At 30.2% G+C, this 144,179-nt stretch overlaps 5 protein-coding genes and 2 long non-coding RNA genes across 12 annotated transcripts; 2 read left to right on the top strand and 5 right to left on the bottom strand.

Moving 5' to 3' along the window:
* Positions 1 to 5,978: 5,978 nt before the first annotated feature.
* Positions 5,979 to 6,209, bottom strand: LOC136972298 (uncharacterized). Its single transcript, XR_010880312.1, has 2 exons — positions 6,165 to 6,209; positions 5,979 to 6,056 (listed from the first exon to the last, which is right to left on the bottom strand). It is a non-coding gene; the product is annotated as an uncharacterized lncRNA (long non-coding RNA).
* Positions 6,210 to 48,517: 42,308 nt separating this feature from the next.
* Positions 48,518 to 64,761, bottom strand: LOC136972294 (growth arrest-specific protein 2-like). 3 transcript variants are annotated; one of them, XM_067266856.1, is made up of 8 exons: positions 64,708 to 64,761; positions 63,566 to 63,683; positions 61,957 to 62,102; positions 61,761 to 61,885; positions 60,867 to 61,008; positions 57,218 to 57,642; positions 57,058 to 57,156; positions 48,518 to 50,034 (listed from the first exon to the last, which is right to left on the bottom strand). In XM_067266856.1, the coding sequence occupies exons 3-8, from the start codon at positions 62,096 to 62,098 to the stop codon at positions 49,810 to 49,812; spliced, it is 1,158 nt and encodes a 385-aa protein (XP_067122957.1). In that variant the 5' UTR covers positions 62,099 to 62,102; positions 63,566 to 63,683; positions 64,708 to 64,761; the 3' UTR covers positions 48,518 to 49,809. The 3 variants fall into 3 exon arrangements, with proteins under 3 accessions (XP_067122957.1, XP_067122955.1, XP_067122956.1); XM_067266854.1 differs by lacking the exon at positions 64,708 to 64,761 and having other exon boundaries at positions 61,957 to 62,158; XM_067266855.1 differs by lacking the exon at positions 64,708 to 64,761 and having other exon boundaries at positions 61,957 to 62,184; positions 63,566 to 63,671.
* Positions 64,762 to 65,887: 1,126 nt separating this feature from the next.
* LOC136972293 (uncharacterized) lies at positions 65,888 to 80,049 on the top strand. Of its 4 annotated transcripts, XM_067266851.1 has the most exons (8): positions 65,892 to 66,430; positions 67,275 to 67,387; positions 70,377 to 71,499; positions 72,422 to 72,898; positions 74,461 to 74,577; positions 75,858 to 76,085; positions 78,768 to 78,974; positions 79,134 to 80,049. In XM_067266851.1, exons 3-8 carry the CDS (start codon positions 70,459 to 70,461, stop codon positions 79,185 to 79,187), a joined length of 2,124 nt encoding a protein of 707 aa, XP_067122952.1. In that variant the 5' UTR covers positions 65,892 to 66,430; positions 67,275 to 67,387; positions 70,377 to 70,458; the 3' UTR covers positions 79,188 to 80,049. The 4 variants fall into 4 exon arrangements, with proteins under 4 accessions (XP_067122954.1, XP_067122952.1, XP_067122953.1 ...); XM_067266852.1 differs by lacking the exon at positions 67,275 to 67,387 and having other exon boundaries at positions 65,892 to 66,128; XM_067266850.1 differs by lacking the exon at positions 67,275 to 67,387.
* On the bottom strand, positions 67,762 to 68,710 carry LOC136972297 (uncharacterized). The gene is made up of 2 exons (XR_010880311.1): positions 68,613 to 68,710; positions 67,762 to 68,090 (listed from the first exon to the last, which is right to left on the bottom strand). It is a non-coding gene; the product is annotated as an uncharacterized lncRNA (long non-coding RNA).
* Positions 80,050 to 80,228: 179 nt separating the features above from the next.
* On the bottom strand, positions 80,229 to 98,141 carry LOC136972292 (uncharacterized protein CG1161). The gene is made up of 5 exons (XM_067266849.1): positions 97,887 to 98,141; positions 87,805 to 87,914; positions 87,006 to 87,120; positions 80,894 to 81,025; positions 80,229 to 80,753 (listed from the first exon to the last, which is right to left on the bottom strand). Exons 1-5 carry the CDS (start codon positions 97,947 to 97,949, stop codon positions 80,610 to 80,612), a joined length of 564 nt encoding a protein of 187 aa, XP_067122950.1. The 5' UTR covers positions 97,950 to 98,141; the 3' UTR covers positions 80,229 to 80,609.
* Positions 98,142 to 98,319: 178 nt separating this feature from the next.
* Positions 98,320 to 129,611, top strand: LOC136972291 (methylosome protein WDR77-like). Its single transcript, XM_067266848.1, has 9 exons — positions 98,320 to 98,511; positions 102,064 to 102,249; positions 106,716 to 106,857; positions 115,376 to 115,428; positions 115,524 to 115,594; positions 128,804 to 128,858; positions 128,955 to 129,138; positions 129,216 to 129,293; positions 129,381 to 129,611. The coding sequence occupies exons 1-9, from the start codon at positions 98,451 to 98,453 to the stop codon at positions 129,526 to 129,528; spliced, it is 978 nt and encodes a 325-aa protein (XP_067122949.1). The 5' UTR covers positions 98,320 to 98,450; the 3' UTR covers positions 129,529 to 129,611.
* On the bottom strand, positions 124,887 to 131,441 carry LOC136972290 (piggyBac transposable element-derived protein 4-like). Its single transcript, XM_067266847.1, has 3 exons — positions 131,286 to 131,441; positions 125,326 to 127,042; positions 124,887 to 125,130 (listed from the first exon to the last, which is right to left on the bottom strand). Exons 2-3 carry the CDS (start codon positions 127,028 to 127,030, stop codon positions 125,060 to 125,062), a joined length of 1,776 nt encoding a protein of 591 aa, XP_067122948.1. The 5' UTR covers positions 127,031 to 127,042; positions 131,286 to 131,441; the 3' UTR covers positions 124,887 to 125,059.
* Positions 131,442 to 144,179: the final 12,738 nt, after the last annotated feature.

The following is a 144,179-nucleotide window of genomic DNA, read 5'->3' as shown; positions in this document are numbered from 1 at the left end:
GGTCAAGTAGGACTTGTGACCAGCATTGTGGCATCCTATCATCAATGTAACAGAACACTGATTTAATATAATATCCATTATTGAAAAATAAACATTCATGTTTGGGTTTGTTAATTGTTCACATACTTTGCTTTCTGCCCAGTACATCAATTGGCAAAGCTTATAGCTTGGATATAACAAACCTCCTCGAGATTTGATGAATGTAAATGTCTTCTCTGGTGCAGCATCTTCAGGTTTTGCTGTTAATATATTTTTGCATTCATCACAACCAAGTGATGGCAGCAGATGACGAACAATGTAACCTCCTAAATAATGTAAAATAAACTTAAATGTTTCTGGTGCACAATAATCGTGATCTAATAATTCATTATCAGTAGGATCTCCACAGGGCAGGCTTGGATTACAAAGCAAATTTTGTAAATGTTCTTCCAATTGTTCTTGAACTTCCTTAAATGGTTTTTTATGACTCTGAAGAAGATTTTTTAAAGTAACAAGGGAAGATCCAGGATCAGTTTGAACTGATGCTCGTTTGGGAGGACGAACCAAACTGTACACAGTCATCAGTCTATACAGGTATAAGAACTGTACTGTTGTGGGATGAGAATTGCTTCCACTTCCTTGTCTTATCATTCCAAAGAAACGCTAATTGAAAAGAAAACATAAGTTAAGAGTTTAATACAAGATTATATAATCATTACACTAAGTCAGTTTTACCTCTAATGGGTCCTGATTAAAGTGAGCTGTCAAGATATAATATGAGTTTGGAAGCAATTGTTTAATGAGTGCTGAGATACTAGTTAGCGTCAAGCGTAGATTTTCTGCTGTCTGGTGGCTCAAAAATCCCTTTTGATCACTGCTTTCAATCTATAATCTGAATGTTTCCCATCTATTTAACCATTCTAGAGATTCTTCAATAACCTATTTTAAAAAAGTTGTTTATTAAAACATTTATAGTTTTTCCTAGTGAATCATTACTATTACCTTGAGATCATTTGAATCATGTCTGATTCCATCCTGTGGCAATCTGCGATTTAAAGCATCAAAAAGAGCATTGATGCGACGTATGAAACTTATTGTAACATCTGCATTCTTTAGGCTAGCAACCTCACACTGTTTATAAAACAGCATAGCATCAGCAAAAGTATTACTAAATATCTATAAAGAAATGAGATAAATAAAAGTATTCTTATCAAATCAGATTATATAAGTAAAAAAAAAAAAGTGTTACTTGAGCTGCCAGCAATACACTCATTCTCTGGAAGTTATTGGGATTAACATGTATTTCAGTTACTTTGGGACATGCCTTTAATCCCTTTGGTAATTTGGAATCTTCATCAACAACTGCTTTAAAATGCTGTAATTCAACCCTTCCTTCAGGAAACTAAAAGTAAAAATGAAGAATAATGCAATGGCTTATATTATAAATTAGGTGAAAACACTTTATTTTCTTAGTTTTACCTGAAAGTATCTACTTTTCAAAAGATTGTTTCGCATACATTTTAAAATATGTGGTACATCAATAATTGCCAGTACTTGTCTATCTGCAGCAGGATTTGTAAATGAGCATTGTACATTATTTGTGTCTGCACAAATTCCTAAAGCTTTTAAAGCTGCTTTGTTTGTGCTGGCACCATCACAAACTATTGCATTGACTATTATACCACACTGCTCTAAATGAATAATTGCTTGCAAAATAAGTTTTGCAACAGTAGAACCTGGGACAGAGCTTTTTGAACAGAATGTGCCAATACATTGTACCCAACTAGCAAAGTGAGGTCTGAACATAAACACTAGGCCATGATCACCTGCTGTAAATTCACTCTGTGGCAACACAGAATTATCACCACAATCAACAAGTCCAATCATTTCACCAGTAGCTTTTGAAAGTTCTATATGTTTTTGAAGTGTAATTTCATCAAAAATTAAAACTCCCTGGCATTCTGTTTGTGGAATAGTCTCCAATTTTGACTTTAAAATAACAAAAAGATCTTCATCAAATCCAAATTTGGCATTAATGCCTCTGATATATTGATGCAGTGTAGACTGACAAGGTAAAGGCAAGTAATCATTATTTCTCAAAAATTCATAGACAGATGGTGACCTAATTTTTAAAAGCAAACAGTCAAGTAACCAATTAATGTCATATCTCATACCCTTTTTGCTTTTTATATGGCATGCTTTCAGCATGTGCTCTATTACAAGTTTCTGTCTCGGTGGTAAGGAATCAAGTTTATCAGCTGACAACTGTTTTATTTTAAGTTCAGCATTTTCTTGATGAAGCTTGAGATTTTCTGTTTGAAGAGTTTTCAGTTTCTTCTTATAGATCATCTTTTGCTTTCTGCACCGATACAAATCCTCTTTGACTTTTAACAATTCAGACTGCAAAGCAGAGATTTTATTGACATATAACAGCTCAGGATGCTGTGTAGTTGCTGCTTCAGATGTGGAGGGTTCTTCTATTTCATTTTCTACAGTTGTTACTTGAGAGTGTGTATCATGCAAATCTAATGATTGATAAAAAAATATTAAAAAAATCAGACAATTAATCTTAAAGTAGTTATAAGAAAAGTTAGGCCACAGAGAGATAGCCCTCAGTGAATCACAGTGGGTCTCACAAACCCAGCTCAATCTTTAGTTAGCATTTTTTAAATATAAAATGTTCCTTAAAAATACTGAAAAAATTTATATTTTTCCAACTTTTCGGCCCGATCAACATGAGATTAGAACGTTTTTTTATTTGATTTTACTTAGACTAGATGTCTTAAGCTTCCAATCGAAAAATTTATATTAAAACACAGGGTCCGAGAGACCCACTGCAACTCAGGCAAGGGCAAAAAGTTACATGGCTCACTAAGGATTAAGATTACATAAAAAACATATAAATATTTACCTTTGGTATTGACTTTTCGGTATCTCTTCGTAGATGGTTCTTCATTTCTTGTGAGATATCGCGTTGATCGTTTTTGAGGTACAGACTTACTAATGTACTTAGGACAATTAGGGAAGTTTGATGGATATGCATCTGACGTTAATGCCCAGCGATCTCGTGGAATTTCTACTTTCTCTCCATTTATAACATGGGAGTAGGTTTTTAAAATAAATCTACTCGCAAAATGTACGTCACAAACATAACATTTACTTGTTAGCTTCTTGTCGTCTCGTGAAATGCATCGCATCCACTTCTCAATCTTATCGCTAGGAACACGGAAGAAATGTCTCTTCTCGTTCGATGACTTATATCCTGCCTTGCATCCTGGCACAAAGCACGTTGGCATTTTTATGTAGCTAAAAAAAACAATTATTATAGGTCGAAATCACTGAGTTCTGTATATCCAAAGCAAGAACAAGGCTCTTCTGCCAACAGTGGCGCCAACTAGCGGCAAAAATTGGCTCTAGCTAAGTTTGAACTATGAGTCGAAAGACCAGTTAATCTACCGACTCTGCTCCCACTAAACTCCAACAGCTTATCTACTCTGAGTCTGAACACGTGATCCCCTATCACGTGAACTCGTTTTATAAAGAATTTTCTCGGTAGATTAATAAAATTATAATTTCATAATTTTAAAAGTATTTTAAAAAATAATAATTTGATCCTTCCACAATACTGTATATTTTATTAATAAAATTAATGAGTTCAGTTCTGTTTTTCCCAATTTTTCGCCAACGTGCTAGAATACAGCGGTCTAGTGGCCACGACGGGTACTATCGACCGCCATTTTACTTTAAGTCAAACATTGCAGTCTGTATCATGTGTTTGGTCGGATTATCACTTTAAAATTTATTTTACTCATCGGTAAATATTTACATTAAGAGAATAGGCTATTTTTCTTCTTTTGTTTTAAAAAGGCGGCATATTTAATAGACATTTGCAAAGACAGAATTTTTTCAGGCGATCCGCATATAAAGTTGTATTAACAAAAAATCATAGGACTACTTACTGACTGTGCCTTTCGAGACTCCATTGCTTAAACTTAGTTCACGCTGAGCGAGATTCGCTGGCAAAAGCGAAAAACAGAACGAATAACACGTCAGTCGCGACGTCGTTTCCGGCGAATTTTACCATTTCGCGAATCGCTTCGATGTTCGGAACTGTCGAGCTTTTTCGCTACCAATCCTATTCCCGCTAGTTGTCAAATGATTCTTGTTTTCGAGACGGCTACGAAAACTTCCTCACAGAATAGAGTAGATGTTGAGCAAGTTTTAGAAGAAATGGAAGATGCTCCATTTTTTATATAAAAATGGAACCACGATATAAGGATATTCAATTGAAGAAACATCGGTGGAAGTTAATTGCGGAGCGCATTAATTTGAAAGGTGAGTAAAGTTTGCTTATTATAGGTCTACCTACAAGTACAAACTACCTGGTATAAAATGTACAATCAAATTTGACGCACATGCATTTGTATTTGTATATTATTTCTTATGTAAATAATCTTATTAATAACCTAAACCATTTATTTGGGTTTTAAACATATAAAATTTGCATAATGACTCAGTTCATATATAATGATACGAGAAAAATATCAATAACTTGATTATTAACATATACTGCATGTATAAAAATATATAAGCTATCCTAATACGTATCCATGTGCAGTTTTATACTTTAAACATTTGTGCGTCTTTATGATACACAGTATTCGCGTTTTCTCTATTATAATGCATACTTTCTTCTGACTTAATTAATTCAACTTGGTTCTTTTCGTTCGCTCCTCAGTTCCGTGTATTACGTTATCAATATAGAAGCGCGTGGTATCTCTCCATCGCTATGGTTTTGGTTTTCGTTAGTTTAATCTTATTTTAACTTTAAAAACACTGTATTTTTTAATATTTAACATTTGCTTAAGTACAATAAAAAATCATCAATTAATAAAATGATTTTATTATTTCTTCTCATAATACGATTTCATTACATTCCGCGATTGTCCAATGACAATGGTGGAATCGAAAAAGGAAGGTTGCTTGCAAAACTGATTTTTGCGTTCACCCTGAGTTTATTGTTTTTTGAATATTTTGCGTGTAAAAATTACTTGGATATTATTTTTCTAAAAATATCGCGGAAATAAGGTAGGTTGATACAGAAACTATTTATCGCACATGTACTGTATATGAGCTTCGAAAAAAAATAATAAATTTTATCAAACGATGAGATCAGCCAATTTTAGTTAAGACATTTTAATTCCTTATTTTATTGTCAATTTAATGTAGATCCATTTTACCAAGGAGCAATTTGAAGATAATACAGAGTGGATGGGAAGAGAAAGTTAAGACCTGATGCTGTCCCAACACTATTTGGAAATAGCAATCAAAATCAAGTATGGTGTCTGTTGCACAGTTTCTTGAAAATGAACCAAACTTGAAGTCAGGATATGCACAAGATAATGATCACAGTTTATTGAACATTTTGGATCCAAAAGAAAGACAAGCTGAACCTCAATACACACATTTTGATTACAACGTGACAAAGAGGCTAAAAAGTGCCATTGAAATGAATGGTAACAGATATGTTGTTCACGAGAATTCACTTTCTTATATTGCAGGTAGTTGTGTCCACTCTTTGATGAAATCTGTAGTGACTGCCAAACAGAAATGACAGGAGATGTAGATGATCTAACTAAAGCGGGACAAGATAGTTTTCTTTTGGAATATACATCATATGGGGGGGGGTTAATATATCCCAGCATAAAAGTATATGATATGTGAAGGCAGCAGATGCTGCCTATGCAGAAATTCAAATTGAATTACTCCAAGGAAAATATCATTCAGATAATGAATTTGTAAGTATTGTCCCGAAATACTGCAAGACAACGTTACCTTCATGTTGTGAGGTGATGAAAAAAATAATACATCATTTTGTTACCTAAGATCATACGAAACAGCAAAGAGCACTATTACAAAATCCAAAAAGTAAAATTTAATAATAATAGGTGGTTGTCTCTTTAATCCGAAAACATTCGGTAGACTAACTTACAGCTGAACAGGCTTAAAACTTTTTTATTGGTTCTTCATCAAATGCATTTCGGACCAGTTTTATGAGTCCTGGTCCCTCATCAGTGCTACAGGAAATCAAAGGTTTTTTATTAACATGGGTGACGCGAGTACGTACATAATAAGATTTACAAAAATTCTTTAAAAAACGTTTTAACTAAATACATTTTTTATACCTTTTTCGTATACTCTTTATTAACAATACATTGCTTACTGGTATCTGTTTTCATATTCGTTTTTTAATTCCTATTTTCCCTTGTATTTACAGTAGTACTATAATTATAAAGTTTTCTTATATAAAATCTTTTACAAAGATCTGTGTAACTAATATAGAGTTTTCTAAAATTAAATACGTACTTACTTAAATTACTTAAATTACTTAAATTACGTACTTAGCCCCAAGCACTTATTAAATATCTGGCAAACACAATATTACAAACACAGGTTTAATATAAAATACAAGAAGGAAACCGACCATAAACCGTTCCCTTATATATCTAAACATATTTATGAAAAATGCTCTAAATCCCTAAAAAATGAAAATATTGTTTTAGCCCCTTTGTTAACAAACAAAATATCGCAACAAATCTGTAATGTTAAAAAACCAAATAATAATAATATATGGGAAAAAACAGGAGTCGTTTATAAAATCAGCTGCAATTGTCAACACCCACAATATTACATAGGTGAAACTGGTCGTAAATTGGAATCACGGATCAATGAACATATGGCTGCCATCAGGTTGAAACATAACACCTCCCCTTGGTTTAACCACATAATAAACAATAGTTGCCAAATAGAAAAAAATAACACCAAAATTTTACATTCCGAGAAAAATATATATAAACGTAAGTTTAAAGAACACATAGAAATAAAAAAACATAGCAATAATAGTAACTTAGTGAATCTGTCAAATGGAATGCAAATCGACCAACAGTGGTATTATGTAATAGAGGGCGCAACAGACTAATAGTTTTATGTGTGGCACCCTACTGCAAAAACGTTCTAGTATTGTAAAAAGCGCAATGCTTTACGAACAACCTTAAGTGCATATTTATAGGACCAAAATTTGCTGTAAAATGTTTAAAGTACATCCGAAAAAATAGTAAGTACGTATTTAATTTTAGAGAACTCTATATTAGTTACACAGATCTTTGTAAAAGATTTTATATAAGAAAACTTTATAATTATAGTACTACTGTAAATACAAGGGAAAATAGGAATTAAAAAACGAATATGAAAACAGATACCAGTAAGCAATGTATTGTTAATAAAGAGTATACGAAAAAGGTATAAAAAATGTATTTAGTTAAAACGTTTTTTAAAGAATTTTTTAAATCTTATTATGTACGTACTCGCGTCACCCATGTTAATAAAAAACCTTTGATTTCCTGTAGCACTGATGAGGGACCAGGACTCATAAAACTGGTCCGAAATGCATTTGATGAAGAACCAATAAAAAAGTTTTAATCCTGTTCAGCTGTAAGTTAGTCTACCGAATGTTTTCGGATTAAAGAGACAACCACCTATTAAACATATATACAGCGACTAAACAAATTTAATAAAATTTAATACACAAAAAGTGCATCAAAATAAATGTTTTCTTCGCATCTGATTTTGTTTTTGTTTTCTTTTATTCTAACTGGTCACAAGAAACTCGTAGGGTTAAAAATATAACAACACAAAAATGAAATAATTACAATCACAATATGACAATATGGCTGTATTTAATAAATAAAAGAAACTGAAAGCAAAGACCTGGTGTTTCCCTTGACTCTTGAGACTCGAATTAGAATAGATCCCTGATTCAAATTAATTAATTAAAATTAATAAATATAACATAATTAATAATATTTATTATTAATATATAATATATATATATATAATATATATATTATAATTAATATTAATATTAATTATATATATATATATATATATATAATATATTATATTATATTTATTATTATTATTATTATTATTATGTTGGGTTAAGTGAGATATACTCGGTCAACACCGGTGGTTGTGTACTATGCCGGACCAAAGTCAAGGCATAGTAACCAAAACAGAAATTAAAGAAGTGTATCAGTGTGTGTGTCTGTATTCAGGAATTTTCTCACAATATGACATGTATTCAATATAGTGGCCTTCTGTAGTGTGATGTATGTGTTTCTATTCAATTCTAATGTGCCCAGGCTTTTGTGTAGTGTGTGTGGTATGACACCTGTAGAGGAGAGAACAACAGGTACAATAAGCACCCTATTCATCCTCCACAGATGCCTTATTTCCTGGGCGAGTTCTGTGTACTTGCTAATTTTTTCAGTACATGCGTTTTGTATATTGTGAGTGTTTGGAATGGATATGTCTATAATGTATGTGATTTTATTGTGTTTGTCAATGAGTGTGATGTCTGGTCTGTTGTGGTAAATTGTTTTATCTGTGATTATGGCTCTGTCGTAGTACATTTTGTGCGTGTCGTTTTCCAATACTGTCTGTGGAATGTATTTGTAGTATGGTTCGTGGATGTCTACTAATTTGTGTTTCTTTGCAAGCTCTTGGAGTATTATATTCGCTACTTGATTATGTCTGTGTAAATAATCTCTGTGCCAAGAGCTTGCAACCAAAAGTGATGTGTTGTATAGTTTCTGGCATGATATGACATTTTCTGCATGTGTCATTTGTGAGTGTTGCATCTTTGAGTATGTGTTTTCTGTAGTTTTTAGTATTTATGACCTGATCCTGTATGGCAATCATGAATCCTTCCGTCTCCCCAAAGAGACATCCCCGAGCTAACCAGCTGTTTGACGCAGTTTTGTCAACAAAATCCTGGGCCAGGTCGTAAGGATGCCTGCCATGGAGTGCCTTTTGAGCCCACGATTGCTTAATGGTGTCTATGCTTTTTATATGTTGTGTTGTGTCCATATGATGTGAATGTAAGTTTAATGGTGTGTTATTTGAGTCTGCTAGAGTTACTGCTTTATGTAATTGTGATGTTTCTTGTTTTTTGTAGAAAAACTCTCGCAGTGACTGTATTTGTTTGTAGTGAAGGTTAACTATGTCAATCAGGCCATGTTTGCCATCTTTACGTGGAAGGGTTAATCTTTCTGTGGCGGATTTAGGATGATGTTGTTTATGCTTAGTAAGTGTTGTTCTTGTTTTCCTTTGGAGTTGCTCAAGATCTGTGTGAGTCCAATGTATAACTCCAAAAGAATATGTGAGTACTGGGATGACATATGTGTTTATTGCTTTAACTGTGTGTTTTGCATTTAACTCTGTTCTGAGAATAGCATTTAACCTACTTTGGTATTCTTTAATTAATCTTTGTTTTATTTGTGTATGTTCTGTTAGTTTGGCCTGTTGGAATCCTAAATACTTATAGAACTCGCCCTCTTCCATGGATTCAATAACGTCTCCATTTCCAAGTGCAAAATCTTCTTTCTTCAGGATTCCTTTTTCTATGTGAACTGTTTTGCATTTATCTAGGCCAAATTCCATTTGTATGTCCTTGGTGTATGAATGTGTGATTTGTAGGAGTTGATGAAGTTGTTTTTGTGTGGATGCATAAAGTTTTATGTCATCCATGTACATGAGATGTGACAGTGTATACTGTGTTGTTTTTTCGTGTCTGATATTGTAGCCATATTGCGTGTTGTTTAACATGTTGGATAATGGATTCAGGGCTAGGCAGAACCAGAGAGGACTCAAGGAATCTCCTTGAAAAATTCCTCGCCTAATAAAAATTTGCTTTGTTTGTATGGAAGTGTTACTAACCCTGAGATGTAGTGTTGTTCTCCAGTGCTGCATAGTGTTTTGAAAGAATGCAATGAGTGATGGATGTATTTTGTACATATGTAGAATATGTAGCAGCCAACTGTGTGGAACACTGTCGAATGCTTTTCTGTAGTCTATATAAGCCATGTGTATGTTTCTGTGTTGTCTGTGTGCTTGCCGTAGAATGACTGAATCTATGAGTAACTGTTCTTTGCATCCCCTGTGGTTTCTACAACAACCTTTTTGTTGTCCCGTTAGAATGTCGTGTTCTTCAATATGTTTGTATTATTATTATCTTCAATATGTTTATTATTATTATTATTATTATTATTATTATTATTATTATTTATCACAAATTAATTCAAATTTTAAAAAAATTAAATACAGAACATGGCCGGCGTTATTCACATTTAATAAATATAAAATATAAATACGACTTTACAAAGTCGTATTTATATTTTATATTTATTAAAATTAATTTGTTATAAATACATTTTACATACGCCAAATTTGCTAAGTTACTATTGCTCTTGGTTTTCCAATTGATCTTGCGTTAACTTTTTTCCGCGTATAATTTTTTTTTTCGAACTAAATTATATGTGTTTTTAAATTTAGCTGTATTTTATAACTGTAGTTGCATTAATTTTTGACAAAGTTTATCATTTCGACCTTGCAAAATCTTAATACAATTGAATTTATGATTATTTTTTTGTCCGCTTTTATTGAACTTCTATGAGAGTCGTCTGCGTTTCTAAGGACCAACATGGCGGATGAGCATACCTGGTTATCTAGCACCTTAGTCCGAAGTGGGTTCGAACAAGAGTTTAGACCAGATATATTCGCGGAAGTAGTCGCTTATTACAGTTGTATGTTGTTTCGGACCAGAAATCGATGCCCGCGGTTGCGTTACACAGATGGTCGTTTAAAACAGGTAAGTTATACGAAGACTCTATGCATAAACTATTCCGTGCCAGAAATTTTTGCCGTTTTGGCAGGTGCCCGTCGAATGCAGGTGGTCGCCAAGCAGTTTTTACTGTATAGCATCTGAAAACACTCCAGATATTGCCCTGCCTTCATCCAAAGATGACTCAGCTCTCGGTTTCTCCAAGTATTTTAATCTCTCAGTTAATGGCAGAATTATGCTGAGAGTCAACTTATGGGTGCTAGGAGGTCTCGTCAATGGTTCACTAGGAGCTATACGCTACATTATATATGCTCCTAATGCTCTCCCTCCAGCTCTTCCTCTGTTTATTTTAGTGGAATTCGATAGCTATCGGGGACCTTTCATCTATGGTAATCTGTTTCCAATAATCCCCATAACACGCTCTTCGAACGATGGCAGTATATTGCGATCTCGTAGACAGTTTCCCCTTATCTTAGCATACTCGATGACTATACATAAATCTGTAAGTCCAAAGCCCATAGTGATAGACAGAATTTCATGATACGTTGGCATAGCAATTAATTAATGGTTTATTCTGACATTATATTTGTACCGTTAAATGATACAATAGAAATCAAATATATTGTTGAGAACAAATGATTCTTTCTCTCTTTTTCCCTCATAATCTAGAAAATGAAGGAGCGAGAACCTCGCTCCGACTACACGCTGATACAACGTTACTTAACAAGTTTATTTTACTTACAGAGGAAAACAGGATATCGCTGTTAGGGGAAAAGTACGTTATTCTTTATGGTATGTAAATCATAAAACGCACTAAAATTTTGATATTCTATCTTTATATTTTTCAACTAATTAGTAGATTATATTTATGTAATACATTAGTATACCTTTTTATATTTGTGAAGAGTTTTTACTCTTATTTAAAATCTTGGGTATACTATAGATTACTCCCTATAGAATTTCGTGTGTTTGGGTATATATCTGAACTCAGGGGACCGAGACGAGTTCAACGATACTCTACTTTTGGACCGGAGACGAAAAATAAAAAAGTTATCATACTTTTTTTCCGGCGATCGCGCGATGATAGGGAGTCGCGTCGCTCTCTCCGCTAAGTCGGCCTCGCTATCGCGATCGGGAATCGCGTCGCTTGCCGTTAAAATTGCCTTTAGTAGACTTTTCTCCCGTTTTTTACTTTGTTCAAGAACTACCGTGAATCGATCACTAGTTTAGCACATGGCGGCGTGTGGTGGCGCCCGTACGAGAGGTCAGTCGGGCCGCCATGTTCGCTGCCATAAGTAACATTAACGGAAATGGCGATCGCGCGATGATCAGAAGTCGCGTCGCTCTCTCCGCTCTCGTATCGCGTGTTTAACGCTCCGGGAGATGACCGCAGTCCGACGTCACGGTTTGCAGACTTTACCGCAAGATGGCAATACTAGCAACTACGGTGCCGTCTGCGTGAGAGCATTAAAAAAGTATGGTAACTTAAAAAGTGTAATAACTTTTATATTTTTCGTCTCCGGTCCAAAAATAGGGTACCGTTGAACTCGTCTCGGTCCCCTGAGTTCAAATATATAATCAAAGTTCTGAAATTCCATAGGGAGTAATCTATAGTACACCCAAAATCTTAAAATATCTAATAAAATTAAATGCATTAAGTTCATTATAATCGGATAATATTTAAAGAGAATCAAATATACATTAAATTAATCGGGTAGAAACTTTATATTTATATATTATGACACATAAAATAAATAAGAAATTAAATCTTATTTGCTTAAATCGAGAACAACAATGATCTCGTATTTAAGCTTACAATCATATACATCATGCAAATCACTTATACTGTGTATGAAACGACATAAAATGTTTTATTTATAACTTAACATTTTTTAATATTTGTTAATTTTTTGGAAATGCATTTTATCGTGTTAATATAAAATACTAGATTTTATATTATTATTAACAATGATTTATGCATTCTACAAATTCGTTATTAAGTTGCACGGTACTTCTTATTAATTCTATAGTTCCTATGCGAATATCTTTGAAAATATCGTTCGGAAATGATGGAATTACACAATGATCTAAAATAAGAACGTCTATGCTGTAGTTCTTCATCTCACGTAATGAAGTCATTAAAACTTTTTCATTATTGATATTTTGGCAACCTACGATGATGTCAGGAACATGCGGATTTCTAGTATGGTGCGAACTGCAAAAACACGGGTGAATATCTTCCATTCTGGGACATATGTGAATCCAACAGCTTGCAAAACATCCAAATACTAACAGGATTAAGAAAGATAAGCATAGCATTCTTTTAATCTGAAAATGAAAAAATAAGATTTTTAATTATGATAGTGAGATTAAATTATTACTTCACTTTTTAATTAAAAACAATTAATGAGTAAAAATCATATACATAAAAACAAACTGAAAGAGCATTATCTTGTGAAACAGAATAAACAAATTAATCAGATTTAACATATGATAGTAGCTGCGCTGTAATGGAAAATATACACTGTATACCCTCCATTATAGCGTCATTAACCCATATTATTTTCGTAAAATCATCGTATACTGGCTGCTTAAACTTTTGCACTACCAAAAATTATGTAAATTTAAAGAATAATTCTTGTTTTAAATAACCGAACCAATACTTTTATTTAATTATTATTGCCTTATTTCGATTCTTAATATTGTTCGATCATTTGTTATTTATAGTTAAAACTTATAGCCATTGTAACCCTGCTGAAGAGGGGCGTGACAGCCCGAAACACTGTTGTAAATGAAAGTATGTGTACAGGAGGATCAATAAAGAAAGTCTATTTTCTATAAGAACTTTTACTCAATTTTTCATAAACACTTAACACCAGTTTAACAGTCCTATTAATAATTAAGGTCTAAGTTGACAAATATATTAACAATACTTTTTTTCTTTACAAGCGATTATTCCCTCGTTGTCTTTTTTCCTACTACCAAATTTAAATGTTGAATAAACAATTAGTAAAAAAATTTTAACTATAAATTATAAAAGCTAGTAGTAGCAAATGTCACTTACGTTATTTTATATAAATCACTATTTCTATTAAATAATATGTGAAAATACATGTTAGTTCTAACATTCACAGCTAAATTAATAATAAAATACGATTTCCAACCTACATGATATAAGATTATATACAATGTTATGTAGAAAAGTACAGTAATACCTTGGACAATAATTCAAAATCATAACAAAATACAGACTTCATGCAAATCGCATTGTGATGTAGCGATTTGCATAAAGTTGCGATCGCTACATGGCACTTCAATCATATTGATATATCCTATCTAAAGTTAATTGTAGAGTATACAGATATAAATTTCTCCTATCCACTCTCTTATTATTATTATTTTAATCATTAAGATTATCAATTTTAATTTCTAATGTAATAACGTGAAGAAAAAATATTTGAAAAAATAAACTTACCCGTAAAAGGTACGTCATTTTTAAGTGCAATTAATTATATTGGTGAAACCAATTAAAGCTATCGAAAATTTCAACAATTTATAAATTGTGTTTATTTAGTTTATGTTGGTTAGCTCTTGTGACTCATTCCTTGCGTCATCTAGTGATGATTTTATATTAAATGTCGATATTTAAAATATAATAATAATAAAACTTAGCTATAAATTTTTTTCACTCCATGCCAATAGAAAAACCATCGATATACATTGTCCCGATGGGTTTATTAGAAAAACCGAAAACTTTAAAATAATAACAAATTGCATAATAAATTTATCTACAAAGAAAATACAATCTTTAATAAAAATAAATTTGAAATACTAAAATATTTTTGTATAATTTATCGAAGCTTTTATAAATTTGTAATTGACGCAATTGTCTTGTATCAAGCGAAATATTAAATGAAGAATAATTAGAATCGAAATATTTAAATCCTAAAAATGAAAGCGGATGCTTTTAACTACGGCATTCGCATAATACACTTACTAATGAAAGTCATTAATGCAGTTTCAGTCATGTGACTTCAATACAAATACTGAAATCAATCGTTTGCGTAATATTCTATTCAAAAATATTCTCTCTTTTAAAAAAAAAAAACCTGCATTTGGTTTATTTAACGAAATATTTTGCACTAAAACCACGAAATATAATCTTAATTTACACATAAAATTCTTCGTATTTTCATTATGACCTTCGATAGTTAAGAGTAGAACATGTATTCAGGTTACGCAAAACGTAGTTTGTGCTTTGTGTGTTTTCTACGACAAATTCTCCCGTCTTCAGATATATTTGGAATTAGCAGATAAGCCGGGCGTTGCTCGGGCAAAAAGTAACGATCGCGAAAATTAAGATTATTACATTATAGCCAATCTTACCCGTTTTCACAGAATGCAAGAATTAGGTCCCCTGTTTCCAAACTAATTAAAGAATTTTTTGATGGGTCTAAAAATATGTTCGATTTCCCGCAAAAACGCGAAAAACCGCATCTGCGCCTGTAAATCTTGCACGTCGCTTTTTCTTAACACTTCCATTGTTAAGGAATACACTTCTTTTATCTTCACGTGGTACCCTACTAAAACGCAGTTAATCCTTTCCCTCTCCCCGTGGGGGAATTTCGAAAAATCCCTTCTTAGCGTACTGTACGTTCTCGTGACGTACCCTAACTGTGTATCAAATTTCAACTTTCAACTCCTAACCGTTTGGGCTCTGCACTTACTATCATCAACCCATTTCGATTATATATTATATATAGATTAAAACCATGTATTGCAAATTGTAAGAAGTCTGGCGAAAAGTTGAAGTATCTGTCAAAGTTATATTCGTTGTATCAAACTGCTATAGAGGTATTTATGTGGACTAACATAATACTTTCTGCTCAAGAGATAACAGACAATTTGGTTTGTGTGGGATAGATACGAATGTTCCCTAGAAATCAAATAACTGTAAAATTTATTCTAATTATCTTTCTTATTTTCTAGCTTTCAATTTAGTTTGTTTAAAAGGAAAAGTACTTTATATTGCTAGAAATATGAAGAAGAAAAAATAGTAGCTAATATTCAAATCATGTTTATAGCTGGTTTTACAAATATATTTTTTCAATAATCATATTTATTACTGTAATTGATTTATTTCTGTATCCTGTGTTAAAACGAATAACTGATTCACAGTTTGAGCTCGCATTCTGTAATCTGAACATCACGTTAATGTGCATTTATGGAATTGGACAATTAGATTGTTGTATTCTATTTTTCGATGCATGGGGCGTCATGCTCTCGAAGAGATTCAAGTATTTATCTGATGTAGTCAATATACTCACAAAAGAAGAAAGTTTCCTCAAGACTAAAATCGAAACTTTGAATGAAACTCATTGAAATTTATGGACTATACAAGAAGCAAATGTAGTATATGAAGCATACTTTCCAGCTGCATATTGTTTTGTAATATATCAGACAAGTTTCTTATTCTGCGCAGTGTTTTTCTTCGAACTTGATACTTTTATGCGTTTTGCAATCTCTATTCTTTTCTCAGCCGTGATCGTTCGTGGTACGGTTGTGACTTTCCAACTATCTCGGTTTACATCTTTGGTGCGTTAAACTTAAACCTATCCTATCTTATTAAGTAAATAGCTTTAGACTCATTCATAAAAAATATACAATTGAAATTTTATAAATAAGATTTCAACAGTAATTATAAACAGTAAATTAATCAGTTATTCTAAGTTACAATTTTGTTAAAATGATAAACGATTGAAAATGTTTTTCATCGTAATTGCCTAATGAGTGCCCCATTTTGTTGAATGAAAACGAATGGTACCTTTTACATATATACCGTATTTACTCGCATATAAGACGAGGTTTTTATTCATTTTTTACTGCTTCAAAAACCTAGGTCGTCCTACACGCGCGAGCGAAGGATTTTTTTCGTTTTCGCAATAAATTCTGTGAACCGTGTATACTTCATGCTGTCATTATAGGTCTACAGTCTATTTACCTTAAGTTGGCACCTACTCTAAACAAATTAAGGCACACTTTCCGTTGTGTATTAGTTTAATCCTACGTCCATTAATTAAAAACCGCGTTGCATCTCATTCGTTCGCAGAAAATAGTTTCCAGTTATTTATAAAAACATTAATGAAATAAAGGTCACTTAGTAATTATAAATGTAGTTCTTTTATACTACAGTACTTAAATTGTTATTTATGATGAATATTAGCACATTCTGAACCATTAAAAATAAACTTTTTCTGGTCATACGCGTTATAATGTTTTGTTTTCCATTTATCACGTATTAACGCAAACATTGTTGTTTCGTTAATACGTGCATTTGATAATATTTTATTTGTGATTAAACGAAATAAAATTAGGATTGTATTAATAAATCTAATTTTCTTTATTTTGATCGCTAAAGTCATACCTCGTCCTATACCAGAGTAAATACGGGGTATAAGACGATTTGTTTGACATAATAAAATTTAAGTTAGTACAATTCATACAATATAATGTATTTGACTTAAATATCTTGAACTTCAAATTACATCATTTAAAAATTAAAAGATAGTAGCCCCTCGTTATATCGCGTTTGTCGAGAGACAAAGAAAAAGCGCGATATAACCGAGAAATAAAACTTCTGGGCTTAGCCTATATTAAACAGATTACATATGCTATAAAATCTATCTTCCATTCTTTCATCGGCAAATGTTTCTGATATAAAATAAGCTTACTTTTGCAATACTGAATTTTATTCGTGGTTATATCTTATTGACGTTCGATACCACCAAAGCCCATTTAGTATTATTGTTTATTTAACAATGGCATTTAAAGACAAACACTGTCCATATAAAAACAAATTATCAGTTGCGATTTTATTATACAAGTGCTATATTTCACAATAAATCGCTTATTAAAAATTCCTGTAATTTACATTTTTCAATAAAAATTATAAATATAGTAATCGAAAATGTAAAAAATAAATATTGACATCAAAACTTATAAAATTACAGAGAGTGAATTCTCTAAAAAGCAAAATAAAATTACTATTGTATAAAAATTATGGAACTTTCTATTCAAAAATAAAGAAATCTTTTCTTTACACATTACGCGGTGAATTAGAAATTTCACACCTTTAAGTGAATTGAGGCAATAAGCTCAATTTAAGCTCCGAATAAGCGTCTACTCTATTTCAATTTTAACGTTAAAGGCGACTTACCAGATTTACTTCTGCCACATTTGCATACAGTGGTCGTCTCATTAACACCTGCGCAATATTTTACGGGGGTGGAGGGCGGTTAGCGGATGGAGAGATCATGGCAGAGGATTTGAGAACCGTTTGCAACAAGTCGGAAAAGTTTCAATTAACTTTGTTTTTGTCGATATAATTTAAAACTTTTCGTGGTGAAATTTTCTTTTAAATACTTCTAACAATCGAATGGCTTTCTATGTTAAACAATTGAATTCTTAAAAACTGACTGCGGAATCTTTATCGGCTAACAGTGGAATATCGTATAATATCCGAAATAATTTATTGTGATTTTACAACTGGAAACATTTTTTTCTTCTTTGAATTTATACAAATATCCGCTAATTAATTAAAAAGCTTACTTCAAAATTGTTGAAGGGGTTTACGCAGTCGGTTACAATAGGGTGGGAGACGAACGTCACGTGTTCGAATACGTTACTTTCTACGTCAAAAATCGCCTTACTTTAAACTTTTATTAATTTACTAGCTGACCCGGCAAACGTTGTTTTGCCATATAAATTATTTCTAGGTAATTTCTAGCTGACCCGGCCACGCGTTGTTGTGGCTCAAAATGTATCTATTATAAATGTATAACACTTCCCCCGTGAGGGGAATCTCAAAAAATCCCTTCTTAGTGTACATTCTCTTGACGTACCCTATTAAAACGCAATCAAAAACGCATCTAAAATAATATAATAAAAGCCGAGTTCTTCACAGTAAGCCTTAATCCCGTCACTTTTCCCGCTGGGAAATATCGAAAAATCCCTTTTTAGTGTATATTCTGTTGACGTAACTTATTAAAACGCAATTAAAAACGCAAAAAACCGCATGTAAAATAGTATAATAGAAGCCGAGTTCTTCACGGTAATCCCGTCCATCTCCCCCCACTGGGGGGAATTCGACATGTATATTATATAAAAACACGTGCGTATTCGAATGCAACGTTGTGTCAAAATTTCAAAGGAATCGGTAGGAACAAACGAACGTTATATTTTATTTATATAGATAGAAGGAAAATGATCTGCTTCAGTCCATTCTCACAGAAAAGCAGAATGCCTCACAGAAAAACAAACTTAGGTCGTCGGAAGTTAGCGCCATCTGTTGGACATAAAAGCCTTAATCCATATATAAATATATTTTTGAAAGGGGGGAAATGGTGTAGGGGTATGAAAAATAGATAGTAGCCGATTCTCAGACCTACTGAGTATGCATATCAAATTTGGTAAAAATCGGTAAAGCCGTTTCGGAGGAGTAAGGTAACTAACATTGTGACACGAGAATTTTATATATAAGATTTAATCAATTTTGATTATATTTAATTGATCATTTTTGGTAATATGCTATACTGTAATGTGATTAAAACTTGTAAGTATTTTTATTATTTAGGATTGTGCATTTATATGTTTTTTTGCACTTTTTTTTTCGTAAACATACGATTAAATTGAAGAACCGAACGAAAATGATCACACGTACAGTGCATTTTATAGTTTTACTTGGAACAGATATAATCAATTATTTTATACATTTTTAAAGTATTTACTTTTATGAAATTTTTAACATCGTATCCTGCCTTATTTATGATGGCCACGATCGTCGATTTAACGTTTCTTTTCATTGAAAAGTTAATTAGAGAGTGTTTTAATGAAATTTTATTAATAGTATATATCTAATATTTATAAATACTAAAGTTTTATAACAATAATATTTATGATTTTATAATAAAAAAATAGGAATTACATTTTAAAAAAATATTTCTAAAAAGTTATTCGTGCAAATAAAGCGAATGTATCATTAAAAATCTAATTTTCAACACAATAATTTTTTATGCTCTTAGAAATACGAAGATTTGATTTGAGCTTCTATGAGATTTTTGATTTTGCTCTGTAGTAAAACATCTTTGGATTTTAGTGGGTATCTAAAGGTTAAACCTATCATTGAAATATCTTCATAATGAATAATTTCAAAATTTCTATATTGTGAACATAGCGAACGTATTAAAAATTAGCATTTAGAATTTTACAAGTTGTCATGAAAGTCTCATGACAATTCATTCTAGATATCTGCGTATCGTAATAAATTTAAATCAGAAAATTGTTTATGTTTAAGCTATAACCTTCATATTCTAGGGGAGGAAAAACATTTCCGTTTGCATAAGAAATGAATTTTTATTGCTACTCGCATACTCATATCCATTAAATACAATAGGGAAAGGTGGTGCAAGATGAGGACTTTAAGGTTTGAAAATTCATAAGATGGCAACCACTTTGATGAGAACGATCATTTTTATATTCTCAGCAACTATACCATTTGATAATATATAATACAAAATTTAATTTTTGAAAAACGTTTTTAAAAACAAAAAAAATTGATATTTTAAAATTACATGTAAATGCACCATCTTGCCCCACTCATGGGGTAATTTATGGGGATATTATTTTTATATACAAGAAGGGCAAATTAAAAAGGTTAAATTGTCGTTTTCTTTAATATTGACACAAGAACAGTGTGCCCATTTATCATAACGGCTACATTTAGCCCATCTGTAGATGCAGAGTATAACCCTCCACAATAGAGGCATTCTCTGTCACTTATCTTTTGTTTCTTGTTAGGTCTACCCTTGCTGATGCCTGTAACTTTTGATTTTACGGAATTTCTTTCAGTAAACAAAGACCGTTTTCCTGGGAGTGCCGAAACTGCTGTTTCTTGTTTTTGTTGTTTCATCAGCTGCTGCTTGTACGGTGTATCTGTTAGGATTTCTGTTTTCTCTCTCCTTCTGTATTTTCGATTTTCTTTCTTGGTTCCAACATGTGGAATTGGCATTATTTCTACGAGTGAGACTTGAGTAAAAACTGAATGAGTAGGCCTACTTGTAGTAGTGTAATCAGTGACTGTTTCTGCACCCAGATTAGGCATACTTCCGTTTTCATGGTTTTTGTTGTTCTAAAACGAGCATCCTGATGTGTCCTGCTGCTGAAAGGGCCTGTTTGTCGTTCCTGCAACAAGAAAGTCTGCCTCCGAAAATACTTCTGGATTCATTGGCCATATTCATGGTCAACCTGGAGCAAGACGGGTACCCCATCTTTCTCCCGCTAACTTGCTCCAACGTGCACTTTCCATACTGACTGCAAACACAGGTAAACTTCATTTCAAAACTAAACAATTACAGTCTTAAAGGTTACTTCGAATACCATAATATCTTCATCTAAAAGGTAATATAAAAGTTTACAATGATGCTTTCTTTGTAGAAACTTTGTAGGAGGCATAAAATTAGACGAAGTATGGCTGAAACATGAAAATCGTCTTACTTCCAAACAAAGAGAGCGATTCAAACGTTCTGTCGTTCCATAATCCCTTTCGAGGTTGACATTTAGTTTCCTCAAATAACAGCGAGATGAAAGCACGTTAACCACGGAAAAGCAGACGTCCCCGTCTTACCCCATGGCCCCAATTTGCACTACCTTCCCCTATATATATCTATATATATAATCGAGACGAGTTGATAATAATAATAATAATCAGCGCAGAGCCCAAACGGTTAAGAGTTGAAAGTTGAAATTTGGTACATAGTTAGGTTACGTCACGAGAACGCACACTACGAAGGGATTTTTCGAAATTCCTCCCCACGGGGAGAGGGACAGGATTAAGGCTTAACAATTCCATCAACAATGAAAGTGTTACGTAACAATAAAAGTGTTAAGAGAAAGCGACGTGCAAGACGCAGATGGAGAAAAAACGGGCGCTGGAGAAAAAGAAAGAAATAGAGTAATATGTTAGAGCATATTCGATTTTCAAATTTAAACAGATTAGTTCGGTTTTTCTCGACTTTTCTTCTTTAGAACATTCGATGAAAATCGAACGATATAATCAGAACAGGTCGTGAAAATCGAACAATATTAGAACATTCGATTTTCAAATTCGATCTTTCTTTAGAAATACTTAGTTTCAGTGGCGTGCCGTCATTGGAAGCGATGGAAGCGCCGATTCCACCTTTCAATGACTTTCCTTTGAATTTTATAAAATATAAATTTTCATATTTTAACGTACTTTGAATTAATTAAAATTAATATTTTATTATAACTGCATTATGTATCTTTTACAAATTTCTATACTACATGTGAAAAAAACGATAAGATTGCTATTGTATATTCGAATAATTCGGTGGCAGAAGGAATGTCGAAACCGGGTCAGTCTCCAATCAGCCAGATTATATAGGCATTAGCACATGCGGTTTACAGTGCACCAACCTCACCCGGTTTAGCTGGTAGAAGCGACACACGCGTAAAGAGTACGCGACTTTATATCCTGGAGCGGTTGTGTGGCTGTTAGCCGCCTGCTAGATATTCGGCCACCCTCGCCCGATTATGTGAATCATGAGCAGACTAGATCAACGGCGGGCAACCCGCAGGCCAGCTACGGCTGGCGAAAAGTTTCTATCCGGCCCGCGAGATCTTTAATAGATTATTAAATTGGAAAAATAACTAATTAAGGCCGCGACTCCACTAGCCGTAAAAGGGCCGTAAAACCCCTCACCATAAAAGCTTTTAATCACGTGACCATGATATTTTACGCCTGAGCAGGTCGTAAAAGCTTTTACGGTGAGGGGTTTTACGGCCCTTTTACGGCTAGTGGAGTCGCGGCCTAATAGTTATTTTTCCAATTCTTTGTAATTTTCGAAAACGATAAGAGAAATAAATGTAGTAATTAACTTTTTATTTATTTATTTCATATTTGCAGACTAAAAAAATTACGAGTCACAAGAAGGCGTCAATTAACTACTACGGCGCTGAAAAAAACGTAAAATTTATTCTGGCCCATGTTATAAAAAGGGTTGCCCACCCTAGACTAAATTTATAACAACCCAACCGATAGGAGTTTACTGGCACGTTTTTATGATAGTTCTGTATAGTTAACAGAAGTTTAAAAAAACTCCATTAAAATATATGCTATATTTATTCTGCGTTTATTCCGCTCTCCCATCTTATATTACTTACGGATTTCAATGTTAAACCGGTGATATTACGATTTAGTATGTCCCATCTGTAAGGGGGTGCAGAAAAAACGTGTACAATTCTAGTACAGTGTTAAAAATTAACTGTTACTTTGGCAGCATCATTTACAACCAAATTTAATGAATGAGACGTACAGTACATACAATGGTACAAAAAAAGCTCTAGAATTTATTTTCCTTAAATTTACGATTTATATATCCGTTGTCATAAAAATTTGTCTTTCCACTGTTTTCCCAAGACTACAGATATTCAGGTAGAAAGTAACTGGTTTCGACTTATTTCTACTTAAGAAGTGACTAAATAATTAAGAGATTAGGGAATGGGGACATAAATAAAACCCTGTTGAAAGAGCCAGAATTTTACTTCAACCAAAGCTTAACAGAACCAATCACTCGCTCAGTACAGTGGGAAACTGATTTCCGTGTACACCTGGTATTAAAACGAATTAGTTAGAAAACGAATGACTATTAAGTTTAACATAGTTAGATTTTTACAGCTACGGTGAGAAACGTTTAAAATTTACAACAGCCCTGTGGCGTCCTTTGAGATATACTAGTGATGCGACAAAAGAGGCATTTGACATTGACCGGTATCGGCACCCTCGGGATTTGGCACGCACACACTCACTACACACCTACCTGGACAGTCACTAGTTCCATCCATTAGCTACTCGTATCAAGATATTTGACTAAGTGGATTGTTTTAAGATTTAAAAAGTAAAGAATATTTTATGTTATTTTTATGTACGTTTCTTTACAAAGCTATATTTTAATTATAATTTTCTTTAAAAGTATATTAATACAATCGAACAATACATTGTACCAGGTATGTATATCCACTCGCACATTTTATTTTACCGAGTAAGTTTTTATAATTTATTTTTAATTTTAGCCCTTATATCGTGGCTAGCGATTCAGAATGTAATTGTGATATTAAAAATACATTTAGAGAAGTCTACAGTTTTTACTGGCTTATCGAACAAATGAATACGAATGGACCCTAGACCAGTGATTCTTAACAGGGGGCCGCGGCCCCTGGGGGTCCATAAGAAGTTTGCCGGGGGCCGCCAAATTATGCAAAATTTCCTTCAGAATATAATAAAAAGAAAATTGATGTATAATCCGAATATCGTATTGAAAAGTGAAATAAGAAAGATAAAGTTTTCCTATTTAGTTTTTATTTATTTATTTTGTTATTTCTTCCTACATATAACTTTGTTAGTACAGAAGAAATAAATGCAAATATGCTACTTACACCGCAGTATTTACTTCTTTTATTCCAAAGCAATTCTAAGAAACTATTAATGCTTGGAATTTTAGAAATAATTAAGAAAAATAGTAGGCTTTGAAAATTTAAATATTTTTGCAAAAGATATGCAAAATCCTTACGACAAGTGGGCGTTTTAGTTTTAGTTTAGTTTTAGCATCGACATTGGATCGATTTATCGACATGTTTCTTATTTTTTTTTCTGTTAAAAATTAATGAGTTTTCATGTTTAATTGTGAAGTTTGAATGTTATTTAAATAGATAATGAAATAATAAAGTTATGATTTACATTTATTATATAAAAAATAAAGCAATAATAAAAAATCAATTTATTATAGATAAATTATCAAATTATCAAATATAAACTATTATTAAAAAATGGGGGCCACAAAAAAATTATGAAATATTTGGTGGGCCGCGAGTATAAAAAGGTGTTTTTTTTTTTTTTTTGTAACTCTTTCCGCCCAGTGGGCACTAAGAGGGCCTCTTATAGCATGCCCATTATGGGTTCGGCCAGGCCCACAATGGGGCGGCCGGGTGGTGAGGGACGGGGACCGACATATCCGGACGGACCACCCCCCGAAAAATTCCTGGGGATTTTTCGACCCGTCTGGATTCGATCCCGGGTCCCCAGGGCGGCAGGCTGCTAACCTTGACCGCTCGGCCATCCGGCCACCGTATAAAAAGGTTAAGAACCACTGCCCTAGACCATCACTGACGCGCAATTAACTGATTGCCCTTGGAAGTCGGCTTCTTACAGAAACACAGTTTCCCTGTCATCAAATGTCACGGCACGCCACTGCTTAGTTTGTTGATGAAATTACTCTCTTTCTTTTGTGACTATAACGTAATAATCTTAATCTTTGCTATCGTTACTTTTACCCGAGCAACGCTGGGCCTACCTGCTAGTATATATATATTTAGAAGGTATTTAGGTATTTAGTTTAGAGATTTGGACACGTGACGCTAATATATTCTGTATATTAACGTCACGCATAAGTTGGCCGTAGTAAAAGAATCTCTTTGCGAACGTGAACCTTAATTCCCTATTGAACGCAAAGCTTACTGAAATATAGGGCAGATATATTAAATATATTGTGATATGAAAGACTCGAGATAATAATTTAAATGATATTTAAGTAATGTTTTTATATCCCATTGTTCCTTTCTACTAAAGCATTAAACTTGTTAAGCATCTCAGTTTTCACTTGGAACATACGTTAATGTAATTAAAAAAAAAAATGATTGATATTTTAGTTACTAAAATATTTAAATCTGAATATTTTACTAATTGAAACATCGCGTCATTTGTTTTCTTAAAAAGATTTTGTCAAAGTATGTTCGAAGCAAATGTCGAGCAAACATAAAAGTAAACGTATCAAGCAAAATTTATTTGATTTGCATTTAGGATCATATATATATATACAGTAGAGCATCGTTATCCGACCCCCCGATTAACAACCGACTTATCGGTTAACCGACCGCGTTCTAGTCGGCAAATTCAAATGTGCGCTAGTGATGTGGCGCTACAATATTTGGTTGTCTTGGCAACTTTAATATTATTTTTGTTAAATTTTGCATCTTTTAGCTGGCAGCACTGGCTCGACCATGAAAGGGAGCCTAGTATTTAAACCAGGCCTAATACGCTATACTAATAATGTATTTTTCCATACTTTTCGGTTATCCGACTAACTCCAGTCCCCAATTAAGTCGGATAATCGATGCTCTACTGTATCTACATATATAATCGAGACGAGTTGATAATAATAATAATAATAATAATAATAATCAGTGCAGAGCCCAAACGATTAGGAGTTGAAAGTTGAAATTTGGTACACAGTTAGGATATGTCACGAGAACGCACACTAAAAAGGGATTTTTTGAAATTCCTCCCCACGGGGGAGAGGGACAGGATTAAGTCTTAACACTTCAATCAACGATGGAAGTGTTACGTAACAACGGAAGTGTTAAGAGAAAGCCACGTGCAAGACGCAGATGCAATTTTTATTTTCGTTTTTGCGGAAAATCGAACATATTTTTAGACCTATCTAAAAATTCTGTAATTAGTCTGGAAACAGGGAGGACCCAATTCTTGCATTCTGTGAAAACGGGTAATGTTGACTATAACGTAATAATCTTAATATACGCTAAAACGGTTAGGAGTTGAAAGTTGAAATTTGGTACACAGTTAGGGTACCAGATTTAAGTACCAAAGTGTTAAGTAACAATGGAGAACGAGAGAAAGCGACGTGCAAGATTTACGGGCGCTTGAAAAAAAAGAAAAAAGAAAAAGAGAAATATGTTGGAACATGTTCGATTTTCAAATTTAAACAGATTAGTTCGGTTTCTCTCGACCTTTCTTCTTTATGATATTCGATGAAAATCGAAGGATATAATCAGAACACGTCGTGAAAATCGAACAATATTAGAACATTCGATTTTCAAATTCGACCTTTCTTTAGAAATACTTAGTTCGTTGATGAAATTACTCTTTTTTTGTGACTATAACGTAATAATCTTAATCTTCGCTATCGTTACTTTTGCCCGAGCAACGCCGGGCCTACCTGCTAGTATATATATATTTTATCAATTTCGATATTATATATAACAACCATGCAACTGTTGTTTATGACATTAATTTTAATTTTTCAAGTTGTATGAAAAGTTTGTCGAAATCGATAAATTGTGTTCCGCTGATCTACCGTTAGAAATAAAACTGAAGGTAATTCAAATTAATTTCAACTTTTTCAATTGGTATATCAATTTAAGGTAATTAAAAATAATTTCATTTCTTTAAAAAAAGATGCTGAATTTTATGAAAAGATTTGGTAAAACTCCATTTGGTTCAACGTCGGTGGGTTCTTTTATATTACAAAGAACTTCTTCATTCGATACATTCTGTTATACTTTATTTAACTTGTAGAAATATGATTTATAACTGCATGTACTGTACACAAACCAATTCGTATTCGTAAAAGTCGTGTTAAATACAAAAATTTTTTTAGGTATATATAATGATTTTTGAATATTCTGTTACAGGTTGCCATATATATTTAGCGCTGTCTGTCTTTGTAGTTTTAGTAGCCCAAAAACCAACTTGTAAAATTAAGATTGAAGATCTAATATAATAAACTGTCTTGCCTTATTCAATGACTGACTCACAGATGTCAATGTTTGAATATAAACAGACTTATTACAGAAAAATGAAGTATTGCGTTCGAAGAAGGACGTCGAGTGTGGGTGGACTTGTGAGAAAAATCCGAAATATCAAAAAAGTCAAATATTTTACACCTTATAAAACGTCAAGATTCGATCCACGACTCTCTCATATGATGTTGTCATCTATCAATACCTGTATTATATTTTATGTTATTATTTTTGTATTAATTTCTTTTGCACTATTTTACATATAAACTGCATCTTAATTTGTTTCGTCATAGATTATTTTTTTACTGTACTTTTAAAATATTATTTACGGATTGCTTAATTAATATACATATAGAAATCGTAGTATGTAAAATATATATATATATATTGCTCAGCGCTTCCCAAACTTTTTGCGCTCTCGCGAACCAATATATGTGTCTGTAATGGTTCTGAGAATCAAATGTTTATAATATAACATTTTTAATTAAAAAACCTGGTAAACTGGAGTGACTGTATATTATATAACGAAATAGAATTATGCATTATTGGTGATAACTTTTACAGATTGAAATTGAGATTGTAATATTGAGTACATTTCTATTAAGAGCTGTTCGGTCCAATTTCGATTTATAACAAATGATTTACTTCAATTTTAGTTTTACTTTCCTGGCTGTTATATATAACACAGAAAGTATGGAGATCGGTCAAAAAGTAACCCCCAAGATTATTTTACATTTTTGGATTCAAGGATCCTTGGAACGTTGAGAAGTACAAAAAAAAAAAAAAAAAAAAAAAAACAATTCAGGGGATTCGTCTGTATCTTGACTTGTAGTAACTAGTTGGGCATGAGCTTCTAGGCTATATCGTCCCATGGTAAAGTGTGACATAATTGTCATGTTGTATGCATTTATGATGGTCGTTACGCTAGGAATAATGCCTTCCGGGAGGTCTTTTTAGAGGTAACTGGCCCCTATTCAGGCGTTACAGACATGGAGAAAAGCCGGAAAAATCCACCCAAACCCGTAACCGAACTCCCAATGCTTAGAGAACGGAACCGCTTCGCCCAGGATTCATCTGTATAGAGGGATATTTGTGTGTGGGGAAACACGATTTTGTTCATCGTATATTAAGCGTAATAACCCCTGTGCTTTTTGTCGAAAATTTCTGAAATTTTGTAAGGAGGTTTGTGTGTTTTGCTGTTAGATTTTAGTGATTAAAGGTCGAGGGGTGGAGAGATAATGGGATCGTGTATATCTCCAGTACAGTCGGACTTAATGACGAGTTTATTCATTAACATTTACAATTTCTTATAAAAATCCATCTTTATCCTCAAAAATTAAGCTTTTTCCTATTTTATAATAGTTAAAACTATAAAAAGATTTTTAAATAGAATATCATAACAGATGGCGACATATGCAACTTTAAACGTTGACCGGAAAGTTAAGCAACTCGTTGCTGGATTTTTTTATTATTGAAATTTAACTGTTAAAAACGAAAGACAAACGATTGTATATATAACAGATTGTTTCAAAATTATTCAGGAGTCTATTTTGCTTTGAAAAATATTACGAGATTTTTTATAAACTTAAGCAACTATTTATCATCTACTTAAGCAACTATCAGCTATTATTAAACTTTTTTGTTCGTACTGTGCTGTAAAACATGTAATATTTTTTGGCACAACCCACATACAAAATTAAAAACATATTATTATATTTTAAATTATGAATAGTTGTGTACTGTACAACAGTGGCGTGCCGTGACATTTGATGATAGGGAAGCTGTGTTTCTGTAAGAAACCGACTTTCAGGGGCAATCAGTTAATTGCGCGTCAGTGATGGTCTAGGGTCCATTCGTACGTGCGAATGACAAAAATAAACAATTTATGTACTTTAATTCTAAAATACAAATAATACATACATAATACAATTATAGAAAAACTTGTTTCTTTTTTTATTTTCTATAAATTAACTCTATTCGGCGATGTTTTCCCGCAAAGTCGTTAATTACTTTATCATAAAAGTCACTCGTCGTTGATTCCATCAACGTATTTAAAAGTTCTTTTTCTATAGAAAGCAACGCTAGTGACGACAATCTTTCCTCCGACTGAGTGTTCCTGGCGAATGTATGAATTCGCTTCATTGTTGAAAAACTACGCTCAACAGACGCACTGGTAGATGGTATTGTAAAAATTAATGATATTAAACCATATAATTCTATTAGTACGTCTTTGTTTAGGTCATCATTAATTATAATATTTTTTATGTCTAAGAGTGACTTGCCAATATAGTCCGGACACGAATATAAATATTGCAATTCACTACGTAATTTACATAAATTAAAAAATTCTCCATAAAATTTACGTAAAGCATTAAAACTCTCTTCGGGAAATTGTTTTTCATAATATTTAAAATTATTAAAATCTAAAAGTGATAAAAATTCTAGAGATTTTATGTCGGCAAATCTGTCAATACAATTTTGTATCAATGTATCCATTATTTCATAAAACAGACGTCTATATAAATCCTTTTTAGACTCAATATCAGTATGTCTCATTCCTCTTTTTGGTTGAATTTCTAAAAAAGTTTCATCTTTTTTCAAAGCGTCCCAAATCAAATCAAAATCATTTCTTTTCTGTCGTAAAAAATCAATAAAGTGATTTATTCTAGTAATACAATATGCTATATTAAAATTTTTTTTTGTAATATATCAAAAAGGATATCTGAATGTGCAAATATTTGATGAAAAACTAGTAATAAAAAGTGAAAATCAAAATCTATTAAATAATGGTATAATCCTCTTGCGGCAATTGTAGTATCAGAATCCCATTGTTCTGGACTTTCAACCATATTCAACAACAAAAGTTTTAATTCTTCTTTATACTCCATAACGCAGTTTACAATCCTGCTATTGTAATTCCATCTAATAGGTGTGGCTGAAGGAAAACGCTTATTGACTTCTAGGTCTAAGGCGTGAGATCTTTTAGAAGATTTAGAAAAAAATGAAGAAAATCCTGTCATAGTTTGAAAAAATATTTTACATTCTTTTATATATCCAACAGATTGAGAGAAAACTAGGTTCAATCTGTGAGCATAACAGTGTACGAAAATAGCATGTTTGGATATTTCTTTAATTTTAGCTCGGACACCATTATGTTGTCCGGCCATTACGGCAGCACCGTCGTATGTTTGTGCCACTAATTTTTTAGTGCATTGAAATTCGTCTAAGTAACTCTTAATGTGAGTGAATAACGAATTTGCGTCTCTGTTCTCACTCACATCAGTAAAGCCCACAAATCTTTCTTCGACGTTACCGTTTTCTTTCACGTAACGAAATACAGTCGACATCTGGGCTCTGTGGCTAATGTCCGTTGTTTCATCTACAATTATAGCAACAAATTTTGCGTTTTCAATTTCTTTTTTAATTTCTTGCAATAAAACGTTTCCTAACGAATTAACGAGCTCATTTTGAATTTCGTTCGATAAGCCAGTAAAAACTGTAGACTTCTCTAAATGCATTTTTAATTGATTATCTGACGTACTTAATAAAGAAACGAGTTCAATATAATTACCTCTGTTATTAGATTCAATACATTCCCTATGCCCTCTAAATGCCAATTCTTGCTTTGCTAAAAAGCATGTAATATCTATTAATTTAGATACAATATATCTATTAGCCAGTGGCGTGCCGTGACATTTGATGATAGGGAAGCTGTGTTTCTGTAAGAAGCCGACTTTCAGGGGCAATCAATTAATTGCGCGTCAGGGCCCGTTCGTATTCGTTTGTTCGATAAGCCAGTAAAAACCGTATACTTCTTTAAATGTATTTTTAATAGATTATCTGACGTACTTAATAAAGTTCAATATAATTACCTCCGTTATTAGATTCAATAAATTTCCTACGCCCTCTAAATGCCAATTCTCGCTTTGAGAAAAAACATATAACATCTATTAATTTAGATATATCTATTAATCGTAATTATCTTGTTATAATTTTCAATATTTATTTTATATTGTCTACCAATGTTAAATTCTATTCCTCTTTGATTTCCAAATTGCTTCAATTTTACGAAAGAATCGTCATTCGTCATAAATTTTATCGTCAAAATGTCGAAATTTTTTGTTGACGTATTTATATTTAATTTAGGCATTGGTCTTTCTTTTTAAATAATGTTCTCTTTTTCATTATATGGTCTTGAGCCAAAACTTTTTTAAAATAAATTTTTGAATCACTAGCCACGATATAAGGGCTAAAATTAAAATTATCAGGAAAACTTACTTGGTAAAACAAAATGTGTGACGAATATAGATACCTAGTACAAAAAATTCTTCAATTATATGAATATACTTTTAGTGAAACTTATAATTAAATATAACTTTGTGAAGAAACGTACATAAAAATAACAAAATATTCTTTACTTTTTAAATCTTAAAACAATCCACTTAGTGAAATACTGTAGCTCCCTACGAGTGGCTAATAAATGGAATCAGAGACGGTCCAGGTAGGTGTGTCCGTGCCAAATCCCGAGGGTGCCGATACCGGTCAATGTCAAATGCCTCTTTTGTCGCGTCACTAGTATATATCAAAGGACGCGACGGGGTTGTTGTAGATTTTAAACGTTTCTCACCATAGCTGTAAAAATCTAAATATGTTAAACTTAACAGATTGTCCGTCGTTCGTTTTCTGACTAATTGGTTTTAGGATCGAGTGTTCACGGAAATTTCCAAAATTTACAACTTTTCGGTCAATCTCATTGAACTGGAGAAATTTCTGTCTTTATTACATCTAATATTACGAAGAGATCAGATCCCACTGTACTCGGCAAGAGATTGGTTTGGTTGAGCTTCTGTTTAAGTAAAATTTCGGCTCTTTCATCGGGGTTTTATTTATGTTTCTAATTCCCTAATCGCTTAATTATTTAACTACTTCTTAAATAGAAATAAGTCGAAACCGGTTACTTTGTACTCGAATATCTGTAGTCTTGGGAAAGAAGTGGAAAGAAATTTTTATGACAACCCATACATAAATCGTAAATTTAAGGAAAATAAATTCTAGAGCTTTTTTTGTACCATTGTACGTCTCATTCATTAAATTTGGTTGTAAATGATGCAACCAAAGTAACAGTTAATTTTTTATCACTGTACTAGAATTGCACACGTTTTTTCTGCATCCCCTTACAGATGGGACATACTAAATCGTAATATCACCGGTTTAACATTGAAATCCGTAAGTAATATAAGATCGGAGAGCAGAATAAACGCGGAATAAATGTATCAAATATTTTAATGGATTTTTTTAAAACTCCTGTCAACTATACAGAACTATCATAAAAACATGCCAGTAAACTTCTATCGGTTGGGTTAAGTTATAAATCTAGTCTACGGTGGGCAACCTTTTTTATAACGTGGGCCAGAATAAATTTTACGTTTTTTTTTTTCCGCGGGCCGTAGTAGTTAGGCCGCGACTCCACTAGCCGTAAAAGGGCCGTAAAACCCCTCACCATAAAAGCTTTTAATCACGTGACCATGATATTTTACGCCTGAGCAGGTCGTAAAACCAACGTAAAAGCGAGTTGAACACTGCTCAACTCGCTTTTACGTTGGTTTTACGACCTGCTCGGGCGTAAAAGCTTTTACGGTGAGGGGTTTTACGGCCCTTTTACGGCTAGTGGAGTTGCGGCCTTAATTGACTCTTTCTTGTGACTCGTAATTTTTTTAGTCTGCAAATATGAAATAAATAAATAAAAAGTTAATTACTCCATTTATTTCTCTTATCGTTTTCGAAAATTACAAAGAATTGGGAAAATAACTATTAATTAGTTATTTTTCCAATTTAATAATCTATTAAAGATCTCGCGGGCCGGATAGAAACTTTTCGCCATCCGTAGCTGGCCCGCGGGCCGGGGGTTGTCCGCCGTTGATCTAGTTTGCTCATGATTCACATAATCAGGCAAGGGTGACCGAATATCTAGCAGGCGGCTAACAGCCCACAACCGCTCCGGGATATAAAGTCGGACTCTTTACGCGTGTGTCGCTTCTACCAGCTAAACCGTGACGTTGGTGCTCTGTAAAGCGCATGCGCCAATGCCTATAATCTGGCTGCTTGGAAGTTGACAGGCAGGTGGCTAACAGCCCACAACCGCTCCGGGATATAAAGTCGGACTCTTTATGTGTGTGTCGCTTCTACCAGCTAAACCGTGACGTTGGTGCTCTGTAAAGCGCATGCGCCAATGCCTATAATCTGGCTGCTTGGAAGTTGACAGGCAGGCGGATAACAGCCCACAACCGCTCCGGGATATAAAGTAGGACTCTTTATGTGTGTGTCGCTTCTACCAGCTAAACCGGGTGAGGTTGGTGCTCTGTAAACCGCATGTGACAATGCCTATATAATCTGGCTGATTGGAAACTGACCCGGTTTCGACACTCCTTCCGCTACCGAATCATTCGAATATACAATAGCAATCTTATCGTTTTTTTCACATGTAGTATAGAAATTTGTAAAAGATACATAATGCAGTTATAATAAAATATTAATTTTAATTAATGCAAAGTACGTTAAAATATGAAAATTTATATTTTATAAAATACAAGGGAAGGTCATTGGAAGGTGGAATCGGCGCTTCCATCGCTTCCAATGACGGCACGCCACTGGTGGTGAGGGAAGGGACGGATCCGGATGGACCACCCTCGAAAAATTCCTGGAGAATTTTCGATCTGACTGGATTCGATCCAGGGTCTCCCAGGGTGGTAGGTTGCCACCTTGACCGCTCGGCCATCCGGCCATGCAAGTTTGTTCCATAGATTCCAATCTGCGGTTTTAGTGAAAACAAACTCGGCCTTATCTTCCAAGTGAGTCCTGCAATGTCAAGAAAAAGCGTAAAGACGTCATCAGCATCAGCATAAAAGGAAGTGTATTCTCCAAGTTTAAGCATAGCAAGTCGTTGATTAAGATAAATCAGAGCGGGGAAACACACCAAAACTCCGAGGACAGCCCGCTTAAGCTGTTGGAGGAAATGTAACAGACCAGATTCTAGAAAAAGTACTATTAAGAAAGTCTCTGGCCAGAAAAATAAATTTGCAAGACACCTGGTGTTTTTCAGGTTGTTCTGGATAAGTAGACATCAAGCTTTGCGGTTATTGTTACAGCAGGTATTGTCATTGATTCTCTTCGTAATGAACACTGACAGTCCGAAACAGTCCAAGCTTTTCTGTTACGGCACCGCCGAAAACGAAACCGAAAATGTTGGGACTAATTGTAAGACACATAACAATCCGCGAACATGCAAATTTCCATCTACTAGTCATCTGCCAATAGAATGGAAAGAGATAGTGTTCTGTAGCGAGGTTTTCACCTGTCTCTGAATAGTGGACAAAGACGCCGTTGCAGCTGTTTATGCTTCTCTCACAATCAGACGATCATCTCTCCTAATGGTCTGTCTGGGACGCGTAAAGTCTGCCCACCGTGTATGTGTGTTCTCACTTATCCACTGTGTTCAACACCTCCTCACAGTTAGGTCAGAACGGCTCAGATTGCGGGAAATTCGACGAAATGGCCGCCTTGCTTTCCTCAGTCCGATTACGCGGCCTTTCTCAAACTCCACCGGCTATGCACAATGACTGCGCGACAGGTATGCCTGGCATTCGAAGACATGCAAACAACAGATAGACTGAAAATTCTGAACACAGTGTACCTGTGCGAGCCTTTGTTTTAAAATACTGGTGCAGTTAATATACTCTAATGAAATTATCTGGCATGCGATGGGCCACAACTGTAATCATTTACATACTTGTCTGAGATATAGCTGTAAGCTGAGTTTTGGAGTAATCGGACAATTCTATCTAGATACTTTTTGTCAATGAGTGTATATATAGGCCTATATATTATAAATAAAAGAAAATTTTAGCTATAGGATAATTTATTTTTCTACACTTTATGTAATACAAATGTAATATAAAAGTCTAAGATTATCACTTTAAATCCTTTCTACATTGAAAACAATAAAGCAAATATCTATATAATATGTTATTAATTTATCGTATCTTTATATTGTCAATATACTGATGTTAGCAGTGTTTTAATATATCTTAATTTAGTAATTATCAATTATTAGTAGCCTTATTATGGGACTTACCTATCAAGTTGTTTTTAAAACTGAAATGAAATGTGTAAAGTAGAATTGTGTCATTAATATTTGAAAATATATAAATGTTAATGACATAATTCCACATTACACAATTAAAATCATACTGTTACAATGATTTACAGAGTGTTAGATTAATACAAGAATAAAGTCCATGAGAATATTCATGATTTCGTAATTTCAATTATATCGGATAAAGCACATTCTTTTCAGTATTTTTGCTATTCGATATTACATTGTATCTTTTGTACAAAGGTAAAAATACGATATTCTGAACAAAAATAACAAATAAAAACAAATAAAGACCAAAAACGTGCTCAATAATGGTAACTATGGTATCGTGGTACTATCAATGTGCAGAGTAAATTATTGCTATTAATGATTATGATTGTTGTTATTTAAGACAGACCAGTTATTTTCGGTAACATAAGTGTCTAGAAGCTTTCCATCTTCTGCAGTCTATCTTCGAAAACGACTTACAGAATGACTCTCCCAATATTCACTTTTCACTACGAATCTACTCGACATTCTGTAAGCTAGGAACGAAGCTTTAAAATAATTCACAAAAATTTTGCACAATATTCAGTGCAGTAAATAGGCAGATGCAACAGGCATACGGACACAGGGCCCAGGACAAAGGGGTGTCCTAAAATGGGGTATCAAAAAGGATCATTATCATATTTTTATTTTCAAATTTTTAATTTTGCGGCCCTAAAGTATTTTAGTAAGGTTAAAAAAGTAACCGACCATTTTAAGGTATTTGCATTTTTATATTTTTTTCGAAATATGAGGGTGTCATAAATAAAATCATCCACAAGGCACGTGAAAAACTGCTTACAACATTGACAATATACGCCGAATTAGAAATAGTAAATAGAAATGTTTAGCGAGCCATTGGACATATTTTGAAACTAGAAATAAGAATTGGAAATCGAACCAAGCCCTGCCATTGGAAATAAAATATAAAGTAAATATTGAGTAATCATAGTTTGCGCATTTTCCCGACACTCGAACAGGAGGTTATGGAGATCGTTAGGAAATACAATAGAATAACTTTCAACTGTAATAGGAAAATTCAAGTAGTAACAAAAGCGTCGAAGGAGTTAATTTGTTGAATTAGGATAAAAATCTCCATTAAAACAACGTTTAAATTTAAAAAAACGCTATGCTCAAAGTAAAAATTGTATGCGGCATCATCTTTTACGAAATGTTATTGAGGGTGTAGAGATGAGTTTCTAAAAGCATGCGAGTAAAATTTTTATTTAAGCCCAACCCTATTCGAGATATAATACAATCCTCTATCTCCCCATTTCCTTGAGTTCCGTACTCCAAAATTTAATAGCATCAATGCATCGTATAAACAAATTACCATACCAAATTTCGTTATTGAATCTTTACCCTATTCCGAAATATTAGCGAGGTTGAGGCCGAAGTTTTAAACGCGAAAACGTGTACGTCGGACGTTCAGCGCCACTTTCTTGTAAGCCTAGAAGTTTGACAATGGCGTTTGGAATGTCGAGCATGATTCCACTGACTTTCCAAACGCCATTGTCAAATTTCTAGGCTTACAGGAAAGCCGCGCTGAACGTCCGACGTACACGTTTAAAACTTCGGCCTCAACCACGGTATTAAACGAAAAACACGCGCGCACACAAATCACAAATCCATGGAATCTTTTCCGTTTTTTTAAAATTTTATGGGTTTAGGGGATCTCAAAACAGTCAAGATTTCTAAAAAATCCAGAGAGGGTCAAATTTCATTATAATACTTTCCCGTGTTACGTTATAACAGCCAGGAAAGTAATAAACTTTATATTACAAGTAATAAGTCCGAAATACAAAACATTTGTGCTCTTATAAAAGTAAAATAAAACTCAAAATTTTATGGAGAACGGAAACAATAAAGCTCGTTTATTGTTCGGATATTTTGTAGATCTGATGCTGGAGAGTAGATAAGTAGATTATAATTAATTGCCTAAACGGGCCGTTTATTTTGAAAATGGACTAAAACCATTCTCCAAAAAAACTTTAGTCAGCTGTTATAATATTTACTTTTCTACGTTATTTTTCATTTTTTAAAACAATTATCAGCTTATTATATTCGAAATTCATTGAGATTTTGGAAACAGAAAATTAGCTGGTTAATAAATAGAACAATAAAAATTTTTATTTTGAATTTCTAAGTCCACTTTGACAAGTTTCAAACTAATATGCAGTATGTTATGCAGTAAAATTTTATTAGTTAATAATCACAATAATAAATCTATTATATATAACATAATTTTACAATAATAACGCATTGATGGTGCTACTCACTACTCCGGTAATCCTAACAGAAAATTCTTATCTCCTAACCTAAATATAATGATGATGTTTAATTTATTCTTGCTTGAATGCAAAGAAAATAAAACAAGCGCTGTTAATGAATAATTTTATAGAAAAATTTTTAAAGAAGATTTATGATGTATGTAAAGAATGTAAATTAAGTTATATTTCCACCAGCAGCGGAAAGACACGTGCCAAAAATGCTATGTATTAAACATTAAAATTAAGGCATCGAATAATGGCGAAGAAAAGGAGGCAAATCTTATGGAAAAACGTGATATTTATTTTAGACGAACCGGGTATAAAATGTTCTATAAAACATCAATTAATGAGGATACAGAATTTAAAACTGGGTCTACTACTGCTCCAATATTTTTAAACTGATTAAAACGCAAACCCTTAAATATCTCGATTTAAAACTAAATGGACTAAGGCCACTTCAAAATAAACGGCTCAAATGTATTAATTATTTAAGAAATTTTTAAAATATTTCACGTAATACTTTATTTATTGTTTATTATTATAATTATACATATATAAACTTAAAATTATCCATCTAATCTAAGACTAGTAGACACCAGAATATATCACCCTTATTTAATAGGACTTTCTTATTTGACTCATTAGAACCTTTCCTCCATTTTGGTTGAGCAAACTTTTGTTGTTCCGATATTGATATTTTCGTCTTGCTTGTAACTAGTTAGAAATTGTTGGCTTATTTTGTTAAATTAATTGACATAACGATGTTTTAATGCATATTGTTTTGAAATATACATTTTCAAGATAGATAAAAACTATTTATATTACTTTTTAGAATACAAATATTGTGTAATTCGCATAACCAAAACAAAGAAAAAGATTTGTTCCTCCATTACTTTCAACTGAAACTTATCGTTTCAATATAAAATTTATCAAACCGCTCCATTAAAATTCACATTTCTGATAAAGATTTAAATTTATTTATTTTTTTTACGATAATCGCAATGTTTTTTTTTTTTATAATATAATATATATATATATATATATATATATATTATATATATATAGGGGAAAGTCGCCTAAGTTCACCGGTGCTTAAATTGTACGTCAATGATTTCAAAAGTACTTTATCCGCCATACAAATGGCAACAGTGTATAGTTATACGGCTATCTGGTGTGTGGACGCTCCTAAGGTAAGAAAACACTAGTTAAATACATTTTGCTTTTTTAGTCTAAGTTATATATCTATTAGTGATTTGTTTGCCTCTTGCAGTTTTGTGAAAGATTTTTTCAAAATAGTTTTGGAACTTTATGAACTGACATGCACGCTGTGTCTTATGTCGTACCCCCTTAAAGAAGATATGAAGCAAAATTCTGTTAAACGTAAATTACAAAAAGAAGAATGTAAAACGAAAAAGGTGAAGAATAGTAAAAACAACGATTGGTTTTGTAAAATATGCAACGATATTCGTGAAGAAAACATGATTCAATGTTTTAAAATGCAAGTCTTGGATTCATGATGTATGCTGCGGTGTTACAAAACAAACAAAAACATATGTTTGTATTGACTGTAAATGAAGATATAGTTGTGTTAATAAAATATACTCGTCTAAACCATATATTTATCTAATTTAGTTTGAGGTACGACTTAAGGTACTGGTTTCCTTAGTCGTACCGATTTTAATTTTTTTTTTAATTTTATGAGTTTAAAGAAAATGTGTGCAGACTATTTAATTTTTTTGCATTAAATAAAAGCAGGGTTTACTAAGATTTCCAATGACACTCATAAGTATGTGTTTACTAATATATTCTCTGATTTCTGAAAACGTTTTTCTAAGGAGTACGACTTGGGCAACCTTACCCTATGCCCAAACATTTCAATTAAATTTGAATCTGTTGATTCACACAAATTGAGAAAGAGAAAAATCTATTTTTAGTCTTTATTTACTGATAAAGACTAGAAAATGCAAAAAAAAACTTTTTAAACAGAATTTTTCCTCATTTTGGTCTTCGTGGACGTTTCACGTAAGCTAAGGTGTATGATGGTCGGATAGCAGAGTGGTTAAGATGGCAGCCTACCACTCTAAGGGCCCTAAATCGGATTCGGAAGGGTAGAAAAACTCCAGGATATTTCGGGGATGGTCGCGCCCTGTCCTTTACCACCCGGACGCCCCATCGTGGGCCTGAGAAAACCCATAATGGGCTTGCTAAAAATGCCTTCTTAGTGTGTATAGGGCGAAGTTTTAAAAATTTGAACTATAACATTTATTTTGGAGCTCTATTGCCGCTTCAATAGCATGTTAAGACTTTTGTGGAAAATTCTTACTATATTCACAACAGCTACACTTCATTAGAATGTTCTCATTCGCTTTCCTCGTGTAGTTATGAAATTCTTACTTCCTTCTGAAATTATCAGTGTCTACAGACGTCTGATTCCTTATAGAATAATATAGTACCCAGTGTCTTATATCATCAAACTGTTGAAATAATTATCTGAATAATAGATATCAATAATCAGTTTTTTGGTATCAGAAAACTAGTCCTTTTTTATCTTGCTCACGCAATACAAATAACGAAATATTTTTATTGCCAATTATACTACTTTTCATATCATTAAGTAGAAAACAGTACTATTAATATAAAAAATTAATGTATCTAAACAACACGATAGACCTGTATTTTTAACTTAATATCCAAGAAAGTTACAGATGTAGTATAAATTACAAAATAAAAATTTATACTTGTTCATTCAAGTTATACTATTACAATATCTATTATATCCATACCTATAAAGGAAGCACTGAGGACGAAGTATAAGGGTGTATTTAGTATAAGATGATATCATGCTATTAGCATTTTCGATTTTAGCCTAGAGGTAAAGTAATTGTTATAAGAAACGGAAATTTAAAAAATCCCGTTTTAGTCATGTCATATTTCTTCTTACAGCCTATCAATTAATATTAATTAATTGATTGGTAGATTATAAGTACATTCGTGCATAATGCATTAGTTGAGAGAAAAGTATGCATTTTATTATATCAATAATAAAAAGTTCATATACTTAAAATTACAAAACTTCTAATGTTTAACTATTATTTTCTATGATATAGACTACTTATTACAATTTATCCTAACTTTCAGCATAAAACAGTTTCCGCATATATAAATATTATTCCATTTAAACTTAATAAATTCTTTAAAAAATATTGTTGTAGTGAAATTTATAAACAACTGGAATCGCATAAATATTTGACATGGACATGATGTGTAGGTGAACTATGGACTTTATTTCTATCCCACACAGCCTATATGAAAAACTTTTTAAAAATATTAAGCATATTAACATAATGTTAATATATTTTCAATAAATATTAGGTTTTAAACCGAATCTATAGCTCCATCTCTCTAAGTTATACTAACAATACTACATCATACACTTTTATGACGTTTAAAACCACGTGATAAAAACGAAATCCCGGAGCTTCCTAACCCTGTAATGCCAGAAGTATTGTGACTGGACTTAGAAATGAACTTGCGCTACCTCAATGCTAACGCTGCTTATTTTACGATGGATCTATTGCAATATCATAAAAAGATAGTGAATTTATTCAATATCGAGTCATCGTCATTTGTCAGCTTTTATCATTAGTTACTACTTGAAAACATCTAAACCTAATTTTAAATGAATCAGATGATATCTTATATATTAATAGATTTTATAAACAAATCTCTCCTACATAACTCTACGCATTCAGAAGTAATATAATAATAAAAATATTTTTAAAAGTTTATTTATTAAAAAAAATCAACGATTCATTTAAAACTGCGTAAATTAAATAGTTTTGCATTTGTTCCGCAAACATCAAAATATTTCTAAACTCTACAACAGGAATTTATACACCAAAACAAATAACTGTTAATTAAAAAAAATAATAACCTTTTTAACTTTCAAATGATTAAATTTTTTCATTAAATTACTAGAATAAATATTAAATTCGAGCTCACCCTATGTCCTTCCATTAAGTTGTTACACAAACCAGTAAAACTCGTCCTCTACGTTGATTTAAACGTTTAATTTATCACACGCATCTGTTACGTTCGCGAGTAATTATCTATAAACAGTTAAAATATAACAGCCGAAACCACGCACAAACAAACGGTCAATTTCGAATCGAATATTTATATAAATTCAAAAAAATTTGATCATCGCGTCAATTGTATTCCATATAATTTATTGATATGTTACAAAAAATGATTCATCGCGCACGCACGCACGCACAAAACGTTTAGTACAATTACTGATCTAACAATCGCGAACACATTGTAGAAATTTGTTATTCAGCTGCACAGTACTGTACAACAGTTCGGTAGTTCCTATTAGAATATCTTTAAATAGATTGTTCGGGAAAGAAGGGAGTTTACAGTTATCGAAGATAAGTACATCTACGCTATGGTTCCTCATACCGCGTAACGTGGTCTTCAGGATCTGCTCGGCGCGGATGTTTTGACACACAACGATGACGTCGGGCTCGTAAGGATTTCTAGTATGTATAGAATTGCAGCTGCAAGGATGAATGTCTTCTAATCTGGGGCATTCGTGGATCCATCCACTTGCGTAGCCGAATACCAAGATGATTAAGAGAGATACATACATTCTTCGTATCTGAAAGGATTTCAAAATGTTAACAACTTATCATTGTTTATTAAATAACTTAAACTAAACTACAATATTAAATTTTAGTCGAAATTACACATATGTTTCTTTCTCATAGCAAAGAACAACGGTTATAGGTCGCGATACAGTCCAATATTTTGACATTATTTATGTTATAAAATACATTATACTTATCAATGATTGATGTAAGTATTAATAATATATACTAATATTAGTATATCAGAAACAAATATACGTACTGTACTTCTTAGTGATTGATTAGCATTAACATTATGTGATAACGAAAACACAAGTTATCAGATCGTATTAAAAGAAAACTGATTCCCTTGCCAGACATTTCTCTTACATTACATAATGATTCACATATTCGTTTTATTTACATATTTCTCATTCCCTTAGCGCAGTGGTATACAAACTTTTCGATTGGTGAGCCGAATTCAGCATAAGTCTTAAGTTGGCGGGAATATTTTATTTCATATATACCAAGTAATTCTATAGTTATTTCTGATACTTACGTGTCAAATATGTTCGAGGGCACAGCATTAGGCCCAAAGAAAAACACCATTTTCTGTAGTCCATTAAATTCGGGATCTTTTAAAGATCAGGGCAGTTCTTAAACTTCATGATTTAGAAAACGCATGTTTTTATGTTATTACAATTTAAAAATAAGGAAAACCATAAAACATTATGTTATTTTACTAATCGTTATTTTTAAAAATCTGCAGCTTCATCTTTTGCTGATAAGTATCTTATTAACGAGGAAATGATTCAACATATTTTATCAGAATGATTAATCTTCGAATTCATTAACAATAAAAGAATTCCCCGGGTGTAAAATGGTACACTTGTACATTTAAAGAACTCGACGTGACGAAGAATTTTGATTTTTTTAAATTAAATTGCTGGTTATTAAACTTTTAATGTATTTTATCTTTAGTACTAAATGTATCGAATACAAATTAAAGAATTGTTATTATTTTATGTGTTTTAAAAAATTTCTTCTAATTCAGAATGAATTCCACTTTCCCGGCTATTATAATACGGAAAATCTCGATGTTTCGAGATCTTTCAACCAAAAATGTCAAAAAAGGGGCAATTCCACGAACGCGTATATAAATTTTGGGGTCTATTTCCTTTAATATCTCGGAATAAAAGATTAAGAAACAAAATTTGACACGGTAACTTGTATATAAGGAGAATGATGCTATTAATTTTTAGTAGTTAAAAGATCGAGAGGTGGGGAAATAGAGTCATGTGTCATATTTCGATTGAGATCAGACTTAAAACTGCACTCGTTATTGGCAGTTATAACTTTTCGAAAACTCATCTCTACCCACAAAATTAAGCATTTTTGCGTTTTTATATTAACTTATAAATTATTTTTAATAACATCTCATAACAGATGGCGCCACACAATTTTAACTTTATGCTAATGTTTTAGTGTTTCTTAAACTTACATAAGCTTATTCTTTTAAGTAGAGAAATTTCTCCAAAAATTATTGGACTTCCTAATGGTCCCCTTAATCCCCTGTTCGAGTGCTGGGAAAGTCGTTCCCAGCTATTTTTAATAATAGATTTGCATCTAATCTAGCTGTTATCAAACAGTGGTGTCATGAAATTATCATGACTGCCACAAAAATAAAAAATAAAAAACATTTTAAAATGATAATTTTACTGCTTGTTAATATTATCTGTATACTTTTTGTATTAGAAAAATTGTAAATTATATAAGGGTAACTTTGATTCGACATGACTTGTCCGTGTGCTACTAGTTCAAAAGAATATAACTTATATCGATGGTTCGCAGTCATTAGGTCTTAACATAAAATGAACTGTTTATAAAGGATGCAATCTCTAGCGAAGGCAATTCTATAAATGCGAAAATTGCCATTGATGTCCATAGTAATTTGATCATAATTTGAACAGAAGGATTTCATCTCTGTCAAGTGATGACACACACTGTGTATTATCCGGAATGTTTTATATATATTAATTACAGTAACTAAATGAACTAGATAACGTAATACAAAACTTTTCTAGAAATAAAAGAATGTTTATCTGTTCGCATACATATTAGTATAAAGTTGTTGTAGAATTTAACGCGTTTCTAGAGCATTTAAATCCAAACAAGTAGGAATTATGTCGATCCCGAATTTCGTCGACTATATAAAACTATTTCCTTTCGTGTTTATGATGTTAAAAATGATCAAAACAGATACAGATGACATAATTTCGAATGTTATTCATTTGTATAGTTAAATATGATATATTTAACTATACAAATAAATAATATTTAATATTACTCATTAAATCAAATATATAATATTTAACTTGCTACGATAATTTATTATAGGGCAAGGAAACTATATTTATTATAATTCTGTGCTTCTTGGAAACTTAATAAGCATTTAATTAATTCGTTAACATTTTTCATTTAATAATATTTAACATTTTTAAATTGAAGAAAGGGAGAGAAAAAATATTTTGCTCAATCGCAGAAAGAGTCCTATTTACTCTTTTCAATATATTCCTAATGTACTAGAATGTCTTTGCAACTTATTTATAAATAAGTTATGAAGACATCTTCATACTGACATTAATATATTTACAAATAACCTTACAGAAAAATTTGGCTTTCAAATTTAAACAAGATTCCAATTAGTTTCTCTTACATTATTTATCATTTAATAATTTTGTACATAACACTAGACGATTTGAATAGCAAAAGAAAAATAGTTGATGAAAAATTCCATGTGATATTAAAAAAGAACCAAATAATGACTACGATAGAATATGACTAAAGTTTCTTATCTTAATTTGCTACCCATATTATCAGATACAGATTTAGTTTCAGGGATCTATTGATATAGGCTATAAAAATAATAATAAACTTATTCTCTTTGTATATAAGTAAAATATAAACTTTGAATTATAAAGAAAAAACTTAAATATATGTTATTAATGCTAAATTTATTCTCTACTTTTATTAACCAAAAATACTTTGAGAGTTTAGTAATTGTTAATTGTTTCAACTCATGATATAAAACTCAATATAACGTTTACTGTACTTCTTGCTGTAGAGTATTATAAAGTTCTAGGGTACATAAGATTTATTTTCGTCTGATATTATATTTAAGCAAGTAGAACAGATTCTTCAACTTCCATTTCCGTAAATGTCAATTAAATATATGACTGAATTGTGTGTATAAGCCGGCATAATTTCAATTTTAATCTTCCTTACACACAAGATAACCACACGGCTCGATCAAGTTGTTTATTATTATTTTATATAATTTGATTATTAAAGAATGGCCGATGGCCCCATATGAAGACAGTAAACTTTTTATTCAGTTTGAATAAAAAACAAAAGATTTAAAAAGTCATCTTTCTTTTTAAAGTTTTAAAGGAATATAAAGAAACAAAGAATATTTATATAAGGAATTGCCTTTATCGTTATTAATTATCTCAGAGTTATAGTAAATTATTACATCCAAAAATTTACATAACTCGTAAATCTTCATTAAGGATGTAACTGGATCTCGTCATATTTTTTATCTTTAATAAATTTTAATCTTGTTGCTACTGAGATATACCTAAGATTTTCAACGTCCGTTAAATTTAATAATGTATTTAATATAAACATAAATTTATTCAGAAAATTATCCAAATAATTTACGTATACCAATTTTGTTCCGAGAGTTTTCCTCTATCACGAAACTCGTTTCTATTAATGAGTTTCCGCGTCCACTTATACTGCTACACAGGATACATATAGTTGTACAGCAGAACTCATGTACAAGAGGCTAACAAGACACGAAGGCGTCACCACCACGTGTAGATGAGATGATATCATAGGGTCATCGACGCCCGTACCGTTCAGACCTTATAAAGCCCCAGAGGAGGGAGTCAAGTATACCAAAAATAGAAATGCTATATCGTGGTTTTATGCAATTCTAAATGGGTTTTCAGCAGATAGCATGCATTTGCTCTAGATATACACAGAAAAACTGCCGTTAAAATGTTTTTATTGGTTGTATTATGTTTCAACGTGCGTTAAGGTTATTAAAACAAACGGTTGTAAAAGTTGTAGAAATTATTCATTCACTATTTTCAGCTAGAGCATTTGTAGTGAATCACAGTTTTAATTTTTTTTTTCCAGAAGAAATTTGGTACGACGAACGAAAAAAAAATAAAAATAAAACAACACGTGCTATCAAAATTTTCTCTTTCAAAACAGTCGCGCACGCTTAACAATGTGAAAACATTTATAGAAACTGTTTACCGTAAAGTTCAAGTGACGAAATCACTTTCTTGAATTGTTAAGCAAGATTTATGTTTGTCATAAATATTTTTCTTTCATGCATATTGTAACATAATTCTGAAATATTTATACTAAATACATATTGACGCAACAGCCTGAGATAAATGAAAGTTGTTTTGGTATTTTATATTAAAATTTTTTAAAATAATATTAACAAAAGACAATTTACTATATTCTATTATATATAATGATAATTATTCATGCGCGACCTCGTTAAAGCTATAGTAAACCGCTTAAAAAACCCGCATAAAGTAGAAGAACGACTAAACACGCGCAAAGAAAAATATAAAACGTACTAAAAATGATAACAATTATGTCTTAAGACATACGTCACTTACCTTTTATCTATAAAGCGTGTGAATTTGAACATTTGCCGATTTGATATTCGTTTATCTAAGCTACACTTCTGTCACCTGTACCGACGTCCTTGATAATAGAGCTATTTCCTACCAGTTTTACGACGCCTACAATCTCCCCCAAAGTCCGACATTCTCTAAATATTACCTATTATACCTTACAGATTACGTCACGCTCGTTACTTCGGATAGTTTTCCTTATATCGCTCACGAAATTTTAAAATGTATATTAATTTCTTCTATTTAAAAAAAAGAAAACAAATAGTTTTAATTTCTACCGCTAGGAGGATTGAAATTGATAACACCATCTGTTGGTAAAAATTGAAATTGACGATTTCCGAAATCGATTATTTGATTTATTTTTCAATTATGGTGGAAATCGATTATCGTAGAGCAGATTAAATTCATAGAAAACGATTACTTTATATTTTACAGATTAAAAATAAACTTATTAATCAAATGTTATAATTTATATTAAATACGGATATTAAAATAACATTGAAAATTAATGTTAAAAAAAACGCACAATTTTCTCTTTTAATTGTAAACGTAATGCATTTTTTAATATATAAAAAATGTTTGCATATTTTAAAACTTTAATAATACAGAATTTTTACCTTCTATAAAGTTTTTCAGGCAAAAGGTTAACCTCTAACTTCAATTTTCATAAATTTTAATCATAAATATATTTGCAAAATATTGAATTCGAATATTCATCACGTTGTTAATAACTAAGCTGTTAGTTAATCTATTTTTACACAAAATTATGAATAATCTTTACAAACAATCGATTCATAAATATATGACTTTTTAATGATTAAAACAGTACTTACTGTACACAATTAGAATTCTGCTAAACATTATTCAAAATTTATTAAAATTGTAATAAAAATCCGCTTATAGTCTTTCCTCAACTGAATAAATACACAAACTCCGAAATATTTTAGTAAAAGTTTTATCTAAACAATCTATACTAGAGTTACCTCCAATCATTTTTTGCTTCTTGACCCGTTTCGGAAATTAGATTTATTTTTATTTTAATAAAAAGGGGTCGGCGAATTAAATTACAAATTAATTTCTTCTTAATTTTAAATCAAGTTGTTATGAATTTTTTTTTCTTTTTACAAATAATAATAAATCGCTTGACTGTAAAATTCAGTTTTCAAATTCAGATTAAACAGATATTTTGTGGTTTTCATAGGTATAAATCATAATTGGTTGGGTAATCATTTCGAGTGTAAAAATAGTAATCATAATAATTCTACCAACGTAAACCACAAGCCCATATACAGATATAAACTCAATAAAATTTGCTTTATAAACTGTACAAATATAGTAATAATTATTCAAATAAATTGGTTGAATTAGATTTTATTAAATGAATAAATGAAATATTGATTAGATAAAGACATTTTTATTAATGACATATAAATGATACATATTTTTATTATATATATTTATAATCACATATACAATGCAATATTTAAAAAATAATCTATATTTTAACAAAAACTTCAATTTGCTTAGGGAAAAATTTCTTTCCTACTTTGTAGAAAATAAAATTAAAAAAACTAATAAAAAAAAAGGTAAACGGAAAGACTAGATGCCTTTTTCTGGAAAGATATTCCATCTATACAGAAATTTAATAGGATGGCACATTTTTTTTTTCCTTCTAAGATTCTCTAACATCTTTGTTTTGTTTCCAATCAAAATACAAAAATCTGAGTGAAAAATTTATATTTTATATTCTAAAAACTAAATTTTCAATTCTTTATTTATTTATTTATTTATATATGCTTATATAAAAAGAAAAACATTATAATATTTGTTAACCTTATTTTCACAACTCTGAGATTCAATGTTTTGTATTTTAGCTGCCAAATTCGATCACATGATCAGCAAAAATGCTTAAAAGTTAGAATCACATGATGCAGCTTTAATACTCACAACTTTGGCTTTATTTTAAATATATTTGGTCGTGCAAGTGTGTTGGTGCAGGAATGGAAAAAGATCTTGGATAAATTAAGTTCTACTTATTATTTAAAAAAAAAAACTAGAACAACAAATAGAATAAGTACTTTAAAAAATTTAAAAAATGGAAATTTGTTATATTTGTCTTTTTTTTTCAAAAAACTTGGAATTTTAGTAACAAAGTTCAACAGGAAACGCAAGTACTTTCACCACTTTTTCACACATTGCATTGACTTCTGGAATCAGTACTTTGTACCTCCAAACTGTGGAAGCATTTGAGCATCACTTCTGTATAAATTCTTAATACTGCTCGAAAGTTAATGAAAAATAAATATTCTATCATTATTATTATATTCTTGTATATCTAAATTGCAGATTACTGATGTGAAAAATATTGATGAGCAATTTAAACTCTTAAGAAAAATTAAAATATAATAAACTTTGATTATTGCTTAAACAGTATTTCTTTTTTTCCTGGAATGTATCAAATCAATAAATTCTTTTTCTCTTGTTGAAAATTGTTAACAAAATTAATCTCAGATGAAAGCAAGTCCTAATAATAGCATCTCTAGAACTTCATAAATATATATTATATGATTTTTTTTAATCCATTACATGCTGAAAATACGTCACAATTCTTTTTTTTTTATTCCAAAAAAAGTATTCACATAATGCTTACTTACAAGAGCAAAACAATTTCTTTTCTTTTTAAATTCTATTTTGTTTCAGTTTTATCGGAGGGACGATATTTAGCTTTAATCTGCAAAAATGAATTCGATCCGTTTGTGTAATGTATAGGATTTGTATCGGCCGCTATGTACTGTGTCAACGATTTCCGGTCGACTACTATCACTTGGCACGGATCCCGTCTTGAGAGAAAGTGCTCTAAGGTATCCCAACCTCCTCCTACACGAACCATTACGTGACGGCCTTTCAGTAACTGAAAAGAAAGTGAAAACATCACTACTTCCGTCTTATGACATGTAATATGATTGTTATATAGATAATCTATGATATAATAAGTAATCGCGTGTAACTCTAAAAGACTGCTCGATCTCCATCAACTTTAAATAATTGATCTCATCTCTTAAAAGTTATAATTTTCGAAAATTTCATATAATATATTTTAAATAAAGTGTGGCAATCTCAATTCAGTTAATTATATTCATTTTTAATCAACCCGATTCAACTATTATAAATAAAATAAAATAATTTTAAAAAATTATAAATTTCTTAATTGACAAAAAAATATAAATTACAAATCAAATTTTTATCAACAATAGCTATTATCATAATTTAAATTTTTAATTGTGACGTCACGTCTTACGAATTAGTCGTGTTTACATGTCGCCATCTAGTGACAATTCTATCCAACATTCATCCATGGCTTAAAATATTTTAAATTAATTGTATTTTAAAACTACTCACACATTAAAAATAAGTGTAACAACTTACAGATTATTTAAGACACAAACATCAAATTCAAATTGACGATTTTTACGTATATATATATAGACTGTATATTCGTAAAATATATCATTCTAAAAGCGAGCTCAGCAATTAAACAACTATAATAGAACACCTTAATTTTGCTGAGAAACATATATTTTAATCACAAACGTTTTCAACCTGATTAACAGGTCATCCTCAGGTCTACAAAACGATAATGGAACATAAACGTTCCATGTATAGAATATAAATATTTAAATCAAAATTTAGAACAAGAATTTAAAAAATATACCATAGAAACGGAATAAAACATAAAATTAAAATATATAAGAGAATAAATAAAAATAAAGATAAAGTAAAAAAATTATAACTAATAGTTTTCCAATAACTAATTCTAGCATGAGTTTTCAGTGAACTTTTTAATCATGTATTTCCACGCCGACGACAGGCTCTCAGCATCCCTCGCATTCAAACATCCTTCCCGTAGTCTACTCTTATATATTTCAATCTTCTCTGCTGTCATTGATAAAGTGGGGGAAGATACTGCTTTTATAATCGTTGCCTCGTCCCATTTTACTACCGAACCTTGGACTTGCGACATTTGTGATAAAACTGTGGTATTGGATCCTTTTTTTACGTTATACCGATGTTCCTTTAGCCTTACCCCTAAGCTCCTGTTGGTGACGCCGATGTAGTCTTTCTTAACATCCAGCTGGATGTTAAGAAAGACTACATCGGCGTCACCAACAGGAGCTTAGGGGTAAGGCTAAAGGAACATCGGTATAACGTAAAAAAAGGATCCAATACCACAGTTTTATCACAAATGTCGCAAGTCCAAGGTTCGGTAGTAAAATGGGACGAGGCAACGATTATAAAAGCAGTATCTTCCCCCACTTTATCAATGACAGCAGAGAAGATTGAAATATATAAGAGTAGACTACGGGAAGGATGTTTGAATGCGAGGGATGCTGAGAGCCTGTCGTCGGCGTGGAAATACATGATTAAAAAGTTCACTGAAAACTCATGCTAGAATTAGTTATTGGAAAACTATTAGTTATAATTTTTTTACTTTATCTTTATTTTTATTTATTCTCTTATATATTTTAATTTTATGTTTTATTCCGTTTCTATGGTATATTTTTTAAATTCTTGTTCTAAATTTTGATTTAAATATTTATATTCTATACATGGAACGTTTATGTTCCATTATCGTTTTGTAGACCTGAGGATGACCTGTTAATCAGGTTGAAAACGTTTGTGATTAAAATTTATGTTTCTCAGCAAAATTAAGGTGTTCTATTATAGTTATATATATATAGACTGTATATTCGTAAAATATTTCATTTTTCCTACTATCTTGCCGATGTTTATCCAGTAAACGAATATTAAACAGAAGTTACGAAATTAAGCACTTTCCCAAGACATTCGGTGAGAACGGAATACAGTAACAATGAATATACGGATGAAAAATAAATCTAAATAGAACTAACAAATACATCAAGCTAGAGCAACAATGCGAATATCCTATCAAATATTGTAGTGAGCTCCACCCATTAATCAACTAACGGAAGATTATTATATTTTAGCATCAACAATGCTCTCTCATCCTTCCTCTTGCTAAATCAAATTAGCGGGAAAATTATACATCTTCAAAATCTGCACAAAACTAGAATCTAAATTAATTTTACAACTAAATAAATATTTAAATTAAAACCTGTAAAAATTCAATTATTAAAAATAGCCTAATAAAAAAATTTATTTATTTCAAATCTAAGTGTTTGAATAGATAAATAATTCCTTTTCCAATCCTGATGATTATCTCAAATGTCAAAAATATGTGTTATAAAACTATTTAAAATATTTTTAAATGACTAAATTAAATCCTAATAATAATTTATAATAGTTTCTTATTAACAAATAAATGATTTTAAGAATTGAAAAATTATACAGGAATATATAACAACAGGGAAAAAAATAAATAAAAGTTTCGTCCACAATAACTGACATTTTCAACACAAGATAGTGATTATTATTCATTAAAAGAGGTAAATTTCTATATGCATTTTGTTTAAAAATATCTAAACAATTTGTTTAATTTTCTATTTGTTATTGCACAGGTCATTTGAATATATATATATAACTTGAAATAATAAATTAATATAAAAAATTTTTAAATTAAATTTTCAAAGAAGATTAGTTTTAATGTTCACCCTACTAAATTGTGAAATGTGCCACGAATGGGTCACAGTTAAAAGGTAAAACTAAATAATTTTGAAAAATGGGATGTAAAGAAATTTATCATCCTGAGCTTCAATATTAATACACTTTTTCCAATTCAAAAAACATTCAGAGAGGGGGAAGTCAGTTTATTTCAAAAGATCAGAAAATTCTCTTCAATTCGTCGTATGTTCTGCTGACTCAAACTGTTTTCTTTTAAAGTTTTTAACTTTTCCCTTTAGCAAAAATTGAAAAAAAAAAAAAAAAAAAAACTTTAAAAAGGAGAATGGTTTGAGTCAACAGAACTCGTACAAGAGAAACTGAAGAAAATTTTGCAATTCCCAAAAAAAAGCTGACTTTTCTAAATGTTTCTGGATGGAAGGATTATTAAAGAAAGTGTACTGAAGAACAGGATGATGATTATTTTTTTTACTAATTCCTAGAAGTAATTGAACACACTATGTATTAACTATAAAGTTGCATTAATATATTAATATGAATTATGTTTGTTTCATATTTCTTGTTAAAAATTATGAAAGACATTTTTTTATATTATGAGGCATTTATGTAATTTACTACAATAATTTTAAGCCTAAAAACATTCCTTAAAGAAGTCCGTGAAAAACGTTTGAGATTAAATCTTATCATTTGTTGGGAATTTTATCTCAAATGTTTATCATGATTCCTCTAAACTTTTAAATATAAAAACATTTTTCAATGTTAACTCAGGATATTATTTCTTCGTAAAATAAAAAAAAAAAAAATTTTTTTGTAAATAGTCTAAACTTCATTTTACGAAGAAATAATATCCTGAGTTAACATTGAAAATTGTACCATATGCAAATGATGTGAAAACTCGTATCTACCACCAGAGGGCTTGAAGCAGTTATAAATTGGAAAAGGAGAATATGGTGAGAAGAATTCTTTGTGTTTTTAATTGTAAAGTGTCAGAACCTCTAATAAAAGGCTGACACTGGATCGATTTTAACTTTGTGAATTGTTTACCTATTTTTACCTTTGTAAAAGAAGTTTTTCTTCAAAATAACCATAATAACTGTTACTTCTGGAGTAGTGAAAAGGATTAAAAGAAAGACTCAAGAAATGTAAAAATTTTTTGTAAATAGTCTAAACTTCATTTTACGATAAAAACATTTTCTAAATTAAATATTTATAATTTATTATATAACATAATTCATGATTTAATAAATTTTTCTTGATTTTAAAGATGATCTGTCAATGTTTAGTAATATATAATTATAAAAAGTTAAATTTATGTATAAAATATTTAGAAAAATGCCTCCATTTTTTTAGGAATTAAAATAAATAAAATATATCTTAAGATAAAAGGATTCTAATTACTATGAGAACAAAACAGTTTCAATTACCATCTTCAAAATTCTAATCGTAATGCAATGCAACGTAAAAGAAAAATTCAAAAAATATTTTTAAGTCTCTGATCTCGGAATAAGTTATAATATGAGTAATACAATGCTATTCAAGAGTTATAGTTATTAAATAATGAAAACTAAATATCTTTTGATATATTGTTAGAATTTTTTAATAGATATATATTCCCAGTTAAACATTTGTGCTATAGTTTCAGAAAATAAACTTAATTTAATAAAGATTTATATCATTAATATAAACAATCTACATAGAATAAAACAAATTTATTTTATGAATAGATGATTGCCAAAAACGTTTGAAGTGTAAGTTTGTTTACGTTTATTTGCTGGAAAATTAGTGCTTAGGTGTATGTTCGAATCTATATATACTGTTCCAGTTTTTTGAGGAAGTTCTATTCAGTATAATATCAATATAAATAAATATTCGTAAACTGCTTACACAAATCAATCGTCATCATTCCCTATTCATATAAAAAGTCGAGAAAGAAAAAAATGCCTGCCCACAATCTAAAACACCAGGATTCAATTCCAGCTTTGATATTAGGGATTCTGAGAAATCCATGTTAATCTAGCCCAGATTTATTCCATTTCCTAGAATCCAACAAACCTCAAATGCAAGGTTGGTTAAACCCATGAAGCAAACAGAAAATAAAAGCCACTTTGTGCACTATAATTTTATTAACAATAAACAATTCAAGAAGTGTTTAAAATACTGATTTTCCTAGCATCTTTTATTAATTTAATTCTATTATTTATCAAGATCTTAACTATTTCCTTTTGAAAGATATTCAGGTTCTTTCTAAAATAATTCATTTGAAACTATAACAGTTTTTTAAATTTGTTATATTCTATAAATAATTACAATCTCTTATAAAAGTAGAATTAAAATACATAATTGTTTAATGTCTTCTGCCTTAACACATTAACACATTTGTTTGGCAGATGAGCAAAGTGCTGTTTCTAGTTCACCAGATTATGGGCTTGAATCTTGCTCTGAGCATAGATGTTTCTGTTTAATAAATTTTAATGAGGATTGCTGTTTGGCAGTCTTCACTAAAAAGTTATTGTATGTATAATTAACAAACTAAACTAAACCCTCAAATTTGTTCTGTATTGATACAGTTTTGTATTACCAATAATTTCTTTTAAAAAATCATAATAAATGTACTATGATTTTTTAGACTTACCGATATTAAATAAATAAAACAAGGTATGTAAAAGATACTATCCATTTTCTAATGGATATTGCATAGTAACAAAAAATAAAATATATTTTACAGGGTGATTATAATTAAACAAGAGTTTTAATTAAACAGGTATTTGCACCTCTGTAGAAAAAACTAATGAACCAAATGTAAAATTTTTGGTGTGATTACTTTCATAACAGTGCATTTTGATTTTGTAAATAAAAAAAGTTTAATTCCACAATTTCCTGATAGACATTTGATGCTAATTCAGTGCAATTTGAATATTAAATACATTGTCAAAGAAATTTAGATAATATAGAGAAGTTGAGACAAAGTGCAATAATTTTATTGAAAATTTAGTATGGTGACTATAGGTTCTGAGTTGTAACTCTCCATAAGTTACAATGTCATATATGGTAATTTTACACATTGAATATTTTTATATGAACAATTTGACAAATAACTTATAAAACAGAACAACAGTTCTCCTGCATATACCTTCCATCTCCCTGTTCTAAAGCATGCATTGAATGAACATGCATTCAACATTCCATGTTAAGTGCATGTTCATTTAATGTATGTTATGAAAGTTCAGTTAATCCATTGTTATGAAAGTATGCCCACCAAAAATTTGTTTACATTTAGTCCTTCACATTGTCTGACATGTAGTGAGTCTGTCTTTTAAGTCAGTAAGCTAAAAACATCACCCTGATAAACAAGGTTCTTCAATTATCCTCATAACCAAAAATTACAAAGGGTCTATTCTAATGATAGCCATTTTGTTGGAAATGATTGGCTAATCATTCTTTAATTTGTAAAATACTGATGCAATAACTTTTGCACATTAATACCAATATGAGGAAATGTTCCACCTTGTACAAAGATTGTGGTATCCAAATAATTTCATTGCTAAAGTACAAGGATGAGTTGATACATGTTTTCATATCTAGAAGCATTGACAGAACATATCACTGGCTCAGATGCAGTGTTTTCTTGAAAAAACACACAGTCTAATAAATAAAAACAAACAGGAAGATAGAGGGCATGTACTACAGAACTATTAGTCTGATTTATTGGTTATTTATTTCCACATGCAATTTGACATATGTAAAATTACCTTATGTGACATTATAACTTACGGAGAGTTACAATTCACAGAAGCTATAATTGACAAACCCAAATGGACTAAAGTCATTGCTCTTTTTGTCTCAACTTCTCTGTATTGCCTGACAACCTAATATTCAAATTGCAGCAATATAAGTGCAAAATGTTTCCATCAGGAAATTTTGAAACTTTTTATTTGCAAAATCGAAATTCCATGATTAAGAAAGTATGCACACCAAATCTGGCTGCAGTTAGTCCATTAGTTCTTTCTAAGCAGAGTCTAAACACTTCCCATTTAATAATAATGACTGTGTGGATAAAGACTGACCTATAATGATTGTGTTTTACACACACACACACACAAACTCTAATTCAGAAATATTGATATATATATATAATTTAGAGATACATACATACATACCAAACAGATATCTTCTAGGTGCACAAAATTAGTGAATAAAAAGAAAACACCCAAGTGAATGAACTATAAATTTAATGCAAAGCCATAACAAAAAATAATAAACTACATTTTTGAATGTTTAAATAGAATACTGCAGTTATGTATGATAAATTGTATTTTGAATTTGCAAATTTACTTACTCTAACAAAAACTGACTTTCCTCCTATTGAGTATCTACCTTCTGCTAATTGAACGACCTCATTTTTGTCTTTACCAATAGAACTTACAATTTGCATTACCTAAGAAAACAGAAAATAGTTAAATATTATAAAATAAACTGTAAAAATGAGTTTTACCAACCTTTTGGTCCAATTTGGATGGCTTGCGCTTTTTAGTATTTGCTGAATTTATCTTTTTTCCTGAGTCAGATTTATCGCCATTACTGATCCTCAAAGAGCTGCTGCTTTTTCTTATTACTGAGCAGGCAGCATCTGTTGAAGTATCTAACTGATCTGCTGAGCTGTCTAGTGTATAATCCGATGCATCCAATTGGTCAGTAGAGTCATTAAGAGGATTGGCTGCACCATTCAAAGGATCAGATGATCCATCTAAACAGAATGATGACTCTGAAGTAGAACTGAGATCAGGAGAAAGACCATTTTCTTCCTGTTCTTCAATTTCCTTCTCTAGTTTTACTAACCCTGGTGGCTCCATTCCATATTTGGCAGCAATTCGTCCAAGTTCTAAAAGGCATAAGACCACAGCCCTAGTCTGTGTATGTAAAACTGAAATAAATAATATATATAGTACTTTATTGTTAATAAAATTACTCTATAATATGGATGAATGAATGTCAAACAAATATTAAAATATTATAGACATTTAAATTTTCTACTGTAAAAAAAAAAATAATGAAAAAATAAATTCTCCTTTAATATAACTGTTTAACTTATATTTATTTGCACATCAAAGTCAATAAATAATTTACTTAAAATTTAACAAATTTGTTGAAAATTTTAAAATAACAAGTTTATAAATATAAAAGTGACATCAGAACAAACGATCTTGAAAATATTTTGAAAGTAATGAATTTTGACTCATTAATAGCACATGACAAAACCTATATTTGATAATAAAGATGAACTTTAAATTCCATATAATCTGTAAGAATTCTTTACTTTACAAAAGAATATCTTTAAAAAAGTTAAGTATTTTAATTTTAGGTTGCATGATTCAGTACTTCATTCTGGTCATCCTTTTTAAATTTTTAGAAGAATCTTTCATCCCTGCAATTAAGTAGGATGCTTCATTTGATTTGCTTGTATTATTTAATCAAGTAATTTTAACATGTCCTGTTGAAGTGGCATACAACAGTATTGTATAGTTAAACTGTGATATTTCTACAGAAATTTAGATAAATGTAAATCACAATAATTTAGGTATGTAATTATTTAAATAGTATTTTATTAACATTGACTTATTTAACCGAGATTTTTCCAAATAAATTACAAAATTCAAAATTTTTATCTAAAGTAATAATTATTACAATAAATTAATCTAAATTAACTGGCAAGTAAACATAAAACCTAAAGAACTTAATTATTTTTGTAAAATATTTGACTTACACACAGAAAATCTTGATATATTATTTTTGCTAATATAATTTCATTTTCTTAAACCAGTAATTAATAACTATTATACAACATCATTCATTATTAAGCTTACTATAGATTCGTTATAATTTATTAAAAATTTCTTAATTTGTACGTATAATTGATTTTAAATACTGCTTAAAATATCTTTGACTTGGCTTTAATGTTGAACAGATCTTACTTTCTTCAGATTAAACTATTTTAAAACATAATAATAAAGTTTATTTTAATTTGAAGAAGTAAAAATTATTATAAATTAATTCTATTTTGTCCCGTTTTCCATACATTTGTAGAGAATATCAAAATTTATACTTAAACATAGTCTTTCAATTTTTAAAATTCATATTCTATTTGCTGATACTCAGTTTTTAATTTAACTTTAATTCTATAATATACAGCTATAAATATAATACTAAAATATAAAACCTGCAAACTTATTAGAAAGCAAATATTTTACTTTACATCATTGAACTAATTTAAATGTTCTAATAAATTAGATTTAATTTATTAGAACATTTTAATCCTTTTCATTTTTAAGAAAATTAATATTTTGTACACTTATAAAGCTTTTATATATAATAATAATAAAATATTTTACTATAATTGATAATTAAAGTACTCTTTTTTTTAAATAGCATTTAATTCATTTAAAGCAGGAAACAATACGAAAAAAAAAAAATTCCATTATGAATAAATGTATTATAATTTAGAAAACAATTCTTTAAATGCCATTTATTAAACTGAATAACATTTGCATGCTTCAGTACACAACAAAGTCTGTACTGGATGTACACAAATGTAATTGTTAATAGTAGAAAGGTTAAAATTCCACTATACTGAATGCAATGCAGCACTTAAGATTAATTCTATATAAAAATTATTATAATATTATATATAATATGTTAATTAAAGTTTTAAATTAACATAAAATATTCCTAAGTGTAACAAAACTGAATTGAATATGTATACATCTCAATCACCACCACTCATATGTATTACATGATTAATCTCTAAAATACATTTAAAATGTTCTTATCACAGGATAAAGTTATCTAAAAGGCTAAACCAGCTTCATTCTATGTCATATTAAGAAAATAATCTACTATTACACGTAAGATTAATTTGAGTAGAAGGGGAAAAGATCAATTATTAATATATAGACGTATTATGCAATTTATTTGATTTATCTGTATAACTACACGAATCAATACCTTTTAATTAAATACCGACTTTCCTTAACAATATAATTTATATCTAAAAATTACAGTTAATTTGTTTTTATTGCATAACATACTTTAATTATTAGTTTGCTTATTTTCTAATGTAAGATTAAGAAATTTAACACATCTGTAGCAAATATAAAATACTGTAATTACACAATACCTTGATATTAATTGAAAATATCACTGCAGTTTTTCAGATTAATATGCAAAAGCACAACTTTTTAGCATTTATAACAACACACGTCGCTTTTACGATGCATAACATTAATGTCCGATTATTAATAAATAGCTTTTCTCGACTTTTTTAAAAATGTTTATAAAAAATTTACTTTATAATTATGATTACAAATTAACAAATAAGCCTGTCACATAACAAAATCAGTCAACGGAAGAATAGATTTCAGGTATGCGAAAAAAGAAATGTACTGCAGCCAATTAGTTAAAAGCAGATTAATATTAAAAAAAAACTTCATGTACGTACATTAAATATACTTTTATATAGTAATAGAATATCTGTTTTGATTTATGTTTATCAACATCATTATTAAATGATTTAAATATTTAATTTAGAAGAAACCAGCCAACTTGAAATATGTTAATTTTACTATTAAAAAAGAAAGAAAAAATATCTGGCTGTGAAGCATATATTTTGAATTTAAAAAAAGTACAACTTGAAACTATTTTTAGCACATTATTGATTTATGGTTAATAACAAAAAAAAAACTTTTTTGATTATTTTTTCCGGAAAATTATTATATGCCTGTTCTAGGTTATTTTTAAATTAATGCAAACTATTAGAATCTTCAACCAAAAAAAAAAAAATATATATATATATATAGTTAAGGTAATAAACTTTAAATTCAGAAGGTTCAGTTGTAATAACTTTAAAGCACATAATTAAGATTAATTAAAGTGTCATTTCTAATGTTCGAAACACGAATTAAACGTAACTTGACCTTAACTTTTTTTTAATAATAAAAACTGGGACAAATGATTGCACGGTCCACTTAACAATAATCTTCTAAATGATAAAAAGAAATGAGAGAGAATAATTATTGGTGTAGAACGAGGGGAAGAAATAAAAAAACAAACACGCTACAAGAGGTGAGGAAACTATAATAAGTTACTTCTTACCAAGTCCGTCCGATTCGAAAATTACAGCTTCGTGAACTCCAAATTTTCGGCACCATTTCAAAAAATTTTCGGCGTTATCTCGGGCGTAGAAAGATTTTGATTTGGCATTTTCCCAGCATTTAAACTTTACCGTAGGAACAATCTAAAAAAATTTTATATTTATTATATTAATTTTAAATATTAGCAAAGCAAAAATATATTTTTTTTAACTTTAAAATTAGTCGTGCTTTTAAGCGATGTAGAGATTGCAACAGTTCGCAACAGTAAATAGGCATCATTATTGTTAATTTAAATACACAATAAACATGTGCATTGAAAGTTTGAACTAATTAACCAATTAGATCCACGACAAATTTCAAATTAACCAATTACAAACGGCTTAAATTACAAAACTAATTAAAGAGTGAAGCGAATTTAACATTTTAACACAATTAACTTAATAAATTATATTTACAGAATATTTAAATTTATTAATAACAAAGAAATTTTAAATTGGAAATTAACCAATCGAACAGATTTTAAAATTTAAAATATTTATGTGGCTCCATCTGGTGTCATTGAAAACAAGCATAAACTTACATCGTATTTACAAAAGTACGTTTCATCATTGAAATATTTTAAATTGCATTTTAATAGTTAAAATTAATTCGAATTAATAACATCTTAAATATATAATAAAACTTATATAGGTATTTAACAAATTATGTAAAAAATTTTAGATAATTACACCGACCAATAGGCACTTGATATTGCGAAAACGTTCGACCAATAGGAAGCAGCTGTTTGTTTTTTAAATTCGAATCTTTGTTGTTTCAATTGTATTCGCAAGAACGATTTTCTCAGTCGAAAAATAGCATTAAAAACAACGAAAAAATTACCATTTTTTAATATTACCTCATCAGTTAACCCATTCTTCCTATATTCTTCCGCTCTTTTTTGAATAAGCTGAGCTAAATGGCACACTATCACTCCATTATCAAGCTTATAGAGGAAGTTGTCGGCTGTAATTTCTTCGATTTCTGCAAGAAAAGTTATCGAAAAATTGTTAACAACAAAGAATGAAAGACGTGTTAAATTGGTATTTATTTACCTAATGTTTTATTTAACCATTCTGCCAGGTCTTCTTTTAATGGGATCAGATGTTGTTCCTGTTTCAGAGCAATTTTCTTCTGTAAATCTTCTTCGGTGCAATCCGGTGAGAAGTCGACATTTTTCTGCCAAGAAGCTGCCATTTTCCTTTGCAAATAAATTATTTTCTGACTTTACTGCATCCCCAACTTAACACAGACCACCTTAATGATAGGAAAAACGGTTAAAACTGCGAGAATTATTTTTCGTATAAAAACACGCACGATGTACTCCAGGTTAGAAAATTACGTGAACAAGAACGTTATCGAAGATGCGTGAAAATTCGAAATTTTAGGAATTTTTATTTTATTTTTTCACGTATTAATCCATGAGCAGGAAATAAGTCGACTCAGATATTTAATTAAATAATAATAATAATAAATAAAGACAATAAACAAGCTTTCAAGGGCAATATGATTTTATTATAGGGAATTATAGACTGACCTTAATATAATTGTCTGGGAATAGAGACTTGCAAATTTAATATAAAATTAAAAAGAAAAAAAAGCAAATGATAAGAGAATATAAACTTTAGTAAAATATAATAGAAAAATAAACTGAAATGAATCATATTTAGTATAGAGTTACGACTATATTTAGTTTATAAATAAGCGTTAAATAAAGAAAAAATTATTCATAAATTGAATAAGATCAACATCAAAAAGTGGATTATCGTGATTAATCATACTAATGAAAATTATAAAGTTTTGAGAATAAACTCCTCCCTGATTTTTGACAGTTTCGCAGTATGAACTCGGGAATTTTAGGGCGTTAGATAGATGGTCCACCCCAACTCATAGCTGGCCCCACTAACCGCACCAATCCCAGTTGCTGACGATTTAATTCACTAATCGACTTTCTACATGGGAGTTTTCCACTTGTTTTCGGATAGTTAATGGGATACAAATCATTTTAACTATTTGAACAAGTGAAAGACAGAAGCGCCGATTAGGAACGAAATCCTGGATTAGCATTGTTTTTTAAATAGAAAATATATTAAACAATTAATAATTTCGATTTACTCGATCAAAACAGTGAAGTTGGCGAGTGGCGCCCTATAATCTGATATGTTACCAGGCGAGCAGGAGAATGCAAAACAGTAAGCATATATCGATTAATTCCAGATGTCACTGGTAAGTCTAACGATTAAGCCGGACTAAAAGAAACTAATAAATCGAAATTTACAATAGAATTTAATAATCTGTTAACACATCTCTTAGCTTTAATTAAGCAACGTCGGCGACAACAAATCTGAAAGACTAAATCGATTAACGTGGCTGAAAGAGTAAATCGATTAATGGGCATTTGGTAATCGATAACTGATGAAACTTAACGTGGACAATCTATTTTCTTTATGTAATCGATTAATGGCAATCGGTTATCGTCTGAGGAGGTGGAAAGTGGAGTAGTAGTAGGCTGTTAGGCGCCTCCATCACAAACACGCTCGCCCGGCTCCACGGCCATTGACTGTCGCTCATTCATCGAAACATTAGGCGAGTAAACGAGTATTTTTAACGCATCTTACGTATAAAAATTTTCGTCGCGAAAACGGAGCTAGAGACAAAACTTACCAGTCAAGTAAGCATCCTTTCTTCTCAATCCCCTTCGTTGTTTCCGCCTTTTCGCACGTGCAAATTTCCCTTCCTCCCGTCTCTTCGTCTAAATGCGTACTACGTTCAACGCCATCTGCTGTTGTCGAACGTTAACAAGGAACAAAATCGTTATTTTTCAATTAGTCGAGCGGAAATGTCTTGTTATTATTGCTTTTTTTTAAGTCCTTAAAAATTGTTAAGTACTTTTTAGCAATGTAAAGTATTTTTCATTTCTATTAAGTTAGAAAAAATAATAACAAGAAAAAATGTTTAAAATGGCGCCTCGCAATTATCTGCTATTTCATTATTTATGAAGTGTTTTATAATCAAATTTAATGATTTATTATTTATCGCAAAAAGCGAATATTAATTAGTTCGTGTGGATATTAAATTAGTACTAAAAATTTATTATTAGATTTTCATAGTAGAAAATATTGTAATTTTTTAATAATTTACTACAACATACAGTACAGGCCTAAATATTTTTTACTCGAATATTAAATTCTGTATTAAATTTATGTTAAAGTTGCAAAACCGAATTAGTAATTAAAATTAATTATATATATATAATATTTTAAATATTTATTAATATCGTTAAATATAGAAATTTTTTTATAAATAATAATTTACAATATGATCCATAGAGGGCTCTGATAAATATTTTTTAATTTAAAAATATATATACGATTTCGCCATCTATTGAGAAGTAATTTCAAAATATTATTTTAAGAAAGTAATTAAATATTAATATTACTTTACTCTTAAATATTATATTAATTAGCAATATATAATGAATACGTAACGAGATAATTTTAATATTAAATCAGTCGTTATAAAATACAGCTTATCTCAAGTAAAAATCTGTAATTCAATCTACTAGAACAGTGAAGGGTATTGTATTTTTAAAATTAATTTTACGTAAAAAATAAAAAATATAGGCCTATATATATTCAAATTTATTAGAAATTTATTTTTAAATTTTTTTTTCATTTTAATAAATATAAATATATATATTAAGTATTTTTATAATGAACTTTTAATCTTTGAAATTACTGATTGATTTTTCTATTAAAAGCCATTATTAATTTAAAGGAATTTTATTTATTTATTTAGTTATTTACCTTTAAACGCCGACAAATTTACAATTTTTTCTGTGCGACGCTGAGGGTCGTCGTTAAAACCTTCTTACGTCACTAAATTAAAAAGAAAACGATGTGAATGAATAAAGTTACATCACAGATTTCCATTGTTTCGTCTTCGAGTTTTAAATAATGAGATAATCTTTGTGTCTTATTTATTGTGAAGGAATTGACAGTGATAATCTCATTTTTATTATAACTACAGAAAATGTATTGTGACGTCATTGGTATCATTGATTTTAACTGCAAGGTTTAATTTATAAAAATTTTTTTGTATTATATTTTTAACAATGGTCTTGACACACATGCTATGACCATTTTACCAAATCTTATAAATCATAAATATCTCTAGTGTATTTTATTCTTATAAGACGTTAAAACATGACATTCATTAATGTTGGATTTAAAAAATCGTAAAATTACAATATTTTACCAAAATATCTTTTATAAAATATATATAGTCTAGTGATAAATTTCGTATTTTAAGCCTGGATGACCTATTTAAATCCTGTTTAGCCATTTTGTTTCTCTCGTTATTCTACCCTCAGCACATAAATAAATGGTGGAAAATACTATCGTTACTTAATTAACGTTTAGATTGTTTATTTTTAATATATATCTATATATATATATATATATAACATTTTCTTGTTTAAAAAATTGTTTAAATGTAAGTATATTTGTTTGTTTATTTTTTATATATAGAATGTATATCATGAAATTGTTTACTAGTAATTATATAGGCCTATATATAAACGAAAATAGATATTTATAAAAATTCTATTTCTCAGAAAGGAAAATTAAAAATTTTAAATCTGCAAGTGCGAAAGTTTTTTTAATAAAATATTCAATGACTCTTTATTAGTATGATTTTGTAGTCGGCGAAAAAAAATATGAAAACATTTCGAAGAAAGTGTATTAATTTTTCTAGGAAATTCTACGTTGAAACGTATAAAATATTGTAGAAAATCTTCAGAATATTTTATTATTAAAGAAGCGAAAGGGCGAAATTATATACAAGAAGACATCACTTATATATTTTCCGATTTTATAAACCATTATAAGTTTATTTAAAAGATTAATTCTAAAAATAAATTAAGCGCAATTTAACAAACAAGAACCAGTTTGAAACCAGTTAGTGTGTATTTTCTCGTGTTAAAAGAGAGAAGGGGGAAAACGCACGGAAAAAATTCATTAAAAATCTTTTTGTGTAGTTTTAATATGAAAATTTTCGGTGGTACCGCATCTACGTTTCTTCGCTCTCCCCGTAAACAACGATAGACTCTTCCATATCTAACACATGTTATTTCACTTGCAAAGATCGGAGTGAAAAGCAGGCAGCAGTTGTATTTTAAGTGTGGCATCCATTTTGTTGCCCAGCTATGGATAGAGACATTAAGAAGGTGAGCGAAAACGCATCTTTATCTCTTAACCAAGATGGATACGGTTTTTATGAGTGTTAGTATTATTTGAACATTGTTGGGAGTGAAGGATCTTCTTTTTATCAATTCGATTCTGTGATTATCACACATCCTTTCGCATGTTTAGATAGTAAATGTGACGTTGTTAGGGGGATATTTTGTGTAGTTTGGTGTATTGATCTGTACGGCATCTAGGTTAGAAGCTTCTCATTCTGTCTCTGCATTCTACGTGTGTTTGAATCATCTCGAGGATTTTTCGCTAGATTTTTACACTGGTTGCTCAGGTATGTAATTTTTATGTGTTTATCTCTTCACAAATATTTTCTTCATCATTTCTCGTCATTTAAGTTGTGAACAACGTTAAAACGTGTTTCGAATAAATTATTTAGCGTTGCGTTCTAAGCATTTATATCTTTAATATATACTTTATAGGATAAATATCGATCCATTTTATCACTCGTAAATTTAAATCATATTTTTTTTTTTTTTTTTTTTTTTAATGTTCTATCGCTAGACGATACTTGAAATTGAAGATTTAGTTAAAGATATCTTTTATAAAACCTAAACTGGAAGAAAATTTAATTATATAAATTATTTTTATTTATAAAATAGGCATTTTTATATCTAGAAAATTGGCCTTAATGACAGACAAACGCTTAAATATAATCCAAATAAAGATACATTTAGAGTTGAAAATTTTGATTGTGAAACACGATTATTGAGGATATATTGTGTTATATAAACTGCGATATTTTTCCTGCCTTTTCTGTGTAAAATGCACAGGGAACGACGGATAAAATGATTGAAATGTCCTTGACGTCATCGACTGGGCTGATCAATTATAGAAAATCTGTAAGATAAGCCATCCATGAATATTTTATTGACGAAGCTAGTTACAGGGGTATATAAAAGTAGCCATCTAAGTAAAGAATATCATAATTAGTATTCCTAAATTAATTATTATTACAGCGAATTTTTACTTATCGGGCGTGACGTCATTAAGGATGCATGATTGTTATAATGTATAATTGTGTGGTTGTTGCACGTTTCGCGTTACGAAAATTTCACACGCGATTATAACATTGACCTTATATTTTTCATTTTAAAGAATTTCACGTATTATTATAGTGTTTTCTCGAGGTTAAACGTTACGTTTTATCCCTGCCGTGACGTCATAAGCGAACGTTCTTAGCAGACGAAATTATTTTTCTTTTTCTCCGCCATCTTTACGTGTCATCCAGGTAATATTTTTATACATTATTTTATCAATTAAAATTATCTGAATGGTAATTTTCACTGAGTTATATACGTCGTATAAAATCCTTTTACGAAGATGCAATTGAATGAAGCATTCTCGAGTTACAATGTCAATCAAACTTATGCTTATTTAAAAAATAAAAAAATGCACAGAACATTCATAAATAATCTGTTAATTAATTATATTTAATGGCATAATACGATAGTAGTAAGTGCTTATATACTAGATTTATAGTTTAAAAAGATCACGATATAATAAAAATCATGTGCAAAATGTCCGATACTAACGTAAAATTTAATAAAAAGTTGCTTAAAAAATTAAAATTTGTCGTTAAAACTGCGTAGAAAAAATCTATAATTAATATTGTATACACCTAATTTTTTTATTAGTTAAGTTACAAATATAGTGTTGCTTTTAGTGTGAGTAACAATAGAACGATTGTGTGTTTTAGTAAGCCAAGATGGTCCAACCACCGTCCCCAACGATAGCTTATTTGCTTTGCCACGTTCTTATTCAAAAATTTATATTCGATTATATATTTTAATAACATTTTTTCCCTCATGTAACACATCTATGATGAAGCTCTAAAACAAATAGAAATTCCTTTTGTTTACTCTTTTTCTCTTTGTTAAAATAAGAACCAATGGCCCCGACTCTTCGTCAAAAGTGATACTTGATCCGAAGACCTGAAAAAAAGTCAACAAATACTAATACACAAGAAAAATTTATATAAATAAACTATAACACTTAATTTATTTATCATTTTAGTTTTGAAAAGAAGTGAAAAAAGTGAGGGAAGAGAAGTGAAAAAAAAGGAAATTTTAGCGTTAAAAATAAAATAACTTTATAAATTATCGTGTTCTTAGTAGTTTCAGACGTGTACATTTTGCATAATAATGTAATGCAATATATAACATCGCAATTTAGACATTTAATAAATTGAGTTATAAATATATAAATAAATTGTATGTAGTACGTCTAATATAAACCACAGTATTATCTGTATAATTTATTTATGACGTAAAGGCTTCATTATTACTTTCGTATATTACAGACTAACTTTGTTATGCAATACAATTTGCTTATTGTACAGTACATAATATAGTCACTTTTTATTTATTTATTATATACCTAATAAGCTAAGGTTTATAATAAATAATGGGTATAAATTTAAAATTAACACTAATAAAAAGGCACTTTTTTTCTACCTTTGCTTTAAAGTTGTGCAAGAATATTTCTACTAGTAATATAACACTAAATGCATCTAAGTGATGAATTGCATATAGGCCTACAGGTCTAGCTCTTGTAATTAAAGCATAGAGACATTTTAATACGGAAATATATGTACGGTATTTATATATATATATAAGGGTAAAGTAGGCTACAATTTATTTCTTTTATTTCTTTATACAAACAACATATAAAATGTCTATAAAATACATACTTTGTTGATACTTATTGCTCACAATGTTAATATGTAAGCTGGAAAATATGTAATAAATGTTATTTGTTTAGCAAATTTTTATTTGCTTAACTCAATATTTGTGTTTTTTTTTTTTTTTTAACTGTATTTAAAGAGTAAATTCTATTAATTCAAATATCAGTTAATTAATAATAGAAAATATTATATATAAATATCTGATAGAAACATAATTTATAATTAATTTACTTATAGTTATATTATCTATTAATATATTTTATGGATAATTAAAAATAACAAATATCATTTTTTTTTCCTGTGAATAACTAAAATTACAGTTTTCATATTTTATTTTCTTATCAAAATCGTTTTAATATATAATTTATATCTTAAAATAATGAAAAAACCTCATAAAGACATTATGTTTATGTTTGAGAACAATATGGATTTATATTTAAGAGTTAAAAAATGTATTTCAAGCATAAAATATAAACATATATTTGTAAATGTTTTTAAGAAATGTACTTACAAAATGTATAAATACCGAAATGTAGTTTAAACATATACGTGTGTGTTTGTACAGTACTTACTATATATATATATAACATACTCCAATCTTGATTATAATTCTAGTCATCGGTAAGTGTATTTCTTGAGATTTTAAACTCATTATTTTTATTAAATTAATTCAAGGTGGAAGATTCTCCTGTCAATCTCACAACCTTTGACCTTTAAAAACTGCATATTCCTGCCTGGAGAAGACTTTTTCGATTTTAATCTTGGAAAGCACTCTAAGAATATAATGATTTATACTTTTAAAATTTTCATTTATTTCTCCCTATAAAACTTTTTGTATATTTTTTTAATGACTTCGTTATATAATGTAATTTAAAAGTATATATATATATATATATATTAATTTTTTTAATTGTATAGATATTTAATTAACATTTAAAGTTAATTAATCGATATTAGTTATCTCCGGAAATTTCAAAGCGATTAATGACATTTCGGTATGAGTAGTTTGTACTGAACATGAGTATAATGAATGACTTCATTCAGATTAAATGTTATAGAAATACGTGCCTAAATAATACTCTATTATATAAAATTTCCAATAAAATACAATGTAATTGTTGAAAATCATCCCTTTAAACTTTTATTAAGATAAAATCAGATTTATCTCAAGGACAGCGACAGTCATTATTTTTACAAAACTAGAGCAAGTTATTTGGGAAATCGTAATGACTATCCGGTTTTCTTACAATCCAGTTTTTCTTCTATAGTGTAGACATCAATAAAATATATTGGATGTTTTGATAAGAATTTCTCTATTTATTATAAACAGTTTCGTTTGTAATATGTCGATTAGTCTGTAAAATAAATCTATCTTTATCAATGTCAGTTAATAAGAAATTATAAAACTACAGACCATTTCAGTGTTCAATATCATGATTTTATACTTTCAGAATGAAGTTTACTAATATATGTTAAAATATAATGCATTTCTGTATGTTATAATGTGTCTTTTCTTTTCTTTTATTATTGATAGATTAGAAGATGAACAGCCTTATTATGTCAGCTGCCCAGATCCTATTTTCATTCGGAAGTTATAACTGAACGTTTATCAGGTTATGGATGAAGAAGAGAAAGTAGAAGTACCCAAGTATTTACGAAACATTCCACCAAATGCCATTAATCATCCTATAGACAGGAATATCGCTTGGAGTTTTGTGTTATCCGTCATATTCGTGGCTGTGGCTATTGTCACTGGTTTTCCTATCGTTGGTTTAATGATTGTACTCTTACCACTAGCAGTTATAGCTAGGCAAACTACGTTCAAGCTGTGCACTTGTAAGAAAGGTACGTGTAACGGTCAGAAATTAAAGCTTGTCTCTCCTGCCGATACATTCTGGTTACACGATTCAGACTTTAATCGTTATATTGGACACTGTTTATTCTTTTTCGATTCAGAGCTGACAGTTTCTAGGATCAGGGATATTGTTCTGGTTCGTGTTTTAAACAGAAGAAAGGATGACGGACAGAAAGCATTTCCGCGTTTTACTCAAAGGATCTTAAGACTTTCGGCAGGCTACTGTTGGTGTGAGGATAATGATTTTAATGTTGAGAATCATATTTATGAAGACGACGTTAAGGTGCGCACAAAAAAGCAATTGAGAATACGTCTGAGTCAACTGATGATGGAACCTTTGCCATCTCATCGTCCATTATGGGAAATCAGACTGGTGAGGGATTATGGTGGAAATTCCGATACGGTATTGATCGTTAGAGTGCATCAGGCAGTTAGTGATGGAATTTCGTTGATTAAAATTCTCACCAATTGTCTGTCGGATACACAACAGCCTATCAGGATGAAACCAAGATTCGGTGGAACTACATTTCCTCTTAATGTATTTAGAGCGCTTGTTGTGGGTCCATTGACTTTTATAATGTGGTTAATTTTTACCAAGAGGGACTATAATTTTTTCTCTCGTGGAGAGCCTTGTTCTAAACGTCGCGTCGTTGCCTGGTCTAGGGATATCCGCCTTTCGAAAGTATTACGAATTAAACAAGTTACTAGAAGTTGCCTGAATGATATACTCCTGACAGCCACAACCGGTGCAGTCAGGGAGTATTGCAGGAAACATGGGCCTTGCAACCCACCAGATGTGACTGTAAGTAATTTTTCTATTATTTTCTCATTAAATTATAACAATGTAACAAGATAAATGTAAGAACAATCTCTTTACAAGATAAAATAGACTTGAAAATAGAGTTTGCTGAGTGGTGGTATTTTTTTCCTTTTGTTTTGTTCGTTTTTTCATACCTTTCTTTTTAACACAATTGGCTTGAAAAATCTTAATTTGACAATAACATCCCAACATGAAAAAACTTGGATTGTTTCCAATACTGCTCTTACGTCAGGTTTGTAACGTGGCCTTTAAAACACTTTTTCTTTCCTTAAATACTTCTGTAGTTCATTCTTTAAAATTCTTTTTTTGCTTAAAGACTATTTAGGTTAATGCTCCTCTCAAAAGGGTGCTAGAAATTTATAAATTATTCTTAGTCGTACATAATTTCGAAATGAATATTTGTCGGATTGATTAAGCAGAACAAAATGAATTCATCGAAGTATTTAAAATGTCCTTGAGTTTTCTTTTGCCTTATACTCATTATAATTCTTTAAGGCATTAATCAAGGGAAAAAATCATTTAATATCTTTATAAATTATCTTCAAATATTACTTTCTTTGTCATTACATGACATTTTCGATCAGAACAACCCATCATCTTAATTACACTATTGTAATGAACACTTAAAAACTTTGCCTCTTATTGTTTTATTATTGCTGTGTTCCAAGTTACCAAATATTTTTGTCAGTCTCCTGTTGTTTTTCATTTCTATCTATTTTCCTGTTTCCTGATAGACGGTAGATAAAGCTAAAATAAACGGTCTCCTGCTAACCATCGGTGCACGGTAACACGAAAATTCATCAGTTTAAAATTCTTCAAGGTTAGACAGCAAGTTACAAAAATTTGATAATCCCAATCGCATAGTTCTTATTGTATTTATTATTACTTTTTAAATTTATTCTAGGTAAGCTTGCCAGTCGATCTGAGTTACGAACCTTCAGCTGTAGAATCTATACCAGAGATGGGAAATAAAATTGCTATAGTAAATACCTGTTTACCTACAAACAAAGAAGGTGTCATACCACGCTTATGGGAAGTACGTCATTATATGGAAGAACTAAAAACGTCTGCTGATCCCGTTGTTATGTATGGGGCTATATATTTTCTCATAAAGTTATTACCCCACGTTTTATCCCATTGGTTACTAGGTCTTATAAGTAGGAAAGCTACTGTTAACTATAGTAATTTGCCCGGTCCTAGTGAGTTTATCGTTTTGGGATCAAGAAAATTAAAGAAATTCTGTTACTGGATGGCTTGTAATCCTAATGTACCAGTTTCATTTTCATTATTAACTTATGGTGGAAATTTAACTGTTGCTGTGTCTGCCGATCAAACTATCGTCACCACGCCCAAGGACCTTATTAAGAATTTCATCGCTGAGGTAAAACATATTTAAGTTTCAAATTTATATTACTAAATAATAAAAGTGATTGTAGAATATTAAAAACACAAAACTGAACTATTAATCTGCTAAATTTAAAATGGAAAATTAGTAACAAATATGAAATAGAAATGTGTTAATAACAGCTTTGTTATTAATACATTTCTATTTTAATTTAAACAATTTTTGTTTGTTTAGGCCTACTTCTGTTTTTTATTTATCTCACTAAATCTACTGTTCTTTTCGAATTACATGTTTAATTAATTCATTTTATTTATTGATATAGATTGTATCTATGTATTCGTTTTCATATTTGAATAAAAATTTACTAGTAAAACAGAACTACTTTGGAAGGAAATTCATAAATGAAAAATGATGTTATACATATTTTGATTCTTTATTCTGCTGATGTATTGATCTGATTTTATTATAACGCATATTTTATACGTAGATCTGACATATTTGATCATATCATGAATTTCGTGATATAATTTTTTAACTTAATACAGTTTCATAACTTTATTGACTTTATAATATAATAATCATCATAATACCTATTTCCATTTAATTATTATTAATTAATGAATCGATTTTTTCTTGGATAGCTCTCATATAACAACTCTGCATAAGGCAACATTTATTATTTAGTCTATATTCGAATTACCAAAATCGATTTAAAATAAATAAAATTAATTAATTTTTTTAAAAATATTTAATATTAATTATTCATAACAAACAAGAAATCTGTGATTAAATTGGCTATCGTATTAAAAATATTTATAGATATTGATATTATAGATCACAAAAAGGGATATTTTCTTTAATATAAAAAAAGAAATTCTATTTTATTTTAAAATTTAATTAAAAATGTCTTCATTTAACTATCTTCTAGATCGCTTCTTGAATTTATAGAACTAAATTTAACTTTTTAATGTTAAAACGATAATTCTCTTTTTAATAAAGTAGTTCCATAAAGGAATAACATTACCAAATTTTTAATATCGAGATATATAATTCAGCCTTTGTTTTTTTAATTAACACGATCCATTGTTCTCTGAGACGTAGGAACCGATAATACGAGAATTCCATGTTAAATACTCTTTTATTTTTAATGATTTTCGTTTCTTGTTTACAATGTATCAACATAAGAAATATCGATACAGTTTAATACAATTTTGTTTTTAATTTTCTACCTATAATATTTTTATAAAATGCATTTTATTTTTACAGTCGCATTCCCCAGCTTTATCGTATTTAATCGTCACTTTAAAATATAAAATTAGTAATTAAATTATAATTAATCGCATGGATGAGAAGTCTTTAATGCGTACACGTTCAAATATGGGGTCAATAACTAGTACAAGGCTATCGTCAGGGGCTTTCCGATTACTCACGCAGATCACGAACTTATACTATTTACCATATCCGTGTCATCACCTACCTGTTTAGAATCGATTTATAAACGTAACTCCTGTATCCAAGAAAAATAAGAAAAAAGAATTACGTAACGTTAATCTAACCTAAATTCTAAAATTATATAGTAAGTTTTTGTTTTTCTACAGATCAATAAATTGGCTCATTTGCTAGCAAAAAGGAGAATACCAGGTGAACAACGTAGGAGGAGCAGCTACACATCAGAAAGGAGGCAAGAAGAGATTATAAAACCCCCCATGCAACAAGTAAGATCTGGCCTGAGTAAGATAGTTATTTCTTCTATTTTAATTAGAAATATAATTTATAAATATATAATAAACAGATTTATGTATTATATTAATATTAATAGTTTCAAAATTAAATAAATAAATAAAAATAAGCTTTAGAATATAAGAGATAAGAGAATTAAAAGATTTTATAAACTTTAAAAAAAAATGTTTACTTTTCAACTAGTTTTAATTTAATTAGTCGGTAATAACTATCTTTTAATTACTCTCATTTGTAAATTTTTCATACACTTTGCATAATTTATTAGTAATATATAAAATTATTATTAATATTACTATTAGTGGTGGTAGTAGTAGTATTTAAAACATTTTTCGTGCTTTGTTTCTATGAATGAATATAGTACAACAGCAATTGACATTAAAGTTTCAAACAGACTTCTGAATGTTTTTCCGAAAACCTCACGCACATTCAGTATTAAACATGACACAGTTCCTTTATAAATAATAACAGTAGCAATGCCAGCTGTATAAAATAGATAAAAATCATGCACATAAGTTCATTGCATAGTTTACAAAAGTATTATCCCGTTCTAAATCTCCAAGCTGTTTTCTAAATCACGCATCCCAATAATTGAAAATGAAATTTAATTACACGTTTGTGAATTAATAGAACAAAAATTAATTCACGTAATTTAATTGTATATATTAAGATATATAAATTCTGAATTTATGCACGGTCTGTCAACCGCTTCGACATTAGTTTTACTGACGAACAATCTCCTCGTCGTCGAGCTTGATAAAAGGTAAAAATCTTGATTTTTGTTCCATGTAATTTTCGATTACACGGAACGAAAATTCAAAATTGCTCTGAACCGTATCAAGTTTCGATTACTTTTGACACCTGTACTGAAAAATCGATTATATTTAATCAAGGTCGTAGCGGTAAAATTTTTACTTTATTACTCTAACATTTTTGATTTTTAAAAATAAAATAATAATAATAATAATAATAGCAGCTCACGACTTTCCACCAAATCCGAATTCATTTACGAATAGAATTAAATTTTTGTGTAACGTTTTAGAATTTATTTAATTAAAAGCATGCACGCTTCTTAAATAATTAATTGCATTTTTTGCCGAATGAAACTAATTATCGTAGTTTTATCGAATTTTAAATTAAAAAATTTAATCTATTTTTAAACAAATTTTACATTATTATTATTACACAGTATTATTATATTTTTCACTTGATTATTTCTCTGTTAATAGTATTTTATATATGTATATTTATATATTAGTTACAGCAAAAACTAAATTTGGTACAAGAGGAGCTTCACGAAGTGGGGCAGAAATTCGACATGCTCAATCGCTTAGATAGCAGTGTGATAATTGAATATAAAGGGGTGCCAATATCTCGTTCTGCCCTCTATTGGAAATTAGAAGAATTAAAAGAAGAATTTTCTGAATTATTGGCAGAAATGAGAAGAAGAAAATCTCTAGCTGATGGAATTATTATTAACATAGAAGTAAGGAATTCCTTTCAACGTTTACTTTCATATCATTTTTAATATATATGTATTTTCTATATTTATATATGGTACGAATAAATATTAAAATATTGGAATATATAACAATCATGCTATCACGATTACACGGTAATTAATGAGAAACCTTTTCAATGTTAGCGCCATATGCAGTTTAATAATGTTATTTACACTAACTATAAATTTATAATTAACTAACACAATTTCCTTTTATTATGATGAACATTACATGAACTTATATAATATATATAATAATTCTATATAAATTTGGGTTAATGCTACCTATGGTTCCAAAATGGCGGCTCGTCTCTGATCCCAGTAAATAGAAGAAGGGAAACAGTGGGGACGCACGTTCTAACCTAACCTAACCTAACCTATTCTAATAATTTGTTGGTAATAATTATGGTAATTTGTTAGAATAGGCTAGGTTTAGGAAAACGTGCGTCCCCACTATTTCTTTTCTTCTATTTGCTGGGATCAGAGACGAGCCGCCATTTTGGAACCATAAGTAACATTAACCTAAATTTGTATCACTGTATATAACTGTAGTAAGTGAAAATCGTTTTATAGATTTATCTATAATCTTATATCTATCGAAACTTTTGTTATATGAAAGTTCTATTCGATTTTATGTTATACATTTAAATAGTTTATATCAACATGTAAGCTATTAAAATAATATTAATTTGCCATAATAACGGATATATAATGTATATATAGGCTATATTTTCTTGCGTGAATATTTAAATACATATTGATCTTGAAACTATTTTATAGAGATAAATGCAGAATAATTAGAAAATTAAAAGAATAAGATAAGCCAACAAGTTATTATATACAAAAGACATTGTACGTCTTCTATTGATATTTAGATAGAATAATACAATATCTATAATTGCGTGAAATAATAATTTCCATGCAGAGAACAATATTAATTTTGGGAAAAATGGAATAAACATGTCATAGTTTTAATTATTTTTGTATGTACAACTATTTCATATAGATTGTACAATTTACAAATTCAATAGACAGAGAATTAGTAGTGTATTTATAAACTTAATTATATATATATATTTTTCTGATTTAAAAAATTTGTATCATTATAAACATATTAATAAACAACTAAGTAATTGCAAATATACATAGTACGAAATATATTTAAATAATTTTTTAATTAAACAATTAAATTATTATAAATTTAAAGATCTAGATATCCAATAGATCCTGTATACTTTCCATTTAAACATGATTCTTTAAAACCTTATTTTTTTACAATTAAAAATGATCATCGGACGTCTGTCGGATGATCATCTGATGTCTGTCGGACAACGCGTCGTCCGACTGTCTGTCCATCTGTCTTTCCTTAATCTCGAGAACGGAGTTAGATAGATGACTCTATTGTTAAAGGAAAAGTATGATATACAGGGGGAAAGATACTACTAATTTGAGAGGTGAAAAGCATATATTATAAATTAAATAAATTAAAAATATGATTAAAAATTTCAGTCATAAAAACGTCATAATAAATAATTGCTCGTTAAAATACAGACGGTTCTTTCGTGTTTCGACTCTAAAAAACTATTAATTATAAGTTTATATATATACGAGCAATTACTTATTGTAACAATGCGGGAATACAATTTTTAATCTTAATTTAATTTTAAAAAATCACGTGACTTCCGGTATAGATCGAACGTTCGTATTAAATGTCAACAAATGATTCGCTAATTTGGTGACATTTGTAATAAACCTTGTAGACTCGTATATAAGCTAATGCTCTCGGTGTTTTATCTAAAATCATTACAATAGGTTTTCAAAAGTATACTGTAATTGCATTTATCTTATTATTAGATACAATAATAATTCCTTCAGAAATATTCGATTATTGTTAGTTCAATAAAGATCTTACGATTCTAAAGGATATAGTTTTGCCGTTTCTACTGAATTTAATACCGCGTATCCATTAGATTTAAAAATGATTTCCAATAAAAGAAACACAATTTATAAAATATATTTTATCAGTTATTATTACATTATATAATAATTTTTTTAAAACGTATTAATAATTTAATAAAAAGCATTTCATGCCGGTACGCTATTTAAATTCCATTTTTACAATGGCATTACTTGTATGACATCATTCCGTTTGCAAAAATTTAATTATCACGGTGATTTGCCTTCTTTTTCATCTACGAAAACTTACGAATTAATCGATTATCGATTTCGCAATTAATTTCAATTAGATTCCGAATTCATTCAAAGCGAATTTAGTAATTAACACGAAATGTCATTTCCACGTCACCTATGACGCCAGTAAAAGTGCATCGTTTATTTCTATGGATATTTTTGGAAATGATATTATAGTAAATAATTGATTTCCATTCTGTCGTAAATCTTTCAGAGATGTACTGTTGCCGTTTATATTTTATTTATGATTCAAAATTCCTTTTCCAATATACATTTATCTGATGTTACACCACTTCGTCATCCAGTATTAAATAAAGCTAAGTATTTCATATATGGTTAACAGCATATTGGTCTATATGCATTATCTTTATTCCCTTTTTTAATTCCTGGAATTAAAGTAAATTTCGTTTAAAATGATTCATTTTTAATACTTATTACTTAAGTAAATGTTTTAATAGCGATTTTCTATAAATTTAGGATGAAGATATGGACGGGGAGGTTAGAAGGCCCAGAAGAAGGGCCTTATCTACATCCGGAAGGAGAGCGAGTTTCTCTACAATAGCATCGACAGTATCGACAGCTAGACCATTAACCACTCCTACCATGACTCATCACAGTTCATTTCTGTCACCATCCCGACTAGATATTAATTATTCACCAAATAATCAACACAGAAATGCACAGGTGCGTACCTCAATTAAATATTCCAGTACGGTAAATACAAAAGCAATGATTGCGAATCCCCCCTCATTAATGTGACTGGAATGGAATTTTGTAGAAAATCACGATTCTGTTGTTACCAACGTTAATTGTTTTTTTCTTCTTCTTCTTTTTCTTTCCTAGGGAAGAATGGCACGAAGAGCTTCTGAAAATCTGAATAGGGAAAGAATATATTGATTTACGTATAAATTCGAATACATTGCAGGTTTTATCGTAAGTAAACGTTTTAAAAAAGCAAAGCGAAATTGTTTTAAATAATTATGCATTAAATAATTGCTATAATTATCATCATTTCGAATATCCTTATGCCAATGTATTTATTTGGCAAGTCATTGTAATTTATTATACTGTAAAATATCGTGTATAAGATTCGTTGGAGAGTATCAATTCCGAATTGATTACCTTCCTATCGTTATTTTAATTAATAGTTGAATTGTTAATCTTTACCTGTATATATATATACAGTAAATATAGTTGTACGTATTTTATTCTTTTTCTATTAGGTAGCACAGTAATTTAGTATAAAAAAAAAAAGTAATTGGGTTGGAAATACATTATGCATATTTATTAATTTTTGAATAATAAAAAAAAAATATTTATGAATCTTTAGTGTTTTCTGTAAATTGAAAATATAGACTAATCTGTACAAATGTATACAAGTAATTTTGATTTACTGCACACACAATGGTAAACTAATAAAATATTGAATTTATTGCACCTAATAAAATATTGAATTTAAATATGACGGATTTAGTTATATATAAATATATACATATATATTATGGGAACTTGTAAACCGGTACGTAAATATTAATTTCAGTAAAATAGTTAACGAACAGAATATTTTTCAATAAAATTTTACTGGTAAACAATAATGTAATTTTGTTTTTTATTGTTAAGATATTTTCAATGCAATGTTTTAAGCAATGAATTTCTGAAGAAAAAGTAAACTTCATAATTTGCCTTCCAATTATCACTCTGTTTTAATAATTGTATGGTAATTATAGAATAAAATTTTGTTCCTGAAAGTAACCACAAATACATTATTGAACAGATCTATTTAAAATATTTACAACAACACGGCATACTTGGAATAGTAGATAATGAAGAAAAAAATTTAGTTAAAATTGAAGAAAAGGTATACCAATAAACAGCCTTAATAATGAACTTTTAAACGAAAATGATTGAAACTTTTATAAACTAAAAAATACACTAAAATTTTTTATTTGATAAATTTATTGAATTTTAATCATATAAACATATTTTTAAGTTCAATACATATTTAGTTCATTATTTTCTTTATACAAGAGATGAGCAAATCTTTACAAGTTACAAATCAAACAGTTTGATAACAAAGTATTTGATATTCTATACATAAGGAATTAGCATTCAAATATATACATAGTTTATAGAGAATAAATAAATGTGAACCTAGCCATTGTCAATATGGATTATTTTAACTTGGTAACCAAATATCTTAACTGTTAATAATTTCTCATACTTTGAATTTTTTTCCATATATTTGATAAATTGTTTCCCCCATACGGAATGGGTAAAAATTTTTAGAAAAATTAAAGTTACACGTAACGGAAAAGAAGATTAATTCAGCATTGTATGTCTGTCGTAGATATTTCGGCGCTGTTCTTGCACTTGCCGCTTCCATCTATCTTGCTGCTGGCCGACTCTGTTCAAAACATTTGTACTTGAAGTACGTGGTCGCTGCATAGCTGCTATCGGTTCGTCCTGTCAAAGAAACGAGTGAAAAAATTTAACAAAACATACAAGTAAATGTAACAAAAATTTGTGGAAGTGTTCATAACAGACATTACAAAACACTGAATTCAATATTTAGTTAATCAGATTTTCAAGATAAAAGAAGTTACCAGATTAACTTCTTCATTTGTATGCTCTTCATAAGTGGTACTGCGTTTGTTAAGCAGAGGATCCAAGCACATTAGAAACAGCATATATACAACCAAAAGAGAAATCACCCAAATGATCAAAATAACTACAACCTAAAATAAAATGTTTAAAAATTGTTTTAGTTTTGAAAATTATAACTAAAGAAAATTAATGTGTAAAAATATACAAAATTATTTACAAATCAAAATATTTATACATTTCCTTCGCTTGCATATATCTAACTTTCATAGTAACTTGATAATTTTTATTAGGAAAAGATAAATATTAAATATTTACAAATTTAAAAACTAAACTGTTATTCATATATTAGTTCATATTACTTAATTTTAAAATTTTAAGGTAATTAAAATTGCAAACAAGCTTCAATTGTGTTATCAAATTCTATTCAGTATAAAAAAATTTTTTAAATTAAAATCAATCAATCTTCATCACATCAAATCTCATTTAAAATATATATACAGTGACAATTAATGGATGAACGATAGAAAGAAGTTTTCGTTATAATTATATTGATAATATCTCAATAATTAAAATACTCATTAACACATTTAAAAGTTTTAATATCCAACAAAATTTTAATGGAATTAAGAACTGCTTAGAATATGTTAATGAATAATTACATCCAATATGATTTATAAATCAGAAATTCTTTACATTCTTATTGTAGAAAAAAAATCATTTGTCATTTGATAAAACCATATCAAAAAAGTAAATGTTTTAATATAGAATAATATGATACAAAGTTTATATACATTTATATGCAAATATACAAAAATATAACAATGCAAATATATTAATAATAATAATAATATATTTATAAAAATAAATATTATTATTATTATTATTATTATTATTATACAGGAGATTTTATTAATTAAGATATAAAAATTTTATGTAATTTAAAAATATCATAGTAGTCACTTTTGTTTCCAAAATAATCATTTCTAATTTAAAAATAAAACAAGTAAATCCAATAATATCATTTACATTTTAAGGTTATTTATATCTGATGCTAAATTATATGAATATGTATTAATGTGCAATTACCATTTATGTCTATTCATTATTAAACAGTTTGTATTGAATGAATTACATGATTAGTAAATATTAATATAAAATGCACTGTTCTAAATGCGAGCTATAAATAATGTTTGTAATTCATTAACTAAAATAATTGCATGTTTAAATATAAACATATTTTCATGTTATTTATTAGCTAAATTACATGATCTGATTTTATTAAAATTGCCATAGTTGTTTTATATGATAAACTTTCCATTTACCATATTCCTGTCTCAAAATACCATTCTTCATAATCTAGACTAAAACAATAATGAAAGAATAATAAATTATTCAATGTGTATTTTGTTAATTTGTATCTATTTTCTATTATAAATAATAAATCATGTTAAAAAGAAAAATTAATTAAATTCTATGAATATATTCATGAAGTAACTGCATGATATTTAGATATATAGTTCAAAATTAAAATTATAAATATCTTGCACACAATTACCTAAACATATTATAAAACTGTATTTTGATTGAAGTGACTTCATACAGTTAAACACATTTTGTTGTAGCTATTTTAATTAGCTAAGTTTTCAATCAAAATAATAAAGATTCACTATTCACTTAAAGCAATTTTTATATGAGGTTTTCATTTATTGAAAGTATAAATCATATTTTCCTTCAATACCTAAATTTATAACTACTACTAAAATATTTAAAAAGCAGTGTATAAACTGAATTGCATAAATAAATTTATAATTATTATTTATAATTTATTAATTAAATTTAAAACTATTTTATCTTCTTCATTAAAGAACCTATAAGAAATTTAATGTTGGAAATAATAATGAGCCATACTGTTGGAAAAATTACTATTAAAAATTGATCTGAAATATCACAGGATAGAGTAGGCACTTATTCAGCCTGAAATAACTTTAGATTATTTATGATAGAGTTAACATCAATACAAATCAGGATAAAGGTTATATATTTGGTTATAAGGCTTTCTAATCAGAAAATATTTAAGATTATGTAATATAAAATTATTAATATTAAAATAAAATTTCAAGCAATATGGCAGTTTTCTCCTAATATAATTCTAGATGATTAAGTAAAAATGATTTTACACAATTTTTCAGAATTTTAAAATTAATTTTCAAAGATTACTTTCAAATAAATTTAAAAACTTCAAAAAGACTCATTGGACAATTTTGTTTCTGTTCTGTTCTTTATGATTTTGAATATTTCCTTGAGAAAAGCTATTGTGAAAAGATGAAAATAACAACAACAATAGCATTTATATATCTTCTCTCTCATAATTTTTAAAGTATTGACAAAGAACAATACAATAAACTTTTCTTGAAGCTCATCTTCAATGTCTAAATACATCATGCGTATATATGAGTTTCCATCATAACTAATTCTTGCTACATTCATGATTGTTGGACATATTACAAGGCCTGCATTGAAAGTTTTGGCTATGTTAATTTTATTTCAAAATAATAACACTGAAAAGAAAATATCATAGGTCATTATAATCTATATACCTTTATACATTACAACTAGATTCTTGTTATGGTACTATAAGGCTGTTTAATTAATCAGATATTAAGCAGGTGAAAATAAAGATATTTAGTTTTGACTAAGATTTCCTGCCTTTGCTAATCAGAAACTACACTGATATAATAAGTCCTATTAATAAACAAGGTCCAAGTAGACAATACAGAAATAAAGTAAAACAGTAAAAACATAGAGATAAGAAGAATTAACAGATATTAAACAATTTGGACTACAGATAAGCAGTTAAGATGCCATTTCATGTTAAATTTAATAATTAGAAATAATTTAAATTTAATTTAGAATATTCTAATTTATGTATGTATGTATGTATGTATGTATGTATGTATATATATATATATATATATACACACACACACACACACACACACACAATGCTGCATGCTGGGGTAAAAGCTTAAGTCAACTGAGAGACATAAAACAGCCATGGGCTCAGAGTTGTATTCCTGTCAGCAAGGTGAGTAACCAGTATAGTTACATCCAAATTATTTAACTAGTATGGAAGCAAAGATTGGATGGGAATCTGGATTGCATAACTGGCAATGCATCTGCACAGTAACAGGAGTTCAGGGTCCAAGTCAATCTTTTCTTCCAGAATATTCTAAAATAAAATTTATTTCTAATAATTAAATTTAACATAATATGGCAGCTTAACCACCTATTGTTAACCCAAACTGCTTAATATCTAGTTAATTAATTAGTCTCATAATAGTCCAATAAGAACCCAGCTGTAATGTTTGATTAGTAATTATATAAAAAACCTTTATTTAGTTTCTGCATTTTGGTCAATGCACATTTGCCATCATTACAGGGATTTGAATATTCTCTTGCATTAAAAATTCATTCAGCCTGTTTACATACCAACAAAGGACAATTTTAATAAATAGCTCATAGTTTACTTAATGTTGGCTTCATGTGAGGGTCACTCCAGTTTCCAGATGTGGAAAAATGTGTAAGGAACTGAGTCCGAGCGTTATTTTTATTTTATTATTATTTTTCTGTTTTATTATCTTTTGTTTGGGGCTTATGTTTATTTAGGACGAAGGTTCCCCACCACTCTCTTGTTAGTAATGAAAAATGAAGATAAAACAACTCACGGAGAAATAAGCGCCGTAGGAAAAATCTTGCGCACTTGCGCTGCCCAGCGGAAGTAACGATCCGCAGAAAAAAAATGGAGGGGGGAGTCCCCACATTCACTAGTAAAGAAATACTTGATAAACCGTCTTAAACATCCCAGAAAATTATGATAAATATTTTGTAAACGGTTTATAAGCTTTGTCGGAAACTTAAAGCTGCTAGAAAAGAAAATTAATGTTAGCAACTAAGTATGTAAATAAGGGGAGTAACCCAGCTCAAGTGTGACGTCACCTCACAGTATAAAACCCGTACGTTAACCGAAGAAGGAGAGGTGAATTCCAAATCGAGGCGACTTTGAGAGCGAGGTGAATTCGAAAGCGAAGTATTTTCTGATAGAAGTCCAGATTGATAATTGGACGATCCAAGGTGTTAAAGAGGAGTTCGATTGACGATTTGACGATATCGAAAGGATTGAGGAAATAGGTTCTTCGTATAGTGAGGTGACGGATAGACGTTTAATTAGTAAGAGATTTTGTTCATAGTTTCTAAGTATTTGATTTGTCGAATTTCAAAGGGGAATTAATATTAAGTTAAGCTAAGTAGCTGAGTTTATTGTCGGGTTGACTTGTTGATTTTCGTTAATAAATTTTGTTTGGATTATTGACATTTGTACGTAGTACATTCTAGTTGCTAATTAAATATATTTGAACTTTTGATCTGACTTGATATTTATCGTTATTATTACTAATTTTTCGGTGCACGCTTAAAAGCCCAGGCCTGGCAAATTAATCTCGAATCCGCGTAAAGTACCCGTTAGGTTAACGGAAGTTTTACCGACCGCAATTATTTGTCAGTTTCCTAAGATACTAAAAATAGTACTTTACAAATGTATTGGGTATACATTGACATCTGTTGCATATATAATAAGGCAATTCTTATTAAGCATTTTCATCAAGAGATGCCAATAGTCATCTATTCTATTGCCACCTGCAAGTGCACAAAATGAAAGTGGTGCCATTTTGACTTGACAAAGCAATGGATATAACTCAAACATTTTTGGGCATTAAAGTTTGACACAGACAAACCAGATTTAAAATTGTGAGAGTGTTTTGCATGTTTGCAGGAAGTCTTTCCAGACACTTGTCCATCATGAACACAGGTTTTCTTTTAGTAGTTAGTCATTCTGCCATGTTGAAATTAACCTCTCCCTTCAGTCCACAAAACTGCCTCTATAATTGAGATGACATTTTGAGGATATGTAATATTCTGGAGAACTCAGACTGGAATTGACCAGCCTCAAGTCTGCCAAACCACTTGTCACTTTTGTGACTCATCTGAATTGATGTTTTTCAACCTTTTTCTCATTGTGGACTGGTAAAATTATGGATAATTTCATATGGACCAAGTAATTTTATGCAACTATAAATTATGCTTATAATCTTATTTCGTCTACTAGTACAAATCTATTAGCAGGACTTATTAAACTGGCTTTAAGGATACTGCAACTCAGGTTTCACAGATTATAAAATTATTGTTTTATTTAATTTACCTGTAAATTACCAGGTAAATTAAATAAAACAATAATTTTATAATCTGTGAAACCTGAGTTGCAGTATCCTTAAAGCCAGTTTAATAAGTCCTGCTAATAGATTTGTACTAGTAGACGAAATAAGATTATAAGTTAAGGACATCGAGGCATATTAATTTATAAATTATGCTTATTTATTAAGTTTATATATGCTTATTTAGAGTTACTATATGTAACAAAGTATGTACAGTAATTCTAGATTACTATTTAAAATGTCACCTGTAAGCAAGTTCCAGCTTCAGTACAGTCAAATATTTTTCTGTGGATCAGTGAAATTTTTCAGCAGTTGAAAAACACTGATCTGAATTATCTAAATGCTATCTTTGAGATATTTTCAACAATTTCTGTACAGCACAGCCAACTTACAGCAGGAATGAGGCAAGATACAATGCAATTTGCATTACTTCCTTTATAACACTCATCCTTATTTGCATATACTCTGCTATAAATGATTTTCATGCACATTTTCTTTTACAATATCATCAAATTGTCATACATCTAGTTTCATTGCATTTCCATTAATGCACTACTTATTTAGTTCTTCATGTTATCCTTTAATTTTGGACATCAGTGTACTTGTAAATTAACTTTAATAATGGTTATTTAGAATTTACAGAAAGATATTTTAAACTAATAAAAAAGTTAGTTAAAATTTTAAAATATGAAATAATTTATAAAATATATACTTGTTATAGGAAATGTATTTTATGAAATATTTCATTAGAAGTATTTTTATAATTTGTAAATACAAAATTCAATTACTAAATATTGTTAACAAGTAAATATAAAAAAAAAAAAAAAAAAAAAAAAACACTTACTTTAATGGTTGTAGTATTTCTACTCTCATATTTACATTCACAGCGTGGACAAAATTCTTTTTCTTTCCCTCTCACATCAATACCAACTTGAGGCAAGATCACTTCATCACAATTACTAAAAATTTATTTAAAATAATAATATAAATAAAAAGTTTTAATATATTAATAATAAAGATTAAGCAGGTGAGGGCAGTACTTTCTGAAAGAGAAAGTCTCATAGAGCACAAAAGCTTTGGTAACTATATCTAAGGAATGGCAATCTATATTAGATAACCCCTAAAAAAAATAGTACCAACCAATAATACATGCAATAATAGCAATTTGCATCTTGCCAAATAATTCAATTTTACAGTTTTTCAATCATATTATTTATTAGTGGCTATTTAATATTTTTATTCATAATTATTCATTTAATTTAAAACTATGTTAATCTGTATGTAAATATAGTATATTTTAATTCAAAGACAATTACATAAAAAAAAAAACAAAAAGGCATTATTCCAAACTTTAAACCTGCTATAGACATTTGATATAGAATCTACTTAACCTGATGCAAGCCACTACATATAGCCAAAATTGTTTGTTTTTAATCTGTGAAGGCTGGAAAGTAGCAGAAAGTGTGAATTTTAGTATTTAGAAGATAGTTCCAGCTTTTGAATTAACAAGTTAAAACATTAAAAATTTATGAATTATTTTTTATATATCATGATCTATAAAATCTATGTCATATCTATAAAAATTTATTAAAAAATAATTTATTGCATATATGAACAATTAATACAAAAATATGAAAACTCACTACTTCAATGGAGGTACATTTCCAATATAAAATTTGCGATCAGATTTTGAACCATTAATCACTTCAGGAGTTATACAGACACATTTACAACGAACATCTTCATACTGACACTGAAAATATTATTAATAACAATAGTTAGTTTATATGCTTTTATTCAAATAAAGCTTAATTTTTTTAATGTCAAAAATACATTTTTCCAAAATATAAATAGCACTATCAATATGTAAAATTAAAAACTTAAATTCAATTAAATATTTTAAATTATTGTAAAAAATTTCTATTATGTAAAATAACATTAAGAAAAACTTGTAAAAATGAATAAACTTCAACTACAGTAGAGCATCGATTATCCGACTCAATTGGGGACTGGTGTTGGTCGGATAACTGAAAAAACGGATAACCGAAAAGTATGAAAAAATACATTATTAGTACAGTATATTAGTATATCCGATGTAATTAGTATATTGCTATTAACCTATTTCGCGTCGAATTTTCATCAATGTTAAGCCTAACAATTTTTAAAAAAAATAATAATCGTTGCTATTGTATCGTTAAAAATTGTTTCTTTATTTTGCAAAAATAAATACAAAAATAAAGGAAAAAACAGAAAATTAAGCCTGGTTTAAATACTGGCCTCCCTTTAATGATTGTGCCAGCTAAAACACGCAAAAATTTAACAAAAATAATAATAAAGTAGCCAAGACATAGCCAAATATTGTAGCACCACATCACTAGCGGACATCTGAATTTGCCGACTAGAACGCGGTCGGTTAACCAATGTGACGGTTGATCGGGGGTCAGATAATCTATGCTCTACTGTATTTACAAATAATTATATTTAGAATACTATAATATATACTTGCAATTGAAATCACATGGAAAGCTAACTTTCTGAATTTCTTACTTTATATATAAACAGATTATCTGTTTGTCATTAAATTGTAACAATATATTAAATTCAATAATGAATTACAAAGGTTATACAAACAAAAGTTCGAGTCCTTTTTTCTTTATTTTCTTCCTATACAAAACATGTATATTGTTACAAAAATATGTAACAATATACATGTTTGAAAATGATTTTTACTATAAAAAGAATATAAACTATTTCTAAGATCAAACTACGAAGGCTATTTTTTAAATAAGGTCCATTTTTTAATAATAAGAAAAATACTGTAAATATTATTAAAATATATTTTTTCCATATTCTACATACTTTTATCTACTTTTCTACAAAATTTCCATTTTGTTTAAACATTTGTCATACCGCTCAACAATTTTTTGAATTCCGACTTCAAAGAAATCTGCCGCCTGTCAAGAAGCCCAATCCACGACTGCAGTTTTCACTTCTTCATCGTCGTTGAACTGTTGACCACTGAGGAACTCCTTTAAGTAACGAAACAAGTGAAAATCAGTGGGTGCAAGGTCTGGACTGCGTGGATGATCGTATCGAGTCAAAAATGATAAAGCACTGTCCAATCTTTTTGTTTTGTGATCGTCAGAAAGCAGTCTTGGAACCCACCGAGAACACAATTTTTGATAATTCAGTTTCTCCGAAACAATGGTATACAAAACTGATCTTGAAATCTGTGGAAATTCAACTGCTAACGTTGAAATCGTGAATCGTCGGTCCTCTCGAATTTTGTTATCCACATTACGAACCAAATCTTCAGAAATCAGAGAAGGTCGGTCAGGGCGTGGCTCATCATGCACATTAACTCGCCCATCCTTGAACATTCTTACCCATTTTCAAACTTTACTGTCACTCATAGCATTATCACTGTAAACTTCACAAATCTGACGGTGAATTTCCGCAGCTGCCAAGTTTCTTGCACTCAAGAATTGAATAACAGATCGTATCTCACAGTCGGCGGGAGACTCAATTTTCTTAAACATTTTAAACTTCTACAGCTCAGCATACAGACAGATGATATGGCTACAAATGGCGTCAAAACGCACACCAAGCTTGCTTGGAGCAGAAGCGCATGCGTACTGCTGTGAATGCGCATTAGTCTCACTCTCATTCACAAACGGACCTTATTTAAAAAATAGCCCTCGTACAATAAGACGATAAACAAATATTTATTGTGACATCATCACAATGCTGGGCTGCAATTGTTAATCATATTTTTACTTAATTTAAAATATATGCTCTCCACCTCAAATTAATAATGGTTTGCTCCTGTACATCATACTTTTCCTTTAACAATAGAGCCATGCCAATCATCTATTAACTGTTTTCAGGAAAAAAGTTTTGAATTGAAATAATGGGTCTTCCACTTGGCATCGGAACTTCATATATAATTAATCGGGGCCTCCTGCCCCTAATCTTTCCATATCTCATCTCAGATTTCATCTATCTCTGTTCTCAAGATTAAGGAAAGACAGACAGAGAGACAGACGACTGTGGGAATTTATAGGTCTACAATTTTTTCAAATTGCAGCCGAATAAGATAAGGCTCTTCTCTGGTTACACTACTGCTGAGTAACAGCTTTTGTTTTACATAAACAATATACAGTTGAACCTATCTCAAAATTTATTTTTCCCTGCATTTTCAGCCTAAATTCAATATATTTTCCATGTTTATCTCAAATAAATTTCTCCCAAAACCTCTCTATCTCAAATTATGGAGTGAAGTATCAATTGCAAATTCTAAGCTCATTTTGATAGCATAAACTGTAGTTGACATCTCTTACAATATAATACATAGTTGCAATTAATGCTGCTTTTATCTGATTGGCTATGAGTTTGGCTTGCATCTTATTGGTTTAAGAAAGTCAGGCATCAGCTATTGACAAACTATTTCTGTATATACGAACAAAGTTTGAGTGCTTTTGCCTATTTTTATCCTTTTTATTCCAGTCCAGGAACCACAAAAACAGCCGGCAACTTGAAGTAAAACTTCTAAAAATAACAGACGAATACAATCAAAAAAACTTACACATGATCTCAATGTTGACTCTTTTTTGTAGGCTACAACATCTACAAACATTAAAAAATGTTAAAATTCTTCACGACAGCATTCATGTTATATAATCACATTTAAGCTGAGTCCTCTAGTGAATTTTTGGGCAGTCCTAGAATTATTTACATAATTGTATGTAGAAGCCCAGGATTATGTTGACTAATTTCATTAATGAAAAAGGATAAAAATAGGCAAAAGGACTCAAACTTTGTATAGTCATAATTTTCATTAATGAAATTAAAGTTTTATTTTTCCTTAAAGTTTAAAATGCCAGTAATTTTTGTGGAACAATGTGTGCATTTACGTGCATTTGATACTTTATTTGTAATTAAACGAAATAAAATTAAAATTGTATTAATAAATCTAATTTTCTTTATTTTGATTTTTAAAGTCACACCTCGTCCTATATGCGAGATCGTCTTATATTTGAATAAATATGGTACAGTGGAACCTCGGTATACGACCTTAATCCGTTCCTGATGTTTGGACTTCAAATAGGATGTATACAAAACAACCTTTCCCATAAGAAGTAATGTAAAAATGATTAATCCGTTCTCATGTAAAAAAAAACCCTCTTGATATGATATATTAATGGGGTTGTAAAATAATTTAAACACTGTTTGAGCACATTAATAAAAAAATAAATTTTATTATAGATTTTTAAAGTTATTACAGTATATTGTATTATATTATTTAAATCATTAAATCAAAATCAAATCAAACTCTCCTTAATACTAATAATCTGTTTAGAAATCGATTAAACCCCTTTCGCAACATTAGCAGATTTAACAATGTCTTTATTTTTCACAATTGTCAATATCGTCGTTCTTGGAATACGGTATGCAACAGTTAAATCTTGAACACCTATGCCATCTTCATATTTCTCAACAATCTCTTTTTTCAGTTCCATTGTGATTCTAGTCATTTTTTTAGTTTTCTGTTGCTTTTCATTTGCCTTTTTGCAATTCGTGATTAATAAAAATAGTTTTACTTACAAATTAAAATCAGAAGAAATTTAACAAAGTTATAAATCGCGAGACCACGAACATCTAGTGTGGTCTAGTACACCGATAGTGCTACTTGTTCATAGATGGCACGTATAATTGAATTAAGTTGTATACTGAACAAAAGTCGTATACTAAGCAAAATTTGTTTCGTCCAAACAGGATGTATTCCGAATTGGACATATTCTAAAGCAGACGTATACCGAGGTTCCACTGTATTTCTCATGCGGTTTAGCATGACAATAACTGAGCTTTTAGCATTGTAAAATCTGACTGATGATGTCACCAAACTCTAAAGTAAGCTTTTCACTTGTTCTTATATGCATATGTAGCTATATAATAAAGTTAAATTGATCTCAATAACTGACTGATTTGTCCACCTATTCATATCACAAGTTTCAGTACAAACAGACTACTTACAAAAATATAAAATAGTGCATTCAAAAATGGTACAAGCATCAAGATCAAAGCAAAATCTGAAATGAAATATTTTAGATCATGTGAAACATACTGTGTGTACAGTACATTATTTGACACACATTTTTTAAAGTAATGGCTTTTTAGACATTATTTGAAAAAATTTAAAAAGTTTTAGAAAAATATATTACTTGTAAAATTATTGTTTTATAGCAATTATTAATAATATAACCAAACAGCCAAATTGGGTGGCACTTGTCATCCAATTTAGTTTCTCTACATTTGCTAAAATTTTGGCTTTCAAAATTTAAGTCTTGCATATAGATGGATTTTTTATTATTTAACTGTTTTAAGAAAAATTATTTTATATTTATTATTTCAAGTCACTCCAAGTTCAAATTATTTTAGCTTTTACACTAGAAAAATATTCTAGAATTAGATTTAATAAATTTCAGAAACAATTTGAATAAAAAATAGTTTCTATAAATATTTGCACTTGCTTCATGTAGAAAATTGTTTGTTGCTATCCAATGTCTGCAAATTAAACATTATCTAAATAATCGGGGAAAAAAAATGCTGTAATTTTTCAGTTACTTTTACTTTAGTTTCTCTCTGAGACGGATGTATCATTTGTTTCTAGCTCAATTTTTTCTGGCAACTATAACCTCAGATATGTTTGATATTTTTACATAGAAACACAAAAGGAAATATGCATGATCATAATTCAGTTAACTTAAAGTAAACATTATTTTTAAAAAGTACCATAATAAAAGACAGTGAAAGCAAAAATAAAAATGGGAAAAAGCTGACAAATTTTAGTTACGCAATAACAAGCAAACAGGACCACCAAGAAGCTGACAACTGCCAGCACTGCTATATATATGTAACACTGCATGTTAATCAAGGGATATAAAACATACTAACAAAACTGAGAAAGTAAAAAAGTGAATTCCTGATGATAATATTGACTCATATACAGAATTAAAAACTTACTTTTAAGTAAAGTTATAAAGTCTCTCTGCTCAAAAGTATTGGAATTATATGAAAAATTAGTCCAATGCATAGTGGTGCACTCAGGATTTAATCTTGGGAATTTAATCACAAATCCCTACCTTATGTGACTGCTAATTCATAAGTAGTATGAAAATAGAAGACACAACACAATATAAATAAAGAAAAATTCTAATCGGAAAAAGATTTTTTTGAAAATTTTTCTTGTTTTTTCTTTGGAGGGTGCCAGAACTCTTTGGCTCCCCTCTGAGTACTCCACTGCCAATGCATGTCCTGTTTTGACTTTTCCCCCAATACTCTCTCTTGAAATACAGTTTCTATTGTTATATTTTCTACTAAACCACTGAGAGCAATCCAAAAGTTCCAATTTGCAATCTTTCGCTCAATCTGGCTACTCTGTTGGTGTCGACACAATAGCAGAACACGATAACTACAGAATTCCAGACACAAACGATCCTGGACGTAAGGCAAGCCCATCTGCAGACATTACCACGTATCAACTGTCATCATCTACCCAAATGTAAAAACATTAATAAAGATTTTAGAAAAACGAAATTTAATTTATTAGTTAAAATGATAAAAAAAGCTTAAATTAAGTAAAAATGTTATATTTATAATATGAATAGCTTTCTGATTACCAATGAAAAAGAAAATGGGTGTACTATAGATTACCACCTATGGAATTTCAGAACTTTGATTATATATTTGAACGCAAGGGACTGAGACGAGTTCAATGGTACTCTATTTTTGGACTGGAGAAGAAAAATAAAAAAGTTATCATAATTTTTAAGTTATCATACTTTTTTAATGCTCTCATGAAGACGGCACCATAGTTGCTAGTACTGCCATCTTGCAGTAAAGTCTGCAAACCATGACGTCGAACTACGGTCATCTCTAGGAGGGTTAAACACACGATACGAGAGTGGAGAGAGCGACGTGACTTACAATCATCGCACTATTGCCATTTCAGTTAATGTTACTTATGGCAGCAAACATGGCGACCGTTCCCACTGCTCGTGCTCCCAACTGACCTCCCGGAGGGAAGCCGCTGGCAGGCCGCCATGTGCTGAACGTCACTAGTTATTGATTCACGGTAGTTCTTGTACAGCGTAAAAGAAAAGGGGGAAATGTCTACTAAAGGCAATTTTAACGGCAAGCAACCGCGACTCCCGATCGCAATAGCGAGGCTGACTTAGCGGAGAGAGCGACGCGACTTCCTATCATCGCGCAATTGCTGGAAAAAAGTATGATAACTTTTTTATTTTTTGTCTCTGGTCCAAAAGTAGGCTATCGTTGAACTCGTCTCGGTCTCCTGAGTTCAGATATATACCCAAAGACCCGAAATTCCACAGGTGGTAATCTATAGTGTCCCCAAGAAAACAGATAATTGATATTAGACAATGGATCTACATTAAATTACTAATGTGAAAATTCGAACCCGCCGGAACCAAAACGCTAATAATAAAATATTTTATTGTTTGGTTTCCACGGAGAAAACATGAATCATGAGGAACAACTTTCGAATAATGCTGGATGGTGAAAACAAGAAACGTGACCGAGATGATAAAGAGCGACGAAGGAGGAAAAGAGGGTCGGTTACGTAGTGTCCCTTGGATAGTGTGTGCGCGTCCCGACGTCTAACAAAAGGATACCCGAGGATATCTCAACCCCATCACAAGATCGACTCGGATTACGAGGTATAACTTCCCCAAAGTCGTGTAAACTCTCCCTCCGCGTATCCGAACTTAGGCGACAGTAGCTCGCCCTAACTGTATCTGTAGCTTTAGCATTAATAAATCGTTGTTATTGTTATTATACGTTGTTAATGTCCTTTATTCGAGTATCGCCGCCACTCTACCGTCGGACCCATCCTCTTCCGCACTCTCACTCGCGTAACGCGTGACGCATAACAAAACCGAGCCGCCATCTTGACGTGGGCAGGTCTCACCGACCTGTTAGCTGAGAAAAAAAAAAAGACCGTCCACCTCCCGGCACTCACACTAACAATGTTGGTAGCTTAATGCAGATCTACCGTATTAGCCCGAAATATAACGCGATATTTTTCGACCATTTATTTTCCGTTAAAAAATCGACTCGCGCTAAATTCGGAGTTTAAGTAATGGAATGTAATATAAACAAGGACATTTTCCTACAGAGGTTGAAACGCAACTGAATGTCCGACCAATTCCTAGCTCGATCGACCACTTCAAAAGCAACCATGTGATCTAGTTAGTAGGCCTGTGCTTTTGTTTGCATAGCGCTACTATAGTAAGGCTATGTCTCCACTCGTTAACGTCTCACGCAACTGCATCTCACTGTTTTGTTTCATTTGTTTTTTGCTCTAGTGACTAGCGACGGTTACTTTACTATTTTCTTTATTGCCCATAAAAAACGAGTGTAGAGTAATAAAGGTAGTGTTGAGAAAAAAGGCTCATCAAAGAGTCAAATAAATAAAGGTACCAGGAGAACCTACGATATGAATTTTAAAATTATGGTTGCAAACGAGAGCAGAAAGAACGAACAACTTGAGAGCTTCGAGGAAATACGAAGTTCCAGAAGTAAACATCCGCCTATGGAGAAAAGATTTAAGGAAATATAAGAATGCAAATTCTTCAAGAAAATCTTTTAGTGGACCTAAAAAAGGAAGGTTTAATGAAGTTGAGCAGCGAGTGTTAAAATTCGTAATAGAAAAGCGAAATGAAGGGTGCCCAATATCCCGTGAAGTCATAAGATTTAAAGCGTTAGAAGAGACTGCTAATTTAAACATTCCTAGAAAGGACTTTAAGGCAAGTATGGGTTGGTGTAGAAGAATGATGAAAAGGAACGGTTTATCACTACGACGGCAGACAACTCTCGCGCAAAAACTTCCTGACGACTTTAATGAAAAATTGTTGGCTTATCAGCGCCATGTTATATCATTACGCAAAAAGCACAACTACAGTCTTGGAAATATGGGAAATGCAGACCAAACACCAGTCTATTTTGACATGCCTTCCGACCTTACGGTAAATAAGAAAGGTGAAAAAACGGTCTTATTGAAGTCAGCTGGTTATGAAAACTCCAGAATTACTGTTATGCTTGCTGTTACTGCTGACGGACAAAAGCTTCGACCTTACGTTATATTGAAACGTAAAACAATTCCCAAAGAAAAGCTGTGTCCAGGAATTGTTTTTCGGCTGCAAGAAAAAGGTTAGATGACAGAGGAGTTGGTATTAGACTGGTTGAATGTGATATGGGGGAAACGGCCAGGTTCTCTGAGAAACTCTCGCTCCATGCTAATCCTTGATGCATTTCGAGGCTACCTTACGACAAGTGTTAAGGAAAAAATTGAGGCATCAAATTCCAATCTTGTAATAATACCGGGTGGTATGACTTCTCAGTTTCAAGTCTTGGATGTGGTGGTTAATAAACCATTTAAAGAGAATTTTCGAAAAGAATACAACAATTGGCTATTATCGGGCAATCATCCATTGACACCTTCAGGAAAAATAAAAAAACCCTCAGTCTCTCTTTTAGGAGAATGGATTGCCGCTGCCTAGCAGAAGATCGAACCTGAATCGATAGTTAAAGGTTTCAAGAAATGCTGCATTTCCGATGATTTAAATGGGATGAAAGATGACATTTTGTGGGAGACTAAAAGCAAGAATGAAAATACTGATGATACTGATGTGACATCAATGAGTTCTCATTCTGAAAACAGTTCTGATTCTGAATAAACATTTCCGTTTTTTGTTGTTACTTACGTAATATTAATTTTGTTTTACATTACTTAGTTTTATTGACATGAATTTAACTTGTATTATTAGCTATAATTACCTAAATAAATGCTTATCTGATTGAATTTTACTTTCTTTGAATTCTTTTCTGAGTATTATTTTTTTTTCTAAATATCTTTATGAAAATTTCGGAGTCGCGTTATATTCAGGATAATACGGTATTATACTTTCTTATTGCTATTATACAGCTTAATGCTTCTTTCTGCAGACATCTAGACCAATGGTGTCCAAAGTCCACGGCGAGTAAATCTAGAAGGGCGAAAAGAAGCAAGTGAGAATCAGGGGTGTCAGAGCAGGAACCAAACTGCGACAATAGGCCAAGGTCAGAGTCATCAGCCACATTTGGCAGACTCGACGGTTCCAGGAGCTGTGGAGTATTTTTCCATGGAACGCTTTCTATGGTGGTGCCGTTTCAAAATGTCGCATCTAGTAGCGTCTTTCGTTTATGCTACCGATGACATCTACTTTTTGTTCCAACACAAATGTCACCCATCGTTTGGCAGACGTAACCGCATAATGGCTACCAATGGAAACACCTTTTCAGGGTTGCAGCCGTCGATTACCTTTCCCTTTCTTCCTGTAAAATGGGTACAAGAAACATTACATTTAACAGTATTCAGACGTGGAGTACAATGTAGGGTAAAAACACATAGTGGCTGTCGACAGGAAAGTTTTTCTAACATTACTTCCAAGCCTTTCTCACACCAGGGAAAATGAATTAGGGGGCGTTGGGTGTAACTTTATGGAATCTATCTAAACGAACGACAAAACACCATTTCACCTTAGTTTATAACGTCAAAAACCTTAGATACGTCGACACTTCAATTAGCGGGTTTTAATATTTATAAATTGTATTTTAACATATTTTAACGTTACGAATAATAATAAACAAGGAAGGCCTAACTTACCAATACGCAAGAGAAGAAAGTAAAGAGAAAACAGACGATAACAAAACCAGTGCCAGACGACATCTTCGACTAGGCTTAACGGGGTTTCCCGATAACGAAATGAACCGAAATTTATTTCTCTAAGGATTACACATTTACTGTAAATTCGGAAGCGTTTAAAAGTTCAAATCGTTAATTATTTAAATTTGAAAACGTAAATATATTCGAGGATTTTATATATGCAAACGTTCACAAAATTTTACTATGGTAACGTAAAATGCGATACGGATTATAATTCCGTTATTTATATATATAATTTTTTTAAAACTTAATGTAAATATAAATGTTAACGTGATAAAATATTATATTAGATTAATCTAATATAATAAAATTGTATTCGATTTTTATTTTAAAAATTAAAAAATTATATTTTATAATTGCGTATCACATTTTATTAGATTTCTATGGCGGCTTCCACAAATCGTCTGGGTTTAGCACGATTTTGAATTATTTCGTTTTACTCCGTATTTATTATTTTTTTAAAAGACGAGTTTGAACTTATCGGATATTTTTTCGAATTATAAGATGACGGCTACGATTCCGGCAGTTGTCGATAGTCACTTGGACGTCGTTCAACATTTTCCCGGTGAGAAATTTTGTTTTGTCGCAGCATGTGCCTGCTATTTTGTCTTAGGTTTATTCGAGTTTTGTAAATGATAACCGTAAATTGAAACAATGCTTTAACGGATTTTGATGTGTTAGAAATTATAAAAATTAATAATGCTTTTATATATATTTTTTTTAAGTTTAGGTAATATGTTCTAATGGGAAAACATAAAGCCAATTATATGTACCCTACAGTACCTTTCCAGTCTTAGTTTTTCTTGATGAAAAAGAAAGATGTCAAAACTATAGGAAAATATTAAATACACTAATGGCAAAATATGTTTATTGGTTTGGGAAAATGATTTAAACAAATGTACTTAATACTGCTTTACAAAAATTATTTTTGACAGACTTGACGGTTCTGGAGTCGTCGAGTACTTTTCTGCCGAACACTATTTATGGTAGCGCACGTTTGGTATTTTGACGTTGCGTTTAGTGGTGTCTTTTGTTTACGCTACCAGAAACTGACTGACAATGGCCAATTTTTGTTCTGATGCGTATGTCGCTTGTTGTTCGGCAGACGTAACTATGTGACAGCTACCGATCGAAACGCCTTTGCTCGGTTACAACTCTGCCACTTGGCCACAATCCGTTAGAAATAAGACAGTTACCAAAGAATTCTAGCAGAAACTGCAAAATTCAGATATTTCTGATGAAACCTGTCTGCATCACATTTATAAGAACAATTGGTGAAATAATGTTTAATAATGAAAATCCATTGTTTATGGGAGGAAAAAAAAACCATTTCACTTCCTCAGTGAACAAATACATTACCAACTGCTGTAAATAATCAGGCTAACTTTTGGATATATATGATTATTTACGGCAGTTGGTGATGTATTGGCTTAATGTTATCGGGTTTATTGAGTGTTTATCAGTGAACAAAGATAGTAATTTTATGACTTTACAGAAAAGTCAGAGTTTCTATTAGTAGTCAGCAATCATTATAGTGCCATCTTTGTGACAGAAGACATAATAAAAAAAATCCAGCAATGAGTTGTGTAACTTTCCTAGCTGTTATGAGATTTTATTTAAAAAATAACTTTTATATTGTTAATCATATTATTAATAAATGAATTGTGTGTGATGCCATCTGTTATGAAATTTTATCATAAAAAGTTTTTATATTATTAATTATTATAAAATGGCAAAATGCTTTATTTTGAGGGTAGAGACAAGTTTTATAAAAAAAATTGCAGATGTTAGTAAGGAGTAAAGTCTTCATTATGTCAGAGTCATAGAATTCTATCTCTTGCTGTTGTAACCCCATCTCAACTTCATTGTTGTTCTCATCATCATGGAAGTATTATCCTGCAAGTTTTTTCTTCAGATAAAGAAACAAGTGGAAGTTGCAAGAAATGTTTTGGTGATGATTGCTATGTGAGCCCAAGCATTGTCATGAACACGTGCAGACACCAGTTGTCAACATTCTCCTCCATTTGTTTTGAATGGCCCTTTGAAGGCATTGCAAGGTTTGGCAATAGGCAGCAGCCAGATGCATGAAGTCAATCAGAAGAATGCCTTTTCTGTCCCAGAAAACAGAAGCTATGATTTTTTTTCTAAAATTGAAGTTTTGAATTTTTTGGGTTTTGGAGAATGCATATGATGCAATTGCAGCAATTGTTGCTTGGATTCAGGAGTATGGTAGTAAATCCAAGTTTCACCACCTATCACTATTGTGGGTAAGAAACTCATCTCCTGTGCCCATCCTTTTCATTTTGTGTTCTTCTTTTAACATTTGGGTACCCAGTGTGCACACAATTTTCTATACTCTAATGTTACACCCACAGCTTCATGAAGCATGAGCTTAGACACTTCTGGAATGATTTCATTCAATTCTATTATTGTGAGATGCCAATTTGCACAAATTACTTTCTTAGTTCTTTGAAGAAGTTCATCAGAGATCACAGACTACTATGCTCATCATGAACATCAGTCCTGCCTCCATAGATTGCATGGCATTACTTTCTTACATTTTGTCAATTTATGATGTTTTCCTAAATGGAAACAATTTGTTTGTGAATATCCTCTTGGCACTCACTTTTTGCATTGAGAAAATGTATGACAGAATGCTGTTCACAGGATTGTGAATCTACACAGCCATTATAAACACATGCTACTCAAACCAGATGCAGTGTAGCAATGGTGACAGTTGCAAAATGAGCATGAAAGGTTCAATTTTAAATAGATTGTTATCAACGTGCTCACTAAAACATTAGCTTTTTGCTTATTTGCAATGTATCTTTACTTTTTGGATGTGCATCATACTTTAGTATCACAATTAATTTATTGCCCATTTCTAAGACAAATAACATTTGTTCCAAGTTTGACTATTTTAATTGACTTTTTCAGTTAACCAACTGAACAGCTAATTACAATCATGTCAATGAAAAATGTTTCTGTTGTATTTTCACTATCAATTAACAAACAATGCAAATAATTTATTTTTTAATACATTTTTTGAAAACAAAATAACATTCTTTCTACATATAAATGCTTTCAGCTCATGCATTTTTATGTTTTACCATTTTATTCTGACAGAATAAAATTAATCAAGGATAAAAGTAAATTATTATAAGAATAAAAATCATTAGTATTGATTAGATGATATTGCTTTTTTAATTTGTCAATTAGCATTAATTAAGTTGTTATATTAGTTAAAATCAATTTACAGTTGAAAACTGAGCATTTCAATTGATTATGATAATGAATAAACTCTTATTTTTAATAAATAATGATGATAAGTTTTTGCTTATCTTCCATCTGTAAAGAATGTTCTTTACAAATTGCAATATTTAAGTATTTTCTATATGTTCTTTGTGAATAAGTAATTATAAACAATCTCGTACTCACACGTTTAACCTTTATCACCTGTACTGCTTAAACTTCCGAAAACAAATGTTTTTGGCTTCCCCGAGGTCTGCTTCAGGTTAAAAGAAAAGAAAAACCCAGTTTTCAATCTTAGAACGATTCTTGAAGGAACGTTGAGTGAGTACGAGATTGTTTATAATACCAATATTCAGAGTAGAAGATATTGTATATTTATTTACCTTTACATAAGATTATATAATCAAGTAATCAAATTCTAAGTATATAATTAGATATTATTTAACAAATAGCTAAATAGAAAATATTTTTGTAAGATTCAAGAGAAAAATTATTATTCAATGTTACCCAAACAATCTATACTTAAATATGTGAAATTTATTAAATTAATATTTAATCATTGTAATTGTGACAAAAATCTTTGTGCTTTGTTATTCAAATGAATTACATAAATAAGTTTTGTGTTTGTTAAATGAATAATTAATTGTGTATGGTGTTTCAAGGATTTGTAAAATTTTTTCTAATTTGTAAAAAGATTTTCTTATATTTTTATATTTGTAAAAATAATTTTCTTTTGTTCCCAAATAGAGGGAATAACTCTAAATTAATAAAAAAGAATTGAATTGAATTACCTTTTAGGAATATGTTTTTTATAAAATGAGAATTGGTATTGTAAATTTTTTTAAAATAGTTTTCGTCATTTTAGATGGAAAACTAATACTGGGATCTTCAAATTTAACTGGACGATATTGGGGTGGTTCTTTATGGTTGTTTAAAAATGCCGATGATGCACCAGATATTGAGAAATGTCTTGCCGGTGTTGAAACTGAAGCAGGAATTTCTGATGCTGCAGTATTAGGAAAAGATAAAATTATTATTGGATTAGATTCAGGTAAGATATTTATAAGTTTTAAGATTAAGTTCATCTTTATTAATTCTTATTAACTATAGGATAAGACGTGTACAATCACAAAATTTAAAAGTCGACAGTAATAAATACAATTAACTCAACAGTTACTTCAAATATCAAATGAACAGTGGATTCCTTTATCAGTTTATTAAGGCTAAATAATTTCTTTTAGTAATTTTATGGGAGATTGGTAGTTAGACCACCACCTCTTGTTAAATTTAATAATTATAAATAAATAAATAAATTTATTTTCATGAATGACCAAAATTTTTTTAATCTAAATTAGTTAATTAATTAATTAGTCTGAAAGTCAGAGATCTGGGTAATGTAACCTGCAACATATCAGCACAAGTAAGCAAGAGTTGCAGTTTTGAGTCTTACTCTGGAACAAACTTTTCTACTAGAATATTCTAAAATTAAATTTAACAAAGGTTGCTGGTCTAACCACCTATCTCTTGCCAAATCACATAATTATTTAACCTTAATAGCCTGAAAAAGGCATCTAGCTGTTCATTTGATATTTGAAGTCAACAGTAATTTAAATTTGTTCTTAATCATTTCTGAAGATGAGCCTATAGGCTTAAGAAAAGTGTAAAATATTTATTATACTGAAAATTTCATTAAAATATTTCTGTTAATTTTATTCCTGATGTGGATTTAAATTTTCCTATTAAAATGTAAATTAAATTTGTTCATGTGGACTGTAAGTATACTGAAAACAATAGTTTAATTGTTTAAGAAAAAATGTAATTTCTCATTACTTTGTTAATATCATTTTATTACTCAACATGTTATGGTTGTATTATACAATGATAGGAATATGCTTTTTTTGAGAATACTCTGTATCTTGTTAAGTTATATTCTGTAAATGACAAAAATTTAACAATAATTTTAAAATATCGTAAGAGAAGATATTTATCTTGATATAAATTTTGCTATAAACCTATTGACTAGTGTCAATAACACATATACATTGCATGAATGTTTTCGGGCTACTCAGTAGTCCTGCTTCAGGTGAATCTCACTGTTTCGTTGATGGAACACAATTTCAAACATAAAAATTTGAATGTTCATTAAATAATGAATAATAGCCAATGTCTGTTAAAAAAAAACAAATGAATTTAAAACAAATGGAAGTTTTTGGAGTGCCTACCTTAACATTACGAAAAATATAGACCAAAATGCCATGTGTCAATATGGACATGTGCAGTAGGTCCTACAGCAAGAACTATAGAGCCAATGCGTAAAGGGCTTGCCAAGCTGCCAAGAGAGAAAGCTCCTCTTTGTGATTGATACATGTGCTGTTTATATTTGTTTTAAAGATTTCTAAAGCTTCTAAATATCTAAGCTGTTCAGTGTGTTGCATTGTTACTAGGATGCTAGCCTTTTGTAAGTGTGCATCTATATCTGTAGCATGTATTGACAGGATTGTAGAGAGCCTTGACTGCAAGACCATGCCACTGACAAATGACGACATGCTCTTGCAGCCTCTTACCGGTTTTTTGTAGAGCCTATATGCACAAGCTCCTTATCAAATCTCCTGTTTTTCAAAGGATGATGCAGTACACTTCCAGAAGCTTAGGGGGGGTGGGTGTGTCCTTCACAGTCTTAAGGAAAGTGAAAATGGTGGCACATCTCTTATAAGTAATATTTATGGCCCCCTTTTTTGGCTATCATATTGAATGTTGACCTCAGGAGGGGGTAGAAGGTTTTTCATCTCATTTATTTTGATACTAGCAGGTAGGCCTGGTGTTGCTCAGGCAAAAGTAACGATAGCGAAGATTAAGATTATTACATTATAGTCAACCTTACCCGTTTTCACAGAATGCAAGAATTGGGTCCCCCTGTTTCCAGAATAATTAGAGAATTTTTAGATGGGTCTAAAAATATGTTCGATTTCCCGCAAAAAGGAAGAAAACTGCATCTGCGTCTTGCACGTCACTTTCTCTTAGCACTTCCATCAACAATGGAAGTGTCCTTAAGAAGCCTTAATCCTGTCCCTCTCCCCAGGGGGAGGAATTTCGAAAAATCCCTTCTTAGTGTGTGTTCTTGTGACGTACCCTAACTGTGTACCAAATTTCAACTTTCAACTCCTAACCATTTGGGCTCTGTGCTGATTATTATTGTTATTAACTTGTCTCGATTATATATATAGATTATCTAATTGTCTATCTTATCAAAATTAATTCAAACATTTTTAGATGAATACAAAGTACAGCTTAACTAAGAACTAGTCTAACAAATATGCTAACAACTGACATCCACATTATATATTGTTTACAATTAATTATCTTAAACTTATGTCATTTTAAAATAACATTTTACATAATTATACCATTTTCAGCTATTTCATAACATAAACAATTGCATTGAATTTTACCAATAAATCTTTTGATAGAATAAAAAACAAATTTTTTTCAGGTAATGATGTAGGATTGAAATTGAAAATTCAGATTCATGAAAAATTGGTTAGTTGGCTGAAATTTTTGATGCAAGGGTCATTTTGAGCAAGCTGCATCATCAATTCTGAGTACATTCAAATGAGTTAAATGTGCTACTAATGTGTCTGTCATAAAGTACAAATTCCACTCATTGTGTATGCTCGATGTTGGTGATGTTTCAAGCAAAACTATAATGAAATTCATGAAGGAGAGAGTTAGTTTACTTTGTGAAAAAAATGGTGCATAGCGATATAAATGTTTCTAAATCTACTCGAGTGTTTAAATTGTGGATTAAAAGGTGAAATGATATAAATAACTGTTTGTCTGAAACAATCTAAGAAAAATTTTCAGATAAAATGGCACTAACAACATTCATAAGTTCAATTTTAGAATAAAAGATGAAAAGCATGCCTGCTTTAATGTATCATTCAATGAGCAATTGACTAACTTGCATGTAAATGAGAGAAACCTAGTAGAGTAGCTACTAAGATCTCCTTACTTTGAACTATTTTCTGTGGGAAATTTTTAAATCTAAAAATGAATTATTAATGAATTATAAAAGTTGAAAGTATGTAGACTGAAATCAAAAATGCATTCACTTTCTAATATCACTTAAAGACTCCAATCATCAAAATTCAACAATTTCAATGATTCTAAATTTTTTTGTATATATTAGACATCCAAATCCAATTGTTGGGTTTTTTAAGATTAATGGCAGATGCATTAGTTGTTTTTTGCTTGTTGCATTTTTTTTATTTTAGAGCACTGTTTGGATATGTTTCCTTATCTAGAAATTCATTTATTAGTGTTTTATTAACAAGAAAAATTTGCATCTTTCTATAAACAGTTAAAAACATTGTTTTTAGTATGTTAACTCATTTGATTTTTTTTCTCCTTAAATACAGTAAATCTTTGCTTACATTGTTAATTTTATGTTTCATTGTTTGGTATGTTTTCTTATCATACTGTTTATTGTTATACAGTAAGACCCTGCTTAATGCAGGGGATGCGTTCCTAGACGACAAAGCGCTAAGTGAAACAGCGTTAAATGAGACCATTTTAACATAGAGTAAATAGGGGTAGGGGAACACGTGACCGAAAAATAAGCAATTTTACTATAATTTTAAGTTATTTTTATATAAATTTTTGCATAATAATATATGTTAAATAACACACAAACATATGTGCACAGAAATGTAAAGTTAATTTTTTGTGATGAAGGTTCTGGCTCTTCTGAAATTCTTGTTTTTTGCGATGAAGTCGTGTAGTTTCATTGGTCGCTTTCTTTTTCTTTCCTTAAGCAAATGTCGGCAGCAGAAGATTGTATCCAAAATGCCTCATTTTGCTTTGGCACGCCTATCAAAATCTGGATCATTCACTACAATTTGATCAACGATTTCAGTTATCGTTACCAACCTTTTACTTAGGAAAACTGTAGAGAAATTTTTTGGGTTCTTCAGAATCTCTGTTTTCCAGTTGTACATGAATTCCTTGTTCTGCCAGTTTTTGAAGTCGTCGTTGGTAAGGCTCTTACCAGAAACATGCAGTAACTCCCCAATATCCTGCTTGTCTACATCTTCTGTATCAATGTTGACAATATTGTCAACCTAACAATACAGCAATAGGCTCTTCTCAATGAGAATTTTTGGATACCTCCAGCCATAACTTCCACACTCCGTTCATGCATTTATCAGTTAATTCTTGCCAAGTGAAGTCGATATTTCCTATGGCATCCATGATGTTATATTTTTTCCAAAATTGCACAAAACAAACATAGATTTAAGGGACGAATTGCCACCTTTTGCTGATTGGTTCTTGTTTGGGAATAATCATATTATATATGAATCAATGAAATACCGCGTTAATTTGAATCAACGTAAATTTTGAGTGTTTTTTAGGTGTCAAGCAGACCGCATTATATTGAATCAGCGTTAAGTGGGATCTTACTGTATTATATTTAAGTACTTTGCATGAATAATTTGTTATTAACTAAATTTAATTTTGTAGGTTCTGTAGAATTAATTAGTTTGAAATCTGATCCAGTCATTCTCAGTAATGAGTTTTATTCATGTGAGCATGATCATGTTATTAGTTCTATAAGTGTGTCTTCTAATGACTTGTTCTGCATAAGTTCCAGTTTTGATGGATGGTAAGTATAAATTTTTCTGATTAAGAAAATTATTTAAAATATTTGGGTTTAAATTCAAATAAAAATATTATTAAAAACAATTTTATAATAATAATAATAATAAATTTCATTTTACATTTATTTTCATATTTGTTAACAAATTTATTTCTGATATTTCTTTTAGTGTGAAAATGTGTTTAGTTTTAAATGTATTCAGTGCAGATTTAAAAAAATGTATTTTTGAAAATTTAAATACTTAAAATAAAATGCAAGATAGTATAATAGTATTCATATAAATTTAAATATTTTGTGTAGTGCATGTAGTATGACACTTGTAGAGGAGAGAACAATAGATACAATAAGCACCCTATTTATCCTCCACAGTTGCCTTATTTCCTGGGGAAGTTCTATGTACTTGCTGATTTTTTCAGTGCATGTATTTTGTATATTGTGAGTGTTTGGAACAGATATGTCTATAATGTATGTGATTTTGTGGTGTTTATCAATGAGTGTGATGTCTGGTCTGTCGTGGTAAATTGTTTTATCTGTGATTATGGCTCTGTCGTGGTACATTTTGTGCGTGTTGTTTTCTAATACTGTCTGTGGAATGTATTTGTAGTATGGTTTGGGGATGTCTAATAATTTGTTTGTCTGTAAGCTCTTGGTGTATTATATTTGCTACTTGATTATGTCTATGTAAATAATCTGTCTATGCCAAGAGCTTGCAACCAGAAGTGATGTGTTATATAGTTTCTGGCATGATGTGACATTTTCTGTGTGTCATTTGTCAGTGTTGTATCTTTGAGTATGTGTTTTCTGTAGTTTTTAGTATTTATGACCTGGTCCTGTATGGCAATTATGAACTCTTCCATCTCCCCAAAGAGGCATTCGTGAGCTAACCAGCTGTTTGACACAGTTTTGTCAACAAAATCCTGGAACAGGTCATAGGGTGACTGCCATGGAGAACTTTTTGAGCCCATAATTGTTTAATGGCATCTATACTTTTTATATGATGTGAGTGTAAGTTTAACAGTGTGTTATTTGAGTCTGCTAGAGTTACTGCTTTAAGTAACTGTGATATTTCTTGTTTTTTGTAGAAAAACTCTCGCAGTATCTGTTTATTTGTAGTGAAGATTTACTGTGTCAATCAGGCCACATCTGCCATCTTTATGTGTAAGAGTTAATCTTTCTCTGGCAGATTTAGGATGATGTTCATGCTTATAGTGTATTTATCATAACTTGGCACCTACTGTAAACAAACTAAGACACACCTCCCTTTGTTTATTGGTTTAAACCCACATCCATCAATTAGAAACTGCGTTGCAGCTCATTCGTCTGCAAAAAATAGTTTTTTGTTATTTATAAAATTGTTAATGAAATACTTAGCAATGATTATAAATGTAATTATTTCATATTTGTTAAATCGTTATTTTAATGAATATTTGCACTTTCTGAATCATTAAAAATAAACTATTTCCAGTCTTGTGCACTATAATGTTTTGGCTTCAAATTCCATTTATTACAATAACTATTGTTATTTCAAACTGTATGTTGTTGAATTACAAAAATGGAAATTTGAATGTAAATACGATTAAACATTGACAAGAAAAATTGCTGAGGAGCTCGGATAGACAAATAGTATTAAATCTGTTTAATTCTTTAACTGAAACAAATCCAGAAGTCTGTGTGAAAGATATAGTGAAAATGGTAGCAAAGACAACAGGGATATCAGAAAGGAGCATTCACAGAATTCGTAAAGAATATTTTACTAATGGTAAAGTAATAACTCCTTCGAAAACCCATAAGTGTACTCAACTTGTTGACAAATATGATGAATTCACAAAATGTGCCATTAGAGGTAAAGTACACAATTTTTATTTTTTAAACAAATTACCTACTGTAGATAAGATATCACAGGCTGTTAATGATGATCCAGATTTACCAGCTTTACTCGATCTACAATATATAATTTGTTAAAATTACTTAAATATTTTTGACATTTTCTGTCTTATTTCCTGGGCAAGTTCTGTGTACTTGCTGATTTTTTCAGTGCATGTATTTTGTATATTGTGAGTGTTTGGAACAGATATGCCTTATTTCCTGCCTGAATATACAGGATATACAAGCCAAAATTTGTTAAAATTAACAAGCCGAAACAGAAATAGTAGATTAATTGAAAGAGATGATATCATTTTATGGCAAAGACAATATCTACGAAAAGTCAGAGAAATGAGTTCTTTAGGCCATAAGATTTACTATTTGGATGAAACATGGGTTAATGCGGGCCATACCAAGAATAAAGTATGAAAGGACATTTCAATAACATCATATCGCAAAGCTTTTATATCTGGACGATCTACTAGATTGAAAAATCCTTCTGGAAAGGTTCAATAAATAATTCTTGTTCATATAGCATACAAGTTTTCTTAATGGTGGTCTATATGAATTTGAATCAAAGTCAATAAAAAATTACCACAAAGAAATGGATAGCAATAATTTCAAAAAATGGTTTGAAAAAATATTATCAAAATTAGAAAGCAATGCTGCTGTTGTCATGGACAATGCTCCATATCACTCAGCTAAAATTGAGAAGATTCCAAATTGTAGTTGGAAAAAAGCTGACATAATTTCTTGGTTGGAAAAAAAATAGGATTTGTCATAACAACAATAGAATGTTGAAAATAGAACTTTTGGATATTGTTAAAAAAATAAAACATAAATACGATAAATATATTATTGACAAAATGGCCAAAGCAATAGGTGTTGATGTATTACGTTTACCTCCGTATTATTGTAATTTAAATTCTATTGAACTGATATGGGCAGATATGAAAGGTTACATTGCACGTCACAACATAACAAACTGTTGGACGTGTGAATTTTAATGAATAAAGCTATTCAACAAATAACTGAAGAACGATAGAGAAAATGTATTGAACATATAGAAAAAGAACAACAATGAATGTGGGAACTTTATGAGATTTCAGAAACTGTTGTAGAAAAACTGATTATTCAGTCGAACACAAGTAGTGATGAAAGCGATAGAAATGATTACTTTGAGCAACTATCTTCTGATACAGATGATTAATAAGGTAAGTTTACACTATAGTTATTTTTAAAAATTTTTAACTATATAAATATCACATAGATAAATTCATACATTACAGTAATGTTTTCCTTTGGAGGTTTGCATATGATTTTTAAGGATTGCCGGAGAATTTTTTTTGTTTTGTTTTACATCTATTTAATAAAATAGTTGTGTAGATAAAAATTCTGAAGTGTATGTTCAACTACAAAATTATAAATATGTTTTGTGTAAGTCTTAATAATATATATTTAATAATAATTTTTGACAAACTATATTTAAATGATGGAAATAATTTAAACAGCTACATAAAAATGTTAAAGTAGGCTATAATAACTTTTCTAAGAATTATCTTGATAATTTTTAAATTGTTGTGGCCACTCTGACCTACTTTAACACGTGTAGAGAAAGGGGTTTAACTGGTCAACAAGTGTCTAGCCACTTCCGATTGTGATTTGACCAATGAAAATCTCTGGCAGATTAATATGACAAAATCTTTGTTTGCAGTAAGTGCCAGGTATGATAAATAGACTATACTAAGTGTTGTTCTTGTTTTCCTTTGGAGTTGCTCAAGATCTGAGTCTAATGTATAACTCTAAAAGAATAAGGGAGTAGTACTGGGACGACACATATGTTTTGCATGTAACTGTGTTCTGAGAATAGTGTTTAACCTACATTGGTATTCTTTAATTAATCTTTGCTTTATTTGTGTATGTTCTGTTAGTTTGGCCTGTTGGAATCCTAAATACTTGTAGAACTCACCCTCTTCCATGGATTCAATCACATCTCCATTTCCAAGTGCGAAATTGCCTTTCTTCAGGACTTTTTTCTGTGTGGAGTGTTTTGCATTTGTCTAGGCCAGTGGTTTTCACTCTGTGGTTTGTGGAACACAGGTGCTCCGTGGCTTCAAGTGTTTCGCGAAAAAACAAATATACAATTAAAAATTGTTGCAAAAGAAAAATCAATACAATGTAAAATAATTTTTGTATGGGAATGTAATTAGTAAACACCAATGTCATCATCTACTAGACCAAGTGCGCTTGCTTTCACAAAGTATTCCACCCCTGCTTTAAAGCTGATGTATTGTAAGTGTTCTGCAGAAAACAAATGTCAAAGTTTAGTGTTCGCCAACTTCAAAAAGATTGAGAACCACTGGTCTAGGCCAAACTCCATTTGTCCTTGGAGTATGAATGTGTGATTTGTAGGAGTTGATGAAGTTGTTTTTGTGTGGATGCATAAAGTTTTATGTCGTCCATGTACATGAGGTGAGACAATGTAAACTGTGTTGTTTTTTCATGTATGATATTGTAACCATATTACATGTTGTTTAATGTTAGATAATGAGCTCAGGTAGATAATGATTCAGGGCTAAGCAGAACCAGAGAGGACTCAAGGAATCTCCTTCAAAAATTCCTTGCCTAATAAATATTTGGTTTGTTTGTATGGAAGTATTATGAATCCTGAGATGTAGTGTTGTTCTGCAGTGCTATATAGTGTTTTGGAAGAATGCAATGAATGATAGATGTATTTTGTACATGTGTAGAATATGTAGCAGCCAACTGTATGGAACACTGTCGAATGCTTTTCTCTAGTCTATATATGCCATGTGTATGTTTGTGTTGTTTGTGTGCTTGCCGTAGAATGACTGAATCTATGAGTAATGCTGGCTCTTCACTTAGCACAATCTCATTGCCGTCGCCCAATGATTCATAGAGCAATGCAATCATTTCTCTATATGCCTACACACTTCACACGAAATGAAAGGCAATTTGCAATGAATTATGGGAAAATGGCAGTAAAACTTTCAACTTAAAATAAAGTTTTATATTTTTCAATTTAATTTTTAAAATTTAATATTTGCTATTTACACCTTTTCTAAATTTTCACACCTTGCTGTAAGTAGCCCTAAGGATGATGGGTAAAACTGTGACGTCACGTACACTTGAAATTATGGATACTGCATGCCAATTGGCTGTGACAGAATTGCCACGCAAAAAGTATACACTGTCCACAGTGACAAAGGCTCTTGAATTGCCTGAAAATTGCACTAGATGAAGAGCTACTAGCATACTGTTCTTTGCATCACTTGTGATTTCTACAGCAACCTTTTTGTTGTTCTGTAAGAATGTTCTGTACATCAACATTCTGTATATTTTGTTTGCAAACAGGATGTCAATAATTTATAGTGTTGAAAAACATGTAATTGGTCTGTGTGGGGTCTGTAGTATAGTTGTTTTTAGGTTTTATGTAGGTGATGCTTTGAATAAGAAATTTTGGCATCTCTTGTGGATTGATGATGATATGTGTTAGGTGTGTAGCTAGTTCCTGGTGCAGTGATTTAAATTCTTTGTACCAGAAATTGTGAATGTTGTCTACATTAGGTGTCTTCCACTTGTGTGTTCTGTTAACAGTGTATCGGATGTTGCGTACATTTATTTCAGCACAGGACATAGTTGGTGTGTTGTGCAAGATTTGTTTTCTTCCTCGATCCAGCCTGCATCAGCATTGTATGTACAGCACTGGATCAAAGAGTAGATCAATAATTTGAGTTCTTCTGTTGGTGTGCTACGGTGCTATATACTAATGGTTGTTTTGATAGTGATTTGTCTGTAAAAGAGTTTTTCATTGTTTGTAAATAATTTATTCTGTTGTTTTTGCAGTGGACATGTTTTGTATCGTTTGAGTCTGTGCTTTGGTTGCAAGTTTTTGTTTTAGTGTATCAATGTATTCTGTAATGTGTGTGTTGTGATGTTCATGTTTTGTGTGTTTTGATTAAAGAAACAACTAAAAAAAAGTTTTCAAGAAAATTAAGTTGTTTCTTTAATTGTTTTTAGTGTATTGTGTCAGCCTGCCTAATTGCTGTCTAGTATCATTTACAGTAGAGCATCGTTTATCCGAAAATCGGTCAACCGAAAGCTTTCCAGTCAGACTGTGTCGTGCAGAATCGAACATTTTTGATACTAGATTAACTTCTAAAGTATAATTTTTTTGTTTTTATATTTTTCAATATATTTATTTTGTTTGTACAAAATAAAGAAATAATTTTTAATGATACAATAGCCTCGATTATTATTATAAAAATTTTCGTTGGGCTTAAAATCAATGAAAATTCAACATGTAGTGACATGCAATGGAGAAAAATTTCAACATCAGATAGGTTAATATATTTTTTCATACATAATCGGTTATCCAAACAACCCCAGTCCCCAATTGATTCGGATAAACGATGCTCTACTGTATTTGTGTTTTTCTTCTTCTCTACCAGGCAGGCTTGTGACAGAATTGTGTCTTGTGTGTATCTGTCTGCGATTGTGTTTTCAGTCCATGGTGTGTCACTACTGTGAGTGCCCAGAATAAACTAATATATGAAATTCTGAGCGTGTAGAAATTAAATGAATGTAATGTTGTTGAATTAAATGAATGTAGTATGTAAGTGAGTGTTTACATAATTTAGTGTTTTTTGTACTACCTTTGACATGTTGATTTTTGGTATTCATGGTCTTTGTGTGGGATCTGTACCTGTATTTTTAGTGGGTGTTTCATGAAATATAAGTGAGAGCGTATTAACTAAATCCATGTCTAAGTTATCATTAGTGGATGTGGAAGTGTCTGCAGTATCATTAGTGGTAGTTGTGTGTGCTATAATTAGTGCTTATTGCTGGATGATTCGACAGGTTACGTGATCTTCAATAATGTTAAATGTTTCTGTCTGTTGATGTATTTGATCAGCAACCTGATGTTTAATAAGTTTGAGTATTGTTTGTGGGATAAGGTTGTTGTATATAATTGTTCTTTTTTGATCAACAACCCTTTGTTCAGTGAGGTGAGAATATTGTCGTGTGAATCTAAGGTGTAGTTGTTGTCTATATGCTGTCATGTTTGTTTTGAGTCTTGTGATTGTGTAATAACTACAGATGATAAACTTGTTCATTTCCATTGACTATTTCATCTGATGGCATGGTTTTCTAGTCTTTGTGGTCTGTGGATGCATTGCCACAGAAACAGCAAGGCATTGCATTAACCATGGTTGGGCCAGCACTGCTTTCACCACCTATAGCCAAGGGGGACTGTGGCCTATTTTTCAAACGTGAGCCTCTGCCTAACCCATAAATGCAAACCTTATTAACCAAAGCAACTTTTGAGTCAGTATCATACTTAGATACGGTTACTACCATGGTAATTATCTCTACAGAATGTGGATATGGACACTTTTAGCTTCATTTCTCCCCATAGACCTTACTGACCTGGGTGTCTTTACCAGAGGCTTGTACTCCAGCCAGCATTGCTTTGTGGATCAGTAAAATTACTGGGCTCTCCCACCACAACCAGGTGGTGACCATCAGAAAGTTATTATTATTATATTATTATTATTATATTATTATTATAATTGTTTTCAGTACTTAATGTACTGTAGGTGAATTCATCTCAGATATTTTGTCTGTTTTACTTAGTTTATAATTACATCTACAATTAGTTGTTAATGGAAATAAAACAAAAAGAAACAGGGATAACAAGAAATGTTTGAGACAATGTCTTCTAAGTGACACATTTTCAATCACAATTTCAGTGATTCAAGATAAATGAAAGTGTGGGTTATATTTTTTGTTTTGGAAAGTTTTGCTGAACATATACAGGAAATTACAGTAATTTTCTAATTGTTACAATTTTATTAAATTGTTTCTCTTAAAAAAGTGGAAATTAAAAATGACATCATTAAAAAATCAGTAATAACAAATATTAAAGGTCATAACTTTTTAAATTAAACTTATCCAATTATTGTTTTTATTAGTTTATAAAACAAAGATTTATAAATTTTTTCAGTTTTTATTTTGTTAAAAATATTTATCATAGTTTAAAAAATAGATTACTTTAATAATAAATTCTAACAAATTGGTTATATTGATTATTTACTAGAACTTACCTAAAATCAATTTAAATAAGTAAATCATAATTCAATGAAATTGGCAAAACTTGGTACCAAAATGATAAATATATTATCCACAATTACTTCTTCATGTTACCAAAATTTCTGATTTTAAAAATGTTTTCAATTCTTCTTGAGTCATAATCAGTTTAACACTACAACACTTAGATATTGCTGTATGTAAGCACAGTTTAAAGAATAGACTTTTCAAACAACTGTAATTTGAACTAAAGAAGCATACTAACTAAAGAGAATTAATTAAAATTTTGTTTTTTAATTTTGACAGTTATATTCTGACTTAACAAAATAAAAAAAATATTTGTATAAAATAGGTAAATATTTGTCTTTTAAAGTAAAAAATTTTTCATAACTTAATGAAGTAGTTGTGGATAATACATTTACCTAATCTAATAACTTTACTATTTGTTTTTATATGTATAAATAATATACTGTATGCATATATAGTATGAAGTCCTTGAAATTATTTTTATTTAATCATTTCACTATTTTAAAATTTCATATTCTTATAGTATTAAAGTATGGGATGTTGAAACTTGGACATGCATTGCTACTTACAGACCAGGTTAATATTCTATATATACTTTTTTGAGTATTTATTCTATTAATATTACTAATGTTGTTTTGTTTTTGAAATTTAAAAACTTTTTCTTTTTATAGCTCATGGAAACAAAATTTCCAGAGTTTCTTGCAGTAATGTGGAATCTCGAGTGTTTATATCATGTGGACAAGTAAATTTAATTTTATTAAATTTAGTGTTGAATTTAGTTAATATAAGGTTGAAAGTATTAGTCTTATTTTATAGCAATAAATAAAACTAAAACTACAAAAGGTGCAATAAAGAAAACCAAACTGAAAAAAGATGAAATTAATCATTCAAAAAGAGTAGCTTTTCCAAATTTTATAGAAAAATTTTTGATTTTTAGTTAGAGCATTAATGTAAGTATTAAGAGATAAATCAATACTCAAATAGATGTGTCACTTTTTATGAAATTTTTATTTGAAATTATTTTAACTATTATATTAAAATATTACAAGTAAAGAAATTGTTTTTCTACAATTATAATTTCAATATACTATATTTCGTTGATTAAATCCCAGCATTCAAATAAATTCTGGGTTGAAAAGCATGGGAAACATTGAAGTACTGCAATATATAAGATAATGTAGTGTAAAGTGACAGGTAAAAAATCTAATATAATTCTACATCTTCAAATTGTCTAAAGTTGAATTGTGCTTTCTATTTTAAGGTTCACAGGAACATTTATGGAAATAAAATTATAATTATCATCAAATATTGAGTGTGCAGGCCTCGGAGTCGCTCACTTTTCTCACTTGTACTCACTTTTCTGAAGTATCCTCACTTTTCTCACTTTTCAGGTCATTTTCTCACTTTTCTCACTTTTTTGGTCATTTTCACGTGCTTAATTAAGATGTGGGGCAAACCAAAAATAATTTTAAAGCCAAACGAATTGCCGAATTATCGGACTATCAGAATAGAATTTTTTAGAAGAAAATACGCGGCCCTGAGCAGACTCAAAATTGCAACTGCCCGCTCAGTGTCGTTAGGTTATAGAAAACAAAAATTTATTTAACGTATTTAAAAAAATCTTTTATGCACTTAAAAAACCCCTCTCATTACAAATTCAGAAGCCAGTGTTGAGTAAAGTTATGTACTCATGCCATATTTTCATTATTCGCCAAAATCTACCTTATCCGAATTGCATTTCCTTCTACAGAGTTTAAAAATAAGTATTCTAAGCATCCCTGCAGTTTTGGCTGTTTTCTAAGAAAATCACTAAAGTCCTTTTGCAGGGGAAAGCACATTACGCAGAGGGATTAATCTCTCAAGCTGACAACACTGCTGCCGCTTTTAAATTCAAAATATATAATTATTAAAATTAACACGAGATAGTAGCGTAACCTCCTACCACTAAAAAAGATTTCGTTTCTGACCATTTAGTTATCCTGGTTATAGCCCAATAATTTGGCAGATTATTTGGTTTTAATTAACAATCGGGTTATGGAGTTGTCGTTTACAAAAATATTTTTTTACTTGATTTATCTTTAAATAATTTCATAAACTTGAGTTTAATAAAATTACTTTAATGATTTCATAGCATATTGTTAACGTTAAATCACATCTACATCTTCCCATAAATGTATGTTTAAATTGACTACAAGTATAATTATTCCATATAGTAAGTGTTATTTTCATAAAATGTGTGATTACTTTGCTTGTGAAATATCCATTTTTTAATCTTCTCTTATGCCGATTATAATTGTGCATTAATTGAGAGACTAAAAAAGTAAACGAAAATGTAAATTCATATTTACATATAAAATTTACCAAATAAATTAAAATATTCGAAGTGTTGTAAAAAGTACAACACGTAATTGCTTGTGAGAAAGATTTTCACACGCTTCCCAAAGGTTAACAACTTTGCAACGATGTTGGTTTTTATTCATCTGCAGGAAAAAGTTTTTTGTTATTTATGAAATCATTAATAAAATATTATTTTACTTATATTATTTGGAGTATATTTATTTCAGATTTATTATTTTATTTGGAAATCAATATTTACACATCTCGAAGCATTAAAAAATAAACAGTTTCTGATAATGATAAATATCCGAGAATAGCCAAATTAGTGAAATCAGCATCGAAAATCCCGTTCCCATGAATGAGAGGATCAATTTTATGCCGGGCACTTTCTCCTGATAGAGCATCAGTGTTGGAAAGAATGCTTAATTCACTTTTGATTGTTAAGGAGGGACTAAACATGTATGACCAAAGCCCACACCTTGTACCTATTGCAAAGGACGACTGAAATTAGCTTCCTCGGTGCATAGAAATTATCAAGAACGATTGGAAAATGAAAAGAAGTTAAAAGAATAAGAGAAACGGAAAAAAGAGCACAGAAATGTTTTGAAGAACAACAAAAGAAAGCTGTTCGTAACATGAAGATTATGGAACGGCAACTGAGTTTAAACCAGAAAAATGTAGAAGAAAATGAAATACATGCGACAGTCTAAGTTTTGTTAGAAGCAGCAAACAAAAAAACTGGAGAAGGCTATTAACAGCAAGAACATGAATGAAGTACAAGCAGCACGTGTGATGCTTATTAGTGTTAAGTGTTCAAAAGCAAGAGGAAGCGAAATAGAAGGAAGTTGATAACATGCAGAATAATCTTAATAAAAGAACATCATCTTTCATGACTGATTATTTACAGAAGCCAAAGACTTTTCAAGTATTCATGGTTTACTGAAAATACAAAAGCCACTGATTATCGGGAAACAGAAAAAAAAAACGCGATATAACCGAGTAATAAAAATTCTGGGCTTTTACTAAACAGATTATACATGCTATGGAATCTCTGTTCTTTCATCAGCAAGTGTTTCTGATATAAAATAAGCTTAGTTTTTCAATCCTGAATTTTATTCGTAGGTTATATCGAATTACCGGTAATTGACGTTTACGTAAACATCGAAACCATGAACGCCCATTTAGCATTGTTTCTTTAACAATGACATTGAAAGACAAATACTGTCGATATAAAAACATCAATTGCGATTTTATTATACAGTACTATATAAATCGCTTATTAGAAATTCGTGTAGTTTATATTTTTCAATAAAAATTATAAATGCTGTAATTGAAAATTTAAAAAAAATGAATATTGAATATATAATAGAACATCAAAACTTATAAAATTACAGAGTAAAAATTCTCTAAAAAGCAAAATGAAGTTACTACTGTATAAAAATTTTAGAAGTTTTCGTTCAGAATCAGAGAGATCTTTTCCTTACACGTTATGCGGTGAATTCGAAATTTCACACCTTTATGTGAATTGACGCAATACCGTTAATTCACATAAATGTATGAAATTTCGAATTCACAGAAACTTGTAAATGAGGAGACTGTACTTAAAACTAATAAATAAACAACTTTTATATCAAAAGGAAACAAATGACAATCGATCTATCCACCTGTTCTGCATATTTAGCTCTTTCTCGTATTTCGTTGCAAATAGAAATTCAGTGGTAATTGGTAATTTAAAATTAATTGACTCAAATGCTTTTAAAATTTAGGGGACCAAAAAAACGCGATATAACGAGTGGCTACTATATTACAGTATATACAGAAATTTTTAAAATGTGTTTAACCATAACAGAATAAAAAGAAATAACAATTTTTACTGCTGTTTTGCTGAGTTTTCCTTCTGTGTTTTCACTTTGTTTTGTCACTATTGCACTCACTTTTTATTCACTTTTTCTGTATTTCAACTCACTTTTCTCACTTTTTCAAAGGGGAAATAGCACTCCGAGGCCTGAGTGTGGGAAAGATGCAATTGAGTTCATAAATCAAGAGCATAAACCAAAGGATAATTCAGAAAACTCAAATTGGAGATAGTGAATTGTAACAAGATGGTAGTGAAGGTCCTGATTCTGACATCATCAAAACAGACACAAATGAAAACAGTAACTGAATTGGAAGATGCTGAATCAGGTTAACTGTGAAAAGAGTAATTATTTCAAATGTTGTATTTTTAACCCATAAATACAGTCAATAAATGGTTTTGATGCACTAGAGTCCTGCAAACTCAACTTAATGTGAACTAAGATGATGAGTTTTACAGCATAGCAACAATGCTAGTTTAAGTAGTGGAATTTTTGTAAAAATATTATATTTGCAAATTTGGATATGCATTAACTACTGTACATAAAAGTAGTGGCTATTTCTACCCGTAGTTAAGTTTAAATTTTAAAAATATTGGTATTCAATGGCTACTTTCAAGTTAGTGGCATTTAGCAGTGGCACCTTGGAAAAAGGATTATATTCTTTGTTAAAATATAGAATTGATGCTATGATCAAGTGTTACAGAGAAGAATGATAAGTTATTTGATCCTAGTGTTATAGAGGTAAACATTAGATTTTTTTTCTTTGAATGACATGGCAAGTTTTATGAAATGTCAGGTTATGAGGAGTGGAGTTTCCCGGACTCCACTGTAGTTCCAAGAATGTAAAATGTTTTCAAATTTTACCCCATCATCTCCTGTTGCAAGGTAAATACTGTATAACAAAACGGAGAAAACACTGAGATCGGTGTTATGTACGTTTTCTTATCACAAGCACTTTCAACAAACCTATAGTTGTCGTTGTCGTTGAGCGAATACAGAAATTTACTAAAAATAAATGGAAATAATCTGATGACGAATGGAATGCTTAAAATTCAAATTAAAACTTTTGTTAAAACCATTAAGAACGCATAACAAATAATCAAATGTGTTCAAAATTGAACAAGCAGTAAGCTCTGTATGAGAGAGATTGAGCACAGAATGTTCAATTCCCCACTTGCCATCCACTACCCACAGCTGTATTTGCGTTATGTTGATGATATTCTCATAGCATGGGAAGACACAGATGAGATGTTTCTCACCTTTATGCAGCAACTTTAAGTATATATCCTTCCATAAATTTTACTTGGGAGAAAGAAAATGACGCTGCAATAACGTTCTTAGATTTGCATATACGTAAATCTCCTGAAGGACCACAATTCTCGGTTCACTACAAATCTAACATGGCACCATTATCCCAGCAGAGGTCTTTTAGCCTTCTTGATATGTTAATGCTGCCATTGCCGCCCTCATAAGAAGAGCTTTCTTACTATCATCTTCGCAAGTACTGGTAAACATTGAATTAAAAAACATCAGTTTGGCGGTATGCACTGCTGGATTTTTGCTTGCTAAATTTAAGCATGTGCTCAATATGGTAAAAAAATCACTATTTCCAAGCACTACACTATGCAATGAGAGGGAATTTTCTGTGGTCCAAACATTGTTGCCGTACCTTGGATCCCTTTCTATATGCATTTGCCGTATTTTTAAGCAGCGTAACCTTGTCTTACCACTATCTCCACTTCCAAACCTATGCAAGCTCATTTGCAATGATAGGGGCAAGTTATCTACTCTAGAGAAGTCGGGGTTATCTATGCAGTTCCACTGGAGAATCTTGCAACAGTAGTAAACACAAGGTATATCAGGGCCACTACTAGAATGCTTGCTAGCCACCTTGTGCAACACCAAGAAGATGCTGTGAGATGTAGGCACACCACAGAACTTACAAAAAAGGTACTTGAACAGGGTTACAACCCATTATGGTCCCAATCAATTATGCTCGAGCTGTAAAAATAGGAAACTCGTTTTTATATGGGAAACTTTTCTTACTATCACCTTGGATACATGCAACACTCCTACCCTCGACTTGCCCAGTGTATGAGTCACACTGTACAAGTGATTAAGCAACTATTAGCATCCTCCAATATACGTATAGCGTGAGCCTGGATCCACACATGCGCCACTTCACATATCATGAAGCTTACTGCTTGTTCAATTTTGAACACATTTGAATATTTGTCACGCGTTCTTAATGGTTTTGACAAAAGTTTTAATTTGAATTTTAAGATTAATTGCAAGTTCTGTTCTTCATCGGATTATTTCCATTTATTTTTAGTAAATTTCTGTATTCACCTGACGACAACAACTATAGGTTCATTGAAAATGCTTGCGATAAGAAAACGTACATTATAACACCAATTTCAGTGTTTTCTCCATTTTATTACAAGAATTTATCTTTTAATTTAATTACAAAACTTAAAATCTTTTGTTTTTATAGTGGTTTATATGAATTAAGTGCTAAGTTTGCAGTTAATATTATTTACATGTTTGCCAAATATGTGATCAAAGATCTTTATTTTGTAAATTTTCACCAATTGTTTTCTCAAGACTTTTTCCCTCATTTCACTTTAAATTCCCACTACATTTAGAATAATAAGTTGTACATTCAATATCTTCATTTTTTATTCAATATCTCTATAAGGATGTAGTTTTGCTGCATTCTGCAGTTTTAAGTCTTCTTACTTGACTATCTGGATTGAACTGGACTGTTATAATTTCAAGATATTTTCCATTAATTCTTTTTATCTTAGTTATATGTCTTTGGCTGTAACCAAATTCCTTTACTTGCTCTTAAACGACCTCCTTTTTTTCTTTAGTTCTTGTGGTTTAGTACAAAGACAGATTACAGATTCTTAGTCTTATTGAATACATATTCAAGAGTCTAAGAATATGGTTCTGTACATGTGGAATATGGTACAACATGATGTATGTAAATTTCTTTTTCCAAATGTTAATTATGAAAAATAGAAAATTCTTTACTGCTTTATTGGGATTAATGTACAGACTATAACTTGAACATTTCCATAGAATTATCATCAAAGATTTTGAACTAAGCTTCATAAAAATTGTTCAAATGGAGATATGATATTAATGTTACAAAAAATTCATGACTTTTATTAAAATCAAATCAATTGAAAATTAAAACAATGCTTTTAAAAACTGTTTAAAAGTTGTTCTGAAATTGTAAATCAAATTAATTTTTAAACTTTTTATTTGTATGGAGATGACAGAACCTTTTGCTTTTTATATATATACAGATAAAAATTATTAAAAATAATATAAAAACTAAAATGAAATCTGTATTCTGTATATAACCAAAGGTTATTATTCAAAAATCAAACTTAAACAATGGTTGCTACTAAAGCAATCAAATACCGTTTCTTCAACTTCAAGTCTGAGTCAAAAGTATAGTTTTTTTATGTCTCCTATCCCTATACAAAGACCTTCCTTACCCTACAAAGACCTTTGTTAACCCTTTCCACGAATTCATGCTGAGTCCACAGAGGAAGTTAGTGGGTGGTTCTTTAGAGAAGTGGTGTGCAAACTATTTTCATTTCCGGCCACCCCATTTTGTGTAAAATTTTGTCGCAACCCCTGGATAGACTGTAGGCATTTTTTTTAATTGTCAGCGTAGTTAAAGTGAAATTCTGGGATTTATGCTTATGTTTCTGCCTTATTAGAGGTCTGAATAAATCACATAATTTTATGAAACAATGATTTTATTTATGCATATGGGTAAATATTTAGTTAATGAAAAATACTTTTAAAAAACTTTACATTGTAAGAATCCAATGTGAGGTATGCACTTGCAAAGAGCTCATGATTGTTTTTATGTTCGGATCTGTATTAGAAATCACAGGCCCTAAGTCATCTGTATTAGGAACTAATACAGACAATTGTTTTCGTAAAAAATATAGTTCTATTTTTATAAATAATAATATTTTATTTCACTGTTTTACTGGTACCTGATACTTGTTGAAGAAAAGCCTTATATTTTTTATCATCAAATAAATTTCTTTGAATTTGGTGACTTCGAAAATTTTCTCACGACCCCTCTAGACCCACAGTTTGTGCACCACTTTAGAGCAGTGATTTTCAACCACTGATTTTTGAAGTGTGCCACCACTGCAAATACTCATACATAAGCGATGTCAGACAAGTGGTTGAATTTGTTCTGCCTACTAAGGGAGTGTTTGGAAATTGTTACCAGTAACTGCCAGTAGTTACCAAGGTATTTAGAAAACATGACCTAAATAACCAACTGCATTTAAAAATCACTGTTATGACGTCACCATTTGTCCTGCGGTATTTACCGAAGTACCGTGTGTGCACCGCCAAATTTTTAAATTATTAAAGTGTACCATGATGGAAAAAAAAGGTTGAGAATCACTGTTTTAGAGGAATGAATTGTAGAGTCCATCTGCGACTTGGTGTGATCTACTTATACACTGCTTTTTTGTAAAGTGTTAGTTTCAGTTTTGGTGGTGACAGAACATTTTGCTTTTACTGTATCATATATTTTCACAGATAAGACGATAGTTGAATCATAAAAAAAGGCCCCCAAAATTTGCGGTCATCTTATAGGACAGATACAAAAAAAATTAATTGAAATTTATATAAATTAAAACCATTATAAAAAAACAGACAAACTGTAATTATTTACTAGTAGAGTGAGTAGGGTATGTCCACTGAATAGAATAGCCCATATAAACATTTTTGTGAATAATCAAGGTCATTACCCGAATACCGAATCAATGCGAATGTTTGCAACAATTGCAAGGCAGTGCTGCCAGATGCAAGAAAATAAAATTTGTTCATTCGAAAAATTACAAATAGGACATAATTCCGTATACACTATACAGTATTATTATCCAGATGATGATCACTGATCTAAACTAAATTTATAGGCTGTTGACAGTTTGGGAGTCGTCTTATAGGATAGATATATGCTAAAACTATAAAACTTTGGCAAAAATTTATACCTTGTCTTATCTGCAGAAATATATGATATATACAAATTTTAACCATCGGTAAGTAAAAAAATTCATACAATATCCCTATGCATCCCTGATCCCCATTCTTGTGGGATAAATCCAATCTTTGCTTCTATGAAAGATTGTAATTTAATACTATGCTTCTAAGTTGTAGAGCATCTCAGAATTAGTACAAAGTTTTTCTATTCTGTTAAAATAATCAAAGGGAAAACAGTTGGATGGCTAGACATTGTAAAAAAAATGGATGGGAGAACTGTTTGAGGCTTCTCTGTGTGGCCTTGTGCACTCAAGTTCAGTCAGAGAAACCTCACCTTTTTTTTTTCTTTTTTTTTTTACAATGTTCAGTCAGAAGAAACAATATTTAATGCTTATAACAATGGTTGGCTGATAACACGAAAAGAGAAGATAATCTGAAAATAATGATAACAGTAACTGAATTTTTTAAAGTTTGATTATTTGTTAATCAATTTTTTGCCAAACTATTGAAATTTTAACATATCTTATTTAGTTAAGCCAAAATTAATTTTTTATAAACTATATCAAATCTACATGGGGAAAAATTTAGGAATAATTTCACTTTTAAACTTCCAAGATAAAAGTTGAAAACATGACTCTTCACTATCTTGATGTTAAACAAGAAAATATATATATATTAATAAATTTAAATTGGAAAGAGTTTGCTGGTGGAATACTTTCAATCAAGTTCAAATTTCTTCTTTGGGCACAAGAAACGTATGCATAGAAAAGAATAATTCTTAAAATATGCTGATAAAGAATAACTAATAGAAAATAAGCTTTTTACTTTATTAATTAATATAATCAAGTTTAAAATTTATTCATACATGTATTCAGTTTCTTATAATAGATATGCTAGGTAATTTAATGATTGACATGAATAACATCTGGTTAATCTAAGATACACGTTATCAGCTTTTTAAACAAAACAAATTTCTGTATTTTCATTCATTGTTTTGCAGACATGAGTCTTAATCTGTTTGTATAGGAAGCTAGATGTGCTTTAGACAGAATTGGTCCTGAAAGAAAGAAACAATTAAAATTAGATAATATAACACATATTCTAAATAGTTCATTTATTTTGATATATACAATGTAAAAAAGTAATTTAATATATCTTAAAATATACTTATATCTTGAATCTTCTAATTTTTGTTTACTAGTTTTTTTAAATTGATAAAATGAGTTTTAATCCAAAAAATTTCTATACAAACCTCTTTTTGTGTGATAGCTAAAGCAGTTAGCACAGACAAATGGTTTACTTGGACAAACTGAACAAAATGTGGTGACTTTTTTTGAAGGTATAACATTAGGGATACCATGTTTTTTCAATGATTTTTCAATACAGTGAATGCAGTATCTTCTAATCTTTTTATTTCTTATAGATTTTAGTTTTGTCACTTCAAGTTTATGTTTTATTTCTGTCTTTAATGAAAATTTCATGTTTTCATTTTCATCTCCTCCTTCAGAATCATTGAGGTGCAGTAATGATTTAACTAATTGTTCTCTAAATTGTCTAATTGTCATTGTTGAATGAACATTATTTTGTTTATAAATAATGAAAGCATTTACTACACATACACCAAAAAGTGTTTCCATTGCTACTCTATGATACCAACAGAGAGTTTTCCTCATAGGAGATGAATAATGTGACATTTGATCCATTTTATTTATTCCAGCTCTCCCTGCTTTATAATCAACAGTAAGCTTTGGCTTCTTGATTTCTTTATTTTTTCTTTCAGTTTTTATAAAATCTAAATTGTGATATGTTGATAAAAACACTGCTTCTTTCTTGTTTTTCCATTTTGCAATTAAAACACCTTCGTTGTCGACCATTCCAACAATTTGCCCATTAGTAAGTTGAGAATGAATAACTTTCTGAGGTAAATCTTTATTTGATGATTGCAAGGTTCCAAGTAAGTGTGTTTTTCTTTTTAATAAATCATGTGCTAGAGGTACTGAAGTGAAAAAACTGTTAGCAAATAATACTCTTTCATCCTGTAAATAATTATCACACAGTTTCAAAACAATGTGCTCATTATTTCTTTTTAAATTGTTTTTTAACTTATTGTCATATAACAACATATTATAAGTATAACCATCAGAACTACATAATTTAAAAATTTTAATCCCATATCTTTTCTGTTTCTTTGAAATGCATTGTGATATATGTAAATAGCCTTTACATGGTATTGTAATTGTATCTACAATCATTATAGAACCAGGTACTCTGATTTCTTTGAATTGTTGAACAAGCATATGAAAGAAATATCTCATTTTATAGCCAAAATCATTCTCGGGTTCGTTATCATCATTTGAAAAGTACCAAATTTTCAGTAAGAGTTCAAATCTGTTTCTTTTCATTGCATTTATGACTTCATTCTTGTAAATTGCACTGCGGCTCCAATAATTATCTATTCCAGGAAATTTAACTAGATCCATCCACAGTAAAAGACCAAAAAATGTTTCCATTTCCTCTTTGCAAGTAGGTTTCCATGCTGACATACGACTCATTTGGCTAAATCGTACTTTAGAAATAATATGTTCTGCATGTTTGTTTGTTTTCTCTACAATATAATTTAGAACGTTATCAGTAAGGAAAAGTCTGAAATAATCTATTGGACTCAGTCTGGAAGAAATAAGTATATTTATTTTTGGTTGTTTATCAAATTGAATGTTGGCTCTTTTAGTTTTTGAAACATCACCCCATATAATATCATTTTCTTCTTTCTCTGTTCTCTGCAGTTCTTCTGATTCATCAGAGTCATAATCATCATTGTAATCATAATATTTATCTTTTATGTAATTTTCAGATTCAGAACTTAAATCTGAATTTGTTTCATCTGAATCATAAGTTTTTCTTCTTTTTTGAGCATGTTTAGAAAAACTTCTATTATTTTTTCTCTGTTGTATATTCATTGCTGCATTTGTCTGTAATACAAAATATATATACTTTAAATCATAGAATAGTAGTTATTGTTTATCAAATTTATTATAATTATATCCTGTATATTATCAAATTTAATTTATCAGAAATTTATTGTAATAAACTATTTGAAATGTATAACTATCTTACTCATCCTGCCATTTATATAAGATTTATCTAAATTTTTCTTATAATAGTTTGTGTAAATATAATGTATTACTATCTCAATATTCATTTTATTGGTAACAACAGTTTCTTCATGTTTTTTTATAAAGAATTTCCAAGTGAATAAATCCTACAGAAGAAATCACATATCACTTTATATGCAACAACTGTTTAGATTGTCAGAATCTTTCTGTTGAAACTTAAAAGTGTCAATAAAAATTAATAATAAAGATTTTTCTGTCTCCCTCATTCCTTCTTTCTTTTTTATTTTTACTTCATCCTGTAAGCACTAAGAGAGTAGGTTCAGCCATGCCTACTACACCTACAATGGGATGGCTGAATGATGAGGGATAGACCACCCATAAAAAATTTCTATGGAGATGAATTCCAGGTTCCCAGAGTAGCACACTGAAGTCTTTATCCTCCAAAGCTGGAAGTTGATTATAATTTATTTTAATGGCTGAAACCTTTTGATAAAGCTATATAATATAACTCCCAAAAGCTGGAACAGTTCAACGAATACACTAGACACTTTTACATACTACTTATGGCACTGATGTTTAAAACTATATAATTTAAGTATGTGCTACATTGTCAAAATTGTGGGAGAATAGTGTATGTATTTAAAATATTTTTAGAAACTACAAAACAATATTTGTAATTATTTAAATTTGAAGATTTTTATTCATGTTTTGAATACAATACAAGCTCTATATTCATGGGAGTTAAATTCTGCAAAACTGTTGTAAATATGAAAAGTTCGATTTGGAAAAAAATATATATAATTTTCATGTTTTTTGGTGCTTTTTGGAAGTTGTGCAACAGAAAACTGGCCTTAGAATGAATTTAAACATACTCTAGTTGATCTTGAGTAGTATTTGCACTGAAATACAAACACTTTGTTTTTCTACTACTATAACATTTAAGACTTTTTTCATTTGTTAATGGTGAATGGTTTTAATTGTTCCGACAATCTTTGCAATTTTTACTGTTGGAGATACTGCTGCATTTTCAGCCTTTGTCTTTGATTTACTTAATGTAAATTATGATTAACCCATTAGAATGGAAGAGAAACAGCTATAACTGTTGACTCTTTTTCTTGCCTAGCACTTTAATTTTGTCTTTGAGGGACATCATATTCTTTGGTCTTTTTGATGTTTTGCCATTTAGAGTAGTTTTTGTTTAACTGGCATTGCTGATTTATAACAATAACTTATAACTAATTACAATATGCTTTTGAAACACAATGCTTTGCTATTCATATAAGTGTATCTGCTAAAATAACTTGAGGGACTATGAAGTAATATGCACTAGCCAAACAATATCAATATAATAATCAATACTCAGTTAAAGTCAAATTAAAATATTGTAGTGAAGATAGAATGCTTCAGAAATACTTAAAAGACACTAAATTAAGATTTATATTAAGATTGTTTTATGTTAATGTTAAAATAACAAGTTTTTAATGAGTATAATAATCATTTTAAAATTCTTGCATTGCATTGATTATGAAACTGAGTTTTGAGATTAAATGACAATTTTTATGTAATCATCTAATTTATTTCTTTATAAAACTACTTATTCTCAAAATTTTCTTACAGGATGATAAGATATTTATATGGGATCTGCGTCTACCTAAACCAGCCACTCTTGTTGGTAAGTTTATATTTTCTTATTAGTTTGTAACTTGTGCATGAAAGAATAAAAGAATGAAATTTTGTGAAAAATAATCGGAAATTAATTTCTTGTAAGGCAAGGATCCTCTCAAAGCAGTGCCAACATGTGTTGCTTGGAAATTAGAATCTCCGACTCTCTTTGCTGCAGGTGATGAATTGGGACAAGTTATCCTAAAAGACATTCGAAAATGTGTAGGAAGTATATTATCAGAAACATTACATCAGAGACCGATTTTCAGATTGGTGTTTTCTCCTAAATTGTAAGTTTTTTTTTTTTTTTTTGATATATCTAATAATATTACAATAAGTCAAATTTTTATATAATTGATATTTTCAGTCCAAATTTACTTGCATCTTGTGCTGATGAAGAATATGTTGTTGTATCAGATGTTAGTAGAGAAAATTTAGAAATTATGTAAGTTAAGTCTTATAATATTTCACATTAAATTACATACATAATTATTAGCTATTTTCATAATTATCTGTTTATTGCTAATTTCAGATATAAAGATGATTCTCATTCAGATTTTGTAAGGGGATTATCTTGGCATCCAGAAAGTAATCAGTTATATTCCTGCAGTTGGGGCAAAGAAGTATTTGGCCACAATTTTCAAACAAACGATATTGAAAGAGAAGATGAAGCATCGTGACCAAAGAATTTTTGGATATTTTAAACTATCAAACATGTTGTATAAATCATATTAATTGGAGTAAAGATGTTCTTTAAACTTAATTATCATTAGTTGTTTAATAGTAAAGTTATTTCTGACTTGATTTATAAACGTCTTGATGAATCTTTACCTGCTATGTGATATTAGTTATTTATATTAAATCAAACAGTTAAAAAAATTAAAATGAAATACAGTAAAATATCAGATTAATGAGTAAAATTAATAATAAAAATACTTTAGAAACTATTGTTAAATTATTGATTATTATATATATTTCAAATATTAAATGCTACAGAAAAAATAATATAAGGTTAAAGAACATATATATCTGTAAACATACAATGTGATCCAAAAATTACCTATCAGTTCCAACGTTTACATCATAAGAATCATTCTGTATATGAAATGTGCTGAAATGAAATATTTACTGCTGCATTCCTAATGTATTCCATTTTATTATAGATGATTTGTACCTAATTTGTAACCATTATGAAAAGAAAAATATATCTTGGAACAAAGGGTATTCCTTATTCAGGTATATCATCAATTGGATTAAAGCTCATAATGTTGGAAGAGACTTAGATCAAGTTTAGAATCAAAGCAAATCAAATGAGGAATGCAACGGTAAATATTTTATTATATTATACAGAATGATATTTGTGATGTAAGAGTTTTAAATTGGCAGGAATATTAGATCACAAATATGCATACAAAACATTGCATATTTTCTTTACTTATTTTAAGTCCTAAAATTATGAATATCGTAAAAAATTTCAGATTTTTACATACTCAAATGATATGGTGAGCAATTAAGCTAATTGTAATGATTATGATATTACAATATTTAACTTTTTAGTTTTATCATGTTGAATATGTTTTTAATGAAAATTTTCAAAATTTTAATCAGTTTTGACATACAAAACATTTAAATGTAATATTATATTTAAGCCTTTTCACATTAATTGCAACTAAAAATTATCTATCACTACCTGTCTTGTGTGTTAAGCAATTAAGTATATTGACCTTTCATTTCACATTTTTCTTTTTCCTCATTACTTTTATACAACTTTTATATTCAAATAAAAATTTATAACAACATAAAAACAATCTAATAACAAAAAATATACAAGGTTAGGAAATTTCAAATCCCACTTTACAAAACTTTGTAGCACATCTGTCCAGTAATATTTCATAAAATTAAGATGTATTTGTTAAGGAAGCCATTATACACAAATCTAATTCAAATTGAATGATAATTTTCTAGAATCCTCAAATGCTTGAATTTCTAAAAAACCATTTGGTCTGAGAAAAGTAGCTTTTAAAATATATGCAATAAAAATTAAAATATTGACATATTTAGTTTATACTTCTTAACAGCGTTTTTATTAGATCCTTACAATGATTTTAGTCCATTTTTTTGGTACTTAAATAACACCGTATAATTTTTTCTCCCTTATACACAAATACTACTACACCTAAATGGTTGGTTCATTCATCTGCTTTTACTAATATTTTTCTGCGCTTTTATAGATCTAAACAAAGAAATTATAATGCATAAAGCAATTTTAACAAAGTTGTTCGTAAAATAAAACGCGATTGTTAATTTCCCGCTAACTGTTGTGTATTTTCCATTACGTATATATTTTATCAATCATCTGGACTATTGCCACGCTATCGGTTATATTGTTCTATTAATAATAATAAACACTACAAAAACGTCGGCCAATAAACGTTACCTTCTCTTTTTCCTATTACGTCATCCGAGACAAAGCGGTAGTTTATGGCAGGGAGGAACGGGAGACGCTCTACCGTACCTTGACAGGCGTGACAATTTCAACCAATACTGTTGCTGGTGTGCAGTGACATCTGGTGCGAGCCGCCATATTGTATCGGATAGCGTAATTCTAAACGCGCTGGCTCGTTTCCCTATGGGCGGAGCTTAAAAGTTCGTCAGGGTATCGATAGATGGTAGTGGATGTAATAGTACTTTATCGTCTATTGGTGTTTGCGTAAAATATTTCATTAATAATAAACTTAACTTACGTTAATTTAAACATGAAAGAATACAAAGTTAACAGTTAAAAAATAGTTTTAATCTTTAAATATGATTAAACTTGAATTTATGACTATTTACAAAAATATAAAATTTTCGAGTCTTTCTACTTCCTGTTTCACTCCACCACAGAAGTAACAGTGTATTGGCTTGAATAAACTTCAGTAGAACAAATGGTAAGTTATAAAAAAATTCCACACAGTTAAAATTGATCGAAACGCCGACCTTTTATTTGAGAATTCGGCGTCCTTTAAAACTAAAACAATTATTACAACTTTTAATTACAACTACCTCGCTCTTTAGCACAATATATTACTGGTTCAGGCCCTCTGGTGGCGGTTTTGGGTAATCCTAAAGTTCATTTGCATACAAGCACACATGATAACATGAACACCCCAGGACTCGAAAATTTTATATTTTTGTAAATAGTCATAAATTCAAGTTTAATTGAAGATGTCCTGGGGTGTTCATGTTATCATGTGTGCTTGTATTTAAATGTGATGGTTATTAAGTGTAATATACGATGGGATGTGAAAATTCATGGAACAAGAATTATATCCCTCTCTTCCTGATACAAATCTTAACTTCAGTCCTTTCATAATACCTTCTTCAGACCACGTTTTTATTTTTACTTTCCTGGCTGTAATGACAGATGGAAAGTATGGCCATTCGGCAAAAATGACCTCCCCCGCAGATTTTTACATTTTTGGACTCAGGACACCTTCAAACGTCGAGAAATGCAAAAAATTTCGGGGGCGGAGTAATTTCTGTATGTGTATATGTTTTTGTGTGTGGCACGATTTTGTTCACCCCGTTAAAGTTTACTAACTCCTGTGCTTTTTGTCGAAAATTTCTGAAATTCTGCAGTGAGAGGAGGTTTGTTTATTAGGGAATCGATGCTGTTAAATTTTGGTGGTCGAAGGTCGATGGGGTGGGGAGATAATGGGGAACGTGTGTATCTCCGGTAGGGTCGGATTTAATGGTTATCATCATTTACAATCTTTTTTATAAAACATCTCTACCCTCATAATTAAGCGTTTTGCCATTTTATAGTAGTTAAAAATATAAAAAGTTTTAAATAAAATACGATAACAGGTGGCGCCACCAACATTTTAATTGTTGCCGGGAAAGTTGAGCAACTGGTTGCTGGTTTTATATTTTTTAATTTTTGAACCAGTATTAATGATTTGAACTTTGGATAAAAATTCAGACAATTTCATATCTATAATTTTTTTCTTCAGTGATTCCTTTTTATTTTTTAAGATTCCTTTAGCTTCGGGGATAAATTCTTTATAGTTAGGTCGTTTTGTGGTGGTTGTATTCCATCCATATACCTTCATAACAAATTGGGAAGTTAATAAATATAAATCAAGTTAAATATATAGAAATAAATATATTTATATAGTGAATGTAATTTAGTTGTAAATTCAAACAAATAGAGAGTAAATGAAAGGAAATGCCATAAGTGTCTGATTTAGCCTAGAATGTAGATTGGTATTGATGAATAACAATGTTATATTAATGGGAAGTAATGTTTTAATTAATTATTTTTGGGGGATAGCTGAAAAAATCGTCTGATATGCTCTTGACCATACGTACTGTTAATTAGTTTTTAACTAATAAAAAAGTAAAATGAACATATCAATTATTAAAAAAATAAATAAATTTTTGTGTCTTTGTCGTCATCCCTTACATCAGTGTTTTTCAACCAGGGTGCCACGGTGCCACGATTGGGTTGTCGCAAAGTTTAGGGCAAATAATAATAATAGATTTAAAAAACAATAGCGAGACTATTATTTTACATGTAGGTAATTCGACAAAATTCAATGGACTTAAATTTTGATTTTGAACACGTAGAAACGCTTTTTTTTGCATTAAAATGCTACTTCAAACTGTCAATTTTTTAAAATTTTTCTTCTTGGGAGGGGACTTCCTCCCCGGACCCCACCCCAGCGTTGCGCGTAATATTCGTTTTCGCAAAAGGTTCATCTGGCCCATTAGCCTCCCCTTATTTACATTCTAGATCCGCCGCTGGTCAAGGGTGTCACGATTTTTTTTTCAATCGGGTGCCACTCAATGAAAAAGGTTGAAAAACACTGCCTTACATTATCAATGTTTTTGGGTTGATGTAAGTGGTTTATGTCTTGTTTATTCAGTGGTGGACCGTTTGTTCTGTGACCTTTCCTTATTTTAATATAAGTTATACTTCACTTGAGAAAAATAACAAAATACTAACGCTGTCTATTTTATTAAATTTATAAAAGAGATTTTAATTTAAGCCGTAAGCCGCTGCGATATTCTCATACGTTCGACTTGTGACAGATGCGCGGTTTATTATTTGAAATTTTAAAATGACTGAGCTGCCCTTGCAAACTGACATTCGTCTCGCCACGATGTGCTTTTTGTAACTTATAATTTGAAAATAACTAATCACACGTTGGACCCTAGTTGCGATCTTTCGGAGTAACAAATTCCAAACACAATATGATAAAATACAAACTTGAAAATAGTGATGAGTAAGAAAACTCTACAATCTTGGAAACATTTCTTCCTTCCTTTGATAACTATGATGAGATGATGATGATGATGATGATGATGATGAGAGACAGCCGGATGGCCGGTTAATAATAAAACTCATTTCTGATTCATTGAAAAATCATTGTGGCATTCATTATTTTCACTTTACCGCACGACTAAAGTATCAAACACAGGAAGGTGAATGACACCCCAAGTACATTTATAATATTTTAGAAATAGTATGGCTTATCTATACCGCTGTAAGTGTTATCTAGGCTGCTACATCTTGTATTTTCACGATTAATAGCAGTCTCATATTTTAACTGAGATAAGATAGGATTCCCGTAAACGTCGTGCATTGCATGACGATTACTGGATATCATTGAGGAACTGGCTACGATTTTTTGGAAAAAATTTAGGTAGTGGTGTTCAATATATCGAGCTCAACTTCTGATCGACAACAACACAATCGGCCATTCATGTGTATCTTCTTATTTATGATGTCATTTAGCCTACACGACGGCCGGATAACTCAGGCGGTTAAGATGTAAGAATACTGCTCCGAGAGATCTAGAATGGAAGGAATTTTTCACGGGCATTCTGTCTTCGTATGTCGTACCGTAGTCTTCACTATCTGGCTATCCAATTGTGGTTCTCTTTAAACGCACTAAGGGTGTGAAAAAAGTACCCACAAGTCGATAATACAGTAGTCAAAAAAAAAAAAAAAAATTGTCATTTACGTAACGAAACTTATTGAACGGTCCGTGAAATGAAATAATTATTGCAACAGTTTTTAAACCAGTTTACAATACATCTTGTTTAATCGAAAAAAACTACTTTTCTTCGAACAGACGTTACCTTGACATCAACGTTCGAAGGTCAGAATTTTCCTGATGTTTTCCATAGGTCTATCCCAAAATTCATCGAACCTCTCTCGCTTTAATTATGGGATAATGACTAGTACAACACATTTCGTTTCCACTAATTCTTAAATTTATACTTATTAAATGATGTCTGAACGTTTGGGAAACGTTATAGACTGACATAGATTTCTTTATAGTAAATTATACAAATAAATGTATTTTAATTATAATTATTTTTATTTATTTATAAATAATTTTAAATTAACTTAGATATAATTTAAATCCCTTAAACGTATATTCTCTAATTATTACACATATTTTATAGAATTATGCAAAATAATTACTATATTAGTTAATAAAACTGTAACAGCTGTTTTCAAATAACAGCATAAAACTGAAATTAAACTAAATTTCAATTTGTTGTGTAACAAGAGATAAAAATCAACGTATCTTTCCTCAAAAATATATATAACTTTTTATCTACTGTATTATTAAAATACTTCTTTATTTATGTTGTAAACAGAGCCGTAGCAATACATTGCAAAGAGGCACTCCTCACGCCTGGCAAATATTTATATTCCGAGAACTAAAAACTAATATATTATCAAGGGGGCCAAAAACGTAGCAAAGACCTACCAAATGGCTCTATAGAAATAATCAATGCTATATTTATAATAAAGATCACAGATTATTTTATTTAATTAGTTATTGTGTTTGCTTATTGTTTAGTTAGTTTATTGTATTTAGTTAAAATAAGTTACTTGTAAGTAAAATAACCCATAATTAAGATTAAGGGTTGTTTTCGTGGATAGACTAGATAAGTGGAAACAACAGTTTTCATGCTTACAAGAAAGGAATTTATATAAGGAAAGATACGTTAAGTTTCAATTTTTATTAAAAGGAAAACTGGAAAACCTGTTATTTCACAAGTAGGTCTATTACATTTCATCAACACAATATTATAGCTGAGATTTTTCAGCAGATTGAGATAATAATTAAAAATATATATATACATTTAGGAGATGTTCTGGTTAAGTTACGTCTAAGTTAAATGTATTTTAAAAAAAGTTTATAACTAAAATTAATTTATTTATGATAAATATAAGCATTAATCAATTAATAAATAAAATATTATAATTAAATAGACTGGTAAAGTTGTAGCTAAATAATAAAAACGATCTAAGAACTATTTTAAATTATTTTTAAAACATTATTATTCGGGTTATATTCCACAAGGTAAAGATCAAAAATGTTTAATTAATGAAAACGCTATAGAAAAAAATTTCAAAATATCATTTAGTTGTTTTTAAACATAATTGTTTTAATAAAATATAAAAAATAATTATATTTTTCGCATTTTCGACGTGGTGTGCTGTAATTAATATTGAAATAACATATTAAAATGACTGCTCTGTTTAAAGTTATGATTATATAAAATAATATTATTTGCTTTTTACAAAGTTTTTAAATATTTGCTTTTATTAAACAATTTTTTAAAGTATTTTTTCAGATATAAAATTCAATGGAACAAAGCAGATTATACAATTAGGATAAACTGTTTTTATTTACAAATGATTATATTCAGTTCACGTATCACACCATTCCCAAAAACAAAGTGATTATAATTTTAAAACAAGTTTTTTAATAGTCATTTATCAGAGAAATCCGGGACAGAATATTTCATTTAAAATCGTAATTCTTAAAACACGCTTTGAAAGTGTAAAAACTCTTGGTACTATTTCCTTGTTTATTACAACCATTTATGAAATCAACGTCAAATAGTATATAAAGATGAAAACTCTTGGTTTATATCAAATTTGCTCTCCAACAACAACAAGCATTGCTCCATTTATCGTATCGTAAGTTCATAATATACGATGAAGTATTACCTGTTTATCGTTGCATTAATCTTGGCTTATGTTCATTGTAAGTACGGTTTTAGAATTTGTGTCTTTATATTTATAATTTATTATGAATATGTTGATCGCTGTCGATACGTTTTTCGTTTTGATAAGAATTATATTGATTACAGATACCAACGCAGGAGGATGTTTCTGCTATAGTCGAGCGGGTACTTATTGCGGTTTCCAAAGAGAGCACGGTTACATCGGTGGAGATTGCTCTAGAGATAATATGTACACCTGTCCGGGTGGCAATGGAGCATTAGCAGGTTGGGAAGGCAGATGCAGACGTGGCCGATGCACTGGAAGTTCTCCTGCGGGTCGGGATTACTGTAATCATGGGAGCGAGAGAGGCAGGAAGAAGAGATTTGCAGAATTAATTGGTCTTAAAAAAGCTTAATTTATTTTTAATGAATATGAAATAACTGTTATAATTAGATTAAATTTATATTTACTTATTTTGTCATAATTATAGAATTCTCATTACAATTTCTTTTTTGGAATGACTTAACACAATGTTCTTCTATTCCAAATATGACGTTACTTGTTGACAATTATTTCGTTTATAGCGTTTACGTGTTATTCCGAACATATTGGATAATTCCATTCGGTTGTAATCTTTTTAAAGTTAAGTTTGTTGCTTTGAAGACATTAAAATGTATATAAAAGGATTATAATTAATTTTGTATTTATTGTAAAAATTGATTAACGTTTTTATTCGTGTTATTGTTGTATTAATATTTTTTTAAAAAATAAAATATAAAATGTCGCATTTTAAACGGAAATTTAATTTAAATTGAAAATACTTAACCTTACATAACAATTTATAAAATATATTATAAATACACATTCAAGAAACTTGTTGAATCGTTTATCCAACGCACTTTCGATTATTGAGTTTTTTCATATTATGTGTAATTAATCTTTATTCTTTACATTAGGATATTAACTCCATACATTGTATCATTGTATTATTGGAAGTATAACTAATAGCATTTTAAATGCTATTATTAGCTATACTTCCAATAAAAAAATGTTTTATTCCTCTTAGATTTCTGATACCAAGTTTAAAATATTAAACTTATGTCGAAAAGTTTATATTTAATCAGAAGAGGGACAATCCTAACTGACTTATCACCACAATATAATAATTAATTTAAAATATACGTTCTCCACCTCAAATGCGTCTTGCCCCTGTACATCATACTTTTCCTTTAGCGATGGAGTCGTGTGGGTATCTATCTAACTCCTTTCAGGGAAAACTTTTGAATTAAAATAACGTGATTTCCAGTTTACACCGGAAGTTTTTATATAGTTAATCGGGGTCTCGTACCTTTAAGCTTTCCATATCCGTTCCCGACTTTCATTTACCTAACTCCCATGATAATTTATTTAAAAACTATTGATATTATTATTATAAAATGACAAAAAGCTTATCAGGTTAGAGATGCGTTTTATAAAAAGTTGTAAATGCTAATAATGAGTAAAATATTTATTAAATCCAATCTCACTCGAGATATGATGCATGACTTTCTTCTATCTCTCCACTCTCTTGACCTTTAAACTACCAAAATTTAATGGGATTAAAAATCTTGAGGGATTATTTTTTGACCGATCGCAGTACATTCCTTCTGTAGATTGGGTGGAAAATAACTAGGCATTGAGAAATCGCTATAATTTCTATATTTCTAAAGCAAAGTGGATAAAAATTACTTAAGTTGTACCATAATTAAATGAAAATATGGATGCATACCTAAAATGTCATGTAGGCTACCAACAAATCTTTGTATCGTAATACGGATGGACGGCCATTTCTCTGCCTGTCCGCGACAAACATGTATTATTAGCTTTAAATGATAATTCTTAATTATTATTTTAAGCTGACAGACAGCCCATTATGTGACGTACAGTATTTCGCACCACCTGTTATTTTTAATTTTTAGATAACGATCTGTTATTGTTTGTATGAGATAATTGAAAAATTTTAGGTTGTTAGATAACAAACCATCACTACTTTGTAGCGACCTAGTTTCTCGATTATTCTCGACAAATCAGACTGTCTAGAAATAATTGTAGACATAAATACCCACAGTCATCCGTCCGTCTGTCTTCCATTACTTTATCTCGATAATGGATTTAGATAAATGAAAGACGAGACCAGATATGGAAACCCCGATTAACTATATATGAACTTCCGATACAAACCAGAAAATGCGTTATTTCGAGTAAAAACTTTTCCCCTGAAAGCAATTAATAGATGACTGGCATAACTCTATTGTTAAAGGAAAAGTCTGATGTACAATGGCAAGCCACTACTAATTTCAGGTGGAGAGCATATAATGTATTTTAAATGAAATTAATTAACAATATCATTAGAAATTGAAGCCCGGAATTGTGACGACGTTACAATAAATAATTGCTTGTTATTAGGGCGATCAGACTTATGCGTGTATTAATCGCACATTATGTAATACATATAAAAATATTTGAAATACGCATTTTTGGTTAGATGTATAGTACTTACATTTTTCGTTACAGTACACCCCCCTATAACACGGTTTCATATAACACAGATTCGTATAACACGGCGAAAAAATTGCGATCATGTTCGTATAACTCGCTAAAAGAGACTCGTATAACACTGTAAAACGTCATCGCCGACTCGTGTCGCGACAGGATTGGTCGATCTGGACCAATAGCGAATATTGTACAAACCGTTGAGTTTAAACGAGCACTGGACCTACTAAAAACCATTTATTATTTGACGGCCATAAAAATTATATTTATACTAGCTGACCCGGCAAACGTTGTTTTGCCATATAAATTATTTCTAGGTAATTTCTAGCTGACCCGGCCACGCGTTGTTGTGGCTCAAAATGTATCTATTATAAATGTATAACACTTCCCCCGTGGGGGGAATTTCAAAAAATCCCTTCTTAGTGTACATTCTCTTGACGTACCCTATTAAAAAGCAATCAAAAACGCATCTAAAATAGTATAATAGAAGCCGAGGTCTTCACGGTAAGCCTTAATCCCGTCACTTTCCCCGCTGGGGAATATCGAAAAATTCCTTTTTAGTGTATATTCCGTTGACGTAACCTATTAAAACGCAATCAAAAACGCAAAAAACCGCATGTAAAATAGTATAATAGAAGCCGAGGTCTTCATGGTAAGCCTTAATCCCGTCCATGTCCCCCCAGTGGGGGGAATGTCGACATGTATATTATATAAAAACACGTGCGTATTCGAATGTAACGTTGTGTGAAAATTTCAAAGGAATCGGTAGGAACAAACGAACGTTATATTTTATTTATATAGATAGATAGAAAATGATCTGCTTCAGTCCATTCTCACAGAAAAGCATAATGCCTGACAGAAAAGCAAACTTAGCGCCATCTGTTGGACATAAAAGCCTTAATCCATATATAAATATATTTTTGAAAGGGGGAAATGGTGTAGGGGTATGAAAAATAGATAGTAGCCGATTCTCAGACCTACTGAATATGCATATAAAATTTGGTAAAAATCGGTAAAGCCGTTTCGGAGGAGTAAGGTAACTAACATTGTGACACGAGAATTTTATATATAAGATTAATGATGTCTCCAAAGTTCAGCGAATTTTTCGCAGAAAAATAACTTATCAGGAAACGTGTGCCAGCCATTTGATGAGACGCTCCGCGACGAAAACAAGCTTAAGCAATGGCGTCGTCGAATGGTGCACACTCGGTAAGTAATCCTTCAATTTTTTGCTTATAGCATAGTTTATATGGATTATTCCCAAAAAATTATACGTGATTTGGAAATGTTGAGTCAAATTAGTCTAAAATCGGTTAAATTTATGGAAGAAAACCTTTCAAACAGCTGTAGCCCCTAAACTGCACACGTGCCAGCTGTGATTGGCTCATGTCTTTACGTGATTCGTACAACACGGATTCATATAACACGGAACGTATCTACCGTGTTGTAGGGGGTCTACTGTACTTTGAGAAATGAGCATTAAAACAGTAGAGGAATTCACAATCCGTAGATTTTATCTCCGTACATGCTTTCGCAGTTTTCTTAAAAAACACGAAAGCGTCGCTTTTTTCCGGTTTTATTTTTGTCAGTGTAGTGTTTATGGCAAAGATTAATGGCTTAATTAACGAAAATCTTTACCCATTATTGAAATTCGCTGACAGAGGGGCAGAGTCGTTTTTTCATTTAAAAAAAATGGCGGAAGGAATTCTTCAAAAAAAGTGATGCCAACCAATAAAACAGTCAAATATTCAACATCGTCGCTAAGTTGTATCCAATATTTTAACTTAATAAAAAACAATTTTATTGAGTAGAATGATGCCGAATAAAAATTCAACAAAAAAACAAACAATATCAACTGTTTTAAGAATAATACTAAATAATAAGAAAATTAAATAAATATCGTATTTCTATGACATCTATATCTGCGATGTACTGATTACAAGCAGGCTTCCAATTTAGAAGAAAATTCGCTATATCTAGTTTTTACGTAACATCGTCTAGCCTCCAGACAAATAAAAATTTCCCCAAAATTTCGTTTGGCACGTGAGAAAATTTTGTACGATAAATTCAGAGATTTTGGTACGCACACTTAAGAAGATTGTTCACCCCCGGTCTAATGCGTACTGGAAGTGGGATTTTTTAGTCAAGTATTCAAACTTAAGTTCACTTATTGGAACATTTTAGCTAGCCAATTAACTTAATATTTCACAATAAAATTAAATTAACGTATGCAAATTTTTTAATGTGTTTTAATAAATTTCATGCAAAAATATGCGATTTATGAAAAATTATGGAAATATTTTTTATTAGTATTATTCGTATTTCTCGACAATAATATTTAATCGTGTTCTGAGTACCGAGTGGGGTACTTCAACAAATATGCGAAATACGCAATTCATGCATTTGGTCGGGTTAATTATTATAAAGAATATTAAAGTTTGCAACATATACATAGTAAAATGGATAAAAACGTTAATCAATTTTTAGAATTAATACAAAACTCATTAGATCATTTTGTATATACTTTAATGTTTACAAAACAATGTTTACGATCGAATAGAAACTCCATTATATTCGAAATTAACTCGTAAAGATAATAAACGTAAAAATTGCTAATAACTAACGTCATATATCGATGTCATCCTATTAAATGCTAATTAATAGGACATTGTCTTAAATCGGTGCAAGAAACATTATAAAAAATGAAGAATTATGACAAGATAGATAAATCTAAATTTTATTTAAGTATAACACCTATTTTACATTAATGAAATATAAATTAAGCTTTCTTAAGACCAATTAATTCTGCAAATCTCTTCTTCCTGCCTTTCTCGCTTCCATGATTACAGTAATCCCGACCAGCAGGAGAACTTCCAGTGCATCGGCCACGTCTGCATCTGCCTTCCCAACCTGCTAATGCTCCATGGCCACCCGAACAGGTGTACATATTATCTCTAGAGCAATCTCCACCGAGGTAACCGTGTTCTCTTTGGAAACCGCAATAAGTACCCGCTCGACTATAGCAGAAACATCCTCCTGCGTTGGTATCTGTAATCAATATAATTCTTATCAAAACGAAAAACGTATCGACAGCGATTAACATTTTCATAATAAATTATAAATATAAAGACACAAATTCTAAAACAGTACTTACAATGAACATAAGCCAAGATTAATGCAACGATAAACAGGTAATACTTCATTGTATATTATGAACTTACGATACGATAAATGGAGCAATGCTTGTTGTTGTTGGAGAGCAAATCTGATATAAACCAATAGTTTTCATCTTTATATACTGCTTGACGGTGATTTCATAAGTGGTTGCAATAAACAAAGTAGTAGTACCAAGAATTTTTATACTTTGAAAACATGTTTTAAGAATTACGATTTCGAATGAAATGTTCTTTCCAAATGTCTCGAAACTGATAAATGACTACTACAAAAACTTGTTTTAAAAGTATAATGACTCTTCATTTATTCATTTTTTTTTTTTTTTTTTTTGTGGAATGTCAAGCTTAAGTTCAAGTCATATTGACTTGAACTTAAGCTTGAGTTAGGCTACAGTATATTTAAAGTTTACATTACTTAAAATGCTAATTTACCTGACTTAATCTGAATTTTCAAATTCGGATTAAGTCAGACTAATCAGTCCGGATTATTGATGCTTCACTGTATTTATTTTAAATATATTCTATTAGTTTTTATTTTAATTCAATCTAAAATAACTCATAAATATATATTTTTATGGGCTTCTTTTTATCTTTTTTGTAGCGTTCAAATTAATTAATTAAACATTACTGATTTTTCTTATTTTGAAAATAATTTTAAAAACTTTCAAACTCGTTTTTACTATTTAACTAACTATAAGCTTTCGCAGTCTATCGTTTTTCATCTGTTTAATTATAATATTTTCTTTATTAATTGATTAATGTTTATATTTATTATAAATAAATTGATTTTATTTTCTTTTCTTTCGAAGACACAATGTAGTGACGTAAACTTAAACACTGGGCGAATTTTTCATCCTTTTTATTCGGTTGGAACGCTTTTTTATTACATAACGCGTTTCGGGCCGATGCCCCTCTTCAGCCAACTAAACATTAAAAAGTGAGAGATGACTATATACAAATATTTAAAATAAATATCGTGACAGTATACATAATTAGTTTTTTAGAGGTTGTTACCTTCTAAATCCTGGTAAGAGCTTGTATACCGTTAAAAGCTGGTCCGTACCTCATTCGGTAGTTTAGACGGATGTAATAGTCCAAGGGTACGAATCTTGATAAAAATTCCATAAAAAAAGAAGGTTTATTATCAGTCTGTAGAAGTATACGGGGTTATTCTTTCACAAATCATATTCGTGAAACCATACCTGAGATTCGTCTTCCGGTGTGTTGTCTAACACTGAGCTCGTACTCCTCCACCTCAACTGCGGAGCACGATCTATTTTTAATTTGCATATGTCTGGTCGAGCATTAGCAGGGGAATGTTCCTTTTTTTTAATAGGTTTCTTTTCCGATAAAATTATTCGGGGGGTTTAGCGGTGATTTTTTTAGAACATAGCACGTGGCCATTGCTATTTTTTCCCGCTTTTAGTATTTTTAATATTTGTCGCTATGCAAATGACGTAACAGATCGTAAAACAGTTTTTTATTTTATAGTATATTTTATAGTAATTTAATCCAGTTTTCATTGATTTTTATGCTTAGATTAGTATTTATGCAGGTCTTATTTTTATTTTTAATGATTTCTACACTTTCTTTGAATTTTCTGTTG

This window comes from Centruroides vittatus, unplaced genomic scaffold (assembly GCF_030686945.1).
Source record: "Centruroides vittatus isolate TY-2023 unplaced genomic scaffold, ASM3068694v2 contig_2892, whole genome shotgun sequence".
NCBI classification, from domain to species: domain Eukaryota; kingdom Metazoa; phylum Arthropoda; class Arachnida; order Scorpiones; family Buthidae; genus Centruroides; species Centruroides vittatus.
The sequence above is the reverse complement of the archived record's forward strand: the minus strand, read 5'-3'. Positions and strand labels throughout refer to the sequence as shown.

Excerpts from the sequence above, each read along its gene's own strand:
- LOC136972292 (XM_067266849.1), bottom strand. The coding sequence starts at position 97,949 with ATGTCGTCTGGCACTGGTTTTGTTATCGTCTGTTTTCTCTTTACTTTC. Across the intron at positions 81,026-87,005 it reads GAAATACTACAACCATTAAA|GTTGTAGTTATTTTGATCAT; the intron begins GTAAGTGTTTTT and ends ATTTTATTTTAG. Across the intron at positions 80,754-80,893 it reads CAAATGAAGAAGTTAATCTG|GACGAACCGATAGCAGCTAT; the intron begins GTAACTTCTTTT and ends TTTCTTTGACAG.
- LOC136972290 (XM_067266847.1), bottom strand. The coding sequence starts at position 127,030 with ATGAATATACAACAGAGAAAAAATAATAGAAGTTTTTCTAAACATGCT. Across the intron at positions 125,131-125,325 it reads TAGCTATCACACAAAAAGAG|GACCAATTCTGTCTAAAGCA; the intron begins GTTTGTATAGAA and ends TCTTTCTTTCAG.
- LOC136972294 (XM_067266856.1), bottom strand. The coding sequence starts at position 62,098 with ATGGCAGCTTCTTGGCAGAAAAATGTCGACTTCTCACCGGATTGCACC. Across the intron at positions 61,009-61,760 it reads AGAATGGGTTAACTGATGAG|ATTGTTCCTACGGTAAAGTT; the intron begins GTAATATTAAAA and ends AAATTTTTTTAG. Across the intron at positions 57,643-60,866 it reads TTTCGAATCGGACGGACTTG|TTTTACATACACAGACTAGG; the intron begins GTAAGAAGTAAC and ends TATTTATTTCAG.
- LOC136972291 (XM_067266848.1), top strand. The coding sequence starts at position 98,451 with ATGACGGCTACGATTCCGGCAGTTGTCGATAGTCACTTGGACGTCGTT. Across the intron at positions 106,858-115,375 it reads AGTTCCAGTTTTGATGGATG|TATTAAAGTATGGGATGTTG; the intron begins GTAAGTATAAAT and ends ATATTCTTATAG. Across the intron at positions 129,139-129,215 it reads TTGGTGTTTTCTCCTAAATT|TCCAAATTTACTTGCATCTT; the intron begins GTAAGTTTTTTT and ends TGATATTTTCAG.
- LOC136972293 (XM_067266852.1), top strand. The coding sequence starts at position 70,459 with ATGGATGAAGAAGAGAAAGTAGAAGTACCCAAGTATTTACGAAACATT. Across the intron at positions 72,899-74,460 it reads TTAAGAATTTCATCGCTGAG|ATCAATAAATTGGCTCATTT; the intron begins GTAAAACATATT and ends GTTTTTCTACAG. Across the intron at positions 74,578-75,857 it reads TAAAACCCCCCATGCAACAA|TTACAGCAAAAACTAAATTT; the intron begins GTAAGATCTGGC and ends TTTATATATTAG.